The sequence below is a fragment of the Diabrotica virgifera genome, chromosome 10 (genome assembly GCF_917563875.1).
Source record: "Diabrotica virgifera virgifera chromosome 10, PGI_DIABVI_V3a".
NCBI lineage: Eukaryota > Metazoa > Arthropoda > Insecta > Coleoptera > Chrysomelidae > Diabrotica > Diabrotica virgifera.
Genome location: NC_065452.1, coordinates 7449587 through 7593765, shown reverse-complemented (window position 1 = coordinate 7593765; position 144179 = coordinate 7449587). Strand labels below are relative to the sequence as shown.

The 144179-nt window shown below is 33.3% G+C and overlaps 1 protein-coding gene across 2 annotated transcripts; it reads left to right on the top strand.

Moving 5' to 3' along the window:
• Window positions 1-66251: 66251 nt before the first annotated feature.
• Window positions 66252-142565, top strand: LOC114340508 (zinc finger protein basonuclin-2-like). 2 transcript variants are annotated; one of them, XR_007695725.1, is made up of 2 exons: window positions 66252-66419; window positions 120613-120734. XR_007695725.1 is itself a non-coding variant. In XM_028291255.2 (2 exons), exons 1-2 carry the CDS (start codon window positions 66422-66424, stop codon window positions 123790-123792), a joined length of 3207 nt encoding a protein of 1068 aa, XP_028147056.1. In that variant the 5' UTR covers window positions 66252-66421; the 3' UTR covers window positions 123793-142565. The 2 variants fall into 2 exon arrangements, 1 of the variants encoding a protein (XP_028147056.1); XM_028291255.2 differs by having other exon boundaries at window positions 66252-66448; window positions 120613-142565.
• The last annotated feature ends 1614 nt before the right edge of the window (window positions 142566-144179 follow it).

Below are 144179 nucleotides of genomic sequence, written 5' to 3'. Positions count from 1 at the left end.
TTATTAAGAAAAGGTAACTTAACCTCAAACATGCAGCTACTCTCAAATGGAAATATGCAGGACACAACAGCAGACAAAGAGACGGAAGGTGGAATGAAGCGATAACTCACTGGAGACCTTGGGACTACAAAAGAGGAAGGGGCAGACCACAGACGAGATGGTCGAATGACCTAAAAAGATACGCAGGAACCAGATCGAAAGCATTAACACTGAACCAAGAAGAGGGGAAAAATAAGGGGGAGGCCTACGTTCAACTTTGGACAAATGAAGGGCAATAGATAGATAGAACTTAACCTTGCATCCTAATCACATTATCAGCCTTTACTTTTTTTATTATTTGGTATTATGTAATAAAGCTTAAGATTCAGATTGATTTACACTAAATAAACTGCGCGTCATATAAAACGGGCACCCTAAAAATTGGGTAATTTTTGAGGTTGCGTATCCCCTAAACCTGTTGTCCGATTTAAGTGATTTTTTGAATATCTTATAGCCTTATTCTTTGTCAATATCCTTGTAATAATATTTTTGCTAAACAAGTAAATTTTCATTGTATACTGAGTGTACGAATCAAACTGTGTTTTTTCTCAAAGTTCGCAACACCCTGTGGAATATCCTAGCATTTATAAAACACTGAAATTAAAACCCAACTATAGCCTCAGGTTTTCTCAACATTTTGTTTTTTGATTCATTCGCTTATGTTGGATAATACAAAAGTTAGGTACCTTAACAATTAGCCATGTTCTTTTTCAGTACAGGGTGTTTCTAAACAAGTGCGACAAACTTTAAGGGGTAATTCTGCATTAAAAAATAATGACAGTTTGCTTTATAATCGTATGTCCGCAAATGCTTCGTTTGCGCGATACGGGATGTTGAATTTTTTCGTACAAACTAACGATTTATTTATTACTTTAAAACTGGTTGAGATATGCAAATGGAATTTGGTGGGTTTTAAGACGTAGTTATTGCACATTTTTTGACATACAATTAAGAATTTTATATTCACCATTGGCGTGCATACGGGTAATATGATCGGTCATATTACCCGTATGCACGCCAATAGTGAATATAAAATTATTGATTGTAAGTCAAAAAATTCGCAATAAGTATCTCTTAGAACCTACCAAATTTCATTTGCATATCTCAACCGGTTTAAGGGCAATAAAATAAATCGTCAGTTTGTCGTAAACGAAGCATTTGCGGACATAAGTTTATAAAGCAAACGGTCATTATTTTTTCATGCAGAATTGCCCCTTAAAGTTTGTCGCACTTATTTACAAACAACCTATACTGATGAAGAACATGACTAGTTGTTAAAGTACATAACTTTTGTATTATGCAACATAAGAGAATGAATCAAAAAACAGAATGTTCATAAAACCTGAGGCTATAGTCGGGACTTAATTTCAGTATTTTATTAAGGCTAGAATATTCCACAGGGTGTTGCGAACTTTGAGAAAAAAACACAGTTTGATTTGTACACCCGGTATACAATGAAAATATACCTGTTTAGCAAAAATATTATTACAGGGATATTGACACAGAATAATGCTATAACATATTCAAAAAATCACTTAAATCGGATAACAGGTTAAGGAGATACGCGACATCAAAAATGACCAATTTTTTAGGGTGCCCGTTTTCTATGACGCGCAGTGTATCATTAAAAATTTAGGAAACATTACAAAAATAGAAACTTTACAAAAATAGGAACAAATTTAAAAAAAACTAAATATTCGCATTCGCATCCGCATTCGCGAATGTTCAAAAAATGACATTCGTTACATCACTAATATGGGCTCCTCAAGGCTAAGAACAGAACAAGTGGGTCGCGGTGGAGGTGGAGGTGGAGGTCGCGGTCGATGTCGATATCCATGTTAAACAAACACATTGTAGTGAATGGAAGAGAACAGAGCAGGTAAGTCGCGGTGGAGGTTTAGAGCGATGCCATCAAGGAGGTTTACATCGATGCTTTTGAAAATAAAATGAGTTTATTTTACATGGATGTCTACTGCGTGGCCTACAAGGGTGCTTCCCTGTGATTGGTCCATTCGAAGCCAAGTTGTTATTACCTGCGCTATCTGAGTTGATACTTTTTATATAATCCCTTTTTTGGATTCAGTTTATTTTTTAATTTCTAAAGTTAATAAATTCAGTAAATTTTTGAAATGTGAAGGAGGATCTGATTATTTACAGCTGACATGACTCGACTTATATTACTATTATAGCTCGACTGACAGCGCAGGTGACCTCCTTGCTCTGTGCTGTCGACATCGACCGCGACTTAATTAGTAGCATCCACCGATACCTACACCTCCACCTCGACCCACTTGTTCTGTTCTTACTCTTACTCGTCGAACTTCTGCAGAACGTCAAGGCATACTTTCAATCATATTTTGAATAACTTCTTGATATAGATAATAACTCACATTCTTCCACGAGAACTTCCTCGACATGTTGTAGGTTTTTTAGTGGCTGTCGATCCTTCAAGCGCTTCCCGAGTGTATCCCTAATATGTTCAATGGGATTTAAATCTGGACTCCTCGCTGGACACTCCATAACCGGAATATTGTGGGTAGTCAAATAAGTTTGCACTACTGTGGCCACGTTCGGTCTTGCATTATCTTACTGAAGGCTACATTCTGGACCCATATTTCAGCAAATGGGACAACAAGTGGTTCAAGAACTTCGTTAATATAGCGCTCTGCATTTAAAGTTATCCCACACCAAACCATAATGAAACCTCTGCCAAAAGCCTGGGTTTCTTGAATTGTGGAATCTAAAAATCGCTCGTTTCTCCAGATTCTAACGCGTCCATCAACATCATTAAAAATAAATGTCGACTCATCAATAAACATCAAGTTACTCCATTGTGCCATGGTTCATGTGTTCTTCTGTAAACAAGCGTCTGGTTCTACGATGTGCAGGGGTTAAAAGAGGTACTCTAGCTGGCCCTCTTGAATTCAACCCATGTTCTTGAAGCTGATTACGTATAGAAAGTTGAAAGACTGATAGGTTTTGTACACACTTGAAATTAATGAAAGAAGTGAAAGAAGTATATTAAAGTGTGTAAATGTATTTTAATTTCCTTAGCTAAGCGCTTTCGACATAAAAGTCATCTTCAGAGCTAATGCTACAATAAAAAGTGATTACGTATAATTTGAGTATTTACTGTTGTACCCGTAGCTTCTACCAACTCATGTTGTAGCGTCCGAGCAGTACTTCGACGGCCCTGAGTTGTAATGGTCGATCCTCTCTAGCTGTAGTCGCCCTTGTACGATCCGTATAAGGTTGTGCATTTCATGTCTGGTCCAGCCTCTATTTATTGCAGCACGACTTACCTTTAACATTTCTGCTATAGGGCGTCTTGAGTAACCTTCTTGAACTAAAGTTATTGCTCTAGCAATTTGAATCTCTGTGGGATACACTCTGCGCCTTCGGGACCTTCCAAGAACATCAAAACTCATCATTTTACAATCAGCTGGTAACAACTGTAACATAAATATCGACAGATATTTAATAAAGAATAAATGTAATTCCAAAATTTTATCAAGTTTTGTTTTTTATTAAATACAAGAAAAGCGAAAGTACGAAACCTGGTTTTTTCTTTCATTTATTTTTAAGTTTTATTTTTTCAACGAAAACTTTTCGTTTATAAATTTGCAAAAGTCTGTGTGTTATTGCGTTGCCGCTCCTGCAATACTTAGGGCAGGTATATCGATGGATTCTTATGTAGTTTTGCCTTCTGAATCCAAATCTGAAAACGGCATTTCGATATATCTAACCGTCTTCGAGATAATCGACCTCAAAATCTAAAATGTGACGTCACAATCCGGTTATCTCCTACAGACGCACTAAACGTCAGCTCAAATTGTTGATTAGTAAGTAGGCTACTTTTTTTTAAAAACTCGATTTGCCAAGCATAGGTTATTTACATTTAAGTTTGACACTTCGTGAATGTCAAACTAAATTTTAAATTAAGTATTAATAAAACATCAATGACATTTGATAGTGAATTTAATTATTATATAAAATAAATAAGATGTTCAAAAATACAATTTGAGTATAAATATTTTAAAAGCAATAATTTATTAACAGTTTTAAAAAGGTTTATACCAGTATAAATACGGCCTCCCCTTTATGATAAATGGACTGTTCCATTTGCTATAAAATTAAAATATTATGTATACCTAGTCGTTCCCTAAACTCGACACAACTGGATAGTGATTGTAGAAGGTAATTTTTTTGTTTTTTGAGAATTTTGCCGAAATTGGCAAAATTACTAATTATTTAGTAATAATTATTAACTATTTAGAAATTATTTTTTTGTCGAATTGGCAAAATTATTGACTAAAATCACTAGCCAGTATTGTGTCTGTGTACATCCTTCTAATGGAAAAAAATGTTTGAAGATTTTTCTCAAATTATGGATACCAAGAACATTTTCATTTATAACTCTTTTATTTTTAATTTGACAAATAAAAGTTATTCTTCATAAAAAGCTCTTCTTGTTCTAAGATTTATGATGCAACCGTATCCCAAAAGTAGGGGAACGGTCGAATATTTCGCGAACTAAACATCGCATCGAAATACTGAAAAATACGTGTTCAATCATTTTCAAAAATCTATCCAATGACACCAAACACCAACTCCCACTACACCCCCTGGAGGTGGGGTGGGGGGTAACTTTAAAATCTTAAATGGAAACCCCTAGTTTTTCTTGCAGATTTGCATTCGTTACGTAAAAGTAAGCAACTTTTATGCAAGACATTTTTTCGAACTGTGGATAGATGGCGCTATTATTGGGAAAAACGATTTATCCTGATACCATAGGTAAATTATAGAAACGGTCTAATATCTCGAGAAATACACTTCCAAATAAGAAACCAAAAAACAGGTTTTTAATATTTTTTGAAAACCTATCGATAAACACTAAACATGACCCTCCAACCCACCCCCTGGAGGTGGGGTGGGGGGTAACTTTAAAATCTTAAATAGCAACCCCCACTTTTTATTGCAGATTCGAATTCGTCATGAAAAATTAAGCAACATTTATTCGAAACATTTTTTAAAAATGCTGATAGATGGCGCTAATAAATCGTATTTTTCCAATTAAAGCGCCATCTATCAACAATTCTAAAAAATGTTTCGAATAAATGTTGCTTAGTTTTTCATGACAAATCCGAATCTGTAATAAAAAGTGGGAGTTGCTATTTAATATTTTAAAGTTACCCCTCACCCCACCTCCAGGAGGTGGGTTGGAGGGTCATGTTTAGTGTTAATCGATAGGTTTTCGAAAAGTATTAAAAAAAATTGTTTGGTTTCTCATTTGGAAGTGTATTTCTAGAGATATTAGACCGTTTCTATAATTTACCCATGGTATCAGGATAAATCGTTTTCCCCAATTATAGCGCCATCTATCCACAGTTCGAAAAAATATCTTGAATAAAAGTTGCTTACTTTTACGTAACGAATCCAAATCTGCAAGAAAATCTAGGGGTTTCCATTTGAGATTTTAAAGTTACCCGCCCCACCTCCAGGGGGTGTAGTGGAGGTTGGTGTTTGGTGTCATTGGATAGATTTTTGAAAATGATTGAAATGTATTTTTCAGTTTTTCGATCCGATGTTCAGTTCGCGAAATATTCCACCGTTCCACTACTTTTGGGACACCTTGTATAAAATTTTATTAATTTTATACGAGGTATATAAAAAATATGAATTTCGATCAAGAGTAAACTACCTTTATAGTTCATAACATTTAAATTAGAATGATATAATTGCACATTAAAACATAATTATTAATTCTAAACTACTTTTCATAATAGAAATTTTCCATATTATGAATTAAAATACGTAAATATACAAAGTTTTCGTTATTTTCAGCTTGTTTTTATTTTAGTCGTTTAATTTAAGTTCCTACCTAATGCAATAAACAACTTATATTAAATTAAGTTAGTGGCTCCTTTTTCGTTTTGATCAGTGTATATCTATGCTTATCAATGGAAATTGGCACAGTAACTAAAGAAAAAGCTATATTTTCGGTATATTGTTATTTTTTTATTTTATATTTTATATGTTTTAAGTATTTGCAGATCCAATCTAAATATTTCCAAGCCATCAGAGCTATTTTAGTTTGCTCAATTTGTTTGCTTATAAGATCCAGTGATTGCTGCAATCGGTTAATAACATTGGTTGAATTTTTTTGACATTGATATTAACTCCAGTAGTTTCTCCTTCAATATGTTTATCAGTTATAAGCATGGGTTTATTTTCTTGACATTCATTTTAAGTTCAATAATTCCTCCTTCAATATTTTTGTTTTGGCTTTGATCATAAAACTTTGAGTCATGTAATTAATCAACAATCACTTCTACAATATTAAAACAACTTAAAATAATCTGTTTTGCTGACAACGCAATACTAATATGTATCTCAAAGTGAAGATTATTTACAACATATGCTTCACAATTTTTAATATAATAACCGTCAGAAAATGTAATATGGTTATTCAGCGACCCCAAGAACCCCCGAGTATATAACAAAAAGTAGCACTTAATACACTTATTTTGAAAATCCACCAGGAAAAAGTTTTCCTGTAGTTGTCTGTATACCATATATTACAAAAAAACTAGTAAAATCCTTTATAAAAGGTATATTTCTGTTTCTAGCATTATTTTTGTTTTCTTTGTGTTTCTGCCGCGTATATCATTATTGGTCTGATGCCTGTTTTGTAAATTCTGCCATTGATATTTTTATTTTTACATATTATTCCATTCAGCAAACTGCGGCTCCGTTAGCTGTATTAACATCATCTTCCACTTCTTTTTCGAGCTTTCTGTAGCTAGATTAGCTTTGTTCGCTCTGGACAACCCGAACGTACCCAGAGGGAGAACGCCTGCGTATTACAAAATCGAGCGTTCGCGGAGGTTGAATTTTTCCCTCTGAACACCCTCCGGATTTTTAATTTGGTGTTCGCGCAGTACAAAAAAAAGATCCTGATTGTGTCCGGGATACCCTCTCGACGTTCAAGGATTTTGTTTCGGATTTTAAGTTCGCACAGGCGCACAAATTATTTGGGAAGAATTTCTTGACATTCTGACCATTATTCTGTTCTTGCTCCGTCCAATTCTTAAATTCTTAACCTAAAATATTGTTTTGTTAAACAACTTGTAGATGTAGATTCTGGTTTTTAAAGTTTTTAAATTATGTAAAGTGTTGTATCGGGTCTACCCCAAAGTCCCGAGGCCCGACAGCCAAAAACCCGACAGCCACAATCCCGACGGCCAAAATCCCGACACGCCATAATCCCGACAGGCCAAAATTCCGACAGGCCAGAATCCCGGCAGGTTTGATAAGTTTCTTAACATATAATTACATTTATTTCTTGTTTTTTGTTTATGGCCATCTGTTTTTTATTTTTTGTTACTAAACAAAAGTATTTTGTATTAAAAGTATAAAACAAAAGTCGGAATTTTTACTTATGCGAGGATTGTTGTCGGGATTTTGGCTTGTCGGGATTCTGGCGTGTCGGGATTCTGGCGTGTCGGTGTTTTGGCAGTCGGGATTTTGGCTGTCGGGATTTTGGGCGGCACCGGTTGTATCATTTCAATATATGTACTTTAAACAAATCTGTTCTTACTCCGTCCAATTCTTAACCTAAAATATTGTTTTGTTAAACAACTTAAAGTTTTTAAAAATTCTTCAAACAAATTTTAATATTTTTTATATTAAAGCTTTTTAGTTGTTTTTGTCAATGTTTTCCATTTAGTATGTTTATAAATAAGTAGGTACTTTTTCTAGTATTATTATCTTATTACTTTTCATTCGATATTCGATAATTATCTATTACTAGTACATATTACAATAAATTGTACTCTGTTTTTCCTTAATTTCTTCTATCAGATGAGCTTATAAGTACCTGCATATTTTTGTGGTTTATTTTTCAGTTTAATTTATGAGTTAAATTAGTCTCTTGTTGAATAATGAATCATAAACAACACATCAAACTTATTCTGAAACTATTTTTTTGTGTCTTGTTATATTTCATTATTTTTGTGGTGTAATAAACCATAACACAATGCCACAACCTATCAAATTCAATATATCAAAATTGAAAATTATTGCTTTACTAAATTATTCCTTCCTTCAGATAATGTTCATCCCCCAGGAAGTTAAAGGCAATTTTTATATCTAAATATCAAGATGCAATTTCCAAGTAACTCAACAATCTTTTACTCTCTACAAAAATTTAAGCCGGATTTCGGAGTGGAAATACCAAATTATATTGTCGAAACAATAAAGACGCTAATCAAATTTCTAACTTCTAAGAAAGGCATTGAATAGAAAGTTAATCCTTTGCCTGTTGCTGTTATTCTCTTTGTTGAAATACAAATTTGTTATATTTGCATTTTTTGTTGACATTTATTCCGAAATAAGAAAGGGACAAGAAAAGGCTTCCTTCTCTAACCTCAATGTATGGAACCCGTCATTACATTACGAATCCGAAAATTGTTCGCAGAGCAAAAAATCCTGAACATGTCCAGGATAAGTTTACGTTGGCGCCTGCGCATTGGAAACTAATCCCGAACTTACTCTGAATACGTTCGGGTTGTACAGCGCGAACATTGCTATTGCGTGATGCCTAGATATTTAAACTTAATCACTTATTCTATCATCTGACCCTTCAGCTCCCATGTATAGATATCTTAGTAGATTTGATGTTATAACCATGCATTTTTATCTTTCTTCGTCTCTTCGTCATCAGAATCGACCTCCGGAGCACCTGGTGCTAAGGGTCACTGCTAAGGCACGTCATCTGGAGGATAGACGCTTATCGGCAATAAATTGATACAAACAGATTACTTGGATGTTGGACTCGCTTTGGTTTTTGGACAAATACGCTATCATAATCGACGCCAGGAGCACCTGGTGTCCAGTGTTACTGCTAAGTAAGCATGCATGCAAATAGATTAGTATATGGTTTTGGGGTCGCTGAATACGAATACGCCATCAGAACTGACCCCTGAACCACCTGGTGCCAAGGACATTGCTAAGGCATATTATCTTCTAGAGTTTGGAGGGTTTTTGCTCACCAGGTGCACCGGGGGGTCGTTTCTGGTTGCGTATTCTTATTCAGAGACCCCAAAAACCTCCGAGTAATCTGTTTTTCATCAATTTAGTACCGAAATCCCTCGAAACTCTAGATAACGTGACTAAGCAGTGAACCGAGGCACCGGTTGCTCCGGTGGTCGGTTCCGATGACGTATTCGTCTTCAGTGACCCTAAGAATCCCTGTGTCACAAAATCTAATCCTAAATACACTTATTTTGACCTGTTTATGCACTTGTGGATGCATTTTATGCACTTTAAAATGCCACTATGCATTTTCACCCATTTTCCTATTGTAGACTTTTTTCTTGATATCAACCTGAATACAATGTAATGTATATACAATGTATGCTTAACTTCTGAGTGGCAATTTCCTTCTATAGACGTGGACTATAATTTCAGTGTTTTTCTAGATAAGCTTCTCCACATCTTCAATAAGGCATTTCCTTTAATTCCTATTAAGCCAAAACATCGGAAACCTTGGGTTACGAAAGGTATTCGCATATCAGCTAAGAATATGCGTTCACTAGTATACGTCAAGAAATTTACTACCAATGTTGCTGTCACTGAATATATCATGAAGTACAGGACAACATATCTAAAACTTGTCAGGTCAGCTAAAAAAGCCTATTATCAAAATCGTCTGGGAAGCTCTAAAAGTGTTGCAAAAGAGACTTGGTCTATAATAAACGATCTTCGAAATAAAACTCACACAGCTCAATCATTTTCCCTTCCACATCCTGAAAGTCTAAACGACTACTTCGTTAATGTGAGTAAAAATATAACATCAACAATTTTGCCGCAACAAGATCCCATTTCCTATCTTCCTAATTCAAGACAGGTCTCGAATTCATTCTTTTTACGACCAGTCGATAACTCTGAACTTATCCAAACAATCAATTGTATCAAAAGCAAATCATCGTGTAGTACTGATGGACTATCTATAAAAATTTTCTCTAATCTCACAGAAAATGTGTTGGAAATCCTCCTCTCACTAATTAATGATTCCTTCGAAAAAGGTAAATTTCCAGAGTGCCTAAAGACAGCCATTATTATTCCTCTTCATAAGGGTGGCGAAAAATCTGATGCCTGCAACTATAGACCTATTGCCTTACTACCGGTACTCTCCAAAATTATTGAGAGACTCATTAAAACTCGACTTATGTCCTTTATCGTTGATAACAACATTTTATCACAAAATCAGTTCGGCTTTTTAACAAATAAATGTACCACTGGTGCCATGTTTTCTGTACTACATGAGGTTTACCAAGCACTAAACAATAATCTTTATACTGCCACTGTTTTCTGCGACTATGCCAAAGCTTTTGATTGTGTAAATCACGACATCTTGATTACAAAACTAAATTTCTATGGAATTCGAGGTATTTCTTTGAATTGGTTCCAATCCTACTTGAATAATCGAAAACAACTAGTTAGAGCAAATGATACTGACTCTAGTCTCAAAAACATCGTATGTGGAGTACCACAAGGTTCAGTATTGGGTCCTATACTGTTCCTTATCTTTATAAATGACATCACTAATTTAAAAATCAATGGGAAAATTTTTCTTTTTGCTGATGATACCAGTATCACTTGGAGCAACTCAACTATTGCATCTCTTCATGAAACTATAACTTCGGATCTACTGACGATAAAGACCTGGTCTGACTCTAATTTACTCTCTTTTAACGTAAATAAAACAGTAGCATTATCCTATAAAGGAGCTCTTCAACCTTTGCCACTTCATAACAGCCAGATCAGTACCGTTGATTCTGTAAAATTTCTTGGTATTTTTTTAGACAGCAACCTCAAATGGTCACTTCATATCGATTCGTTAAGTAAGAAACTCGCCTCAGCTTGCTATGCAATACGATCTGTCTCAAGGGAACTCAATTTAGCATCTTCTAAAATAACATATTTTTCGTTATTCGAGTCTCATCTTCGATATGGTCTTCCTTTTTGGGGTTCTAGTACAGCTGCTCAATTTGATGTCATTTTTAGATTGCAAAAAAGAGCAATAAGATATTTGTTTGGCCTCAGAAGATCTACACATTCCAGAAGTTACTTCAGAGATCACGAAATTTTAACACTTCCATCTTTATATATTCTAGAAACGGTTTGTTTAATTCGTAAACACCTTCATGTCTTTCCATCGAGGCCCAATCATCTTTACTCCACCAGAAATTCAATCTTTGATATTTATTTACCGATTCCATCCACTGAGTTAGTAAAGAAATCTATATTATATTCCGCAAAGAAACTGTACAATCATCTTCCGTTACAACTTAAATCTGCAACATCTTTCCCTAAGTTCCGAAAAATGACAAAAGCCTATCTATCCAAAAGACCATATTATTCAATAGAAGAATTTCTTAATGAATAACTAAGAAAATTGGGTTCCATGCGCAGTAGCATAAACTTGTCAGTTCCTTATGTTGTACCTATTTTATTTTATTTGTTGTATGTTCAATTTGCAATTTATATATATTTTGCAATAAATTGTTTTTGTCTTGGCTTTTATATCTTATATTGTACATTATTGACGATTTATCTAATTTTTTATTAAATTGTAGTTGTTATTTGTTATTTATATTATGTTTTTCTTTTGACTGTATGTAAGCTTTGTCCATAAAATTGTAAAAATTTTCAGTGGCAATAAAGCATATTTCTATTTCTATTTCTATAAAAGTTGCAAGTCTCTAGGTGCTGTAATTAAAAGTCGATTTTTGTTTTTCCTATTTGTCTACTAGTTCGTATCTAAGTAATGTTTTCTGTTGGCCCATATAAAATACAGCATTAATTAATTATAATATATTTATCTAATATAGGATTAATAAAAAAAACAACACTACATTAGGTGGTCTATACAAATTATTTTAGAAAAATGAATGCCTTTTTCACAACTGTCTTTTATGTAGTTTAGAGGTCAAATCCAAAAGATTTCTGTAATCGTGTAGTAAGTATATAGACGAGGCAACGAAGTATTAAACCTAGGAATTTTGTACAGTAAGATGAATCGTCATGCAACTTTTTGCATTCGACTCGTGAGAGTGTCAGGCAATTTTGTGAACTAAATTGATCTCCGGCAAAAAATTTTGTGCATGAGAAAAAGCATCTTTAAAGTGCATCTCGAAGAGATGGAAAATAAAAAATTTAGGAATAAGGAAATATTGACGGAAATGAGTTCAATTCCACCTCCAGGGGGTGGAGTGGAGAGTCGTGTTAAATGTTATTCGATAGGTTCTTGAAAAATATTACATACGTATTTTTTGGTCTTTTATTTGGAAGTGTATTCGTTTTTTTCCGATTATAGCGCCATCTATACACAATTCGAAAAAATTTCTCGAATAAAAGTTGCTTATTTTTACGTAAGCAATCCAAATCTGTAATAACAAATGGGCGTTTCCATTTAAGATTTTAAAGTTACCCCCACCGCACCTCCAGGGGATAGAGTGGGAGGCCGTCTCTAGTGTCATTCGATAGAGTTTTGAAAAATTTTAAACGCGTATTTTTCAGTTTTTCGATCCAATCTTCATTTCGATCGTCCCAGGTGACGAGATCCACCCTGGGCACCAGGTACCTCGGAGACCATCGCCGTCATGAAATTTGTGTTCACTGACCTCCAAAACACCCAAAAATAAAAATTGAACTCATTTCCGTCAATATTTCCTGAGTTCTAAATTTTTCATTTTTCATCTCTTCGAGATGCACCTTGAAAATGCATTTTCTCATACACATAATTTTTTGCCGGAGATCAATTTATTTCACAAAATTGCCTGACACTCTCTCCAATTGAATGCAAAAAGTTGCACGACGATTCAACTTACTGCACAAAATTCCTAGATTTTGGGCTTTTTAGTGCTTCGTTGCTTCGTCTAATAAGGCTTTCTCATTAGTAGTTTTCAATTGACTTCAATTCCATGTTCTGTATTTTTCAGAGCTTTGAAACGGTAGCGAAGTACAAATTAAAAGGTAGGTGCAATAAATCGTTTAACAATAATTTACTGGATATTTAAATGCACTTTATTTTCATAGACGATTCCTATTTATGTCGTATCTAGTAATGTCAGAGTAACGGTTTTATTATCTTTATGAAGAGTTTTTTACTACATTATCTCTAAAGATAGTATATTTAATTTCATCAAATGCATTCTTGTTCTGGCAAATCAAATGTATACATATTTTATATACGTATATTTTCAAAGAAGTTACAAAATCAACCTTGTCTAAAGCCAAGGACATTCTGGAATTCAAATAGTTCATCGAATGTATCTTTCGGCATGAGAATGAAGACGACATTGAGTAAAAAGCTATTATTTTAGGATAAATATATATATCCCAAAAGGTATAATTTTTACTTTTATTAAAAAAACGTATTTAGAACTTATTACATTCACGAATTTTCTTCTTCTTCTCCGCGACGAAGATTGGCAATGATCATGACTATTCTGACCTTTGAGGTAACTGCTCTGAACAATTACCTTGAGCTGCAACCAAACCATTCTCTCCGGTTCTTCAACCAGGAATCGCATCTCCTTCCTAAGCTTCTCCTACTCTCTATTTTTCCTTGGATTATTAGTCGCAAGATGTTGTATCTTTTGCCTCTCATCATACGTCCGAGATATTGCAATTTCCTTTCTTTTATTGTGTTTTCCATATCCCTCTCTCTGCCTATTCTCCTTAACACGTCTATATTCGTGACTCTATCTACCCATGGAATCTTTATCACTCATCTAAATGTCCATATTTCGAACACGTTAAGTCGATTTATTGCATTTCGGACATTTCACTAATAGCAGTAAGAAACCATGTAGTGCAGGCTGTATCGTCGCCCCCGTTAGGTAAATTATTCTGATTCGATTTTTTTTGCACAAACTTACTCAAAAAGAGGTCCTTATAACAAATCCACAGGTTGCCAGGCGGTACCGTGGTCGAAAAATTGTTTAAACAATTTTCTTAAACAAATTCACAAAAACAATTTTTTCACTTCAGACAATTTTTTTTAGATCATTTGGGCCATTTTCGGGACCAAATTAGAAAAATAGCCGTTTTCGCGTTTTCCAAATTTTAAATCTCATATAACTCGACAACATCAATTTTAGAGAAAAATCACAAGAAACTTTTTTGCTAAGAATAACCGAAAGAATAAAAAAAATTGACCGAAGTGAAAAAATTGATTTTTTGAATTTGTTTAAACAAATTGTTTAAAATCAATAATTATAACAAAAGGGACATTAACTGGGACACCCACTTCTCGTCCAGGGACCCATTAGGACATTTTCGTACAACAACACAAGACTAGACCACGGCTAAGTAAGGTACTTTACAGAAGGTTAGACATAGGTGTCAAAGTTATTTTTTTCATTCATCTTGGTCGATTGTTAATGTATATTAATAATTTAAAAACTCACAAAAATAAAGAACGTTTGAAGACCTACAACTCTTTGAATATTTTTTTCTAAAATTTATAAAACACGTTTTATAGGCAAAAAATATTTTTTTCACTTTTTTTGATTGTTTAAAAAAACAAAGCAAAATTAGCTGTACATCTTCAAGGGGTTTATCATAAGTAGAGAGCGGAATATATGCAACACAACATTACCAAAATATGCGCATATATATGCATTACTTTTACTACAAATATGCAGGTATTTTTTCTAAATTTGTCTAAATATGCAAATGCATATTAAAAATACTCAAAAATAAAACAATATATTAAATATAAACATTTATGTTTAAAAAATTCAACCTACATTTATGTTTAATGCATATTTATTTTTCACATAAAAACAAATGAAATGACACACAAAAACTGATATTATAATTAAATTAAGAATCTAAATTATAGTATGAATTTATAATCAAATATTTTTCAAAATTTTCAACTAGCAACTTTTGCCTTCTATCACTAAAAACGTGTTTGGACACAGAAAAAGTTCGTTCTACATCTACTGATGTTATAGGACAATATTTTAATTTAGGCAGTAAACTAATTTGCCAAGTCGTAAGATTTTCAGAAAAGTTGCCTTCAAAAATACGTACAACTTTCCTCAAACAATCGGAGCCCTCATTTTTTCTAAAACATTTTTTAATTTATTTCTAATTGTAATTCCTGCATTTCCGGGAATTTTTTGACAATGAGCAGAAAAAGTGTTAACAAGATTAACCGAATCACTTAATTGTAAATTCCTTTAAAAATTCCTCATTTAAAAAATGAAATGTGAAAATGAATGTAACTTACGATTTTGGAACAGGCCTTGCAAAATACTTTGTCTCCACTTAGCTTTAACTCGGGAAAACACTTTATCCAAGCACTTTTTTGAATGGTAGACATATTTAAATTTAATATATACCAATCACTTCAAAAACACTAAATACGATACAACGTTTACTTTAAACAAATGTTGGCCGGAAACTGACAAAATAAATATTAGACCCTTAAAAGCAGGTAGGTGTCTACGACTTGCTACGCTAATAAAATAATATTTTTCTGGGAACACCCATAATTGTTAAATTCAGGTAGTAATGGGAAAGTCCAGATAGATAATAATGAGCGATAGATAGATAAATAACGAGCTCGTTCATATCGAAGTTATAAAATTCCAACTAAGAGAGGAAAATTTTAAACTTTTATACAATTTATTTTTAAAATATGCAAATAAATCGTGTTTAGCTTAAATATGCAATGTTGTGTTTTTCGTCTGAAAATATGCAATATATGCATCTATATGCACTTTGCATATATTCCGCTCTCTAATCATAAGCTACTTCTCATATACTTTTAGAACCTTCAAAAGCCTATATAAGATTTTTTCAGCTGTTTTTTCTTTACTAGTCTACTTGGTCTATAAATTAATATATTGTTACTAGACACAATATTCCATGTCGAGAACGAATGCTTTAAATTAAGTAAACATCACCATCTTGTCCCATATCGGTAATTATGCCAACTAATCAAAATAAATTTGTTTTACACAGTGTTATTTCTGCAAATATGTCAACATTTTTGGACTTGGGAAAGGAAAAATGTCCAATTATCAAAAAAAGGCTTGATAACCTCATGTTGATGAATTTTTCTAACATGGCCAATGTTGATAAACTGAATTTCCATCAAATGTAACTAGTTTATCAAGACAAGATTAACCCTGACCTTTTCAATGATAATTGATTGCTATTTAAAATTATCAACTGTTTCGTTGCATAATGCAGTCACATTCACACTCGTCTGGATATTATTAACTGCAAATTTTCCACAAAATGATCGGTCATTTAATATAAAATATATATATATATTAGTGATGTAACGAATATTCGTATTCGCATTCGCATTCGCGAATATTCGCATGTTTTTGCATATTCGCATTCGCATCCGCATTCGCGAAATTTTTGCGAATGTTTTGCGAATATGAAAACCAGAAAAAAAATAATTTTAAGATAATATTAGGTTAATAAAATCAAAATCTATTCACTTCTCATCTTTTTTTATTAAGAAAAGGTAACTTAACCTCAAACATGCAGCTACCCTTAAGTGGAAATATGCAGGACACAACAGCAGACAAAGAGACGGAAGATGGAATAAAGCGATAAATCACTGGAGACCTTGGGACTACAAAAGAGGAAGGCGCAGACCACAGACGAGATGGTCGGAAGACCTAAAAAGATACGCAGGGACCAGATCGACAGTATTAGCACTGAACCGAGAAGAGTGGAAAAATAAGGGGGAGGCCTACGTTCAACTTTGGACAAATGAAGGGCAATAGATATATAGAACTTAACCTTGTATAATCACACTATCAGCCTTTACTTTTTTTATTATTTGGTATTATGTAATGAAGCTTAAAATTCAGATTGATTTACACTAAATATCAATTAACTTTTCATTATAAATTTACTATATTTACGTGCGGTATCCGGGGTGACCAGACGTGATCGTATAAGAAATGAAGACATACGTGAAAGGTGCGGTGTTGGAAGGACCTTAGACAGACTTGAAACGAAACAGTTATCGTGGTTCGGACATATGACGAGAATGAGTGAAGGTAGAACTGTAAAGAGGGTATGGAAAGCGGCATCTGACAACACACGACGAAGAGGCAGGCCAGCAAGGACGTGGAACGCAAATATTGGAAAAGCTTGCGTAAAAAGAAATATTGGATGGAGAGAAGCAGAAAGACTAGCTATTGACCGAAAGGCATGGAGACGTCTGATTTCTCCACTTACCTCGACACCGTAAGATACAAGAGGACGGCTTAAGTAAGTAAGTAAGTATAAATTTAGGAAACATTACAAAAATAGAAACAAATTTTAAAAAAATGAATATTCGCATTCGCATCCGCATTCGCGAATGTCGGTAGCAGATATTCGCATTCGCATTCGTATTCGCGAATGTTCAAAAAATGACATTCGTTACATCACTAATATATATATATATATATATATATATATATATATATATATATATATATATATATATATATATATATATATATATATATATATATATATATATATATATAATGTACCTATATCTTTAAATACAAAGTATCAACGCACATTTATTAGAGCTGACTTTTAAAATGATTAAAACAGGAAATAATATACTCAAGGAAATAAAATTATTAACATAAACAAGTAAAACCAAATATTTGTCAGGGAAAATATATTTATATATCAGTGGCGTGCTGGCCATATAAATGAATCGGTGCAATCACCGAGAGGCCGCGGCCTCTTGAGGCCGGTCAAATAGGTTTTTTTCATACAAAATTTTAAATGGAAAAAAATATATTTTTTTGTCTAATCGAATGTTAATTTTGCTAATAATATTAATAAAACATTTCAAAAAAAAATTTAATTAAAAAAATTTTAATTAAATTAATTATTTTTTTTTCTAATTGTAAAATACATTTTAAGTAAATGAATAAGACACATAAATATATTGCTACAAATAATATTTTCATACATACAAATACATTTTTGAGGGTGTTAAAGCCCAAGTGTTGTAAGTCATATTATTTGTGAAATGATGTAAGTCTTGCTTTATAACCTTAATAAATAGACCTCTCTTCATTTATTGTAATACAGTATATATGGTGAGGCAGATAACTGGCCTATTAGAAATATCTCGAGAACTAAAAGCAACAGAATCATGAAAATTTGAATAAAGGGGTTTTGAAGGATGATCTATTAAATGAAAATATTTTCATCTCTTTGCAACTTCCGGTTATACCGGAAGTTGCTTATAACTTCGTTTTTTTAAATGGGACACCCTATATATTTTTATATTTTTGGATTCTCTTCGATGTCTTCTTTCTTAAAATATAAGGTTTTTTTAATATTATACAGGGTATTTTAAAAGATAATTACGTTTTTTTTTTTATTAATTTCGTAGCAACATTCACATCCTGTAGAATTGTAGTAGTTTGACATCTAAAACTCTACTTACGTTCAAATGATTTTTAATATACTCTACTATTGTTAAGAATCATTAGTATAGCTAAATTTTTAATTTTAGTATACAGGGTTGGTCGAAACTCGGAATGAGTATTTTCTGAGTTTTCTTAAATGGAACACCCTGTATTTTTGTATTGTAGTGAAATGATATTTTATAGTACTTTTTTTTTTCTTAAGCATTCCTTATACCTAACTGCTTTAATTTGTGAGTTATTGGTGATTCAAGCTAAACATTAATTGCAACAAAAAATACGTAAAATTTTATTAGGTTGGCCGTGAAAATACTCAATCCCAAATAATTTTTCAGAAATAAATACATATTAATCCAGACTGGTAATTAAGCACAAATTAAAGCAGTTAGGTATAGGGAATGCTTAAGAAATAAAAAAGTAGTATAAAATATCATTTCACTACAATACAAAAATACAGGGTGTTCCATTTAAGGAAACTCAGAAAATACTCATTCCGAGTTTCGACCAACCCTGTATACTAAAATTAAAAATATAGCTATACTAATTATTCTTAACAATAGTAGAGTATATTAAAAATCATTTGAACGTAAGTAGAGTTTTAGATGTCAAACTACTACAATTCTACAGGGTGTTAATTTTGCTAGGAAATTAATAAAAAAACGTAATTATCTTTTAAAATACCCTGTATAATATTACAAAACCTCATATTTTAAGAAAAAAGACATCGAAGAGAATCCAAAAATGTAAAAAATATACAGGGTGTCCCATTTAAAAAAAAACGAAGTTATAAGCAACTTCCGGTATAACCGGAAGTTGCAAAGAGATGAAAATATTTTCATTTAATAGATCATCCTTCAAAACCCCTTTATTCCAATTTTCATGATTCTGTTGCCTTTAGTTCTCGAGATATTTCTAATAGGCCCTTTATTTGCCTCACCCTGTATATAATATAATATATATAATATTGTAAGTATTTATTGTAATACAGTAAGTAATACAGTAAAAACTTACATCACTTTTTCTTTGAAGAGGTCTATATATCAAGATAAAGCAAGGCTTATATCATTTCAAAAATATGACTTACAACTTAATACATACCTGAAAAATTCTCAAAATTTGATTTTACTTTATTTTGTCTTAATTACATCAAATTCATATTATATGTATTTATTCAGGATATTATGGTTTCTGCCTTGCTGCATACAATAATGTAATACATGACATTTATTATTTGTAAGATTTGTTCTTAAATAAAAAAATATAGCAAATTAAAAAAATCATTGAATTCAAAGTTTTATTTTTTATTTAAAAATAATTTATATTTTTGTTCTTTTGATTTTATAAGTAACGAATAAAACATCCTGATAATAGAAGATAAAATGAGGATGGGAGGCCGCTTTTCTATAAAATCACCGGGCCGCTTGAAAAGCTCCAGCACGCCACTGTTATATATGCAAATATGCATAAGGTGGAATGCAACCATAGACACGTGTTTCTGATTTATTAGTCGTCATCAGTATGGTACAGCCAAGATCGAATAGGTGTATGTTAACTTAGAAAAGATTACTACAGAAGCAATGCAATCAATTTGTGGCTGTAATGTTAGACGACCCACAGGATTCGAGAGCAACATCCAACATATCTACGGAGGAAGCTACAGTTACCTGAAGAAAGGAATGTAAAACGTCTAGAGCGTTTCAAATAATCAAACAACAAGGAGAGGTTAACGCGAGTTATTAGTAGATTCAAGGTAAAAGTAGATATCGGCATGGCTCGCAACAAGGATGAAAAAAAAACAAGAAATACTCGTAGTTCTGTTAAAACATCCCCATTCTCATTTCGAGTATCCTCATTGAATCGTTATTCTATTGTTAGGATAGTATTCAGTGGCGTAACAAACTCCGTCGGGGCCCTCCCGCAGAATTGGAAATGGGGCCCCCTTTAAAAAATTACTAAATGCGACATGTGTAACAAATACCTATAATTATGTGTTACAGACCAGTAAATCAACGTAAAATATGACGATACCGTGTAATTTTCAATGTCACCACTAGTGTTGCCAGGTCCGATTTGTTTTTAATCGGTACATAAGCAAAAACAAATCGGGATTTAGGGTTGTAGATCGGGACAAATAAACAACAATAGCCCAGTAAATGACCGTTTTGGAGTGTAATTTTCAGAGTCAATTCCGAAATGCATGAAAATGTGGTTTTAGGTTCTATTTAGGTACTCTACTTCAAAGTTAAACTTGTACCGTTGGTTGCTTTTACTTGTGGGGTGACAGATACAGTTATCCCTTCTCGGGGGTAACAAAATGCGCGTTTAAAGTAAGTCCCATAATAGACCAACTGACTAATTCTAAAAAACTTTTGTTCTATTTTAAACTAAGTCAGTACTTTTCGAGTAATTTTATCGAAAAAAATATTCTTAGCAAAAATGTAGCTTTTAAAAAAGCAAAAAAAATTGTATGATCAGAAAGTCTCTATAAAACCAGTAAAAGCAAAGTTGTAGCTCATCAAAAATACGTTCTTATTCGTCAAATTCCTCCAAATCGAATTTTTCAACTTAAAATAACCAAAAAATTAAGCAATTTTCGGACAAAACCTATTATAATTTTTTAAAGTGTTTAAAAAAATCTATAATTTTGGTTTATATAAAAGGCTCCAGCATTAAAACTAAGCGAGTTACGCTCAAAATAAAGTTGGCCCCTTTTTTGATAAAAAAAATCGTGAAAATCTCCCCCATTTAGCACTGTAAATAAAATTAATCGTTACCGTTTTACCATTTACTTTATATGGGTATTGTTTATACGATCTGAAAGGTTTACCAGTTGGGAGTACTTAGTTTTGAAAAAAAAAAAATGGTTTTATAATAAAAAAAAAATTCCTAAAATATTGGAACATGCCCTTTTTTCAAAATTATTTAAAAAGTATTAGGGATACTAAAAATCTCAAGGAGTTAAAAGTAGGTAGTTTTTGCTTTTATAAATATGATAGATTCATTTTGTTTTTCTGTAAGACAAAAATTGGTTAAAATATGGCTGTTCATATTTTGCATACATTCGTGATTAAAATTCTATAGAACTAAAATTGCTTAGAATTAGTCAATTTATCCATCTCCGGACTTATTTTAAACGAGCGGTTTTCACCCCCAACTAGGGGTGACTGTCACCCCCCGAGTAAAAGCAACCTACGGCACAAGCCTTCCAAATTTTCATGCAATTAGAAGTTGATCCTGAAAATTACACGGTATTTCCCGTTCATTTACTGGACTACAAGGTGTTTCTATAATCTGTATTTTTTAATCCTACATAATAATAATAATCAGACGAAATTACAAAAAAAAATCATAGATTAAGTAAATTATTAATTTTTTATTAAAATTATATTTTTCATTCGATTTTGCCGCTTTTAGGAGTACCTTGTTTTTATAAGATAGTTATAAAATTCACTGCAAGTCCTCCTGAAATAGGTTTTCGTGGGTGAAAATCGGGACATTAGTGTCCCGATCAGGTACAAATCGGTACACGTCCCCAGACCCCTGAAAATCGGGACGTCCCGCGCAAATCGGGACACCTGGTAACGCTAGTCACCACCGAAGTGGTCAACTCAAGACTTTTCGAGTTATTTATGAGTAAAAATTGTTCAACAAAGAAACCACGTTTTTAGTCGATGTTTCGCAAATAGTTCAAAGAGTAAGTATTCGATCGAAAAGAATATCGTTAACAAAAATGAAGTCTATCGACTCAGTAAAAGAAAAGTTGTAGCTCTTGAAAAGTTTTTCTTATTCGTCAAATACCAAATCGAATATTTCAACGTGAAATAACCAAAAAATGAAATACTTTTCAGGGAAACTCATAACTTTTTTAAAGTGTTTAAAATAAGCTTTATTTTTTACAAAAGTTTCTAGCATCAAAACTAAGCCAGTTACGCTAAAAATACAGTTAATCCCATTTTTTGGTAAAAAAAATTGTGAAAATCTCCCCCTATTTAGCACCCCAAATGAAACTAATCATTATCGCCTTACAAATTACCTATTTTTTTTTATATGACCTGTAAGTTTCATCGGTTCAAAGTGCTTATTTTTAAAAGGGTTCTAGTTAAAGGGCTTGAACGAGTCACTAATCACGAGTATATGCAAATTGTAAACAGCGATATCTTAACCAATTTTTGTCTTACAGAAAAACAAAAAAAATCCAAAATATATATAAAAGCATGACCTACATTTCTTTACTCTTTGAGATTTTTCGTATCACTAATACTTTTTAAGTTATTTCGAAAAAAGGCATTTTCCAAAACAAAAAAAACTGTTTTTACTATGAAATCAAATTTTTTCAAAAATAAGAACTTCGAACCAGTCAAACTTACAGATCATATAAACAATAAATATTTAAATTAAATGGTAAAGCGTTATAATAAATTTTATTTGGGGTGCGAAATAGGGGCAGATTTTGACGATTTTTTTTTTAACAAAAAGGGGCCAACTTTATTTTGAGCGTAATTCGTATAGTTTTGATGCTAGAAACTTATAAAAAATAAAAATAAAGCTTTTTTGAAACATTAAAAAAAAGTTTTAATTAGTTTTCCCCGAAAATTGCTTCATGTTTTGGTTATTTCAGGTTGAAATATTCGATTTGGAATTGGACGAATAAGAATAATTTTTCATGAGTTTCAACTGTGCTTTTATTGTGTCGATAGACTTCATGAATAAGTACACCATTTTTTATATCTTATAAGCTACACTTTTGCTACAAATATTTCTTCGATATCTAATATTTAATTCGATAAATACTTTTTTTGAGTTATTTACGAAAAACCCGTCTGAAAACATTGTTTTTTTTTGTTGAAAAATAAACATTTTCACTCGCAAATGACTTGAAAAGTATTAACATAGAAAAAGAAACTCTATAGAACAAAAGTTGCTTATAATTAGTCAATTTATACATTTCCGGGATTATTTTAAACGTATGTTTTCCACCCCAAGGAGGGGTGTCACCCCCGAAGTAAAAGCAACCAACGGCATAAATCCAACTTTGAAGTGGAGTGTAACTAGAACCTAAATCCAAATTGTCAAGCAAATACATCCGTCGCGACGCTGATAATTTCACTCCAAAACTCTCATTTACTGAGCATTGGTGTAATCATGCATTGTTTATGACGACTTACATTTTTCATCTTTATTGGTATAGAATAAAATAGAACAAAGATTACTAAATGGTTACATAAGTATTATTCTATGAGATGAACAACTTTCTTCGTGCACTATCTACTATCAGCGAATATATCTACAATTTTATTAATTCGGATGGACAACTTCATTTTCAATACTGCACTTCTTAAAAAAATGTATGTATGCAAATAATATATAGTATTTTTACTGCAAAAGCGATATTATTTTATTATAAACATGGCAATAATGAAAAGTCACATTATAATGTTTTGACAGTTCTCTTACGTCAAAAATTTTGACCAATTATTTTTACATATATTAGACAACAAGATGGGGCACTTGACATATTGGGGCCCCCCGTAAGCTTCATTCTGCAAGGCGCCTCTGTTAGGCCTCTGGATAATCGTATCGAAATACTAAAACGTAGGTAAATATTAAAGAGAAAACCCATTTCTAGATTTAGAAATATTGTTCTAAAATTAGGCAAATTGCAATTCTCAAATCTGTGAATAGTCACGTACAAAGCATTATAGTTTTTTGTCGCCACCCATAAAAGTTAGTGAGACCGGAAAATATTTTTCTATATATGAGATGATTCACTTGCCGAATATGCCTATTTAGAAATTTACGTTTTTAAATTTAAACCCACAAAGTAAAGTCATATACCTATAACAAATTTTTACATAATATCAGACGACAAGATGGGGCCCCTGCTCGATCGCCCCCCCCCCCGCAAGCTTCACGCTGCGAGGGCCTCTGTTACGCCCCTGATAGTATTGTTACTAATTCGAGCATTGAAGTCGCCCAAAATAATCATAATAAATATACTCATTTGCTGGAGCATTAAAGTCTCCCAAAATAAACATAATACCTACACACACACCCAAACTTATAGGGAATCACCATGTATTTCAAAGTATGTAATATTTATTTCTTTTGAAAAAACTTGTTATTGTTGCGAAGAATAAAGGTTTTTATTGAAAATAAACAAATCGATAAGACAATCGGATAGTACAGCTCAGTAAGGTATAGGTTATTTGCTTGAGTTGCAAATTGAACGAAAATAAATAAACTAACTTTTGCGTCTAAAAACGAAAATATGCCTCATGTGGGGTTATAGAACTTACAAAGAGGAAAGATTACACAGGTCTGCGACCAAAAAATTGTTTAAAATTTAATAAGTGATTTTCACATTGTTCTCAACACTGATGCAGTGAAAAATAGTGAAAAAATTCCATCACGTACAGTTGTTTCACAAAATGATTAATAAAGAGTTATTAGGAGAAACCAGCCATAAGTGATTTTCATACTGTTTTCAACGCTGATTTCGGGAAAAATAGTGAAAACATTCTATCAAATACAGTTATTTCACAAAATGATATAATAAAGAGTAATTATTATGAGAAAGCAGCAGTATTTTGTACACTACTACGATCCTGGCACGACCGATCCCATTCCATTCTCACAATTTGAACTGGACGATTTAGTAAGAGATCTAGGCCTTTCTAAAGAATCGGCAGAAGTTTTAGGATCTAGAATAAAAAATAAACATATGCTGGTTCCGGATACATCTTTCTCTTGGTATCGATGTACGGAAAGGGAATTTGTATCTTTTTTCTCCCAAGAAGATGACCTGGTGTTAAGCAAACTCTGCTACTCAGACCACAAATGTACACTATGTGGTGATTTAAAAGTGATTTCAATGCTGCTTGGTCAACAAAGTGGCTATATAAAGTTCCCTTGCTTTCTCTATGAAAGGGGCAGTATGGACAGAAAGCAACACTACATAAAAAAGATTGGGCCTGAGCGAAAGCTTACAAGTAGGAGTTAAAAATATTGAGAGGAAAAGCTTTGTAAATCCCAAAAAGGTCATACTTCCACCACTTCACATTAAGTTAGGGCTGATTAAACAATTTGTCAAGGCACTGAATAAAGAAGGGAGTGTTTCAGATATCTTTGTGGACAGTATCCTGGTTTATCCACGGCAAAACCAAAGGAAGAAATCTTTGTAGGACCGGACATTAGAAAACTATTGAGAGATCCCAACTTTGTGAACAAAAATGAAAAGGCGACTTGGACATCTTTTAAATTAGGTGTTACCGGTTTCCTCGGTAACAAAATAGATCCAAACTACAAGACAATCGTCGCAGACATGATCGACAACTTTAAGAAGTTTGGCTGTAACATGAGCATTAAGCTTCACTTTCTCCACTTATATCTTTAGTACTTCAAGGCAAACCTTGGTGATGTCAGTGAAAAGCAGGGCGAAAGATTTCACCGAGACATCAAAGAAATGGAAAGAAGATACCAAGGAAGATGGAACGCCAGCATGATAGCAGAGCACTGCTGGGTGAAGGAAAGAGATGATCCTCAGCGAGTCTACAGCCGGAAAAGCAGTAAAAGAAGCTTCGACAGAAAGCGGAAGCGTTATTATAAGGACTTATGAGCTTAAAAATAAATGTAAGTGTAACGGCAATGTAGATCAGAACATGACTAATAAATAAAATAAATTTTATAACGTTGGAAAGAGGTGACAAATTACTTACATTTTGTTATTATACCCAAAAATACCCCCTACTTTGTGAGAAAACCTGACGTGATAGACAAACATGATTTACATTTTTTAAATCAGCGCTGAAAACTACATAAAAGTCAGTTATCAAATTTCAAACAACTTTAAAAAAATATATTTTTGCAGGCCTGTGTTATTGGTCTTGTGGAGAAATTAATGTTCTCAGATGGACATAGCTGTAGAGCTAGGCGTAATACAGGGCGTTCTGTCCAAAACCTATGCTAGGTAACAGAGTAACAGGAAATAGGAAAGCTCAAAAATAAAGCAAGGGAAAGGCGCCAAAAGTAATAACGGCTCTCCAAGATCGTTTAATTGTCCAATCAGCTGGAAGACACCCAACCATTTCTCACCTGCAGCTCCAAAGGCAGCTTTTGGAAGTTACGTACCAAGAAGTATACAGCAGAAGACAGTTATGGGTTCCCGAGTTATCCAGGCAGCACAAGATTGATCGCCTAAATTGGTGTCTTCACCACCAAAATTGGAACATTGTGATTTGACAAAATGTGCTATTTTCAAAAAAGTCAGGATTTGTGAAAATCAGATGACCCATGAAATCGTCTACTTAGAGGTCGAGGAAGACAAGCAAGAACGAAAACTGTCAGATCTGTTCACAAATATACAAGGGGAAGTGTAATGTTCTGAAAAGGAATTGTGATGCGTAAAAAAACTCCTTTCATTTTCATCCAATCAACTTTAACTGCTCACAGGTATGTTGATAACCTGTAGTCAGGCTCTAAAGAGGTGCAACAGGAGACAATTTAATTTTATTGCATGATAATGGACCTCTACATACCATTAGAGTGACTACAGACATCACTGAAGCAGAAGGTATCCCTTGTTTGGAGTGGCCTGCTTGCTCACCTGAGCTTAATCCTAAACAGTGGCGGCTGGTCCTATGAGGCAGGTGAGGCAGTGCCTCACCGGTATATCAATCGACTCTTTACGTTATTGCGTTATTTCATCATCAATTCCTTAAATACAATTTAACTTTTTGAAATTTGCTAAATAACTTAATTTTTATTATAAAACTTAATAACTTTATTTTTATGATAAAAAATAAAAATAGGTACGACCCTGACCCCTTATCTTTGTAGTTAAGCTTTCTTCATAAATACACCGGTACCTACTCTACGTGGGAGTATATATGCGTCTCATTCTCACTTTCTCAAATTATATAGCAGAGGCACCGTAGAAGCATGCTTCAGATGGGTCCTTGTCTAGCATATTACGAAGCCGACGGAGATCGGCCGGCAGCAATAAAATATAAACAGAATAATTTTTAGAACCGGGATTAAGTATCCTTTTAGGCAGGCAAAAATATGCCTCTAGCATGGTTTTGCAGGGCCTTCTTACACTCTGGTTAGTTACTATTAGTATAATTAGATGTTTAGAATATGTTATCATACTGTGACTAGCTGTATGCCATTTGTCAAATGTCAATTAAATAAATTAATTAATAAAAAAATTAGAAATTATGATTTCTTTCATAATAGTACGCTGTTTATAAAAAAAATAAAAGACCAAAAAAATTAAATTTAACCCTTAGCTTATTTAACATAAAAAATCAATCTTATAATATAACAGTAATTTGCTTACTTGCTTGTTTTTATTTCCCTATATTCAATACACTTACAATATAAGATTGGTTCTAAAATGAAATTATCACGTGTTTGAAGGTATATTGTTTGCGTACAATAATTTCATTTTGGCAAGTGATTAATAATAAAAGAATCAGTCAACGGAATAACCCCCAAACGTATAACCCCCAAAAACCCCCTGGTTACGCCACTGGAATCAGTTGTCCGTTGTTGTCATGTAGTATATAATGTAAATTTTGCTTAATATGACTGTACAACGCTGATGAGACCAACGAAGGACGAAACATCTGATTCATACTGTTTTGATATGTGGTATCATATTAATTATTTTTAGCTAAAAAAACAGCTATTAAGAGTATGAACCATGTTAGAGACTTAGAACTTTCGTGGCTATTATTTTGCGAATAAAATTGTTATTTAATATCGTTTGCAAGCCTTAAAATAAATACGGTGCCGTTTTGTGACATTATGACGTCACAAAATCGACCTTCTGGCTATTAAAGAAAAGCTAACCATAATAATACAGTAAACTCCCTCTATAACGAGAACTGAAATGACGTACTAATTACCTCGTTATAAGCGGATCTCGTTATATCAGACAACAATATTGTGCATACCACCACTACTGAAATGTTTTGATGTCTCCTACATAGTTTATTAGGGTGTCGATGATCGACTTCAACAATGAAACTTGGCCATCGCAAATTGTAAATTTCCTACGATATTCAATATCGGTCGACAGATAAATAGGAAGGAAGTTACAGGCGGTGGAAATTATTACAGCACTGGCCTGGGTAAGCACACAGATGTTGGGCATACCTCGTTATACCCGTGTTCGTTATAGAGAGAGTCTACTGTAATATTCCTCAAGTGTAGTGTGCCTCACCATCTTGTACTATCACGAGCCGCCCCTGATCCTAAAGAGTATTTGTGGGATATGCTTAAAAGAAAAATTAGAGCTCGCCGGGATAATCCACAAAACACCGCACGGCTAGTACAAGCTGCTTTTAAAGGATGGAGTAACCTACCACAACAAAATGTTGATAATTTGATTAGGAGCTTACCCACGCAAACTGAAGCTTGCATAAGGACTAGAGTTTATAACACTCACTACCACAAAATACAAAAAAAATAAATAAAAACAATTTAAACATTATTCGTTTTACATTGAGATTTTGTATGCTATTACTTGTTTTATTTAATTGTTATGTATTTGCTATTAAATTGCTTTAAAATAAATATTGTTTGACTTCGTGTGTTTGTCTTTTTAAATTCGCACGAAATAGTAAGAAATATCAGATGATTCCATATAAGTTTGGGTGTGTGTATAGGTACTCGTTTACTGTTTAATCGTCTGCTACAGTTTTTCAAAAAATTCATCTCTATTATTTTCCGGAGCATATATTCCTACGATGTGAACTAGTTTTCTTCCTAGTTTTATTTCGATTCCAATAATCCTTTCTGAGGAATTAAAATTAATCATAAAACTAAAATTAACAATCACAGTGATAACAAATAAACGAGGCATAACACATGAGCCAGTTGTAAGAGAATTCACCATTAGAGTACAACAAACCGGCATATTTATGTTTCGTGAACCTGTTCCAATTGAAGCTGACAATGGGATAAGACAAGGAAGGGTATTCCTTGAGTCATTTGTTATTCAACCTGATTATGGATGAAATAATAAAATAAGTACGAACGAAAAAATGATACCAAACGGGAGAAAAACAACTTAAAATGCTCTGCTACGCATTATATAAGATAACGCAATAATTATCTCAAACTGAAGATGATTTACAACGTAAGCTGTACCAATTTTAATATAATCCCTAGAAATTTAATATGTTAATATAATATATCCCTCAAGTTGTATATTTGAGCTTCTTCTTCTTTGGGTGCCGCCTTCTTAGCGAAGGTTGGCGATGACTTCTGCAAAGTCTTCTCTATTTTGGGCTTTTCTTAATAAACTTTGAAAGTCTAATCCTGTCCATTTTTTGATGTTGCGCAGCCAGGTCATTTGTCGTCTACCCGGACCGCGTCTTCCTTCTATTTTCCCTTCCATAATTAGTTGAAGGAAGTTATACCTGTCGTGTCTAAATATGTGTCCAAGATAAGATGTTTTACGTCTATTGACAATTTCTGTGAGTTCACGGTCTCTACTCATACGCCTTAAAACTACTTCATTTCTAACGCGGTCGGTCCATGGAATTTTCAGCATACGACGAAATACCCACATCTCAAAGCTCTCTAAACGTCGTAACGAGCTGACTGTTAAAGTCCAAGCTTCCACGCCGTGAAACAGTACACTATATACATAACACTTTATCATGCGGTATCGTAGGGACGGATCAAGATTGCGGGCAGTGAGTAACTGTCGCATCTTTAAGAAGGTATTTCTTGCCTGTTCTATTCTACATTTAATCTCCTGTTCTTGGTCTAAGGTTTCATGTATCCAACATCCTAGGTACTTAAACTTTTTCACTTGGTCAACGAGATTGTTGCTGACTAGGATGTTTACAACTAGTGTGTGCTTTTTTTGAAATTACCATTGTTTTAGTTTTTTTTACATTCACCTTAAGACCATACAGTTCTCCTTCTCGCACTACTTTGGTTAACAGAATTTGTAGTTCTTCTTCACTGCCAGCAATCAGTACTGTATCATCGGACCTGATGTTGTTCACAATTTTTTCATTGACTTTTATGCCTTCTTGTGCTTCATCTACAACTCGTGCAAAAATTTCCTCTGAGTACAAGTTGAATAATAATGGTGATAATATACAACCTTGTCTAACTCCTCTTTGGATGCTTATGGTTTCATTTGAAATTTGAGCTTGACGGTCAGATAATAGAACAAGTGATGAAGTTTAAATATCTATAGGCATCACACTATCTAGCTACGGAAAACTCGAAACAATAGTTGTGGATCAAGTGAATGGAGCAAACAAATTCGCAAGTCGCAAAGGCAGAATCATTGTTACTAGGTTTATATTTACGTATGCAAAAATATTATAGTAATATCGAGTATAGTATAGAATTATATTTTTATGGCCAACTTGTTTAGAAATTCTCGTTATCATTGGTGTTTTGATGGACTACGGATTTGCTAATTGTTTTTAAAAATTAGTTTCCTGTTTATTTGTGCAGTCATGTCGTCCAATACAATCGTAATGTGATTTCTTGGAGTGTTATATTCTTCTTCTTCTTCTACGGCAGTACAGCCCAAATTGACCCTTGGCCTCCTTTATATTTTGCCTCCAACCTTGTTTGTCTGTGGCTGCTCTTCTCCATACACGAACTCCTAAACCGGCTTGTGCGTCGCTGTTTACTGTGTCTTCCCATCGCTTTCTTGGCTTTCCAGCCGGTCTCTTTCTCTGCATTCTAACGTTCAGTGTGCCTTTGGTAACCTATCCTCTCCCATTCTTAACACATGTCTGGCCAATTGCAATATTTGTATTCTAATGAAGCCTGACAGGAGTTTCCTTTAAATTTGATAAAGCTCGTTATTGTATCGACTTCTGAAGATTCCGTTTTCTCTCACAGGTACTATTATTCTCCTCAGTACTTTCCTTTCGAATGTGTCGAGTTTGTTTTTGGATGTTTCTTTCAGGACCCATGGTTCACTGCCATAGCATGCTATTGGTCGAATTAAGGTTTTATAGATTCTCATATTTTTATTTCAGTGGACACTTTTAGACCGAAATATATGGGAGAGGGCCAAAAATAAGCTCTGTTTGCCTGCGTTATTCTCTTACGTATTTCTTTATCTTCTGATCCGTCGGCATATATTTCTACTCCCAGGTATGTAAACTTTAGAACTGTTTCAATGTCATCTTCATGTATAATGTTTTGTGGGACTATAATTATTTCTTCTCGTCTGTATCATTATTTTTTTTTTTTAGTACATTCTTTTTTAACGGTAAAATATTGCAAAACCTCTAAATTTTAAAGAACCGCTTGGATTGACATGAAATTTGGCATACACATAGCTAACAAGTCAAAGAAAAAAAGTGATATTGTGCCGATATGTGCTTTTGCCCCCGGGGTGCTTTTCACCCCCTCTTGGGGGTGAAAAAATATTCGTCCAAAGTAAGTCCGGAAATGGATAAACGAACTAATTTTAAGTAACTTTGGTTCTATAGAGTTTTTTCACTAAGTCGATACTTTTCGAGTTATTTGCCAGTGAATATGTTCTTTTTTTCAACAAAATAACCACGCTTATAGACAGTTTTTCGCAAATAACTCAACTTAGAGTTATAGCTAATTAAAAATAGGTTCATATTCGTCAAGGTCCAAATGGAATACTTTAACGTAAAATAAACAAAAATGAAGCACATTTCGGGGAAAACTCATTACAACTTATTTAAAGTGTTCAAAAAAAAGCTTCATTTTTGTTTGATAAAAAAATTTCTAGCATCAAAATTAAACAAGTTACGCTCAAAATAAAGTTAGTCCTTTTTTTTGGTAAAAAAATCGGGAAAATCACCCCCTAATTAGTATCTCAAATGAACTTAATCGTTACGACTTCACAAGTTTCTTGACTCGTGTATGTATGATCTGTAAATAATTTCATCGGTTCAAAGTCCTTATTTTTGAAAGGGCTGTAGTTAAAAGGGGTTGAACGAGTCACTGATGACGAATGTATGCAAATTTAGAAACACCAAATCTTAATCAATTTTTGTCTAACAGAAAAACAAAAAAATAGATGATATTCAAAAAAGCAATGCTGACATTTTTTGCTTTTCGATATTTTTGGTATCTCTAACAATTTTTAAGTTATTTTGAAAAAAGCATATTTTTCAAAATTAAAATTTTTAAAAATTTTACTTTAAAACCAAATTTTTTCAAAAATAAGCATTTTAAATCGATGAAAGTTACAGATAATATAAACTAAACATAAATAAAATAATTTGTGGAGCGGTAATGATTAATTTCATTTAAGTTGCTAATTAGGGGGTGATCTTCCCGATTTCTTTTGCCAAAACAAAAGGGACCAACTTTATTTTGAGCGTAACTTGATTAAATTTAACGCTAGAAACTTTTTATAAAAACAGAAATAAAGCTTTTTAAACACTTTAAAAAAGTTATAATGTGTTTTCCCCAAAAAGTGTTTAATATTTTTATTATTTCACTTCGAAATATTCTATTTGAAATTTGGTGAATATGAATCTATTTTTCATTGGCTATAACTTTGGTTCTACGAGGTCCAGAGACCTAACGCGTACACCATTTTTTTAACTTTTTTACAGGCTATATTTTTGCATAGAACGTTTTTTTCGAGATAATACTTACTTTTTGAGTTATTTGCGAAAAACCGTCTAAAAATGTAGTTATTTTGTTGAAAAATGAACATATTCACTCGCAAATAACTCGAAAAGTGTTGACTTGGCGAAAAAACTCTATACAACAAAAGTTACTTAAAATTAGTCAGTTTATCAATTTCCGGACTTATTTTTGAAATATATTTTTTCGCCCCCAAGAGGGGATGAAAGTCAGCCCCAGGGTAAAAGCACACATCGGCACAATATAACTTTTTTTCTTTGACATGTAAGCTATGCGTATGCCAAACTTTATGTCAATCCAAGCGGTTCTTTAAAATTTACAGCAAAACCGTGAAAGAATGTACTATTTTCTGTGTTAATTTCCAGACATAGCCTTTTTGTTTGCCGGAAAGTGCTGCTGCAGTCAAATTCTTAATCTCGTCCAACATATTGAAGTTGGTTTTAAACGGAAAGAAATAACAGGAGTAGCGTTCATAGACCTAACTGCCGCCTATGACACAGTTAACCATCAACGGCTACTCGCAAAACTCTACGAAACTACAAAGGATTTCCGACTAACAAGGTTAGTGAAATGTCTCCTCCAGAATAGACGCTTCTACGTAACGCTCCAGTCCAAGAACAGTCGGTGGAGGGACCAAAAAATGGGCTACCACAGGGAAGTGTCCTCGCGCCGATTCTATACAACATTTACACCAACGACCAACCCATACACCAACAAACAAGGCAATTTATTTACGCTGATTATACAGCTGTGGCAGCTCAGGGAAGAACCTTCAATGACGTCGAAGTGAAACTGACAGATGCCCTGGGAGACTTAACTCTATACTACGATAAAAACCACCTGAAACCAAATCCCACAAAAACCCAAGTATATGCTTTCCACCTTAGAAACAAGCATGCCCGAAGTTCGCTGGAGGTGGAATGGCGTGGTCAGATGCTGGAACACAACAAGACGCCAAAATACCTTGGCGTCCGTCTGGATAGAACTCTGTCTTACCGATACCACTGTCAAGATGTCAAGAAGAAAGTAAGTGCCAGAAATAATATCATCCGCAAGCTAACTAATACAAAATGGGGAGCACAACCACACACACTCTGCACTTCTGCCTTAGCATTATGTTTTTCGACCGCGGAGTTTGGAGCACCAGTATGGGCAAACTCTGCTCATGCAAAGAACGTCGACGTGACTCTAAATGAAACGGTTCGTATAATACCGGGTTGCCTGAAACCGACACCTATCGAAGAGGTATACCCCATAGCTGGGATTGCTCCACCACCTATCAGGAGGAAGGTCACGTCAGAAGTAGAACGAAAAAAGCAGGAGACGGACCGAAGACACCCCTTATATGCCCACCAAACTCAGCCAAGCAGACTCCCCGAAGCGCCAGAGACGTACCGAATGCACCTATGGCAAGCGTCAGCTACCGCGACACATTTTCCTCCCTCAGAGGAAATGGCTGCTGGACACAATTTACCGTATCTGACTTAGAAAGCGCTAAATAGACTAAGAACCGGCGTTTCACGTTGTGCTAGTAACCTGAAAAACTGAGGATACCAGGAAGACGATACCTGCGACTGTAGCGCGGTTCAGACCAGGCGGCATCTACTATCATGCATAGAGATGAGAGAGACCTGCACAGAAGAAGACTTAATTATAGCAAATTACAGGGCCATCTACATATGTGGCCAACCATTGGAAATACAGAATTTAAAGTTGTTGGTGTTCCGGACACGGAAAGTAAGTAAGTAGATTTAACCATGAACTACATGCTGCATGCTACCCAACTATGTGTGAAGGTTCTTGTATTAACCCCGTACAAAGCATTTCTTATCACATTCGCAGGTCCGTCTTAACCCGGGGGTGCAAGGGGTGCGAGGCACCCGGGTGTCAAGTCCAAGGGGCGCAAGCCGAACACTTGCTAAGCTCAAACTTGAGCATTTTGTCTTTAAAAAAACTAAAAATAACAAAAACATAAAAGTGCACTTTCGGTATTTTTTACAAAGGCTATTATTGCTTAACATCTACGATATGCAAATGAAAATACGAAACTCATTTATATTATTCCGACAATAATTTCAAAAAGGTGACGTGTACACTATTTTGATGAATATTGTCAAGTGACAATGAATCACCATCTTGTAAAAATTATCAGTGTGTCCGATTCTGTTGACAAAAGTAATATAATTGCCCTTTGGTTAGCTATGTGTAATACTGATTTTCAAAAACCTAATTTTCTTCATTACGTTTGCGACAAGAAAGACGTTCATTACGTTTTTAGAAAGACACGTGAAAAGTTGTAGTCACTTAATTTCTATAAAGAAATATGTAGATCTAAAAAAAACTTACTATTATATAGAAAGTCATATTACTTATTATATAGAAAGTCATACAGGAGACTTTGTCAATCAAGCAGCAGTTAAACGCGAAAGAAAAAGGTGGACGGCGGTTTTAAAAAGAATTCTCAATACTAATTACACGAGAGCTCAAAATTTATCGATTTGTAACCCAAGTGACACTTTGACAATTTTACGACAATTTCACGACCCGAAGGGGAGTGAAACTATGTCAAACTGTCACCAGGGTAAAACAAATCGATAATTTTTGAAAGCTCGAGAGTAATTCGGTAAGATTATTTCATGAATAAAACTGTCTTTTTAATTATTTTAACTAATATTTTATTGATATATTCACCTGAATATTTGCTAAACCTGTTTTTGGTGTTCTCTGTGATGTGACAAGTTGTAAAACATTACGTAATTGTCATTAATGTCACTGAATGTATTTTTGCGTAGCAATGAAGTGCGTCTGACTTAATATTGGCAACGGGAAATTATCAGTAGTAATTGCACAAGAGCTCTAAAATTATTGAATTTTTCCCGAGTGACACTTTGACAGTTATAATTTCACGAGCCGAAGGCGAGTGAAATTATGTCAAAGTGTCTCGAGGGCAAAAATTCTATATTAATTATGCGATTATTTCATGGATAAAACTGTTCAAAACCAAAATTTTGTTGTAATTTATTTATGTAAGTACAAATTAGTACAATTAAACACACAGTTGTTATAAATATTTGTCGGTTGAAAGTCATCACTTTTATAATTTTTAAAACATTAATTGTCATTAATGTCACTGAATGTATTTTTTCATAGCAACGAAGGCCATCTGACGTAATATACTTGACGACGGGAAATTATCAAAAATTATCAGTTTAATTTTCATTTCTGTAGCTTTCTATTGGTCAGAATCTCCTATGAATGAAATAATCAAAAAAAATTATCAGTAGTAATTGCACGGGAGCTCTAAAATCAGGAAACAAATCTATCGATTTGTTTCCTGAGTGACACTTTGACAGTTTTAATTTCACGACCCGAAGGGAAGCGAAATTATGTCGAAGTGTCACGAGGGAAAAACAAATCGATAATTTTTGAGAGCTCGAGAGTAATTCGGTAAGATTATTTCATGAGTAAAACTGTCTTTTAAATCATTTTAACTAATATTTTATTGATATATTCGCCTGAATATTTGCTAAACCTGTTCTCATGGTGTTCTCTTTAACTAACAATATGTTAAAACATTAATTGTCATTCATGTCACTGAATGTTCATTTTTGCGTAGCAAAAAATCATACTTGACGACGGAAAATTATTGAAAAGAAAATTACCACTGTAATTTTTATTTTTGTAGCTTTTTTTCTATTGGTCAGATACTTGATCAAATTAGTAAAGATTTAACCAACAACCGCACTGACAATGCGTTTGAGCAGATCTTAAATGACTCGGTATCAATAATTGCTAAAGAACTAGATTGCGAAACTAAATTTTCTGAAACTGTTCGTCCACGTCCCCGAAAAATACATTTCAATTACAATGCTGCAGTCGAGCCTCTTTTAGACCCAAAACAAAATTTTAAAGTTAACTTCTATTATTATTTGTTGGAAATTGCCATTGCAAAATTAAGTGAAAGATTTGAAATGTTGAGTGAACATAATTATAATTTTTCCACCTACCTCTACCGAAAGTATACTTTTCCGGACCTGATTGTAGGGAGCAAAGTTGTACTTTTCCTCCCTAGGGAGGAAAATATTTTTCCTCCCTAGGGAGGAAAAGTAAAAGTGACGTCATGGTATTTCATTCATGAAATGTAACTTATTGACGCCCTGTACAATATCTATTTTCTATTACGTAAGTTTCTATACATTTTAACGTTTATTTATAAAACACTCTGTATTTTGCAGAATGGTAAAAAACAGAAAATTGTTATTTTGATTTAACAATGTTTACATTATTAATTTGACTTATATTTGACAGTTGACAGTTATATTGTACGTACTTGTTAGTTTTAGTTCTAATAAATTTTGTTGGTTAGTTATATAAATAAATTAAGTGAAAATGAAAAAATGACTTGTTATTTGAGGAAGGTGGAAAAACCATATGTATAACATGGGAGTAAAGTGCCTTTTCCTCCCTTGAATGATTACTGCCCTCCGCTACGCGTCGGGCAGTAAACTTCATTCTCGGGAGGAAAAGTAGCACTTTCCTCCCTTGTTATACAAATAGCTATTTCTTTCTTGGAAAATATATTGAGTTGGAGAAACTCTGAAGAAAACTTATAAAAAACACAATGTTTAAATTACAAAAAAAACTAGCGCATGGAAATAAATCTGATATAGATGGTGAAAATCTACTATCCACGAGTTAGTATTGTTACCAATATTTTTATTGATATAGACACAACTCCACTCGATATTTTAAGTTATAATGTATTCTAATAATTTACTCTCCGATTTCCCAAACCTTTCTACATATCTAAGGATATATTTAACAATTTCAGTAACAATAGGAGGAAGGTAAACTTAAATTGATCAAAAATTTTCTGCGCTCAACAGTGGACCAAGACTGATTAACAAACTTGGCTTTAATCTTCTTCTTTATGTGCCGTCTTCTACCGAAGGTTGGCGACCATCAAACGATAGGTTTCTCTGTTTTGTGCCGCATGTATTATGTTCGCAGCTTCTGGTATTTGAAACCATTCTCTCAAGTTTCTCAGCCAGGATTTCTTCTTCCTGCCCAAACCTCTTCTACCTTCAATCTTGCCTTCGACGATAAGCTGTAGCAGACTGTACTTATCATTACGGAACACATGGCCCAGGTATGACGCTTTCCTCCTTTTAACAGTTGTTAACAATTCCAACTCTTTACCCATTCGTCTCAATACCTCTGTGTTGGTCACTCTGTCTGTCCAAGGAATTCTCAGTATGCGCCGATACAGCCACATTTCTAGAGCCGCTAACTTCTTTATAGTTGCTGCTGTTAACGTCCACCCTTCTACTCCGTAAAGTAGCGTAGAGAGTACATAGCATTTTGTGGCGCGCCATCGGAGGTTAACGCTTAGGTTGCGGTTGCTTAAGAGCTTTCTCATTTTTATGAATTTGGATCTTGCTATTTCAATTCGGATCGTAATCTCTACGTCTGGGTCCCACTTATCATTTACTGTATATCTCAGATATTTAAATCGGTGTACTCTTTCAATACGTTCGGCTTCAATATTCAGGTCGATATGTTGAATGTTCTTTTTACTGATCACCATAAATTTAGTTTTCTTTCTATTGATCTTCAGTCCAAATTGGTTGCCAGTTGTATTTACTCTATTTAGCATCATCTGTAAATCTTCGATGTTATCGGCTAGTATAACAGTATCATCTGCATATCGAAAATTACTTATTGGTACGCCATTAATCTTGATGCCCTCATTGTACTCTTCTAGTGCCTCTAGAAATATTTGTTCCGTGTACACGTTGAAAAGCAGTGGCGAAAGAATACAGCCCTGTCTAACCCCTCTAGAAATGGTTATGTTTTCACTCACCATATGTCCATTCTTTATGTGGGCTGTTTGATTCCAATATAGATTTTTTATAATCTGGATGTCCTTAGTGTCAAGTCCTGAAAGATGTAATAGTTCTATGAGTTTGTCATGTTTGATAGTATCAAATGCTTTCTCATAGTCGATAAAACAGGCGTAAACATCTTTCTGTTGATCCAGGCATTTTTGAATCAAGACTTGTATTGCAAATAGGGGCTCTCGAGTTCCAAAACCGCATCTAAAACCGAACTGTGTTTTACTTATGCTGTGTTCTAATTTTGCTCGTATTCTGGAATGGATAATACGCAAGAATACTTTAAGGGTATGACTCATTAAACTTATAAGGCGATATTCGCTACACGTCTTAGAATTGGATTTCTTGGGAAGGGGCACAAATGTAGATTTCAGCCAGTCCGATGGAATTTGACCAGTATCGTATATCTTATTGAACAGTTTCAATACTACATTCATGTTGTTCTCGTTAAAAACTTTTAAAAATTCGACTGGTATTTCATCGCATCCTGTTGCTGCATCGCTGCATTTAATAAGTATAGAAAAGCAAGTAAAAAATAGGGATCACCGAAGCAATAAAAACTTTAAGCTAGAAAAGTTAACTTTGATAGAATTATGTACTTTAAAAAGTATGGTATAGTGTTATAAGATTTGTCTTTTTTGAATACTAAAACAATGTTTTAATACAAAAATAAAGAAAGCAAACGTAATTAATTTTAATTTTAGCGTACCTATAACCTATATAATCTTCTGACAAAAGGGGGCGCAAAGATGAGTCTTGCACCCCGGCGCCGCGTATGCTTAAGACGGCCCTGCACATTCGTGATATTATTTGGACAGGCATTGCCGTGATAATTAAGTTAGACCAACGTAGAATGTCTATGATAGAAAATTGTGAACTGACTAGTAGACAGACACAGTACCTTACAGCTTTTATTCGTCATTTTCCTTTAATGACATTCCTCTCCAACCATAACACCTCCATCTGAACTTGATGTGCTAAAGCAGCATAATCTTTACTACTTGTTCTGAAAATCCCTTTTTCGTCAGCTTCTTCTTGTTCTCGATGTGCCTATCCGTGACGAATGTTGGCGATCATCATGGCAATCTTTATTTTATTTCCAGCAGCGCGGAAAAGCTGCACTGATGTTATGTTGAACCAAGTTCTTAGGTTCTTCAACCAGGATGTTCTTCTTCTTTCTGGTCCTCGTTTTCAAAATATCTCTCCTTGTAGCATGGCTTGTAGAAGGGCATATTTATCTGGATTCATTTCGCATAATGTGTCCAAAGTAGGTATTCTAACTTTACAGATTTGATGGTGGTCAGTACCTCTCGGTTGTTCTTCATTTTTTTTGAGGATCTCCTCATTTGTTACCCGATCAGTCCAGGAGATTTTAAGAATTCTCGTCTGCTGGTGATCTTAAATTACATTTCAACTCATTCTACTAGTGCATTATCCCAATTACTAGATAATAGTTATTATCCCCAAAAACGAATTCTTTCGGTCGATGTTAGGTCAGTATTTTCAGACCAATTGCAGGTTATTTGGATGATAAACAAATTTTCCGTTGGCTCGTGTAAACTGTGCTTAAAGATAAATTACTAATATAAACATGTTTAACCATTGTTTCATGTTATTTATTTAATAGTGTATTAAATATTTAATTACCGAAAAATATAATATACGAACTATCAAATAATGAAAGTAACACATTGGATGTAATTAATTTTTCTCATGGCGAAAAAAGCATAAACTAAAATTATTAGTTTCATTATTATCTTTTTATACTCAATTTATAGTGGTATGTCGGGATTCATGGATCTATTTTTAGATTTATTAGTTTAACGTTTTAAACAGAGTAAATCTATGTTTTTCTTTTCACAGGTTTTATCGTAAATGACACAATATTTTATATGTCCACATATCATGAAATATGACATGATCTTTAATTTTTTTATTTTATAGAAATATAAATATATAACATTGAATTGTATCATTGCCAAGATATTTGTAGTTAAAGAAAACTATCTGAATATCGTAGAAATCATACGCAAATAGAATATCCGTTTCTTATTTGAGTTGGTACTGGAACAAACACTACTTTTGTTGTAGTTTTTGCAAGGAAAATGAAAAGATGAAGAGATAGTTGTAAGATGAACTACAAACAGAAGTAGGCATAGAGAGATGGAAACTGAACATAGTTAAGCTAGCAGGATATGCAAGAGAATGACCACTCGACACTCAAGGATGGCTTCGGCCGATTTGCATGCCTTTCAAAGACAGTAAATCAAAGTACATCCGGATGATAACTAAACAAGAAAATATTAAAATGTGAATAGATGTACTGAAATGGATAAAGAAGAATAATTGATAATAAAGAACAAATGATGGGCGCCAGGAGAGGGTATTTAGAGAGGGTCGGATTTTTAGTAATCCGATTTATTTTTATATATTTTATTCTTTACACTCTAAAGACAATTTGACCCCCGTAGGTCAAAAACATTGCTTAAACATCATTTTGGTAACAACAGGATGTTGCCAAGATATATATTTTTACGGAAACGACAGTATTTAGATACATAATATCGATCGCTTAAGGTTACAAATATTCGACTCGCCCACAGGTAAAAACCAGGGGTCCTATTTTCGAATTCATTCGAGCATATTTCGCATACGAAATTAGAAGAATTTCGCTTGAAATCCGGTGTCTTGTATTTTCGAATACTTCGTGTACGAATTTTTTCGTATACGGCGACTCGAATGGGTATGAACCATTCGAATCGTGATGCTCGTATACGAATTATTGTTTCATTTCAAGGTCATTTCAGCTGTCATGATAGTTTTAGCTGATAGTGTTAATTGTGTTGTTGTCTACAATATTTTTACATTGAAATTTATTTTCAATTACTGGTTTAAATAATTCTTTAATAGAAAGAAAGGACATGTTGTACGATTATGCCTTGAAAATATAACCTAACCTAACTTTATGTACGCATTTAAGCATTGGATCTAAGCTCCAAACTTGACATATGACACCGTTGCCATATCCTCGATTTTTTCATACTATCACATTACATAAAGTTGCATTTAAAAAATCGCTTTACTTTGAAGTAATGTTTTGAAAAGTAAATAGTAAAGTATCAGTGTAAATACTGGATATAAAAATAATATTAAAGAAAATGGCACACTTTCTGCGGATTTTTGCAAATTGATATTACTAATATACCTATGCAATATTAATATTCGATTACACTTAAAATAACTTCTAAACAAATTTCTCCCAAAAATGGCCCTTTTTATAATTTGTTCAGACTATAAGTCGTTATATTTATACATTAAATGTTCTTATACAATCTTATTCTTATACCTTATACCCCAGTTAAGTCAGTCTTGTACATTATACAAGAAATAGACCAAACAAATATATGGCAACATTGTGACTCTTCAGATGACAAATAAGTTCAATGTTATTCGAATTTGCAGTGTTGCCGGTGCAAATTCTGCTCGTATACGTATAACATTTCGAAGGACATTCAAAAATACACATTCACGTTCGTATACGAAATTTTTCATTCGAGTTAACACGTATGCGAAAATATTCTATTGAATTCGAAAATACGACCCGAGTTGTCGGTTCTTCTAGGTCTAGGGTCCCGGAACTAAATAGTTTAATAATTTACTTGGATATGTATTTAATTTCATTTAGTTGAAATGTATCAGATTTTGTTTGTTTCATAATAGCGATTTAAATTATGTTTTTGTAAAAAAAAACAAATCTCAAAGTTTGACATTTAAAAAATTAATTTTATATTGCCGTTTTCATGGCATGGTCAATGGTTATTTGCATTTATAATAATTGAATCGGTCATTGCGAAAACAATATACAGTGCGTCCATAAAGTAACGCATAAATTCATTATTTGGTAAACCGGCGACTTTAAGGAAAAATCCCGAAACAGGTCGATTTTTATTTTTAAATTACGATTGTTTGGCATACATATCATACTACTGACGTCATCCATCTGGGTATAATGACGTAATCGATGCTTTTTTAAATGAGAATAGGGTTCATGTAATAGCTCATTTGAAAGGGTATGTAATTCTCTATTTAATAATATAAACACTAATACAATGATTTATACAGGGTGTCCAAAAAATGTTTTTTAAATTTAATTAATTGGTACAAAAAGATGAATGTATGTAATTTGTTTAATTCTAAATATATTTTATTCGTGCCAGAAAAGATAAAAATGTTTTATTTAAAAATAAACATTAATTTTCGCTTAAGCGTAATGTTAAACTTCCAAGAGGCAGGTGGGTGGCAGTTCTAACATTGAATTTAAGCGAAAAGCAATATTTATTATTTGTCAAATAAACATGTACATTGTACATGTATTCCTGTTTTCTGACAAAAGTAAAACGAATTTTAAATTAAATAAGTTACGTACATTCTTCTTTTTGTCTCAATTAATTTAATTAAAACATTCTTTTGGGAAACCCTGTATAAATAATTATGTTATTGTTTATATTAGTAAATAGAGAATTACATACCCTTGCAAATGAACTAACATATGACCCCTATTCTCATTTAAAAAATTCATCGATTACGTTATCAAGCCCAGATTTATGACGTCATTAGTATGATATATATTATGCCATAAAAATTGTAATTTAAAAATAAAAATCGACCTCCTTCGAAATTTTTCCTTAATGTCGCCGGTTTACGAAATAATGAATTTATGCGTTACTTTATGGACGCACTGTATGTTACAAGGTGTAAATTTTTCAGGAAACATAAAAATCTTTCCATTAATAGTTAGAGATTCTGAGATAATACTATATTTTATATAAGTATTATGGGTTAATGCATCTATCTGAAATACCAAAAAAGTCTAAATGTTGCGTATTTTTTTTGATACTATGTTTTAAAGTTTGTGGACTTATGTTGTTTTTGAAATGAAACTATAATTGGCAAAGTTTTTTCTTTATTTTCAACAAGAAACAGTCAAAATACGTAGAAATTTATACTAAATTTAAAATCCAGATGCAATAGAAATAAACAAACCAAGACACGTTAAATGCTACTAAGATCACTCCCGAATCATAATTTACAATGTATATACATTGTAAATCCCAAGTCATGATTTTCAAAGTTTACACATTGTAAATTATGATTCTGGAGTGCTCCTAGTATCATTTAATGTGTCTTGGTTTGTTTATTTCTACTGCATTTTTATTGTAAATTTAGTATAGATATATTATGTATGTATATACAAGAAAGATACTAAATGTTACTTATTTTTTCTGATTTGTTTTTAATTTTGTGGACTTATGTTGTTTTCGAAATGAACCATAGTTTTTAATGTTTGTAACAAAACTTTCTTTATTGTCAGCAAGACACAGTCAATATACACAAGTAAAGGACATGTGCTTATGTGCAAGTAAATCTTATAATTTTCCGAGTTTGTGCCTCTATATCTTGAAAATCCTCCATACGATCGAGATGTGCCCATGAGAACTTTTCATCAAAATCCTACAAAGATTATTTTCCCAAAGTATGAACTAAATCCACTGGGACCTAATATCCATAAGGTTTGTGCGGGGTACTTTGTCGAAAAATGTCATATGCTAAATAAATGAAATAACCGCTGATTGCTAGAATTTTCTGAAAAATGCTCTCTTTGCTGAAGTTAAACTATGTTATCCCGCCATCTCTTGTCGTTGAATTTTACCAGCAAGTTCACCAACATAACAGCGTGAACTCAACTATATAATGAAATGTATACCATTCTCCATTCTTCAAAATTACCGCTAAAATTGTCTCATTTTTTCTACATTCAATTAAAAAACACAATGCCTAATGACCAATTAGATCTGAATCGCGACAGACATCGTATTTAAAATTTAGATTGATATTGTAGAAAGTGTGGTCGTGCTCTGATTATAATTTACTACTCATCTTTTTCGTAGAATTTGACTAATTACGAGTTATAAGTAAAGACCGGATTATATGTTTCTGTTTTGACTGAAATATGTGCATATATATGTCTGAAATATAAGTAAAATATGTTGAAAATATTCCCTAAAAGTTTAAAATATGTTCCAAATATGTGAAATATGTGAACAACATTTTAAAGTAACAAGAAAATATGCATTAAAAAATGTATAAAAGTTTTATTAAATAACGGTAAGTACTGTAGGTACATATAGTTACAAAATTAACCTAAATATACCAATGTATACCTATCTAGTACCTACTACTATTACTTACGTTTCTACGTTTTATTCCTTCTTATAAAAACAATTCACAATCAAATATTTTTCACAATCAAATATTTTTCAATATTTTCAATAGTAAAATTATGTCGCCTATCCGTTAGTAGTAATTTGTATGTTGACAATCTTTGTTCAACATCAACTGATGTGATTAGTGCAAATTTTATAACATTAACAATCTCCGCATTTAAATTGGTATTAACATCAAAATCGCCACCAATAATTTGGTTTGCTTCCTGTTATAATAATTTCAGTAAAGTTTCAATAAATTTTTTATTTATTGATTGTCCAATTTTTCCAGAAACTTCTTCAGCGTTTTCCTTAAATTTCTGAGTTAAATTAAGAGACTATTGTAGTGGAAACGATTCAGTTTCAAGATTGAGGATGGTTTTATAAACAAATTCATAATTCGATTTAATAAAACAAAGCTCATTGTGCAGTGATCTGTTTTCTAAAATTGATTTGCATTTTGAAATCGCACCAATATTTGTTTCTTCAAAACATAAAATTGGTTCTTTTATAGGGAGAAAATGTTCCGCATAAAAACAGGCAGCTTTTAAATATTTTCCCCAACTTGTGATTATAGGCTCCGGTTGCAAAGGAGTATTTGGTAATTTTTCTTGATATATCTGAATCCTTAAAGGCGATTTTAAAAATATTTTCTTCACGTTGCTAATTAAATTATTAAATGTAGGAAATTAATTTCGAATTTCTTCCGCCACTCTGTGTAAACCCTGCGCCAAACTTTTAGTTGTTGGCCAGCTTTGACCATGTATGAAGCAGCATCGGAAACCATAAGCAAGATTTTGTTAGTTGGAACAATGTCGGGAAGGAAAAAGTTCATGAAAGCATCATTTATAAACCTAACCATTATTACATGGTTAAAATATGCCAAAATATGTTAAAAATATGCTAAAATATGTCAAACGGTCGAAAATATGTTCAAACCATCAAAATATGTTAAAAAACCGAAAATATTCTAAATATGTAAAATTAAATTAGTGTCAAACGCCTTTAATTATCATAATTCGTCCACATCCTGAAGCGTTTGATTGTATCTTTGATGGTTATCGATATGCAAAAAACATATAATCCGGTCTTTAGTTATAAGTATAATTAATAGATTTTAGTGTGGTCACATGTAAATGGTAATAATATAAATGCTCGAGGGAAATAAGGTTTTTGTCGGGACACTTGAGCAGCCAGGTTGCAAATGGATTTTTTGGGTACTGTATACCTAATACATTATAAATACAAAAATGCCCGTCACAGTTCGGACGAGAAACTTACTTATTAACAAATAAGTGTCAAAAATGGCAGTTTTTTCGTTTAAATCGCTGCAGATAAAAATAGAGTAATTATATATTAATGTGATATTCAAAGATCGGTGTGCTCAAAGCACTTGATTAGATAATTAACTAATTAATTAAATTTAATTTTAATGATGCACTTATGATTTAATCACACTATTTAATGCTCTAATCTCAGGGTTTTATATTCTCGTGCTTCAATATCTCCTTTGCTTTACATATGATAAATAAGGTCAAAGATTAACGGAATAAAACACATATATGGTACAAAAGCATCTATTGAAATAAATTCACCCTCAAAATATCCTCTAAAAATAATATCTCCTATTCTGATTATTGAAATAACCCTACCACTATCTAAAGTACTTATTGAAATTTGCGTTATGAATAATTCTACAAAAAAAATAAAACTGTCTCTCGGATGATGAGTTGCCCAAATTCTTGTCTCTGGTCGCCTACAATTTACTCTTAGCAGCCCCCTATGTAGTCAGCAATCTCGCAACAAATTATTGCAAGCCTATTGTCATTAATGACCCCCTACAGATGCACGTATCTTTCAAAAAAACAATGCTAGCCTTTTCTCCTCTCGATAAACTGAATCTATTTCTCGTTCCGGCATGCAACGGTGACTCTTGGAATATAAGTAGAACAATATAACTTACAATGCTTTACGTGATGAGCTTCCGTCAGGACACTTATTTCAACAAACTCACAACTATTCACTTATCTGCCTTACTACTTCAGGAGACTCTTAGAGATCACCACTAGTCGACTTAACGATCATTTAACAACTGACTCTTCTTCCACCCTCTAACATTTCGCTAAACTCCCATTCTTCATACCTAGCCCCTCCTTTTTCCTTCTTCACCAATCCGAGTTCCTCAATTTTATCCCCATCTACCTTTCAGATAACAAACACCAATTTTCCCTACCATTAGAAATTTCCTAAAACTAATTACATGCCAATCGGTTTTTTTTTTCCTTTCTTAATATCTAAACAAAGATTACATTCATTTAAATTTCTAAATACAATTATTCCCTCGCCGCAAAAGTCCATTTGGGAAACCCGGTCTCATTGTCCAAACACATAACCACTTTCTTATCATACTAACTGTACAAAGAAAATACTTAATCCCTATTTAAATTTTGTTTACCTACGGCCATCCAAAGATAATTGACTTTCATTTCTTCGAAATGAATTTTGGTATATTTTTATTATATGTTTTAACTTTTCTAAAATATTAAGATCGAAACCATATTAATTCAAATTTTACATATCTTAACAATATATTATTTAGAGTAATCGTATTTTAGTAAATCAGCCAAGGTTTAAAATTTCACTTTTTGAATTTTGGTCCGATCATTTTTTGCTTCGGAAATTGCAATATTAATCTATAATTTCAAAAATAAAAAATGTGCTATAACTTTTACGAAAATGGCCTTAAGTCTTTTATATTGCAAAAAAAGTTGAGCCAAACATTCTACATAACGCACAAAAAATTTTAAGACGATTCGTCAATTAGTTTAAATTTTATTCAATTTGTTTATCGCAAAGAGCTTTTTTTTCGCAATGTTATTGTTCAGAAAATAATAACGACATAGCAATTCTGTGTAAACCAAGTGCAAGAAGAATAGTTATGTTTTCAACGTCTTGAAAAAAATCATTAAAAAGTCGTTTGTATCACTCCGAAAAAAGTTTAGTAATATATAGTCATTTTTGGCTTATAAACAATTTGAATAGCTTTGTTAATATTGACTACAGAGTAAATTTACTATAGGATTTTAAAAGCTGGTATTTTTACACGAATTTTCAGAAATAAACTTTTTACCTAGGTTAATTAGGCTAAAAGTTAGCCACCTTTATTATTTAATTCGCAGTTACTTACATATACATAAAATGCTCCTGTAACAGTGTTAGTTACCATACTACTCCGAAACGGCTTGGCCGATTTTTATGAAATTTTACACGTATATTCTATAGGACGAAGAAGAGGTTCTAATCTATTTTTTATATCCATAAGTTATAAGGGGGGTTGCCCCCCTGACATTTTTTTTATTTTTTCAGACAAAATTATCTACCTTAATTTTATATGATGTAGAATTAAAAAAGACATACAACCCTTAATTTACACTTTTCCATCAACAACCCCTATTTGCTAATAGCCATCTATATATTTACATCTATAAAATTCTCCTGTCACAGTGTTAGTTTCCATACTCCTCCGAGACCCGATTTTTATGAAATTATATATGTATATTCGGTAGGTCTTAAAATCGGTCGTAATCTATTTTTCATATGTCTGAGTGATAAGAGGAGTTCCTCCCAACATTTGGTAATGTTAGGTGGGGATGTGTGTACATAACGCACTCTATAAGACTACGAGTACATACAAATTAAAAAAATTATGATCAAAATCCATCAACAAGCTCCATGTTTGCAGAATCCCTTTCATTTTTTCAGTGCACGGATTTTAATAATTCCCCTCCACCGACCACGAATTATTTCCGTTCGGACGCCATTTTTAAAACTTTATTAACCACTCTGTTGAGGTTCAAAGGTTACTCAAACTTTTACACATAAACTATATATCTTCAACTTCAAAATAGCTCTAGTTAGGTTGCTTAATTGTTATAAACAAAGTAGCCGCCAATTAAATAAAAAAAGTGGCTAACTCTGACCATAATTAACCTAGGCGAAAAGCTTTTCTTTGAAAATTCGTATAAAAATACCAGTTTTTCAAATCCCATTGTAGTTTTAGCCTACAGTCAATATTAACAAAGTTATTCAAATTGTTCATAAGCCAAAAATCACTCTATTTTAGTAAAATGTTTTCTGAGTGATAAAAATGATTTTTTAATAATTGTTTTAAACACTTTGAAAACATGACTATTCTACTTTCACGTACTTTTCACAGAATTGCTATATCATTATTATTTTCTGAACAATAACATTACGAAGAAAAAGCTCTTTGCGATAAACAAACTGAATAAAACTGAATAAACTAATTGACTAATCGTCTTAAATTTTTTTGTGCATTGTGTGGACTGTTTGACTCAACTTTTCGTGCAATATGAAAGTCTTAAATTCATTTTCGCAAAAGTTATAGCAAATTTTTTATTTTCGAAATTTTAGTTTTATTTTGCAATATCCGAAGCAACAAAGGATCGGAACAAAATTCAAAAAGCGCTATTTTAAACCTTGGCTCATCTACTAAAAGAAAAATATTATAAATAAGATATTTAATTACCCTCTTTTTACCTGTAGCGATTTAAACGAAAAAACTTCCATTTTTGACACTTATTTGTTAATAACTGAATTTCTCGTCCAAACTGTGACGGGCATTTTTGTATTTATAATGTATTAGGTATATAGTACCCAAAAAACCCATTTGCAACCTGGCTGCTCAAGTGTCCCGAACATGGTATATTTTTGCCTTATTTCTCTGGTGTAAAAGAGAACAACGAAATTTGTTTCTTCGAGATCATTTTTATTTAAATAATCAACAAGGAAATGAATTTCGTGTAATCGACTGTATCTTCTAAAAGTGCCTATCTTCTGGAGATGTTGGCGACCACATTGACCCATCTTATTCTATTTACGGCAGCTCGAAATAGATCAGTTGACGTTAGACCAGTTCACTTCCTGAGATTGGCCAGCCAAGATATACGTCTACGTCCAGGGCCTCTCCTGCCCTTAATCTTGTCTTATAAAATCAACTGTAGCAGTCGCTATTTTTCATTACGCATAATGTGGCCGAAGTAAGCCAATTTTCTATTCTTTACGGTCCTAATTATTTCTTTGTCTTTTCTTAGCCTCTGGAGAATAGTTATATTAGTTGTGTGGTGTATATATGAGACCCTCAACATACGTCGGTAGCACCACATTTCAAACGCCTTTAACCGTTTTATGGCATCTTCTGTCAGGCTCCAGCTTTCAACTCTGTAGAGGAGGACACGAAAGACGTAACATCTAAGAATTCTTATGCATATATTGATACTTAAAGACAAGTTGCACAGAATTTCCTAAGACTGTTAAAAGAGCTTCTGGCTTTTTCATCATCATGGATATGGCTTTTCTACCCTGTATTAGTTTCTAATAAACTTTAGTTAGTCAGAACATAGGCACGGATTACTTAGATCATGAGTTCAAACTCCACCCTGTATCAGTAGTTGTCTAGATCAGTAATTCTCAATCTTTTTGAGTCATGAACCACAAAATACTTTTTATTATTTTGGTTACCAACTAACTGAAATAGGTATCTAGCTACTATAATAATTGTGGTGCTGATTTTAGCTGTTTGCGTTTTGTGTACCACCGCAAATAATGATATGTACCACCAGTGGTACATGCACCCCAAATTTAGAACCGCTGGTCTAGATGTTTATTAATTTGGCTGATCTTTACTATGGCTATAAAATTTTAGCTTAAAATGTACATCTCTCTCACGTTGTTCAAAGATATGTAATAGGCTAATAGGCAACTGCGAGACTTGCAAGACTCTTGCTGCAAGACCAAGACCAAGACCAAGACCGGGAGCGCAATACCAAGACCAAGACCAAGACCAGGTGTACTGGCGCAAGACCAAGACCAAGACCAGGTGTACTGGCGCAAGACCAAGACCAAGACTGTCTAAGTCTTGTCTTGGTCTTGCATTTGGGCAACACTATTTGTAGGTATAATATTGATTGGTATGTTTCTTCTATACAGTAAATGTAAGACGTCTTCGACTTGGATGCAATCGAAAGCCTTTGTCAGGTCTATAAAACATAGATTGCTGGTTTATTGTACTCAATGGCCTTTTCTGTGATTTGTCTCAGTACAAATATGGCGTCTACGCAGGATCATCCGGATCTGAATCCTTGTTGTTCATCTGATAAAGTTGTTAGTTTATTGATTTTGTTGGTTAGGACTTTTGTGGTTAGCTTAAGAGCGGTATTCAGTAGATTTATACCTCTATAATTGTTGGGGTCTTCTCTGTCTCCTTTCTTGAACATTGGTATTATTATGCTGTTTCTCCATGTGTCTGGTATCTTGCAGTGCAATATTAGTTTTTGTATAAGTTTTGTCATCTCTAGGGTTATACTTTCTCCTCCGTATTTTAGAAGCTCGTTGGTTATTCCGTCTGGTCTTGGTGACTTTCTGTTTTTGAGTGAATTTATGGCTACTCTACTTCCTGAAAACTGATTTCTATTTCGTGTCTTAATTCAGGTAGGTTATTGTTTTGATTATTATTTTCCTTTCCTTTAAACAGTTCCGTCAAGTATCTTTCCATTCTTTTGGTGGTATGTTATTGTATTCCTTCAATTCTGCCATTTATTTCCGTTGGTTTCTTATGAATCTCCATGTTTGTTTTTGTGTTCCGTAGAAGTCGCTTTCCATCCTTTTTGTAAACTGTTCCCAGTGTTCATTTTTTGTTCTTCTTGCCAATTGCTTTGTTTCATTTCGTATTCTTCTATAGGTGTCTCTGGATTCTGGAGTGTTGGAGTTGATGTTTTGTACTTTATGTAGGCCTCTCGCTTCTCTTTACATGTCTCTTTTATTTCTTTTCTGAACCATGGTGTATTGTTGTTGTTTCTTTTGTTCAGTATGACTTTGCGTTTTCCTAGAGCTTCTGTTACTGCCTCTTCAATGTTGTTTTTAATTTTCTCCCAGCTCGAGTATATATCTTCGATGTCGTCTATTTGTTTTAGCTGTATTTTCTGTGCTAGCCTCCTTTGGTAGGTACATTGTGGCATGTCTAAGTAAAATATTAAAATACAGTCGAACCCGCTTATTAGAATACCGGTTAAAGGAATGTCCCGGTATAAGGAATCCTGGTCCTGCAACTTTTCTACTAGCCATCAGCAACTTGTTATTAGAATATCCCGGTTATAGGAATACTTTTGCTCAGAACGAAGGCTATTCCAATACGCGAGTTCGATTGTATTATGCTTATATGGGATTTCACGTTTCTGTTTTCACTCCGGAAATCGTTTTTAAAAAAGATTATTTTCAAAATGTGAGCTGTTATCATTAACCAGTAGTTGATTAGCGAGTGCGAGTACATTTTTCCAACTGACGGATGACTTACTTGACCTCGATCATGAATTTTCGTTACAATCAATTGTGACTTGATACAATATAAACATAATGTTTAATATAAATAAATTGTATAACACAGCACTGCTACTAAAAGTCATTTAATGATAATTTAAATGTTGAACAAAAACGGGACTGGCTTATTCAAGCGTTAAAAATAAATGACAGTATTTTTAGGATAAATCTAACAATAAACCACTTCACATGTACCAATAAAAGAGCCAAGCCATGCGGAAAGATCATCCACTGAAAATGAGTCTTTTTAAGCGACTGTCCAGTTAGATAACATTGACAACATGGGCATGTCGAACTCGAAATTATACGGTGGTGACACTGCATCAAATCTTTCATTTCAGTGGGAAAGATATCAATTTTTAACAAAAGCGAAGGCATTTATTGTTTAACGATATCCCTTTCAACCAAAGATAATCGAGGTAGAAAATAAATTCGGATGATAAGTTTATGTTATATATAATATAATATATTTTTAACTAGGTGAGGAGTATTGATATACTTAGTCTGCAAATGAAATTTTTTTCATAATTTGCATTTTTAAAAATGTAGCGACTTCAAAAAATTCAGAATTCAAAAAATCACTGAAGAATGTATTCAAAAGCACCTACAGACCTCAAAAAAGAAGATAGACCTCTTACTTTTGTTTTTCTCTTCATTCTCAATCTACAGCGTAAGTTTTAAGTATAGAACGCCACCATGTTTTGGTGTGTAACGGTGTGGAGGAGATGATATTATGGTGATATTTACATTGTTGTCAAATGTTCCGTTTTCCTGAAAATCTAATGAACTTTCTTATTTCAAACAGATCACCCTGTATATTTTTCACCTTTTGAGGTACTGAAGAAATAGTGATTATTTTTCATGTAAAACTATCTATAGGTACATAAATGCCATAATTAATATTAATAATAGGTTTACATTATGTCAACTCAATAAGAAAGCACTCAGTAAGAAAGGAGTCCCTGGTGAATATGTAAAGATTGTGAGGGATACGTATGAGGGAGTAACGACTAGTGTTAGGACAGGTGTGGGAGAGATTGATAAATTTCATGTGAAAGTAGGATTGCACCAAGGCTCTGATTAGTTTTGGACCAGATAACAGGGAAACTACAGGGTAACATTCCATGGTGCTTAATGTATGCTGATGATATCGTGTTAGTAGGAAACAGTGGAGGCAAGCTCTGGAGGAAAAAGGTTTAAAACTTAGTAGGACAAAAACAGAGTATTTGGAATGTTCATTTAAAGATGGAGTTACTACAAATAAAATGGTATCTTTGGATGGTGAACTGATTGTAAAAAGCAATAGTTTTAAGTACCTGGGATCGGTATTACAGAGTAATGGAGAAATAGATGGAGATGCATGCAGTAGAATTAGGGCTGGATGGATGAAGTGGAAAGAAGCGAGTGGTGTGTTGTGTGACAGAAAAATTCCAATGAAGCTGAAGGGAAAATTCTATAAAACAGCCATAAGACCGGCTATGATTTACGGAACTGAATGTTGGGCAGTGAAGCAGAAAGAGGAACAACGAATGCATGTGGCGGAAATGAGAATGCATAGATGGATGAGTGGAGTGACAAAGAACGATAAAATTAGAAATGAGTATATTAGGGGAAGTCTAGGTGTGGCACCAATGGATGCCAAAATGAGAGAGCATATGTTAAGATGGTTTGGTCATGTTCAACGTCGAGACGTTCATCACCCAATACGAAGAATAGTTGAAGTGCAGATTCCAGGAAGGAGTAGGAGAGGAAGACCAAGGAGACCTGGGGGGAGACGCAGGACATGTTGGTAAAGAGGATTGACATTGATATGACCCAAGATAGAATTGTGTTGAGAAATGCAATTAGGGAAGCCGACCCTGCATAAGGATAAGGCAAAGAGATTGATGATGAATAGATTTACATTATATTCTTAATAATTTTAGATGACGTTTTACTAATTTAGTATCGTTAATTGTTGGTGTTTATGATAAGTCACATTTTCTCCAAATCTTCTCTTACAGTTTTACAAAATTTAGCAGTTTTGCAAAAACTTTCAAAGTTTCTAATGTATTTTAAGCTATCTTCTTCTTCCTGGGCCATGCTCGATTATCGTGCATTGGCTATCAAATTAATAGTCGAGGCATTGAAGGATTGAAGTGTCGATTTTTTTGCAGTAAGACGGATTTTAATGCGGATTGGTGCGTGGGATTCGTGAGAATGTCAGGAAATTTTGTGAACTAATTTAATGAATAAGAAATCTCAAATTGCATTTGTGCATAAGAAAAATGCATTTCAAAAATGCATTTCGGTAAATAGTGCGAAAAATTTACACAGGGATTTTTGGGGTCGCTGAAAACGAATATGAGGTCGGCGAGAATGTGCAAACTACCTGGTGCCTGCAGCCGGTGTAATAAACGTCTTCCTCTGGAGTATTATGGTAATTTGTTAAATAATTGGCCCAAACTTGTAACTCGGGAGTTTTTGGGGTCGCTGAAAATGAATATAAGGTCGGCGAGAGTGTGCAAAGTACCTGGTGCATGCAGCGGGTGTAATAAACGTCTTCCTCTGGAGAATTATGGTAATTTATTATATAATTAGTTTAAACTCGTTACTCGGGGGTTTTTGGGGTAATCTATTTTCTTCGATGTAACTATAGTGATCGAAAAGGGTGGTATTTTTATTATAAATAAACATAAATTTTTATTATTATACCTAATATATTTATGGTTAAAAAAGTTCATTATACAAAGTTTATCGTAATTTATCTTTAAAATTCATTTTCTTCATCCTTATCATCTTCTTCTTCATTATTGCCTTCCTCTCTCGACTCAAATGCAATATTTGTGCAATCAGAGCCTGTACAATTTTTACAGGCTAAATTACAAACTAACCCATGCTTCCTGCACCCGCATGAGTTGCCGCAGTCTGACACAACTACAGAATATTAAATTTAAAATGTTTGGAGGACCAGGTGGCTGAGTCACTCTAACTGCAATTAATACATTATTTTGTAATTCCCATCTCCAATCGGTTGGGTTCATGTTACTGTCCTCTCCATGCAGCCAAATTTGTGTTTGTAAATATACCCTTTTTAAATGCTGGGTAAATGCATCAACAGATGAAAGAATTTTTCCAATGACAATCTTTTTATTTTTGGCAATAGCCATTAAGTACATTCTGTATCTAGTAATTTTCTCTCAAGGCAAAACCACATCATCCACTTGCGCCTTAATTCAAACTGCTTTAAATGATATGAAATTAGAATTTATCGTTGCCATATTTATTTTGAGTTACCCCAAAGACCCCCGAGTAACAAGTTTGGGCCAATTATTTAACAAATTTCCATAATAGTCCAGAGGAAGACGTTTATTACACCTGCTGCAGGCACCAGGTAGTTTGCACACTTTCGCCGACCTCATATTCATTTTCAGTGACCCCAAAAACCCCCGAGTAATGAGTTTAAGCCAATTATATGATAAATTACCACAATACTCTAGAGGAAGACGTTTATTACACCCGCTGCAGGCACCAAGCAGTTTGCACACTCTCGCCGACCTCATATTCGTTTTCAGCGACCCCAAAAACCCCCCGAGTAAGAAAATTTAGTCAATTGTTCCTACTATTTACCGAAATGCATTTTTGAAATGCATTTTTGTTATGCACAAATGCAATTTGAGATTTCTTATTCATTACATTAGTTCACAAAACTTCCTGACATTCTCACGAATCCAACGCACCAAACTGCATTAAAATCCGTCTTACTGCGCCAAAAATCGGCAGTAAGGCCTATTTTTGTGCTTCAATGCCTCGACTATAATTATAAGTACTAATTTTGTTGACGGCATCTCGAAAAAGAGATGCAGAGAATCTGTTAAACCAAGCTCAATTTTCTGAGCTATGACGTTCTTCTTAGGTCCGTCCCGCTTCTTCCGTGAATTTTGCCTTGTGTAATTAAATTAAGTATATTATATCTCTCTATTTTGGGTGACGCATAGCATAGCCAAAATATTCCAGGTTGCGATTTTGAACTGTTCTGGCCACTTACGTAACTTTTCTTATCCGCTGCAAAACAATCCCGTTACGAATTTTATCTACCCAACTTATTCATAGGATTCTCCGATACACCCATATTTAAAAGGAGTCCAGTTTTCTAAGAAGTGTATCCGTTAAAGTTCAATATTTTTCTTCTTCTTCTTTCTCATAATCCTTAGTGCCCTTCAGGTCGTCGGATGTCGGGTTCCGCCGTTTATCCATTTCTTAAAAGCGCTTCTATTGGTGGCCAGGTTCTTTATATCCCTCATATATACAGTAACCGCAAAAAAATTTACAAAGTAAATAAAACGCATAAATCAGAAGAATTATTATTTTAATTTTACAAATTGATACTTTGTCATATCAATTTACTATTTTAGTTGGAAGGCTTATTCTGCACATTATAATAGATCTGCACAGGTAGGGCATCCTCATGGTAGACCGCATACAATAGTAGCACACAAAAGTCATATCTCAAAATTCCGCAATAAAGAAAAAAATGAATTTGGTACCTACTAAAAATAAAATTATAACAAACTAAAAGATTATCTAATAATGAAGAAACGCTAATTTGACATTTTGTATTTAACATTAGAAAAATGTTAACAGTAGCTAAATAAAATAACTGATAATAATTGTTGACAGTAGCCTAGTAGACAATATATTAAAGAAGTAAGAAATACGCATTAAGATGTTTTATTTATTTTTTTTTTTAAGCGGCGCCTCATATCAAGAATAGGCAAGAGAAATATTTTGTCACAAATTGAACGAGGAATTCAAATATGACTTTTAGTTTTCAATATTGACAATTATATGACCATATATCGCCTGTCCGGAATAAAAATGACGTAACTGCAAATTTTGTCAATCCCTGTTTATTGCGTAATTAACTTATAAAATACTGTATAAGATAATACAAAAGCGACATAACTGTAACTATTTGCTGAGTCACTACTGGGTAGTTGCGTCGTTATTGAAATACGCACCATTTAAGACCTTGTTTCAGATGAATAATGACGCAACTGTACATAGGGTTGAAAATGGAGGTACTAAATTCGGAGGAGATAATGAAATTCGGACCAATAGGGATGAAAATAAATGCCATCGCTGTAAGAATAAACGGCATACTAAATATTTTAAAATAGTTTTTCGTAGGTACAGAAAATTTTAAGATCAAGAATGACGCAACTGTAGATAGGGTTGAAAATTGGGGATTAAATTAAGATAATGAAATTCGAACCAATAGGAATTTAAATAAAAGCCATCATTGTAAGAATAAACGCCATGCCGATCCTCCTGGATGATTACTCCTCATTTAATCCCTATTTTAAATATGTATTTAAAAATCGTTTTTTTGCTCTCATGAAAAATTTGGCTTTTTGCAGTTACGTCATTTTTATTCCGGACCGGCGAATGACCATTGCCCGTATGCGCGCCAGTAATGAATAAAATTCTTAGTTGTATTGTATCTATGTCAAAAAATCCGCAATAGCTACCTTTTAAAACTCACCAAATATACCATTTTTTATATATCAATCAGTTTCAGAGCAATAAATAAATCGTCAGTTTGTAAGAAAAATTTCAACACCCCGTAGGTACCTATATCGGAAACCGAAACATTTGCAGACATATAGGCAAAGATTTAAGCCTAGATACATTTGAGCAAACTGTCATTTTTCCTTCATGTAAAATTGTCTCCTGAAGTTTGTCGAACTTATTTGTGTTATTAACACCCTGTATAAAAGAATCTAAATATTTATTATTCTTGGACTTTCATTCTTCTTTATTGATTCGTTCATTGTTCAATTTTTTATTAATATTTCTCTGTTAACATTTCTACAATAATTATTCACTACATAAGTATTCACTACAATAATTATTTATAAAATTGATGACTTTTTAAAAGCAATCTAGCACTAAGAAGCTACTTCGAAATAAATTTCTTAATTTTATATCCCTTACTAATTACCTAAAGCATTACTATACTTTCAGCTACAAATTGAAACCTTTCGTGTGATGGGATATATTATATTACTACTACTCGCGCCATCTATCGATTGAGATGAGAGTTTAATACGTGCTATATAATAAGCGTAGGTATAGCTTTGTTTGTGTATTTACATTATTTTAGAGATCTAAGTAATTTGTTTTAGTATCTTCATGGTTGTTATTAATTTGTAAGTTGGAAGATTTGAGATTCGTCTTTATGTCTGAAGATGTTTATGTCTGTTACGTCGCTATACTAGACAGCAAAACAATGCCCACAAAAAGATAGGTATCACCTGTAGGACAAATATTATAGATATGTCCTATTTATATTCCACTTTTATTTATTTAGTAATGTCATTACTATTGGGATTATGTATTTTGCACAAAATAATGAGATAATTGAACATAAAAAAATATATAGGTGTCGCTATAAATAGGTAAAGATATTTTCCACCTACCTCTACCGAAAGTATACTTTTCCGGACCCGATTGTAGGGAGCAAAGTTGTACTTTTCCTCCCTAGGGAGGAAAATATTTTTCCTCCCTAAGGAGGAAAAGTAAAAGTGACGTCATGGTATTTCATTCATGAAATATAACTTATTGACGCCCCGTACAATATCTATTTTCTATTACGTAAGTATCTATACATTTTAACGTTTATTTAAAAACAATCTGTATTTTGCAGAATGGTAAAAAACAGTAAATTGTTATTCTGATTTAACAATGTTTACATTAATAATTTGACTTATATTTGACACTTGACAGTTATATTGTACCTACTTGTTGGTTTTAGTTCTAATAAATTTTGTTGCTAAGTTACATAAATAAATTAAGTAAAAATGAAAAATGACTTGTTATTAATTTGAGGAAGGTGGAAAAACCATATGTATAACATGGGAGTAAAGTGCCTTTTCCTCCCTTGAATGATTACTGCCCTAAACTTCATTCTCGGGAGGAAAAGTAGCACTTTCCTCCCTTGTTATACAAATAACTATTTATTGTGCCTGTACCTATGTATGTGTTTGTCTGTAGGACTTTCCAACGCTTCTCATTTGTTTCAAGCTTCTGTCATAAGTCGCATATTAATATTATACATGGATTATACGACATATGCCAGAGGCTCAAAACAAATGAGAAGCGTTGAAATATTGGAAATATTTTGTCATAGTCTTTTGGTAGATATCTTCGAATTTAAAAATCCACAAGGAAAAAGTTTTCCTGTAGTTGGCTGTATACCATGTAATACAAAAAACAGTAAAATTCTTTATAAAAGGCATATATTTAAAATCCCTAAAAAAAAATCCCTGGTTTACAGTCATTATCAGTGCTTACCTAAAATGAATATAACCTGGTAAAATAATGCAAAGATTTTGAAATTTTGACTACGGTTAAGAAAAGTTGTAGGTTATACTCACGTGAAGTTTACATGCTAACCACCAAGATATAATATAACAAAAATATGAGAGTCAAAGCCCTGTATAAGTAATCCATCAAGGAAATATATGTAGGTTGAAAATGCTAACTTAAGCGTGGATGTCTGAAATATTTTTACTAATATGCCCCAGGTAACATCTGAGCTGTGATTTGACTTATTCACATGGTGGAAGCGTGACAGCAAGTGACAATGAAATGGATAGAAACCTCCGAACGATGACAAGACAGAAATGACAGTTCCACAGGAAGTTGAAAAATTAACCTGTAATATTTAAAGACTATGGTGTACAGTTTGTTAAAATTAGAAATAATGTAACAACACACTCTATTGTGAAAATTATCATTTAAAATTCAGTAAACTAGATGTTGTAGTTAAAAATGTATTCACGTATACTGTCAGTAGAGGTGGTTAGGCAAACCACATTACTCAAATGTTAGTATTCGAGAACTAAAGTCAGTAAACAAATCTTGTTGTCAAGAGACCTAAGATTTAAAAAAGCAATTTTGTGTTCCAACAGCTACCAACTTATTGGTAGCTGTTGGAATTTATGTAAGTTTAAAAAGAAAAAGAAATCACAATGGAGTGACTGAGGTGTAAAAATGTCTTAAATAATAGGGGGATGTATCATTAAGAAAGCACAAGCTCAAACTTAGGCGACTAATTCCTAAAGACCTCGCAGGCTACCCGACCTTCCTAATTCGAATTGTATAGGTTGACAATATTACTATGAGATAATATAATATTATATTATTCTATATTAGGTACTAGATATCTACTATAATAACTAATATCAATCTTACCCAGTTTTCGGTTAGAATACGACGATTTTGAATGTTTCTTGCTCTAGACTCGTTCAAGACATCAGGACTTCTTCAGGAGCTTCAATTTCTTTACTAGAGGCTGATTTTTATCTTACACCGGGACGCGGGCGGCACGGCGCGTAGAACAATATATAGAAATCGCACGTCCTCGGCACTTCCCGGTGTCGCCCCGTTCCGTTGTAAGTTAAACCAGTCAATGTTTTTCATATCAGACGATTCTTCAACGTCCCCGTCGTAACATAAAACCGCCCTAATACTGTCACTATAAAAACACTGCACTGCTGGTTCATGAACTCTGAAGAGGTGTTAGTCCCGTAAAACAGGACACTTCAAAACACTCGACATTTGAACTGGTTCCTAGCTGGATAAATTTTCGTTCCATGCTGCCCCAGCAGTGTTTGACACCTTGTAAGTATTTTTTAATTAAAAATGCATTTCGAGATTTTCGAGATAAAAAGTTCTGCTCTATTTACAAACTTTGCACATTTCTGAAATATTATTATTATTGGTGCGTAGACGATGTTATGATGTTAAGTAGGTATTAGTTTTGTTTTCATTTCATAAAGAAAAGATATGGCGATTTTGAAACAATTTTGTGCGAAGACAACAATAGAAGAGACTTGTTTTTTTGATGTAAGTAAGTTTAATTTTCAGAAAAATTTAAAATACCAATTATAGAATATCTGTCATCTACCTAACTCTCGAAGATGCTCTAAACGGATCAGAATAGTGATATATATGTTACAGTTCAAGTTGATTCTCAGTTAGAGTTGACTTTTCCTAGTTCGAGTCAACTCCAACTGAAACGAGCATTTGAAAAATTTAAATCAACTTTTACTAGTTGAAGTTGAGTCTTCCTAACTCTTGTTAGTAAAAGTAGATTACACAATTCATACGAGTATAATCTCACGTGCATTTTTGATGAGTGAGCGTCTCTTTGTTTTGACCGTTTCAACTACTTATTAGTCCATGCTGTAACGTCGCCCCCGTTAGGTAAATTATTCTGATTCGATTTTTTTGCACAAACTTACTCAAACAAATACATCCTTATAACAAATACACAGTGTCAGGCAATACCGCGGTCGAAATTTTTGTTAACCAAATTCACAAAAATAATTCTTATCTACTCTACCTCATATTATGTATAAGTTTTTATTGTGTGAAAATTGTAAATATAGATATCAGTAGGTACATGAAGGTTTTAAAGTGTGCCTGAAGTAATAATGTATTTTAAATGGGATTTACTTTTTCGCACTGTTTTTTAGCACACTTTCATATAATCAAATATCCTTAACTTTCGCCTTGTCATGGTGATGACATGTGAGCAATAAATTACAAAAAAAGTTTTTGACAGTTTTGTGGTTTGACAGAAGTTTGAATTTTTAAATGTCAAAGTTCTAAAAAATTGTAAAATAGGAATGTATTCCAGTGACGAAGAGTTGCAGTTTTTTATTTGTTTTTTGGTAGATAAAATATTGTATGAAACTGTGCGTGAAGTACTTTTTGCGCACTTAGGCGATGTATAGCACTCGACCCGCTCGTGTTCTAAACATGGCGTGCGTGCGCAAAAAGCATACTTTACGAACTGTTTTATAAATAACTAAGTATTTCACTCCGGACAAATTTTTTTAGATTATTTGGGTCATTCGGAGCAAAAAAGATCTCGTGATTTTTCTCTAAAATTGATAGTTTTCTAAGTCTGGACTATAACTATCACGATTTGAACATAATATAGAGTAACATTTAATTTCTAGAATCGGTTGTTTGTGTGAATCAACTTCTACTAAAATGCGAAATGACCATTTTTAAGGCTTAATAACTCGATTAAAAACTATTATTATGAAAGTCAGAAAGTCACCTAATCAAAATTTAAAGCCCCCCCCCCCTACAAGATCCTGAAGAAATTTTTGTCATTACTAAGCTGTTATTTTTAATTATCAATAATGAGCGCTAAAAGCGTATTGAGGCGGCCGTCAATGTGAGTGCGAGTAAGATCCTCCATTCCGACCGTCCAATGGTGAATCGCACTCACATTGACAGCCGCCTCAATACGCTCCTAGCGCTCATTGTTAATAATTAAAAATAACAGCTTAGTAATACAATAATGACATATATTTCTTCAGTACCTTGCTTAAAAATTTGATTTGGTGACTTTCTGACTTTCATAAAAATAACTGAGTTATTGAGCCTTGAAAATGGTCATTTTCGCATTTTTCAAATTTTAAATCGCTTCTAATTCGAGAACAATAAATTTTACAGAAAAATCACAAAAGACCTATTTTCCTCCGAATGACCCAAACTAATGATGTAAAAAAAATGTCCGAAGTGAATTTTTTTTGTGAATTTGTTTAAAAAAAAATGATTTAAACAATTTTTCGATTACGGTACCTACCACCTGACACCATGTGGATTCGTTATAAGGATCTCTTTTTGAGTAAATTTGTGCAAAAAAATCGAACTGGAATAATTTACCTAACGGGGGCGACGATACAGTCTGGACTATAACTATCACGATTTGAACATAATATAGAGTAACATTTAATTTCTAGAATCGGTTGTTTGTGTGAATCAACTTCTACTAAATGACATTGGGAAGAGTATACTTTAACTAGTTAGAGTCTACTTTTACTAGTAAATGTTGAATAAAAATCTTCATTTTATATTTATAATCAACTTTTACTAAATCCAGCCGTTTGAGTCGACTCGAACTAGGAAAAGTCAACTCCAACTGGATAATCAACTTGACCTGTAACATACCTATATACCTTGATACCAGTTATATGATACTTATAATAAATAGCTAATATATACTATAATAAAGTACTATAGATACCCTATTCTACGAATATACTACTGTTTTGAATTATCGCGATCGCGACAACGAATATTTTACTTTGCAAAATATGAAGAACGAAAGTAAATTGCAAATTACATTGTTGTTTACTGGAATAATTATTAGAGTAATTTACTTTCGTACTTCTTATATTGTAGGTATCTACACTAAAATATTCGTTGTCGCGATAATCCAAAACAGTCGTACCTACCTATATTCGTGGAATAGACTATACCTACTCTACGATAAAAGATTCTGTTCTGAATCTTGTGAATTTATTTTTAAGGAATTAACCTTTAAGAAGAAGAACCATTTTAGAATCAAACTATATTAAAAAATTCATATAAACAGTACAAATAGTAACCACATGTTAATTTCTATTTTCAGGGCCGTACCGTGCTATGATGCGGCGAGGCAGTCGCATCAGGCGGCATCACAAGGGGTCACATAATCAGTAAAATAAAAAAATGTCAGATTGTGTAAAAATGTTGTCAGAAACTATAGACAAAATGAAAAGTTACAGACAATATGGCTAATGACCAAATTAAATAAAAATTTAATGAAATTGGAGAAAATCTTAATATCCAGAAGTTCCGAATTTCCAGGTGAAAATGAAATTCGAGCTAAGAGAAAAAAGCATTTATTTGATTACGAAAAATCTGTGGACGAGCTCTTTTGTTCATCTATATTTTAGACATTGCCGTTAATTCTTTGATTGATCGATTTTCGCTTCTAGAAACGCATAATAAAGATTTTAAATTTTTATATGGTATTTTCAAATTTAGGGAAATGGATGATAAAACACTAGAAAAATATTGTATGAATCTTCATTCAATACTTTCAATAGAAAAAGAAAAGGAATCTGATATAGAGACGAACGATCTTCTAAAAGAATTGCGTGATATATCCCAAATGATACCTTTAGAGGTTTTGAACTATTTCTGCTAAAATGATCTAATTTCTTTATACCCGAATGTAGTTGTATCACTAAGAATTTTATTAACACCCTGTCTCGGTAGTTAGTGAAGAAAGAAGTTTTTCAAAATTAAAAATTATTAATAACTATTTACAAAGCTCCATAAGACAAACAAAACTATAAAATTTAACACTTATTTCAATAGAGTTCTCACTAGCTGCTACACCTATCTATTCCCACTCGACTACACCAATTATAAATCTGATTGACGAGTTTGTCAAAATTAAAGTCAGAATGGTACATAGGTACTTTATTTTAATTTAAAGTATGTTTTGTTTTTAAAATAAAAGTTTTCGTTCATGGGGTAGGCGCAAGATCTTGGTCTAATGCTATTTAAATGGATTCGTTTTTTTCGAATCCTGAGAAAACTAAGTATTTTTGAAAAATTTAAACGCAGAATGAAAGATTACGTTATTACCGAGGGCCGAAAGTTACAGAGGTGAAAAAAAGAGAAAATTTAGTGTGATTTTTAGTTTCAAATATTTCATTAAAAAACTTTTTGTTTTTTAAGGGATTTTCTACTAAGCCCTCGGTAATAATGTAATCTTTCATTCTGCATTTAAATTTTTCAAAAATATTAATTAGTTTTCTCAGGATTAAAAAAAATGAATGCATTTAAATAGCATTGGATTCCCTTAGCCCCCTTAGGCGCAAAAAAGATTTTGCGTCTACCCCCTTAATAAAAATAAATGTTAAGTTTCAATAATATTTAAGGGGCGGTCTTTCGACATATTTCCATCATATTGAAAAGATGTACCGCACGGCTCTGTCTATTTTAATGATACCTACGAAATTGTTAAGGTTGAATAGAGATCGAATTGATTAATAAATTTCAATAAAGTCCAAGATTGATTTGGATGTTATAACATATTATATAAGTCTACTCATTTTAGTTATCTAATATCATATATATTAAATGATTTTACTAAAGATATGTTATGTCTCTGAAGTGTATCTTTTGTCATTTTGGCGATAATTTTAGTTTTCTAAATGTTCCAGTAAAATACAATAAATTGCACTAATTAAGTTGGGTATACAAAAAACAAAATATAATTTGTAGAATATGAACTCGTAATGAGATTTGAATTAGATTCCGCTCTTGAATCAACCAATTTACCACCCACGAATTAAGTGAAAAGTCAATATCTCACAGCAAATAATTGAGAATGGACCAGCACTTTCTCCAAAAAATGTTTACCTTTACCTCTACCTATGTAATATAGATTCTTTAAGATAAAGAAGCAGCCTTTACTTGTCTAGTGTAAATGTATATGTACCACTGAACAGCTCGTAAGACAGAGGGGGTATAGTGTAGCATGTCCCTCCAAAGGGGTATCGTCACCTACACTCCACGTCCACCTTGTCAACCCCCCTTAGAAGAAGCCCCGCCCCCAGTGCGCACGCTGTTATCCCCACCCCTTCGGACGCACGGCTCGCTTATGCGACATCTCTTCAGAAACAGTGCTCCTGAATCGGTGCAGTTAGTTGCGACGTATGACATCCTCGGCGTATATTTTGTGACTCTCGGGTGAATTAGGTCTTTCATCTCGATATTTGCCGCCTCTCTTGTTTTAGTGTTGTGAAGTTTTAGTGTTGCATGGATTTGGGTGTACCGGTGCCTAATTTGCAACTGGACTTATCCTGTGGGTATGTCACTTAGTTTTCTTCATTCACCGGTAATTATTTTATTCAATAACATGATACATTCTGACCACCAGCATTTCCAAAAACTCCCAAAAAAATCATAAAATAACAAATTTTCAAAATATTGTCATTTACTATCAGAGAAAAGCTACCACAAAATTGTAGATCTTCATATAAACTTACTTTTGTCGTATTCTTACGTGAAACTAATCAAAATGGTTGGGAACGAATATAGCTTTAATAAAACTGCTCATAAAACTAGTCATAAAATATTTAAAATTGTTTGTCTGTTATATCACAATAACCATTATAAAAACACAAATGATTTTACAACTAAGATAAGCAAAATGTCTATAGGGACTAAACAACAATTTGTTTTGTTTTTATTTACAAAATTGAATGGTTCTTTATTTACAAAACAAAATTATGTAATCTAAATAGGAAACAACCAGTAGATAGAAGTCCATAAGATGGTAATCATTGTTAAAAAATTTCTCTTGAGGATTGAAGATCGAACCGATTTCCCTGGGAAAGGTAAATTTCGACCTAACCAATCGCCGGTAAAGAGAGATTTTAGGAAAGCGGGAAAGGAATATTAGAAATAATTATTAGATATAATCAAAATAATGTTGTTCTGAAGCTATTTCCTTGTGGCATTTTTATAATCAACTATTTTCAATGGGAAATAAGCCACAATTTTACCAAAAAATTGATGTTATTAACGTTTCGAAGCCCAAATCGGGTTTCGTTGTCAAAATACAAACTACTAAAATAAACAAAAATGTTGTTGCTAAGTAAAAAAATTCTAAGTAAAATTGTAAGTTGCTAAGTAAAATTTGGGCTTCGAAACGTTAATAAAATCATTTTGTTGGTAAAATTGTGGCTTATTTCACACTGAAAATAGTAGATTAATCAAAAAAATATTGAAAATAACACAAATGTCAAAAAAGTTACATCGGCTGCGGTTAAACATTGCTGTTTAAATTTTAAATTTTTGTATCATTTTAATATATTCATAGGTACTCCATTGCAAAAAAACAAAATGTCGAAAAATCACAAATCGGTCCAGAAACGAATCGAAAACGCAAAACGTTTACTGACATCTTTGTGTAAACACGCCCGAAATCTAATTTATAACTCAAATAATTTGTTACAACTGAGTAAACAGCAGATCACAAATTCTGGACTTTAATGCAAACCACGAAATAAATAAAAATAAAGAAAAGAGTCAGACGCTTGAAATAATAAACGATAAGAAAAAGTTTTGCGAGGATAATATTTTAGCGCAAGAACCCGTAATTGTCAATGTTAAACAATCCATTAATAGATGTGTTGAGACGAATACGTTATGAGGAATAACAAAATAGTCGTAAAAATGATAATGCTATAACGAAATAAATAAAATTAAACTAAAAGACAAAGTTTCGCGAGGGTCATATTTTTAACGCAAGAGCCGAAATATTCAATGTTGAACAATTAACAGTCCTGTTGAGACGAATAGTTATTAGAAATAAAAAATAGTCGTAAAAAAGAAAAAATTGATTAACTCTGTGAATGTGGTAACGGTAGAAGGCAGCTATTTATTTCAAAATAAGTGAAGAGTCATAGTACAGCAACTGGTTCTTCATTAAAGAGCCGTGGTAGCTTAAGTAATATCATTAAGTAGATTGACAATAATAATGACTTTAAAAGTCATTGCGGCAGCAATTTTGACGCTGTTGATGACACATGTTCTAATAGATAGTTATGTGAAAGGAAGGCGGCTTTCTTCAGACAGAAAGCACTGAAAACAATTTTTGTCCATCTGGTGAAAATACCGTGTCCCGTCGCTTTTATAAATATCGCAATAATTATACGTAGCAAGTCAATATCTTTTGCCAAATACTTTGAGAAAAAGTTGATCAAAATATTTTTTCAGTTTAGCGATGAAATATATTTTCAAAGCAATTATCCGATGAAAACGTAGATTTAGAATAAAATATGTACGATATGAACTAAATTTCCTTTTATAAAAGAAAAAGAACAACACTAAAATTATGGAAGGACCAGGCAAAATTAATTACGGCATGAAAGATTAGGACCAATATTATTTAAAATGAATTAAAACGATTATCAAAAATATGTTTCAAAGTAGATCAGGAAAATCATCAACTTATCAATTCGAATATGTTTGAAATAAAAAAAAGCGATGAAAATAACAAATCTGGTAGTACTTTTTTTTAATCTAACAAAATCAACAAAATGAATTTCATATTGTGGTTTCTTTGGTCATGGTGCATTCACCAATATTGTGAAACCAACCGTATCAATTCCAATAGATATAGATGCAAATCCAATGTGTTGAAAAACGTTTATTTAAATTATTGATATCATTGCTGAATATATTTACTAGATGATTTTTATGTTTGTTACCTTTCTCGTTATATTTATGAGGATACTAAACTTAACTATGTAGTTAAATGTCTTGATACATTCGTCTCTTTCTATTGTTTTTATAGTTCGTTCTTTTATTGTAACCCATGTTTATATTTTCTGTAGATTTTTGTAAATAAGTCTTCACTTTCATATTTTTAGCTCACATTTCTGGTCGTTATTTAAGTAGTTCAAATTATTTCCGTTGAGTCTCTTGAATCTGTAGCATAAATATATTTTTATGGAGTGGACTATGTAAAAACGATGAAGATAACGAATTTGATTTTTAATAAAGATATCAACAACATGATTTTTAGACTGTGGTCACAGTGTATTCACCAATATTATGAAATCATTCGTAGCCATTGGAATATGGATGCAAAACAATCGCGATTCAAGAAAATGAATTATTTGAATTGTTATGCCTTTTAATCTTTAGTTTAGTCAGCCCGGTTTGTATTTTGAGATTTCGTTTCTGAAACTTCCTGTCTTTATTTAAGCAGCTGAGATTATTATTTCATTTGATTTTTATTCATTTGCTTTGTAGAAGAAGCAGAAATATAGTTTTCTGTGCTGAACTGTCCAGAATAAATATTACTAAAATGCTACCGGTTTTTTGCAATAAAGTACTTTCAAAATATGTTTAAAGGCCTCCTCCTTAATCTAAATTAAAAACAAAATATTAAGAATGTCTTCAAATACGTACATAGGATATATATTTATTCGTAAGAATAATACATATGCCTAAATATATATCTCAATTCAAAAATTGTGGATCTAGAACCTGTTAAAAAAGTTGGTAATTTTTCTAAAATAGTAATAGATGGTTTTAAGTTGTCCAAAAACGCATAGTACATAATCTCTTGGCACGAATGCATTTTTGGTCGTTATTAAAGTTTAGGACTTTGAGCAGCTATTTCATGCAGTGGTCAGAATCACAGACACTAAAATTACATACTGTTTTGCATATTATTTTTGCGAGAGGCAATCATTTCGGTTAGGTATAATTTTTAAAATGGGCATCTGGGTCTTCTTCATTTTATTAATAGCCCGATGCTCTATTGCAGAATTCGCAACTTTAATGATATACTTCTTTAAATGAGTAGGGATATTATTAAATGGTATTAAATCATAATCGCGTGTGTATTCACAGTGGATACAATGTATGTAAAACCATTTAAAAAAGTTAAAAGAAACATTAACAGAATGGTGCTACTGTAGTATGCGGTCTACCTGTGCGTATAGTGTACGGTGTACCGATCGAAATCTGAAAAGTCCTGAAGGATTTGCGTAAAATTTTGAAAAGCAAAAAAACTCTTGTAGAGAAAAAATATTTATTCACAAGTAATAAACATTTGGAGGAAATTGAATGTAAAATAAAAAGTTCCTAAAAATTTACAAAAACTTGCATCCCAACTATTTACAAAAAAAAATTATATGCAACTTAATTATTTACTAAACGATACAGCCTAATTATTACTAAAGAAAACATTCATGCACCGTAATTTAAGAGAGAAAGGCAGTTAATGATTCTAGCTTTAAAAAGTCTTGCAGGCTCCCTAACCAAGAAGATTATGGTGTTACCTATGTTATGTTATATATGTAATAATAGGTAAAGAAATAAGTTTCTTGTATATTCCTGAAAATGTGTATTACTATATATATAATCTTTATCCCTTCTACCCTGAGGTGTAGGGATCTGTTTCTGATTCTTTCATTATTTTTCGTTCTTCGCAAATTTCTTCCATATCATTATATTCTCTGTTATTTTTTTGGCATCGTTCCATGTTGTTCCCCTCTTTTCTAAAATATCTATTATTACTGCATTCCACTGTCTTCTTGGTCTACCACGTTTTTCTTTTCAATATTTCTACTTTCCCAGATTCTTTTAACAGGTATATTATCACTCATTCTTTTTAAGTGTCCCCACCAACCCAGCTGTCTTTCTTTTATAAGATTCTAATGTTTCTATTTCTAATTCTCTAATTCTTCTCTTATTTTTATATTCTTAACTCTAACCCTTCTAGTCACTCCCATTACTCTTCTTAGATATTTCATTTCTATTTCCTGTAGTTTACTTTTATCCCTTTTTGACAATATCCACGATTCGCATCCATATGTGAGTACAGGTCTATACACAGATTTGTATACACTCATTTTCGTTTTTCTTGATATTTCTTGTCTATTTACAAATACACTGTTTATTGCATAATATAGTCTATTTGTTTTTTTGTATCCTATAGTTTATATCTATTTCTTGTTTTCCGTTTTCTTCAAATATTATACCTAGGTATTGATATTTACCGACTTGCTCTATTTCTACCCAATCTATTTGCATATTTATCCTTTTCCTATTTCTATCTATTACCATTGTCTTTGTTTTACTCTTGTTCAATTTCATACCGTATTTTGTTAATACCTCATTCCATACTATCAAGCTTTCTCTTAGGTCTTTCTCGTTTCTTGCTGTAATAACCACATCATCCGCAAATGCACATTCTGTCATCCCTATTTGTTCTAATTTCCTATATCCTATGTATATTGGTTTAGTTCATTGTTTACTTTCTCTTATTATTTCATCCATAAATATTATGAACAGAAGTGGACTCAATGTGTATTACTTAGCAATAAATATTTTGCCCACGAATGGTTTGCTGTCTTTCATTGTTGTGTGCAAAACCTTCTGTATTGTTTAGCCGTAGAGGTAGAATGCAAGTTATAGCAGAAACGCGACGGTAGACCGCATACTATAGTAGCACCAACAGAATACTGCCTTTTGTTAAAATTACGTCGGTTTCTTAAGTATCCACTTTTTTCCTATAATTTATTAAATCCACTCTAACTTACAAAGGATTCACCGGTCGTTGATGATTTTTAGATATTCCAGTAATCTAGGTCTACAGTTTCTAGTTTTCCATATTCTACAAAATCTACTCTGATTGGGATCCAATATATTCTATTTTTATCCTTACACCAATAAAAATACTTATGGAGACTTACTGGTATTTCTTGTAGTATTTCAATGTTGCTAAGTTTCACTTAACAAATTTGAAAGTTTTTTATTCTGTAGCATTTTAGTATTTTTCTTCCAATATCTTTCAAGCAACATGCACCTTGTAACATATTGCCCTAATTGGTTAACGTTTTGTTTTCAAATGTAGAAACTATTTTATTATCTTCTTCTTTATTGTCCTTATTTGAAATTGGTGTATATTTTCACTGTGTATATTCAAAGTGGATACAATATTATATTAAACAATTTAAAAAAGGTTTCAAGAAACACTAACAGAATACTGCATTCTGTTAAAATTACGACGGTTACCTAAGTATCCACTTTTTCTATAATTTATTTAATCCACTCTTGCAAAGGATTCACCGGTCACTGACGATTTTCATATATTCTAGTAATCTAGGTCTACAATTTCTAGTCGTCCAGATTCTACAAAATCTACTCTGATTGGGGTCCAATACATTCTATTTTTATCATAACACTAATAAATCCATATCCTACTTATGGAGACTTACTGGTATTTAATGTGATATTTCAATATTGCTAAGATTCAAAAGTTTTTTATGTGTAGTGTTTTTTTCTTTAAAGCAACATTCACATTGTAACATATCTCCCGTTCGTTAACGTTTTGTTTTCAAATGCGGAAACCATTTTATTATCATCCTCTTTATTTTCCCTGTTTGAAATTAAGTTTTCAAATCTTCTTCCACTTGTTCTATATAGTACTGATGTTTGCATTATTATTTTATTTGTTATTTTATTTCTTAATATGGCCTATCCAGCATAAACGTTCAAAGAAGTTTTTCATTGTTTTTGGCAGTGCCTTTGATTAAAAAAATATAAGCACTGGTCTTTTCGGGATTTTGTATATTTCAAATTTGGTTTATCTTGTGATGTTGTCAGATCTTATATGTTTAAGTAGCCCTTTATATGTTTTACTCTCAAGAGAACTGCTACAGATCGACAAAAATCTAATAAAATACCTACCTAATTCTTTTATTTTAAAAATTTGTTGACTTATTGACTCGATTTTAGAGAAGTCATGAATTTATTAATACCATATCAACTAGTCGTGTGAATATTGGCCAATATCACTCCTTCGCTCTGATTTTAGTTGAACCATGCCTCCTATAAATGTATTATGTAGGTACTTGCGGTTACGAAATAAACGTTTTCCTTTGAGCTTGTAATTCCATCAACTAGCGAGAGGTTCTATATTATCAAAATTGGATGCTATAGTAACACACTTAGGTATTATCGTTCTATTTTAAAAAAGTATTTCTCCATTTACATCAAATCAAAAATCACATATTCCATGAGGTTCTAAGAGTTTTGCTCATTTATTTTCCCGCAAGGTTCCTGTGGCTCGGTGCTCACATTTTGTAAATGAAATATTAAATCTCTGCTGCTAAATAAATTATTAAAAAATACCCAGTGGCTTGCAAGTACAGAAATGCAATCTAACATATCAAGTAGGTACTACTATTGATCCTAAGGTCAAAATATTCGCTATCATTTTCAGCGATTTTTATGCCACTGGTTAGAATAGAATAGAAATATGCTTTACTGTCATGGAAAATTGTACAATGTTATAGACAAGGCTTACAAAAAGTCATAAAAAAACAATAATAAACACAATTTACTAAAATTATATAAATCGTCAATATAAATAAAAAATAATGAAATAAAACAAAAAACAATTACAATCTACTGCAAAATAAAAAAAAATGCAAATTGCATAATCTACATTAATAGATACCTAAGTTTAACAAGTTAAGTTAAGCTGCTGCATATGACACTCAAATATAGATTAAAAATTCTACTTATACAGAAGGATACTGTAATTTCTTATTTGATTAAGAAACTCTGCTACTGAATAATATGGTCTTTCAGAGAGATAGGCTTTTGTCATTTTACGGAAGTTGGGGAAAGATGTTGCAGATTTAAGTTGTCGAGGGAGATGGTTGTATAGTTTTTTTTGCAGAATATAAATATAGATTTCTTTACTAACTCAGTGGACGGGATCGGTAAATAGACTTCATAGGTAGAATTTCTGGTGAAATAGTCATGACTTGGTGTTGCTGGAAAGTGGAAAGCCATGTACAGGCGCGGATCTAGAAATTCATAATAGGGGGGTCAGACGTACCGCAAATATTTTATTGTCCAGATTTAGCCATACGACTCACACTTACTCTAAGGATAAAATTCAGTTATCTCAGATACCTATGGTATCAAAAGAATTGAACTCTGCTTGACAGAAAAAAATAATAAATAATAGAAACAATATTTATTGACTAAATACAATAGGAGGGTCCATGGACCCCTTGACCCCCCTCTGTATCCGCGCCGGGCCATGTAGATGTTTACGAATTAAACAAACAGTTTCTAAAATACATAAAGAAGGAAGTGTTAAAATCCGGTGATCTTTGAAATAGCTTTTGCAATGTGTAGTTCTTCTTAGGCCAAACAGATATCTTATTGCTCTCTTTTTAATTTAAAAATAACATCGAATTGGGCAGCTTTACCAGAACCCCAAAAAAGAAGACCATATCGAAGATGCTAAAGGGTAGGCTATTTTCGAAGAGGCTAAATTGATTTCCTTCGAAACAGATCTTATTGCATAGCAAGCTGAGGATAGTTTCTTACTTATCGCATCGATATGAAGGGACCATTTAAGGTTGTTATCTAAAAAATACCAAGAAATTTTACAGAATTAACGATACTGATCTGACTGTTATTAAGAGGTAAGGGTTGAAGAGCTCCTTTACAGGATAATGCTACTGTTTTATCTTTCGTTAAAAGAGAGTAAATTCGAATCGGACCAGGTTTTTATTGTGAGTAGATCAGAAGTTATAGTAGCATGAAGAGTTGCGATATTTGAATTGCTCCAAGTGATACTGGTATCATCAGCAAAAAGAAAAAAATTTTCATCGATTTTTAAACTAGTGATGTCATTATTAAATATAAGGAAAAGCAGAGGACCCAATACTGAATCTTGTGGTAGCCCACATGCAATATTTTTGAGACTAAAATCTGTATCATTTGCTCTAACCAGCTGTTTCCTATTATCCAAGTAAGATTAAACCAATTCAAAGAAATACCTCGAATTCCGTAGAGATTTAGTTTTTTTATCAAAATGTTGTGATTTACACAATCAAAAGCTTTGGCAAAAAAACAGTGGCAGTGTGCAGATTATTGTTTAGTGCTTGATAAACCTCATGTAATACAGAAAACATGACATCATTGGAACATTTATTATTTAAAAAAGGTTAAAATTATAATGGTATCCGCTACTTCCACAAAAATCCTAAAATTTGTAGCTGAATCCAATAAGCTTTCCACATAAAAATTGCTACAATGAATTATGTCCATATTATTTAACGTAGGATAACAATGTTCAATAGATCAGTAAAATAAAACATAATAACGATTCAACAATTTATTATATTTTCGAGATTTATTCATGAATATATTTTATATTAAACATTAATCAACGAGAATAATCCAGTTAACGATAAAAAGGGCCGATGTGAAACTTTTATTATTAAACGTGTAAATCTAAACGAAGTGGAACACTTTTCTTTTTTGAACAAATTTTAAGGGTAAAAAAAATAAAATTTTCAGTGATCTCTAAATAAGACAGTGAGCTATAATGGGTTTGTGTTCTGATTTTTCTTGTGAGCTTACATTTCTTTTTAGGTTTTCGTTTAAATTATTTATATTTAGAAGTATGTTTATATCAACACATATTTGTACGAACAATCTTGAAATATGTAACCGTTGTCTAGATTTCTAGATAACTAATAAAGAAACATACCTACATAAATACGTACAGCAATAACAAAAACATGTATATAAAAATATGTATAAGTGGGCTCGAACGAACCTGAAAATCTAAAGTTGTAATAATTTGCGATAACACAAAAATAAAAGATTAGGACAATTTGTGCTTTCCTTACCTTACTTATTGAAAAATGTTTAAATGAGATTATCAATACCTACTATATTTTTCACTTTCCACTAACTTTTTATGACTCAAATGTAATAGTTTTGCCGGTTTAATCATTTGTCAGTCGATTGTCATATCTGGAAAATCTTGAAATATGTACTTAAATCGTTGAATGATAACTCGATATTATGTACCTAACTGTATATTTATCAATCAACTCTTAAATAATAAATAAACCGATTAATAAGGGAGAAAGGGTGTATAAGGAGAAAGTATAAAATAATTTATTTTTAAAAAGACTTGAGATAAATTCGTATAAATAGCATGATAATCTTTTTACCTAAATGATACTTTTGTCTTAAAAAATTATCATTCAAAACACAAACACAAAATGTTTCTGAAATTTCTACCCGATTGTGATATCTGATTTAGTTACCACGAAGGTTAACACATCGTGTATTACTATCGTTAACAAGTGTTAAGTTGTGTTCAATCTGATATATTCAGCTTCGTTGAACACTTACACAAAGATGCAGTTGTGAAGCTATTCAGATATGAATGATAGGCAACCCTTTACAGTGCATTAAGAAACCGTGACGGGACTTAACACTGTATCGGCAGTATCGGCGTCCCAAAAACTAAAAGAAAAATTATTTTGACATCTAAATAGAACTAAGAGACCTGTAGGAAACCTTGGTGATACAATTATTGGCATCGCTAGACAAAACTTATGATATGACATCCCGGCTTAGTCCCAACGTGCTTATTTAATTGTTAAAATATTTTTGTTATTTGCCCAGATCTGGTATTCAAAATGTTTGAAATAGGTGATTTTTTCTTTTTCTATTCATATTATTTATATTTCTCCTGTCAATTATATAATTCAAAATAAACCATAATTTATTATTCTAAATGGGAAATAAGCCACAATTTAAAATTATTTTATTGACGTTTCTACTTCCAACTCGGACGTCATTATCAAAATACAAAATATTACTAAATTAAACAAAAATGTTGTTGCTTAGTAAAAAGATCCTTCTAATAATTTAATTTAATCTGACTCATTCATATCGGCAATTCAGACATGTATTATACATTTTAAAGTAGAGGGCTTTAAAATGATATTGCCAAAATTTATGAGTTGCGTTTCTTGGGACGACTTTATTGAAAGATAGTCCATTCGATTACATGAAATCAATTTGAGAGTAAACTGAACGTAAGTCCAATTACTTACAATGTCGGGATACTACCATGAGGTTTTTTCCTGTTTTTTCCTCGTAATTTACTATGGAATCACTAACACGAGAATTTTAGTGTCACCATTGCATGTGGTTGTCTTTTTAAAGACAAATCACGTGCTATGACTTTTTTGTGACGGATATTCTCGAGTTAATGTTGATTTCATGTAATCGAATGAACTATCTTTCAATAAAGTCGTCCCAGGAACGCAACTCATAAATATTGTCAATATAATTGTAAAGTATTCTACTTTAAAATGTATGATATATATCTGAATTGCCGATATGAATGAGTCAGATTAAATGAAATTGTTAGAATAATTTTTATACTAAGCAACAACATTTTTGTTTAATTTAAGTACTTAGTTTTGTTTAGCTTAGTAATATTTTGTATTTTGATAACGTCTGAGTTGGAAGTCGAAACGTCAATATAATCATTTTTTAATTGTGGCTTATTTCCCATTTAGAATAGCATTACACAAATAGCTTCAGAACAATAGTAAGAAACCATAGTTGACAAATAAATTCTTTATTTCATATTTCGCCGTTCTTTCTGAGTTTATCTCTATGTGGAATCTGTATGACCTTCCTCCATTACTCCTTCTTTACCATATTAACTATATTTGTTTACAATATGCCATCGATAGGTGCTATACATGGAGTTCCCCTAGCCCTAACATATCTATTAATATTATAAATGTAACCTTTTTAATCACCAGATTCATTGTTTGTCATTTTTCCATTTTTCAACTTGTTTTTTTGTTTTTTTAACTCTTCAACATACAGTGTGATGTCATACATAATATGTAGCTGGTTTTATAGCTGATTTCTTCTTCTTTTGGTGATATCTCCTTTAGTGGAAGTTAGCGAACAGAGATGTTGAATCAAGGCCGGTTCAGTCTCTGATATTTTTCAGCCATGAAATCTTTCACCTACCGGGATCCCGTTTTTCTTCAATCTTCCCCTGGATGATCAGTTGCGCGAGGTGGTAATTTTCGTTTCTCATTATGTGTCCCAAGTCCCAGGTAGCTAACTTTTCTAACTTCGATGATCTTTAGCAGCTCCCTATCTGTATCTGTTCTCCTCAGGACATTTTCGTTGGTGGTGTGAGTATAGCTGACTAACAGAATGTATTAGCCCTGGATCCCGCGTACCAAACAAAGTTGATTAATATCAAGCTGAAAATTTGTTAATAGCTTAACGGTGTCTAGTCGCACAAACCAGGCGCGGATCCAAGGGGGGGTCAATGGGGTCAATTGCCCCCTCCTTGAGACTTCGCCTGGTGTCGCCTTTTTTTAAGAAAAAGATAATTGGGATTAAAAATTAATAGTGAGTTTTGTGTCCTCTTGGCAACTGAATAACGGAGTGAAACATAAAACAGAATTCCTTCTCCAAAGTATGTGTTCTCGGTCTTACTGTATGGTGTCGAGTCTTGGATTGTGAATAAAATCGATCTACTTACCTAAATCGCTTTGTTTGTGGCTTTCGAAATGTGGTTCTATAGAAGAATTTTAAAAGTATCTTGGTTGAAGAAGATTCGAAACTCCACAATACTAAAACGTCTCAGCAAGACTACTGAGATTATAGAAGGCATCAAGAAGAGAAAAGTGGAGTATTTTGGACATGTAATGAGAAGTTTCAAATATAGATTGCTACAAAATATTATGCAAGTGAAAATAGAAGGCAAACGCAGTCCAGGACGAAAAAACACTTCGTGGTTGATTTAGGGTGGCAGTGAATAAAATTAAGATAGCTATGATAGTAACCAACGTTCTGAAAGGACATGGTACATGAAGAAAAATAAACTAACAGCCCATACCGAAAAAGAACCTGCGTATGTGAGTGACGAGAAAATTTTTTATTTCATTGCCCCCTCCTTGCAAGGTTGCTGGATCCGCCGTTGGCACAAACTTAGATATATGGGAACACTGGAACAGGGAAAGTTTTAATTGTGGAACGTGATTTGAACTGTGGAACATATCATCCTGACAAGTTTATGATTGTGAAAACTAGCAGATTATTTTTATGTTTATTTAACACACCCAGGTGCAAAAAAATCGATCCATTGAAAATTTGGTCATTTTTGATGTCTCGAATTTCCTAAACCTGTTGTCCAATTTAAGTGATTTTTTACCATGTTATAGCCTTATTCATTAACAATATCGCTGTAATAATATTGTTGCTAGACAGGTAAACTGTTATTGTATACCGGGTGTGTGAATCAAACTGTGTTTTTTTCTCAAAGTTCGCATCACCCTGTGGACTATTCTAGCGTTTATAAAATACTGAAATTAAAAACCAACTATAGGCTCAGGTTTCTTAACATTCTGTTTTTAGGTTCATTCGCTTATGTTTAATAAAAGTTAGGTACTTTAACAACTGGCCATATTCGTCATCAGTACACAAAGTTCGCATCACCCTGTGGACTATTCTAGCGTTTATAAAATACTGAAATTAAAAACCAACTATAGCCTGAGGTTTCTTAACATTCTGTTTTTAGGTTCATTCGCTTATGTTTAATAAAAGTTAGGTACTTTAACAACTGGCCATGTTCGTCATCAGTACAGGGCGTTTCTAAATGAGTGCGACAAACTTTAAGGGGTGGTTTTACATGACAAAATAATGACAGTTTGCTTTATAATCATATGTCCGCAAACGCTTCGTTTGCGAGATACGGGATGTTATTTTTTTTTACAAACTGACGATTTATTTATTGCTTTAAAACCAGTTGAGATATGCAAATTAAATTTGGTGGGTTTTAAGACGTATTTATTGCACATTTTTTGACATACAATTATGAATTTAATATTCACCATTAGCGCGCAAACGGGTATTATGACCGATCATATTACCCGTATGCACGCCAATGGTGAATATAAAATTCTTAATTGTATGTCAACAAATGTGCAATAACTACGTCTTACAACCCACCAAATTTGATTTGCATATCTTAACTGGTTTTAAAGCAATAAATCGTCAGTTTGTAAAAAAAATAACATCCCGTATCTCGGAAACGAATCGTTTGCGGACATATGATTATGAAGACATGTTGCGGACATATTATTTTGTCATGTAAAATTTCCCCTTAAAATTTGTCGCACTTATTTAGAAACACCTTGTACTGATGACGAACATGGTCAGTTGTTAAAGTACCTAAATTTTTTATTATCCAACATAAGCGAATGAATCTAAAAACAGAATGTTAAGAAAACCTAAGGCTATCGTTGGGTTTTAATTTCAGTATTTTATAAGTGCTAGAATAGTCCACATGGTGATGTCACAGATTAACCCAACCTTAATCAGTATTTAGAAAGTTAATCAATTTATTAATGACACTACATACCTTACTTCATCCTTTGGCAATCTAAAAAATGATATTCCTTGACCCGTCTTAGATGAACACCCTTCACAAATACACGTATATCCAACCATTTTTAAAAATATAAGAAAACTATTTAAACACACTTGATAAAATAGAAAAAATTCCCACCGTCAATGTAACACTACAATAAGCGCATGTACTGTGGAGGTTATTCAGGAACTGACATACTAAGCGAGCTACTAAGCGACTACCCTTTTGGTAACTCAAAGTGGGAGGAGTTTACCAAAACTCGGTATCAGAGTTATCGCCAGGGTTTCGCATCTGTGTTGGGTTAATCTGTGGTGATGTGAACTTTGAGAAAAAACACAGTTTGATTAGTACACCCGGTATACAATGACAGATTACCTGTCTAGCAGCAATATTATTACAGCGATATTGTTAATGAATTAGGCTATAACATGGTAAAAAAATCACTTAAATCGGACAACAGGTTTAGAAAATTCGAGACATCAAAAATGACCGAATATTCAGTGGATCAATTTTTTTGCACCTGGGTGTAGCAAACTTTATATATGAAAAAAATTTGTCGACAAATATATTTGGCGTTTTAATAAGTCCGACACGTAGAACATTTCAAATGACAGGAATTATGTTGATGATAAATAGCAGTCTGATTTTTGCATGAGAGTTTAATAAAAGGGTAACAAATCAATTGGTAGTTCTTTCTGACAAAATACATGGGACGTTTTCGTAGTCTGACGTTCGAAACCTGTAACCCGTTCCACAATTAAAACTTCCCCTGTTCCAGTGTTCCCCTTCATTAAAGTTTGTCCGACTATACACCGTTAAGCTATTGACAAATTTTTAGCTTGCTATTAATCAACTTTTTTTGGTACGCAATTATAATTTTTCTGTTGTACAATACACGGCTTGCTAACGTCCATTCCATTATTTTGGTCTAAAATTATACAGCTCTCATCTCCATCATCTAAGTTCTCATTGTTTTGTGATAAAAAACTATTAATATAATTAATTTGCAAAATGTTTTCACTGTTTATAGTTACCATTCTATTTGAACCAGTAGCTCTGTTTTTAAAAAATATTCTAATAGTTATTCTGTTTCCTCTTGCATGTTTTCGCGGATCCAGTTTTTTCTCTAATACCGTCAATATTTCTTCATATCATAACCCTTTCATCTTTTAGTTATGCTGTTGTGTAACAAGTCTCCGAACATTCCTCCAAATAATAGTTAGTGCTGTTATACAGCTTCTTAGATATTGTCCTTGTTTTATACATGAGGTACATACTTCGTACGTTGGAGTACAAACATTTTTTTGTGTGCGTCCCAATATCTTTGCTCTCTGATTAGGTACTGCACGTTTATTGATGTCTTTAAAATCTATTTTCTTATATTTTTTACAGAATCTCATATTTTATTTAGACAGATATTGTCCTCTTACCTTTTGTTAGCTCTTTATCATAAAGAGAATAAGTAGATATTTGCATACCTCCTCTGAAGATGATGTAAATAATATTTGTCATCTATAGGTATGTTTAATTATAAGTTACCTTTTTTTATTTATGTATGCTTTCTTGTCCTCCAAACTGAGAACTTTCTTAGGCTTGATTGATTTATTTACAGCTGCCTACTCGAATCAGTATCATTTATAAAATATGATAGTTATACCATGATTTCATGAACATTTTACTTTTACAAATACATAGATTTTTTCAGTCCATGGTATCCGTCATAATATTCTAGTTTTTTTAATATTATTTATTTTTTATTTTATACTTCATGCCATTTCGATATCTATTCTATAACGTTGTATGGTTGAATCTCTATAATGTTGCAGTTATTTCTTTACATCTATCTTCTTACGCATTTACACTTATACATTTCTATGTATTTTTAACACTGTTTATCCAGCGGTGTTTAATTTATCATGATGTAGTACAGTGGAACCTCGATAACTCGGATTAATCGGGACCGCGGCCGATCCGGGTTATCGAAAATCCGGGTTAGCCACAGAATATGGTAAAAATTAATAAAATACGGTATACTTACAGATAAACTCCGTTATAATTCAAATAGCATGAACTACACATCTAAATTATTAAAAACGCGCAAACACAAACCTATGATTTTTTTAAATAGTCTTTTAGTCTTTTTTAAACAATGCTAAGCCAGTTTGAAATAAATAAAGGATTAACAGGTGCCTGTTGTTTCCGATAAATCCCAGACAATGACTGTTGCTCTGCCGCCGCCGCCGTGTGCCATGAGTCATTTTTACTATCGTATACATAGTTCAAATTACACAAATACACATTATCTCTCAAATATTATATTACATACTATGCCTTGCAAGATAATTCGGATGGAATTACCCAGATTAAGAGACTGGGCCGATATCAAGCACAAAATAATCTGGGGAATTCCATCCGAATTATCTTGCAACGGATAGTACATTTTTATTGTTAAAATGTTTGTCTGATGAATATCGGTCCGGGTTATCGGGGGCCGACTTATCGGAGTTCCACTGTAATACATTCAGTAAGTAGGTACATTCAGTACGCTGAGCTGACTCTGACTTCAGATTTGGTAGCTGCCCTCAGCTACCAAACTAAGAGTGTCACAGAGAAGAATGGAGCGGTCCATGTTGGGAATAACTCTCTGAGACAAAATAAAAAACGAAGAGATCAGGAAAAGAACAAAGGTAACTGACGTTATCGAAAGGATTGCCAGTCTAAAATGGAGATGGGCAGGAAACATAACCAAAATGACAGATGGCTGATGAAAAAAGAGGTTATTGGAATGGAGGTCCAGAGAAGACAAGAGAAGCGTCGGTCGACCGCCTAAAAGATGGACCGACGATTTAAGAAGGATAAATAAAAACTGGATGAGAGCGGCGCATGATAGACAGGGTTGGAAACAAGGAGAGGGGCCTATGTCCAGCAGTGGACTTTTAAGGCTAGATGATGTTTAGTAAGCGCATATTCATACTGATGACAAACACGAAAAAAGAACACTTGTTACGCGAAAACTATTACATTTTAACAGTTAAACGAAGATAAATCAAATTTGAAAATATTTGAATGTAAGATATTTTGTAAATTATTTGAACAATACAGAATACGTATGATATATTCAGAATAAGCGTAACAAAATAAGTTTACAAGTGAATTTGTAGAAAATAATATATTTTAATCTGAATTTAAAAGAGCCGCATAATACTAATGCATATACAGGGTGTAACGAAAATACAGGTCATAAATTAAATCACATATTCTGAGACCAAAAATAGTTCGAATCAACCTAATTTACCTTAGTACAAATATGCACATAAAAAAAGTTACAGCCCTTTGAAGTTACAAAATGAAAATCGATTTTTTCGAATACATCGAAAACTATTAGAGATTTTTTATTGAAAATGGACATGGGGCATTCTTATGGCAGGAACATCTTAAATAAGAATTATAGTGAAATTTGTGCACCCCATAAAAATTTTATGGGGGTTTTGTTCTCTTAAACCCCCCCAAACTTTTGTGTACGTTCCAATTAAATTATTATTGTGGTACCATTAGTTAAATTCAATATTTCTAAAACTTTTTTGACTCTTAGTATTTTTTCAATAAGGCAGTTTTTATCGAGTTACGGCTTCTTTTTTAATATGTTTACATAAAAATTTTATTGGGGTTTTGTTCCTTTAAACCCCCCAAATGTTTGTGTATGTTCCAATTAAACTTTTACTGCGGTACCATTAGTTAAACACAGTGTTTTTAAAACTTTTTTGCCTCTTTGTATTTTTTCGAGAAGGCACTTTTTATCGAGATATTACTTCTTTTTTAATATGGTTCAAAATATACCTAAAAATGTAAATCATAAATAAATTTTCTAATTATTACAAAGTCTTCATAATCGTACTTAGCCATATACAAATATGTTGTGGATTTGACAAATATTCAAAATATCTCGATAAAAACTGACTTTTCGAAAAAGTACTAAGAGGCAAAAAAGTGTTTAAAATATTGTGTTTAACTAATGGTACTACAATAATAATTAAATTGGAAGGTACACAAAAGTTTGGGGGGTTTAAAGGAACCAAACCCCCATAAAATTTTTATGGGGTGTCCAAATTTCACTATAATTTTTTCTTAAGATACTACTACCATAAGAATGCCACATGTCTATTTTCAATAAAAGATCTCTAATAGTTTTCGATATATTGGAAAAAATCGATTTTAATTTTGTAACTTCAAAGGGCTGTAACTTTTTTTATGTGCACATTTGTACTAAGGTAAGTTAGGTTCAATCGAACTATTTTTGGTTCCAGAATATGTGATTAAATTTATGACCTGTATTTTTGTTACACCCTGTATATGCATCTGAAATTGAAAGATAAACACTAATCACAACAGAATCACTATATGTACTAGGATTACTAATGAAACCTGAATGGACAACGAACGACGGTATGGCATATAAAAGTAGATTTTAAAAGAAGTAAAAGAGTTAATGAAAATACCTTAAAGATTGATAAACATTATAACGAAAATTCTGTACCTATACGACGAAAATATAAAAATAGAGACACTAACAAATACTGTATCTCTGGAATGGTAAAATATTCCCCAAGACAAAGACAGGCGAAACAGTTCATTACAGAACATTCACCAAAATACACGGCAGATCTAATAAGCAAAGATAGGAAAACAGTCAAAGCCCTAGTAAGTCTGCTAACAGGGCACTGTAAGCTGAATGCTTAATAGGCAGTTAAAGCTGATGGGATCAGCACATGATGACCTCTGCAGATTCTGTCACCTGGAAGAAGAAACTGCAGAGCACATTTTATGTTATGCAACAGAGTGGACGAAAGTTGGGAAGGTGAATGTAAACAAGTGTAACCTAGATGTAGAGGGAATAGTCTTCTTCTTCTTCTTCTTATACTTGTTGTAGATCTCTCGATCTGTTAATTCCGACGTTGAAGTATTTCTTGAGAGGTAGACTGCCAGCTATCTCTCCATCTTTTTGGTGGTCCTCCCGGTGGACGCTTGCCAGCTGGTTTTCTTTCTAGAGGGAATAGTACCTACGTTAAATATCTTGGCAGCTGGTTGAATATGAATGGTGTCTTTGATGAAGAGACAGAGTCTTTAACCGGCATTGAAATATCACGGAAACTACGGAAAGCCTTTATGACACGGAAATCAATCCTTTGCAAGCGAAACGTATCAATGCATACTTTATACTATATTGTACTGCTGTACTGCTATATTGTATATGCAATATTGTACTTTATATTATACTATGCACCATATTATGTACGGTCATGAGTGCTTAATAGCAGGCAGTAATTTGGTCTTATGGTGGAAGAATTGTTTAGCGCAGAAGGCAATAAAAAAGACTTTGGGAAATTGTAAACATGATGATATCGAACGTATAAATGTGGACACGGTAAGTAAAGGAGTTTGAAGCGATAAACTACCCCAGATGATTGAAATGATATTGAAAAATAATATTTCAATTAACTATGATAGTTATCGTTTACCCTAGCCTAAACTAGCTCAATCGTGCAAGTTGTGCGCCCACCTTGTCTTAATAAAAAATATGAACACTGAAAATTTAGAATGGAGCAAACAAAACAATAATTTAACTAATCATGTTTATTTTTCATAAAAGACATAATTAAGTAATGTATTAAAAGATATACCAGACCTTGCCGAAACTTAACAGATCAGATTATACTTATTTGATGGCACTTGGTATCTGTTTGCGGATTCTTGGTGTCTTGCTGTTGGTTCTGCAACTGGGTCTGGGGTCGTAGATGTTCGGGGCCACCAGGCCTACACGTGTTGTTTGGTTGTTATATGTTTCTTTGTTGCGGTTATCGCTGCATCGCTGGCGACATTGGGGGCTCCAGTTTCAGGAAGCCCTCCCGGTAAAGGGGTTGTTCAGATTTTCTTATTTATCCAGGAAAACCCAATTTAAGAACGTCAGTTAGAAGATGTGGCTACCAGACCAGACGGAGCCTTAAGTAGTTTCCAAAAGTAAAAAAAAGTTTTTTCTCCATTTTGGAGAAGGGTTTCACTTGACAGATTTAGTGGGGGCTTGATACTGACAGAAATGAAAATATAATACAGAGTACAACAGAGAAGAAGAGTACGAGACAGAGTAGAATAGAAGTACGTTCCGTATGACAGAGTGAAAAGAGAGTTGACTATAACAGGGCGCCACACAAGTTTTTAACAGGAAAACAAGTTATAACCAATAGAAGAAGATTATTATTAATGAATTGTTCAGAAGATAGAATAAAATAATTTATTGAAAACAAAATAATCAAGATGTGACGTTTATAACGTTACAAGTTAAATAAATATTACATCGAGAAATAAATATATTTTAAATGGTTTTTCGACCTAACTTAATGTTAATATAAAATATTTCATATTTGTTGTATTTAATTTAGGGGTATGTGTTGTTTTCCTTCGAGTATATACTGTATTCAAACTTGTTTCATCTCCTAAAATTACGAATATATTTGATGGGATGTCACTAAAAAATCACAATCGTGCTAATAGACGGTACACAGCTTTTAAAAATATAAAAAATGTATAGTTAAATATGAATATCTCGAGATTAACAGTATAATATTGGATTCACTTTTGAAAAACTCCCATATCCAATAATAAAAATCTTGAGAAACACTGAAAAATTTTTATTTAAAAACAACTTGAAAAATTGCAAGCAAGTAAGATCTCAATACGCGTATAAATTATGAATACATACTTGATGTAAAGTTTATAGCAAACAAGAACAAAATGTACTGGTCTTGTGAGAAAAAAGTGGCGTTGGATATTGGGTGCTTCCTAGATTAGACAAAAATTTTTGTGAAAAATAGTTTATTAAGTTAACATAATATGAAATACATTAAATGGGAGACCCTGTCAGTTTTCAATAACATCATCATCATCATGCGACCAACAGTTGGTCTTGCAAATATTTGCTCATAAAATTTTCAATTTCTTCATAGTTTCCTATGATAAATCTACCAAACTTTTTGCTGCCCAACGTCTTTTTAGCCCTGATTGGGACTTTTTTGTATAATATTTAACGACTGAAGGTGTAGATTTGACTAAAGTAGATGTCCCCAGTCTAAATTCGTGCTTAATTAGACCATCAACAGCTAGCAGTCGAAAAACTGTTCTCTTTCTTACTATTGACCAAAGTGTATAAAATTAAAAATCACAAAAAAAACGTTGTTTCGTAGAACGCCTTTTGTAATGTATGTATTTGGTCGAATTTGTCTGTATATAAAATCCATAGAAAAGGACCAAACCTTAATTGGTCGTTTTTTGCCCTTTTTTACCTTTGTGGTATACAAAAAACATTGGTTTTCCATTTTTTAAATCATAAATAGTAAAAAATATTGCCAGTTACTTAATTCAAGTAAAATGGTTCTGGAAGCAGAATAACAGCAAGGGCAAGATTTGAATGTACTCCCCACACATTGTGCCCTATCGTGGAATCCGTTTTACAGTTCACTTAAGTCGACTACGTCTTACTATAACATTTTTAGTTTTACTTTGGTGCCAAATTTTGTTGGTCACAGCGCTAACTGGTTAACAAAGTTGTTTAGGGTTTTACGGTCTACCGTAAATATGTTGCGTTAAAAGCTACTTTACAGTTGACTTGTGATTTTTTAACTAACAAAATGACGGACATAAAGCCCTAGTTACTTGGCTACCTCTTCAAGTTTTGTATTCAATGGCGTAGTCTTATCTCTTCTATCATTATATAATTTTCCCAATGACAATAATTTAGACGTTAGAATCGTTTATTCCCAAAACAGGTCATACCCGGCACTTGCAGGATTTCTCAAGTAACTACATATACTATATGTGTAGCATATATAGTAGTTATAGTAACTTTTATTATATAGTATAAAATTTAAACTAGCGCAGAAAAGGGTTGGCAATATACCTACGTCTATTTGAGAATATATTGTTAAAAAAGCGAGTAAGTGATTGAAAAAAGAATACAAAGGACTTCTTCTTCTTGCAGTACCGTCTCCTATCGGAGGTTGGCTACCATCAGATCAATTTTAACTTTGTTTGCTGCAGCTCTAAACAATTGTATTGAACTGCACCCGTACCACTCCCTTAAATTTCACAGCCAGGAAATCCTTCTACGTCCTACATTTCTGCTTCCAGACTTTTCCTTGGATTATGAGTCTTAGCAAGGAGTACTTTTCCTCTCTCATTTTGTGGCCTAGATAGTCCAGTTTTCTCGTTTGTATTGTTTTTATGACTTCGCATTCCTTGCCCATCTTCAGCAAAACATCTTGACTTGTTACTCTATCTGTCCGTGGTATCTTGCACATTCTCCTGTAGCACCACATCTCGAATGCTTCAATGTTTTTGATGTTTATCTTTTTCAGTGTCCAACCTTCCATGCCGTACAATAGTACTTAGAAAACATAGTACTTAACATTCTCGTTCCTAATTTCAAATTTATGTCCCAGCAACATAGGAACTTTTTCATATGGATAAATGGTTGATTTGAAAGAAGGACTATGGAGTGTAAAAATTATGAAATACAGAGCTTTCTACAACATTAGACTCAGTCAGTTAGTCAAGACCCCTGTGCCCTGATTTTATATGTTTTGTTGGGCCTCTTATACTTCTCCATTCACTCCTGGTTTGCTCTTCTGCGCCATTATCCGTGAGCCTCCTTCATACCACCATAAACTTTTCTCAAGACTTTATTCTCCCAAATCTCTAACTTTTTTCTTCTTTCTGATTCGTTGTCCAAGTTTCACATGCATACGACACCGTTGGTCTCACTATTGTGTTATCGAATCCTGGCTGCCCTGGACACGTTTTGTGCTTTTAATAGTACGTTTAATGATCCTACTGCTTTGCTGCCTTCCAACAGCCTTATACTTGGTATTTTATTAAATGATCTTCTTCTTCTTTGTGTGCCGTGCTTGGTTTCAAGCTTTGGCTATCGTCGTATTAACAAGCTGATGAAGTGTTTCTCGGTTGGCAGCTATATGAAACAATTCCTCGGTTTACTGTAAAGAGACCGAAATCATTAGACCGAAAGCAGTAGACCGAAACCTCACTAGACCGAACAGTAGAAGACCGAAAAGCAGGAGACTGAAAAGCATTAGATACATAATACAGGATGCTCAAACAGGATTGTAATCTGAGCAAGGGTAACACCAACCTCCATTCACCCTTTATCCATAATGGTTGTTGTCATAATCATTAAATTCAAATTAGAAGCAAATAAAATATACCCTTAATTTATTTTTACTTGTCGCAGTAAAAGAGATAAGACAAATGTAATTACAACTAAATGTTATTTGGATGGTTATTAGAAATAGTTAAGATGGTGTTAACGTCACTCTACCCTTAATTTATTTTTATTTTTTATCTTTATTTTTCACTAATTTGTTTAAAGGATTAAAATTATTTCATATCAGACTGTACAGTACAGTACTGTACTGTACACAGTCTATACATAAAATAATATAAACAAAAGGACAGATATACAAAATCTTAACATAATTTACTGCAATCTTTTTTAATTTATGTACCATTTCGGTCTAATGCTGTTCGGTCTAGTGAGGTTTCGGTAAAGTGCTTTTCGGTCTAATGAGTTCGGTCTACTGCTTTCGGTCTAATGATTTCGGTCTAATTGTCGTGTACCCAATTTCTCGACCGTTCGACCTCTCCATTGTCTTCCAACTTTTTTGTAATTTCTTGAATGATAGTCAGATCATATTTTCTAGCTTCTTCTTCAAGTTTTGTGAACATCTTTTAAAGTTCTATTCTTGAACTTGCAAAACTTTTGCTGCAGTATATCTCCGCCTACTTTTAATATTTCTGCTGGTACTCCGCTTTCTTCAGCAATTTTATTATTTTTTAGGTATTTTATTACTTCTATTAACTTCTTCTCTGTTGGTTCTTGTGTTTGTTGTTACTCTGTTTCTTGCGTCCGTTGTTTTATTTCTGTGGTTGTTTGGCCTTTATTGTTTAATAATTCGTCAAAATACTCTGTCGATGTGTCTAATTTTTCTGTCTTGTGTCTTGTCTCCTAGTAACATACCATATTTTGCAAAAACATTGTGCTTTTATTTTGTATCACCCGTGTCTTTTGACTTTGACATTATGACCAGGGCTTTGGACAGAGTGCGATTAAAGGACGTGTTAGAAATAATGGGAGAAAAAGGTCTAAACCACAGGCTAATTATTAACCCAGTACACGATATTAACAAACAATGTAAAACAAAAATCAGGCCATTTGACAACAAAAGACATAGTTATAAACACAGAAATCCGTCAAGGCGATTGACTGAGCCCTTTTATATTTAATTTAATAATGGACAAAATAATAGAAAACCTTCCCAGAACAGCTGGATTTAAGATGGGTAATACATTGTTTAGAGTCGTTTGCTATGCTGACGATGCTGTCCTTATCACCGATTCTGAAGACAATCTCCAAAGGCTACTGCGTGCATTTAATACTAAAGCTAAAGAACTAAATATGGTCATCAACACCGAGAAGACTACATGCCTAGTAATTTCCAAAGAGCCGATAATATGCAAATTAGAAATTAACTCCAAAACTGTGGAACAGGTGAATCACTTCAAATATCTTGGAGCCGAAATAAGAAGCTATGGAAATATCTCAAAAGAGGTCAGAGAACAAACAATGAAACAGCCAGAATCTCGGGATGCATGAAAGAAATCATATGGAAGAACAAATATCTAAATACTGAAAGCAAAGTCAAAATATATAAGACAACAATAAGACCTATTATAACATATGCGGCAAAAACAAGACCAGACACCAATAGAACGTTACAAATGATGAGAACAGTTGAAATGAGAAATGAGAACACTAAGAAGTATATAAGGCAAAACTCTATGTGACACAATAAGAAGTGAAGACATCAGACAAAACTGTGGAATACAGGACATAGGCAGGTGGGTCAGACAGAGACGAAGATATTGGAACAAACATATAAAGAGAATGGAGGACAGCAGACCCGTTAACCCTTATCCGGGCAACACATTTTACTTACGTAACCGGGCAACTCGGGTCTGTTGGGCCCACCACTGTTCGTGAATGTACTATTCATATTTACCCATATATTTCTAATATTCTTTTTCCATTTTTTACTAAAGTTATATTTAAATTGTCTAGATTAATAAAAGGTGCTACTATAGTATGCGGTCTACCTTGAAGGCGCGATCTACCTGAAGGATTTGCCATATTTCCATGCAACACTTGTCTGGCTTTGAAGGCATATACTGCTTGAAAGGACACCTACGTCGATACGTTACAAGTTGCTCATCTACCGTTATGTTTTTTCCTGGTAAATAGTATTTCTGAAAGTTTTGTTTGACTTCGCGTATTGACACATCGCATATTGACACACATCGCGTATTGCTGCTAACTTGTCGTTCCTTCTTCGTTCAGACCTCGTGTCTTTATGGTCAAATCGAACAAATCTTAGTAAGTTTTTTAATTGTTTTAACCCCATGGTAGCTTTAAATATAGTAGGTCCATAAAACTTACTGCAAAGGTCCAAAGTATATCTACATTATTATGGATGTTGGTACTCAGTTGCCCTGCAGTTAGTAGCAGTCCAATAAAGGCATATAGCTCTGTCGAGTCACAATATTTCCAGTTATCTATCACCAGGACTTTTTCGGCTTCTTCATTTGTCCACTTGACTATTTCGTTCACAATTTTTTCGTCCGCAAACAAACAAAAGGAATCAACAGAATCATCTACACTTTGACCAGGGGCTAACATTACTTTGTGCGTTTTGCATTTGATTATGTCGCAAGATCGCATACGTCCTGTCGGTTGTGGTTGAGGTTGATTCTTCCAGTTAATTCCATCCTTAGTTTCAAAAATTACACACTCTGAAATCTGGGAACTTGTAGCTACACATTCTTCTTCATTATCACTCAATACTACTTGCTGATCACCCTCTTCACTTTCTTCCGAAAAATGATCTTGAATTTCAAAGTCACTTTCAATGACACCTACTTCAGGAGATTCTTCATCATCGAAAGCCCATAAATTATTAGCAATATCTTGCAGTTCTGCAGCTGATAATGGTTTTCGGGACATTTTATTCGCACTATCTACTTTCACTGCAATTCAACATAATTTTAGGAGCTTAGTTGTCGACACTAACATCGATATCAAACGATTGATAGCAGATGCATTATTTATTTAAAAATATGTATAGGTACCTACCTAACAATATTATTACATTCCAACAATGATTATCAGTTTTTAAAATTCATTTGGAATAGATATAACACCCATTGTAAGCATCTCTTTGATGTTCACACCAAAGATATGTTTACATTGTTTGTTAAGGGTTTAGACTTTATTATTGGATTTCCGGAATCATAAAAAACGTTTATATAATCCACGAAAACATTACCTGATTGCCAGATTAACTTCTGTAGAAAAGATTTAGAATTTAGGTATAAATAGAAATAGGGTCCGACGGGCCCGTGTTGCCCCTTTACGTGACAAAATTCTTTCGATGCAATAATTTCAAAAATCGTAATGAATATTTTGAATAGTTCATGACTATGTTGAAGGAAACATACTTCTAAACAAATTCAGTGATGCATAAAATTCAATAAAATTTTTTTTATCAGTTTATGATAAAAGAATTGGTGTCTCGGACCTGTTGGACCCACCTGCCCGGATAAGGGTTAAAAGCGCAAAAACGAATAACCCAGTAGGTAAAAGACCACAGGGTAGACCAGTCAAAAGGATGGCGAGGATGCTGGACCTCATCGTCCGGGGAAGACTTCAATGCAATGAACAGGCAGTAGCCTACTAGCATGATCGCTCATGCTAGAAAGAAGAAGAAGTGTCTTTTTTACTAATTGGTATTTTGAACTTATTTTTGGACATAGTTGTCGTCTCTTATTGCTAGTTGTTTTTCCAGTAATGTTTTCTTCTTCTGCCTGCATAATTGATTAACTTCTTTCCGTTTTATATTGCTTTTATAAAAAACAGGAAAAAGTGTCAAACCATTGAGGCAAACCCTAATCCTGGAAAGTATATTGATTTGATTTTATTATATATATATATATATATATATATATATATATATATATATATATATATATATATATATAGTAGCTAAAACACACCCGTGGGGGTAGCGCCGCCTTTACAGGTTCTCTAGATCCATGTTTTCGAGGTAGATCAGTCCTCCATTCTTCTCTTTCTTAAACTGCATTAAATATCCGGTTCCAGCTCCTTCTGTCTCTTGCTTTTTCTTCTGCATTTCTAATTCCCATGCCCTCTAGATCTCGCTTCACCTCTTCCAGCCATTTGGACCTCGGTCGTCTTCTTCGTTTCCTTCCGGCCGGAGACCACTTTGTCACTATGTTTATTATCGCATCTTCTCCTGCTCTCTATACATGCCCAAGCCATCTCAATCTTTGTCTCTTTATTCTCCTAACTATATCTTGCCCCTTCAATCCCTCATTTATTTCGTTATTTCTTCGACTCCTGTATTCACCTTCTGCTGTTTTTATTGGTCCTAATATGGCCCGAATTATTTTTCTCTCAGTTCTTCTCAAACTTTCTTCGTCTGTCTTGGTCATTGTCATCACTTCTGCTCCATACATTAATGTCGGTCTAATTAACGTTTCATATTGTTAAAGAACAATAAATCACCGGGATCGGATCAAGTAGCATCGGAATTACTGAAGGAAGGAGGAGACGCACTACAGAAAACAATACATGTATTGATAACAAAGATATGGTCAAATAAACAGCTACCAGCGGGGTGGAATAGTGGTATTATTGTACCATTACATAAAAAAGGGAATCAGTTAGAATGTGGAAACTACCGTGGAATCACGCTGCTGAATGCAGCATACAAAATAATGTCCAACGTCATTTATGAAAGACTTAGACCACACGCTGAAAAAATAGTTGGCAGGTACCAAAGTGGCTTCTGTAGACAGAAGTCAACAATAGACCAGATATTTGTTCTGCGACAGATCCTTGAAAAAACAAGTGAACATAACATCGACACACATCATCTCTTCATAGACTTCGAAAGCGCATATGACAATATAAACCGAGAATTCTTAATAAAAGCAATGAAAGAATTTAATATACCAACACAACTAATAGAACTGATAAAAGAATCTCTAAAAGTAGAAAGTAAAATCCGGATACAAAACGAACTAACGGAAACAATATATGTGAAAAAGGGACTACGCCAGGGAGACGCTCTATCATGCATCTTGTTCAACATTGTACTCGAGAAAATAATGAGGGACACAACAGTCAATACTCGAGGAAAAATAATTAATAAAAGGGTGCAAATACTAGCATTTGCAGATGATGTTGACATAATCGCAAGATCAAGAAGAGAAATAATAGAGGCATTCAATCAAATAGAACGAGCTGCACAAAATAGTGGCCTGAAAATCAACCAGAACAAAACAAAATATATGCAGGTAAGTAAAAACACAGAAATAAGGCAGCCACAAAATATAACAATAGGAGAATACAACATTGAGGGGGTAAAAAAACTTTACATACTTGGGATCCCTAATCACATCTGATAATAACGTAGCAGAGGAAGTGAAGAGGCGAATATTTATTGCCAATAAAAGTTATCATGGCTTAATTCGGCAACTAAGATCAGACAACGTCGCAAGAAAACAAAATGCCAAATATACAAAACCCTAATAAGACCGGTACTCACATACGGCTCAGAAACCTGGACACTCACTAAAAGAGAGGAAACATTGCTAGCCACCTTTGAAAGAAAAATCTTGCGACACATATATAAGGGCACAAAAGAAAATGGAATTTGGCGAAGAAGGTACAACTTTGAACTATACGAAATATACCAGGATCCAGATATCATAACATTCATTAAAATAGGACGGCTGCGTTGGATGGGACATGTAGAAAGAATGGAAGAAGGCGAAATACCAAACAAAATATTTAAACAGATGCCAGTAGGAAAAAAACAAGAGGAAGACCGAAGCTGAGATATTTAGAACAAATAGAAAATGATATAAAAACCTTAAAAATAAAAAACTGGAGAAAAAAAGCACGAAACAGATCAGAGTGGAGAAGAATCCTGGAACAGGCCAAGACCCAGAAAGGGCTGTCGAGCCAATGATGATGATGAATTAACGTTTCATAGAGCCTTAATTTAGTTGTTTTTGTTAATATTTTGCTTTTTATCATTTTTTTGGCTTGGAATGCTCTATTTATTGCCAATGTTTTCTCTTTTATTTCGTTTTCTCTTGTTCCATCACTTGACAGCATGACCCCTAGGTACTTATATTTACTTACTTCTTCAAATTTGTATCTCCCCACTTTGACCTCTCTATTAGTAGGATTTTTTCCTAATCTTCACATTTTTGTTTTGTTTTCGTTAATACTCAGACCCACTGTTTTTCCTTCTTGAATGAGTTCCTCTACCATTTGCGTTAATATATCTCTTCTCTTTGCCATTATCACAACGTCATCAGCATATGCTACAAATTGACCTCCTCTATTTCTGAGAGTACCTTTGTTCATTTTTCTGGTAATATATTCTATTGCCATGTTGAATAGTGTTGTGGATAAACTATCACCCTGCCTCAGTCCTTTATTTGTTTCGAACTCTTCTGTTTCCCCTATTTGCGTTTTTACACTCGCTCTGGTATGGCTCATCGTCATTTTTATGTTTTCTTAATGTAAGCGGTATCTGTAGCGTTTTTAATACAGTAGAACGTCAATAATCCGGATTAATTGGGACCAGACCCCATCCGGATTATCAAATTATCCGGATTATCGAAATTACCTCAAAAAAGGCCAGTATACACATTAAAGTACAACAAACGTTTTAAAGTTTTATGTTTTCTCTTGTACAGTAAAGTGTCTAGAGGTGAAATTAATCAAAACATTTTTTATGTTTAAACACTGTATTGTAATTAATTTTTAATAGCACCATGTGTACAGTAAAAACATCAGACACTATTTGGGCTTTTAAAAAAATGTATAAAATATTTTTGAACTGCGGTAGAGGTTCGTTTTTCGCAACGAAGTTCTTAATTTATTTTAAAAGTATCAGATATTTTTGCTAAATACAAATCCGGATTATTGACGGTCCGGATTTTTGACGTCCGGATTGTCGACGTTCTACTGTATATCCAATAGTTGGTTTCGTTTGATGGAATCAAAAGCTTGTCTAAAATCTACGAAAAGTATTTCTAAGTTTATGTTAGCTTCGTTCGCCTTCTCCATTATTTGTTTTAGTATGTATATCGCATCTATTGTGGATTTTCCTTTCTTGAATCCACATTGATATTGACCTATCTTATTGTCCGCTGCTGCCTGTAATCTTCTTTGTATTATGGTTGACAATACCTTATATACTGTACTCAGTAATGTTATTCCCCTGTAATTTTGACATTCTTGTTGGTTTCCCTTTTTATATATCGTTAATATTTGGCCTGTTTGATATTCTTTTGGCATTTTTTCTTCTTTCCAGATGTTTACTATCAGTTTGTGTATTTCCCTATGCAACGGTTTTCCTCCTAGTTTTATGAGTTCGCTGTTTATGTTATCTTTCCCGGGTACTCTTCCGTTTTTGTTATTTTTAATTATTTCGATTACCTCTTCGAGTGTTGGCTCATTAGTTTCATCATTTTTCCACTCCTCCTCCATTTCTGTAATCTCTTCTGTTTGATTTTCTGCCAGTAACTCCTTGAAGTGTTTCATCCAGACTTCCATATATGGTTGATCTTGTGTTACTATTTGCCCTTGTTTATTTTTAATTCCATTTACTTTTGGTTTGAAACCTCTGTTCTGTTCTCTGATTTTTATGTAGAATTTCTTGGTGTTCTGAGTCTTACTTTCCGCCTCAATTTCCTCCAACTAACTTTCCATGAATTTTCTCTTATGTTGTCTTATTACTTTGTTGCTTTCCTTTCATTTTTGCTCGTACATGTCTCTTTGTTCAGTTTTATGAGCCCGCATCCACTGATTTCGTGCTTTTACTTTTTCTTCAACTGCTTCTTTACATTCTGTATTAAACCAGTCCTTCTTTCTTGTAATTTGCTTCGTCCCTAATGTAGTCTCAGCCGTGTGGTTAATTGCTTTTTTAATATCACCCCATATTTCTTCGACATCATCTCTTTCCTTATTCAGTGCGGCAATTCTTTTACCTATTTCATCTTCATACTTTTGAATCTCTTTTGCTTCCTTCAATTTTTCGATATTCCACCTCTTATTCCTCTCTTTCTGCCTTCTCATTACTTTCATATTTTGTCTCAGCTTTGCTACCACCCAGTGGCGGCTCGTGATTTTTACAATAGGGGAGGCTGTACCTAACTCTAAAATATCTAGACAAATTTGCACTAGCAAAAAAATGCGCCAAAAAATGTAATTTAAGGCTCCATTTTTTGACCATTTTTTATTTACATTTCATAATATCATCCTAATTGTAAAAGTTTAATACCAAAGTTTGTGTCGTTTCTTTGTTAACAATTCCATCTATTTGTAAATAGATACCTATGCATATCAAAATAAATACAGATTTGAAGTTTTGCAGTCCATACATAATGAAGCTTCAAATTTTTTAAGATACTCAACTGAATTTTTTTAATTCTAAACGCGGCCTACTGCGAATTCAAAAACACGATAAATTACCGATATTTTGCTTTGAGTTAGAGATATCGGAAAAAGTTATTTGAGCAAGTTGTTCCAAATATTATTATAACCCCACATACCAAATTTCATAACAAAATTCGCACTTTTAAATTTTTCATTATTTTTAGTTAGGACCCTAAAATTCGTTGTCCCGAGACGCACGCAACCACGCAACGGAGCCGAGAAGCTACTCTGCCTCCCTTGGTATATCTCCGGGCAGCGGTAGATGCCAATGTTAGGAGACCGGGTCTCCTTAAAGGCCTGTTGCGCTGCACGGACTGGCACGGAGCATTGAGCAACGGAGACTGCTGGGCTTCTCGGCTCCGTCCATGCATCTCGGGATAACCCAGGGTCCTGCCTACAATAATATTTAATAAAACTGAGACGCGATCATGCGTTCTAATGCTAACGCTCCGTACGTATGGATAATTAGTGATAATATGGAATTTACACGTTGTATAATAGTGAGAGTGCTTATTGTTTTCGCGATTCATGATAAACAAAACAGTGTAGAGTGTGTAAAAAATTTATGGGGAGGCTGAGCCTCCCTTGCCTCCTCTGACGAGCCGCCACTGCTACCACCAGAAAATGGTCTGAATCTCCGAATGCACCTCTGTAGCTTCTCACATCCATTATACTTGATTGTCTTCTTTTCGATATTAATATGTGGTCTATTTGTGACTCTGTTTTTTGGTCTAGAGAAACCCATGTGGCTTTGTGTTTTCTTTGATGCTTAAACATTGTACTGCTGATAGACATATTATTTCCTGTCGCCATGTTGCATATTCTGTGCCCGTTGTCATTCGTTTTCTCATGTATTGTATGTTTGCCTGCTATTTGCTGTATATAATCCTCCTTTCCTGTTTGTGCATTAAAATCGCCCAATATTAATATCACATCTTCTTTTGGTATTTTTTCTAGCTCTTCTTCCATTGCGTCGTAGAAATGATCTTTTTCCTCCTCTTTCGCATTTTCTGTCGGTGCATAAACATTTAATAGTGATATCAGGGCCCCCGTAACCGGGCGTGCAACGCGTGCGGCGCACGCGGGCGTAACCCCAAAGGGGCGCCAAACCGAAGGTTTGGTAAATAAGAAATATTTATTTTACATGATAATTATTTTTTATATACAATTTTAATTATTTCATGAACAGCTAGAGAAATCTCAAAAATCAAATATTGTGTTATAATTGAAAAAATAATTATTCCCGTCCTGATATGTTGAACTTACTCCGTCAAAAATATATTACATTTTGTTGTTCCTTCCTAATTTTTTTCTTTGAAGTAGATTGAATTACGCTTGACATACCATCCAATCGATTTTATGTTGTAGACTAAAGCGACACTCAAAATCAAAATAGTGAAATAAACATTAAATCACACTCCTTGACGAGTAGAAACATAAATTGACACCCATAAAACGCAACTTATCAGTTTTACTCCAACAAAAACATAACTTGCTGGATCAAGCAGTTTTACTCGTATAAAGTGAATCTTTTACTCGAATTTATGATAATTACTACCCTTAGTAAACAAATACTCTATGAATTATAATTATGTATTTGACTGGAAATCCACGAGGAAAAATTTCCTCGTGGATTTTGGTGGTTAGCATGTAGATTCTAAGATTACACTGATGATGATCGGTCAACCGATCGAAAACTAGTTATGTCTTTGATGTACAGGGATTTTAACAAATATACCTTTTATAAAGGATTTTATGTATTTGACTTGAGTATCTTTTCCTTTCTCGTCTATGCGTTTATTAGGCACAAACATTATTTACTGTTACTGTAAACGGGTGGTTTCCTGCAGTAAAAGGTTTAAAAAATTGATTTTATATTGGTGTTAATAATTACCTACGACTAATATTGCAATATAGGTTGGGTTTGTTCTGCCCCGATTTTAAACTTTTGTTTTCGTGTAAAAAATAGTGAACAATCTTTTTTATTTGTTATTATTTTAAGTGGTGGGGAAATTAAATTAATTGTGAAAATGGTAAGTATCATAATCATTGCATAGAATAATAATAATTCATTTTAAATAGTTATAATCGGGTTTCCTCTAATAAAATCCACAATTTACAATTTATTTTGAAAAAAAAAGAAAATAATTAAGACACTGTGTCTGCGTAACTTGGAATGGGAAACTTTTTTATTATTAATTTTACGGTAAAAATTTATTCTTCATAAAATGCTTTGCATAGTCTAAAAACTAAAACGCAACCAAATATAAAATTGTGTCAATCTTATGAGTATCAAAAATATCAATTCCGATCAAGATTACCTTATATTTCGAAAGAGAGATAATATCGAAAATTGTTATTATGAAAAGTTGTTTGGAATTAATTAAAAACTATGTAATGTTCTAATATGCAATTACATCCTTTTAATTGATTTTTTTTCTCAAATTACAGATACCCAACTCCCTTTTCATTTATTACGAATAATGCGATAACTCTTTTATTGTTATTGATTAATTAATCAATAATAATAAAAGAGTTATCACATTATTTGTAATAACTGAAAAGGGCTCATTATTAATAATAAAAGACATCACATTATTTCTAATGAATGAAAAGGGCGTTGTTGAAAAGTATAATTAATGTACGATAAAAAGTTCTTTCTAAAAATCTTTGCATGGTCTAAAATCTAAGATGCAACCATCAAATCCTATTAATTTTTTTCAATGTTATATGAGATATATGTAAAAAATATGAGTTTCGATCAAAATTAAAGTGCCTTTCTAGATCACAATATATTTCAATTAGAAGGATGTAATTGCATATAGAAACACAACTTTTCATAATAACTTTTCAATATTGTGAAAACTAAACGTACTTTGCTCTAGACCGAAATTCATATTTTTTTACATACCTCGTATAAGAATAATAAAATTTAATATTTAATAGTTGCATTCTGAGTTCTAGACAATGCAGAACTTTTTATGAAGAATAACTTTTTCTCGTAAAATTAATAATAAAACAGTTTCCCATATGGTTCCTAGTTATGTAGACACCCTGTATAAAATTTGTTTGAAAAGTTTGAACTACTGTACTATTTTTGAACTGAAAAAAATGTACTATTTTTTTTGTTTCCCCACCTGGTGTACCCCCACCTGGTGTACCCACCAAATTTCATTTGCAAATCTCAACCGGTTTTAGAGCAATAAATAAATCGTCAGTTTGTAAGAAAGATTTTAACACCCCGTATCTCGGAAACAACTGAAAATCAAATAACAACATATATGAGTTATTTTTTATTATTTTTACGTATATTATACAGTCTTAAAGTTTGGTGCGTTCCTCCCCATTCACCCTGTATAGTAAATTTAAAGCGAGCTAAAATATGTCACGCACGCGGGCGCCAATCAGCTTTGCAGGGGCCCTGAGGGATATGTTTGCCGTTTTAGCTTCAATCCTTAGGTAGGCTATTCTTTTGTTTATTAGTCTGACTTCCATTATTTTGTCTCTCACATTTCCAATCATTATGAATCCTACCCCATGTTGTCCTTGCTTTTCTTCCCCTGAGTATATGAAGGTACCATTCTATTGATCTATTTGTCCTTTCCCTTTCCATCTAATTTCCTGCAGTGCTGCTTTTTCCACCTTATACTGTATCAGAACTGATGTAATTTCTTCCAGTTTTCCTGCTCTAAGTAATGTTCTTATATTCCATGACGCTATTCTTATAACACCACCCTCTCTTTTTTTCTTGTTTGTATTACCCTTTCCTACCTAAAAATTAAACAAATTTCCTTTTACTGACTTTAAATAAGATATTGTAGATTTAAACAAAGAATTGCTTTTCTGCATAAAAAATTATATAGGTACATAATATAAAAGTTTCATCCGGTAAAGTAAAACATTTAACTAAAGCAGAAGAAGAAGGAGATGTGGTCGTACCCCCGTATCATAAATCATAGCCGAAGGAGCAATGGTTATTTAACAAATTTACTTGTTACACGCACAATAAAGAAAGTATGTCTTCGCATTTTTTTTCTTTTCCGAAGAATCCAATTCACTCGCCCGATCACGTTCTAGTGGGAACTCTTTTTTTTTTTTAATAGTCATCATACTTAATTTCCGTAAAATAAGTCTGGTAAGTTTGTCTTTAAAGACGCGTACCTAATGTGTGTTTCAAAATCTTATTTTAGTAAACGTCTTTTTTTATAGGAATAATTGGAAAACGGAATGGTTTAAGAACATGGGACAAGACAGAACTAATAGAATATTTAATTGGTTGACTAGCTAGAGCAGTCCTTTACGGGGTCCCAATTTTATGTTTTACTAATTGTATCGTCGCGTTATTCTTCTTCTTCTTTTGGCATCATAACCCTGGATGGGTCTTTGCCTGTCTGGCTATGTCCTTCCATTCATATCTCTCTTGTGCCCTGCTCCTCCATGTTTATGGTTTTCAGGTGGTCTTCCAACCACCTGATTCTGGGCCTTCCTTTTTTTTTCGTCTTCCTATCGGCTTCCATTGTAATATTTTCTTTGTTATTTTTGCATCTTCTTCTCTCTGGGCATGTACCAGCCATGACCGTCTTTGACTTTTCTCAAATCTTACAATATCATACCCTTCATTCAATTCATTAACCTTGTCGTTTCTCCTGATTCTCCATGTGCTATCTTCCTCTTGCACCGCCCCATATACTTTTCTTAGTATCTTTCTCTCGAATATCTTTAGGCTTAATAGCCCGATCAAGGAACACAAAATTTTACGAAAACCTCCAAAAAAATAAAGGAAGGATGAAAATTTTGGAATAGGTACTTGAAATTGTCTATTATTGTATAAGAAAAAGTTTACAATTCTACATCCCCTCAATTTTACAAAAAAATGGAAAATACGGGGTGAAAAAACTTTTCTCGGGGTGAAAAAAATACGTTCAAAATAAGTCCGGAATTGGATATAATGACTAATTCTAAGCAACTTTTGTTCTATAGAGTTTTTTTACAAAGTCAATACTTTTCGAGTTATTTGCTAGTGAATGTGTTCATTTTTAACAAAAAAAAATGTTTTTGGACGGCTTTTCGGAGATAACTCAAAAAGTAAGTATTTTAGCGAAAATAATATTGTATAAATATATAGTAAAAATTAATATAGCTTATAAAAAATTGAAAAAAAATGTTGTATGCGTGAGGTCTGCAGACACAGTAGATGCAGAATTGCAGCAAATGAAAAGTAGGTTCTTCTTCGTCAAATTCCAAATCGGATATTTCAATGTGAAATAACCAAAAAACGGAGTACTTTTCTGGGAAAATTCATTACAACTTTTTTAACGTGTTTAAAAAAGGTTTATTTTTGTTTTTAAAAAACTTCTAATATCAAAAGTAAGTGAGTTACGCTCAAAATATTCTTGGTCCCTTTTATTTTTTGGTAAAAAAATGGCGAAAATCACCCCCTAATTAGCTTCTTAAATAAAATTAATCGTTACCGCTTCACAAGTTACTTTATTTATGTATTATTTATATTATCTATAAGTTTCATTGGTTAAAGTGCTCAGTTTTGAAAAAAACGGGATTAAAAATAAAACATTTTCTTTTACTTTGAAAAAATCGGAATTTTTTATGGAATTAACTTAAAAATTATTAGTAATACCAAAAATCTCAGAGAGTAATAAAATGTACCTTTTGCTTTTCTGAATATTTTTGATTTTTGTTTTCTTGTTAGACAAAAATTGGTTATGCTAGGTCTGTTCCAAATTTGCCTAAACTCGTGATTAGTTACTCGTTCAAGCCATTTTAACTACATCTTTTTTAAAAAGAAGCACTTTGAACCGATGAAACTTACAGATCATATAAATAATACATAGAGAAAGTAACTTGTGAAGTGGTAATGATAAATTTTATTTGTGATGCTAATAATTAGGGAGTGATTTTCGTGATTTTTTACCAAAAAATAAAAGAGACCAACAGTATTTTGAGCCTAACTCACTTACTTTTAATGTTACAAGTTTTTTTTTTAAACAAAAATAAACCTTTAAGTTAAAATGTATTTTCCCCGAAAAGTGCTTCGTATTTGGGTTATTTCACATTGAAAAATTCGATTTGGAATTTGACGAAGAAGAACCTACTTTTCATTAGCTGAAACTCTGTTTATACTGAGTCTACAGACCTCATGTATACAACATTTTTTCAATTTTTTATGAGCTATATTTTTGCTAAGGATATTTTTTTCGCTAACATACTTACTTTGTGAGTTATCTCCGAAAAACCGTTCAAAAACATGTTTTATTTTGTTAAACATGAACATACTCACTCGCAAATAACTCGAAAAGTATTGACTTAGTAAAAAACTCTATAGAACAAAAGTTGTTAAGAATTAGTCATTTTATCCAATTCCGGTCTTATTTTGAATGTATTTTTTTACCTTCAAGAGGGGATGTAGAATTGTAAAATTTTTCTTATATAATAATAGACATTTTCAACTACCTATTCCCAAATTTTCATCCTTTTTTTTTTTTTTTTTGGGGTCAGATTGTTCTTTGATCGGGCTATAATCTTTTTTCGCCATTACCCACGTTTCACAACCATAGGTTACTACGGGTCTAATCAATGTTCTTCATTTTGGTTCATCATGTGCTTCGACACTGAATGTGAATTTTGGACAGTCATGTACTTCGATTTTGTTTCGTTTATTTTAAGCCCTCTTTTTCATGTTTTTTTTTATAGGATCAATTTCCTTGAACCCTTCTATTCGTCGTGGCTTGCTCCTACTAATGATAGCTAGATCATCTGCATAATATGCAGTAATTTGTACTGTTTTGGTATTTATATGGCCGGTTGTATTCGTTTTTCTGATAACTACCTCAAAAACTAGGTTGAACAGCATAGTTGATAGTGCGTCTCCCTGTCTTACTACCATGTTGGTGTCAAACAGGGGAGTCAGCTCTCCATCTACTCTAACTGCGAACCGTGTAACATCATTGTTTCGTTGCGTTATTAGTAAAAGCATATCATCCTATGATACTTACATACTCCTTTCATGGTTTTATCTACATGTGTCATACTGTCGCCTAACTGTTTCTACTATCTCATCTTCAGACTGACCGTAGATCTGTACGTAATGATTTCAGACCATGATCACTTTTAAGAAGTATATTTACCTATGTCTTCTCTCTTCTGATTACGTACCGCTAGACCTTTTCCTCGTTTTATTTATTTCATCCATTCTGATCTTTCATGGTTCATCAATGGTCTGGTCTTGTCTTTATTTTATATATCTTAAATACTACCAATTTAAAAAAAAATTATTTAAAGATTTGCAACTGTTTTCCTCTGTGGTCACTATAAGGATGTATCAGCATACTTAAGCTCCAGGGAATGTTACTTTATAGTTCGTTGTTATCTGATCCAGAACTAATGGGAAAAAAGTTCTTTGTTTAAAGGTAAAGAGAGTTCAAAATATTTCAATACATAACAATGCTTATCATTGTAAAATAGCAGTTATAGAGAGTTAAATGTTTCAGAAAAGTTATGCTATTTTCATTGGCACATACCTTGTTTACCGATAAACATATGGGATTTATAACGTTCCATATGTTACTAAAAAAATGCAATGGAAATTTGAATATTAGTCACCAATAGCAGATAGCCACATCGAGTTGATTTTTCACCCTAAAAATATCCATGAGTTTATTTGTCATACACACGATGATTTCTCAACATAATTTAAACTCATTTCTGGGATAACAGTAGGTGATCATTTACTACATACTGATCACTCTCGTGATCGAACTGTGCTATTTTGTGTTTTGCCTAGGGAATATTTAGCTGGCCTAATTAGGTACATCGTATTTCATAAAGTCTTTACAATATCTTGAGAGATTTACGTATTTTATATTATTGTTTAGGTTTGTCTTTTCCTTGCGTGATTTGATCACAGTAGACTTCGTTCATATATTTAGTGTCTCCTTATAAAAGTGATATGTACATCTGAAACTGCCAAACTCCTTTATCGCTACGACCATATCAGCGGATGTTCGTTAAATCCTCCATAACTTAACTTACTATAATATTGTGCATAAACTACTTGGAATTTTTGTTTTCTTGTTCTATTCTAATTTCGTGTCAAGCTATATTTTACTCTAGCCTGTTTTATTTCATTTAATTCATTAACTTCATTTTTATCTAAAAAAATTTGTATTATATTCTTATTCTTGGGAGAGCGGTATGTTTAGTGTAAGTGACGTGGTAGCATTCTGACCTTAATGTTTATTGTATTATTTTGACTGAAATTGTTTTATTCTAGACATTAGCATAAACATAATTGATTTTTTTGTTAAACCAAATTACATAGTCTCAACAGGTTTACTACTCTTGTTTTATTGGTTTTCTTACATTTTGACCATTGTATTTATTTACATTGGTTATTAATGTTATTACACTACTCTTATATAGTACTCCCACTCTAACTTTTCCCATGCACTAAATTATTCAGATTTATTAAGACAGAAATTGGTATCGCAAAATTAAGCCGCTTTTCCATAGAAATCGTTGTCCAAGTTAAACAAGGATAAACAATATCGAATGTCTTTAATAGCTTATGAATTTTAACGTTTATAATTTTCAATGACAGTAACATTTTATTGATTTATTTGCATTTATTGTTTATTTGGTTTTATAAATCAATAAAGTTTTGTTTATTTATCAATAAAGTTTATTTGGTTTTATATTTATAAAAAATATATATAATATTTCAGTTAAATAAAAGAAGAATTGCAATACCGTCGGGTTCCCAGACAAAGACGAGTATTAGTAATATCGTAGTGTTGATAACTCAATTTGTAAAAAATTTGCATTTGTATCACTGCTTCCCCAAAGGTTTGATATATTAAAAATATTAATTGTTTTTTTATGTAATTCACTTGATAGTTTTGTAATTCTCAACCTTAGGTAATATTAAATCTTCTTAACAATAGTGACTTTGTTGTTGTGACTTTTTTTTTAATATATTTATTACCGTTCTATATTTTTATCCTTATATTTGTAATAGTCTGTGTGGTGTTCAAGTTGTTTAATGTTGAGTCCATCAATCTACTCAATTACCCGGGAAATTTTCCCGGAAAATCAGTAAAAAATGGAAATCTCGATTCCCGGGAACTCTTACAGATTTCCCGGGATTTTTTTAAATATTTTATTTTACGTTAATAGCGGAGATATTACTAATTCACAATGAATAAATGATTCTGATACAATTATTATCTCTGTCTGCTTAATAATCATTTGAAATTATACCACTTAAAATATTTATTTTTCAATTATATTTTAAACCTTACAATTTTGGCGTTAAATCAGAATGTATCTTATCCGTTAGCAGAAACAATCTGTTGTTTATGCGATGATCTGATTCATTTTAAAATATCCAGAATTATAACATAAATATTATTTATTTTGCATTAAAATTGTTATGTTTATGAAGGATTAGTACATAGAAAATTTAATATGTTATTATATTGGTGCAAATCACCTGACCGGACGTTTAAAAAAATTACTCACTGCACTAAAAAGCATCAGACCTGCATCAACAGAAAGTGCGTTTTCAACTTCAGCAAAGTTCTGTACAAAAAAAGAGCCAGCCTGAAAGATCAAACACTCAACAATTTAAAACATAATTCACTAATAAAAACAACGAAAATTCAGATTAAATAATAAATAATTTTTCCATTTTTTAAATTTCCTTTAATATTTTGAATTTTCTTTTAAATTTTTGAATTTTTCTAAACATTTTTAATTCGTACTTAAATGTATACGTTTTTATACTAATTGCATTGAAAAATTAAAACAAAACAATTCCTTCTGTTTATTTTTAAATTTCCCGATTCCCGGGAATTCCCGGAAAATCCAAATTACCGACTCCCGATTCCCGGGAAATCAAAAGGGGCCAAGAAAATGGAGCTCTAACTATTACATACTTACATTTTAAGCCTTGTCCAGTCTTAGATAGATAGATAGAAGTGAGATAGATTTTGATCTATTCCACTGTTACTTTTCAGATGTATTGTGGTCCTCTAGTCCTAGACTAAACCCTCTAGCCTAACCCCTTTTTAAAAAATTTAATAACATCGAAACTAAACCTTCCATCTAGCTCTTTGCCGGTGGTTTTTCTGTGCCTATGCAAAGAACCGTCAGAGCCTATTTTATTTCAAATCAGGCCCGAGGCACTACACAATTTTCGGGCCCTTAAATATAATTTAATAACAATAACTTTTTTAAATAAATTTTATAATTATTATGTTTATATTATTATGTTTATTAAATATAATTTAATAACAATAACTTTTTTCAATAAGTTATATAATTATTATGTTTTCGTTAATTAATTATGTATTTAATGTTAGTGTTCTTGTACCAATGGCCATAGTTGTCGAGGTGCTTTATGTAAATAAAAAAAAATTAATTACTAGAAATATAGTTAGTTGCACCAGAAATTTTTATTTTTATTAACGATAAATAAAATTTATATTTAAGAGCATAGGCGCAAAATGTTTCCTATCAAAATGTTCAGTGTTTTTTAAATGTATTCATTTTTCTCGAATTCTGAGAAAACTAATAAGTATTTTTGAAAAATTTAAACGCAGAATGAAATATTATGGAGGGTAGAAAGTCCCTGAAAACTTCTATGTTTATTTTAATAAGTTACTGGGGTGAAAAAAAGAGAAAATTTAGTGTGAAAAAACTTTTTGCTTATTATTCTAATAGACTTCTACCCTCGGTCATAATGTAGTCTTTCATTCTGCGATTAAATTTTTCAAAAATACTTGTTAGTTTTCTCATGATTCGAAAAAATGAATACATTTAAAACACATTGAGCATTTTGACAGGCGACATTTTGCGCATATGCCTTTAATCAATTAAACATTGTTTAATTATAACTCTTATTGTTATCATTTATCATTTCCTGTTCGTAAAATGAAAGAATTTTGAAAATTTATTTTGTTATTGTAATAAAAATTTTTTTGGTTATCTTTCCGGGCCCCATTAAAATACGGGCCCGAGGCAGGTGCCTCACGGGCCTAGTGGTAAAATAGGCCCTGAGAACCGCCCATTTGTCAGGCTCTCATACTGACATAAAATGTGGTCTGCTGTTTCTTCTTGTAAGTGACAGAATCCGCAGAGGCCATCACCTGCCAATCCCTTTAACTTCAACTGCTTATTGATCTTACAGTGCCCTGCTAGCAGACCTACTATAGCTTTGACTGTTTTCTTGTCTTTCCTTATTCGGTCTGCCCTAAATTTTGGCGAATGCTCTATAAGGAAGTATTTCGCCTGTCTTTGTCCTTGTGAGTTCCTCCACCATTTTTGGGTCACAAAGTGAATGTATTTACTGCATTCTGGATCAACTTTGTGGTAGTATTGTGTCTTTACCGCGGCAGTATAAGATCAGATCATCTGCATAAATAGTATATTTTACAAGTTTGAGCGCATTCTTGCAAATGTGGTTAAAGGTTACTATAAACAGGGTGGAGCTTAGAACAGACCCCTGAGGTACGCCGTTGTTTTGATTATAGATTATGAAGTGCCCAGTCTTATATTTTTTATACTTCACTGTAAGTTCAACTATAAAAATTCTTTGTTGATTTCTGAAATTCTTTATCGCACTTTTAACTACTCTATGTGAATTAATGTTTAGTAAAATATTTTGTCACTTCGTTCTAAGTTGTATTAATTAGTATTACTGTTATTTCTTTGTATTATTTCTCTAACATTAATTCAACGTTTAATGGTAGATTTGGTTATTTCTTGCAATCCTAATTTTTGGTAACTGTTTGTCAGTTATGTAAGTGTTTTTTTACCATTTTTCTGTTGCTTATTTCTAAAGGATTTAATAGAACTGATAAAACATGGGAATATTTAGATTATTTTTTAGTTATTCATCTAATCAGAATTAGAAGAGGTTGGCATACAGAAATTGGAATTGACAACAAAGGTCTGAGAATTATCAGAAACATTTATTACAATCAAACGGCCAAAATCAAAATAGAAGACCAGTTGACTGATAAAATTGCAATAGAACGAGGAGTACGACAGGGCTGTATTTTATCTCCACTACTATTCAATATCTACTCTGAATGGGTATTTAAGGAAGCTTTAGACGGTTGTGCGAAGGGAATATTAATAAATGGTGAATAGTTGAATAACATTAGATATGCAGATAACACCATAGTTTTTGCCGATAATCTGAATGATTTACAGATATTAAACAAATCGTATAACAGAAGTCAGCAACAGATACGGATTAGCTCTAAACATAAAGAAGACCAAATTTATGACAATTAGTAAAAAAACAATACTAAACGCTCAACTTACAATCAACCAACAGAATATCGAAAGAGTTTAGCAATATACATATCTGGGCACGAATTTAAATAGCCAATGGGACCACTCGACAGAAATTAAACAGCGAATAATAAAAGCGAAAGCAGCATACGTTAGAATGAGACCCATTTTCAACAGTCGAGACATATCATTAAAAACAAAATACCGTCTGTTGAAATCCTACATATTCACAGGTCTGCTCTACGGAATGGAAGCGTGGACATTAACTGTTGCATCTATGAATCGGCTCGAAGCTTTCGAAATGTGGTGTTATAGGCGCATATTATGTATATCCTGGGTTGACCGAATTACTAATGTGGAAGTCCTGAGTAGAATGGGGAAAGAGTGTGAAATTCTCATAACCATCAAAACAAAAAAATTAGAATATCTAGGACATCTAATGAGAAATCAAGAACGTTACGGCCTTCTCCAACTGATTCTCCAAGGGAAGGGAAATGGTAAAAGAGGACCGGGAAGAAGACGCATTTCCTGGCTTCAAAATGAAAGTGGTATAACACGACTACCACTGAACTGTTCCGCGCTGCAGTAAACAAAGTCAAGATAGCCATGAGGATCGCCAACATCCGGAACGGATATGCACTTTAAGAAGAAGAAGAGGCATACAGTTGTTTTATGTTTTGAGGGTAGGAAAGTACAAAAAATTTCAGAACGTCCAAGAATGGATAGTGATGTAAGAAGAGAATATTCTCAAGAGAATATTCTCAGCCAGAATATTCTCGTTCTCGAGAATATTCTCTTGACTGCGTCCTTAATCGTGTTAAAACGATACATATAAAAATGAAAAACGGAAAATGTGGATACGGTATTTCTAAGTAAACGCGAAACAATGAATAATTTAACTATGGAAATAATGCTAGACAATTATTTGTTTAAGAATTTTACAAGAATGTCAAAAAGTGATTTCAAACTGTTAATAATTAGTGATAGGGCTAAGAACAGAGAAGAAATATCAAACATGAGAAACGCAATACTAATCTAAACAAGATTAGCAATTGTTATTTATATATACTAACAGTTTTAGTTTAGTGTATTTATTCAGGGTGCACTACTCTTCCATTTGTCTCATAGTTCCAGAAATATGCCAAGTTCCACAACTCTGGACGTAAATGTACTGCAATAAACCTTATTTTGATTTCATTTGACCACGTATTCATCTTTTCTTTGTATGTTTTGACAAAACCAAATTAAATTTCAACAGAGTACAGGAAATAAAGAGGAAATACAGAGCAACATGCAAAATTTTCCACAGCACTTCAACTTTATTGGCAACGCATCAGGCACTGCCATAGTGTTCAAATACCAGTAAAGTTCCGGCCACATGGCTCAGCCAAACGGCGATATTTTCATTAGATGGCTGTAATGTTGCCAGAAACATACCAAATATATATTTTCGGCAACATATTGCTTCAAAAACTAGCCCGTCTAAATGCCCCTTTAGACGTAGACCAATCCATGACTGAGCTGACGACTCGTGAAAAATAAAATCCCACAACTTCTCATCAGTACATTGAAATGCAGAATGTAGATGACCAGGATGAGCTAATGATAGAAATAGATTCTGAACCTGAGACCTCATGTTTTTCTGATTAAATCGCCACATGAATTACTTGCATTACTTGTTGTTGAGAAGAAGTTTCATTTTTTTATCAAATAAATTTTGTGTTCTCTCTTGTTTTTGTATTTTGTTTATACAGTGTGTCCACGGATGGGGTGCCCAAGAGGAAAAACTTTCTTATTTTCAGTTTTAGCGAAAAATGTCATTCTTGATAAAAAATTTTGCTTGTCCTAAAACCCCATGAAACGAAATAAAATTCAAGTTTTTCAAAACCTGCTTAATTTTGTAGCAAATTTTATGCAAATTCCTATAAATTTTTGCACCAAGTTCGAAATTATAACAATATTCTAGTGTCGCTAAGCTACAATGTAGCTTAGTAACTGTCAACTCCGATAAATAATTTGCCAATCGTCATTCTTTTTCGACAAGAAAATGTTAAGCATTCAATCATAATTTTTTTAACGCTTAACATTGTCGAAAAAAATGACAATTCACAAATTATTTATCGGAGTTGACAGTTACTAAGCTAGGTTCATTGTAACTTAGCAATACTAGATTATTGTTACGATTTGGAACTTAGTGCAAAAATGCATAGGAAAACATATAATGGGCTACAAAATTAAGCAGGTTTTGAAAAACTTGAATTTGATTTCGTTTTATGGGGTTTTAGAACAAGCAAAACTTTTCATCAAGAATGACATTTTTCGCTAAAATTCAAAATAAGAAAGTTTTTCCTTTTGGGCACCCTATCCGTGGACACACTGTATATAAAGAACACTGTTGTTTAGTCTCATTATTTTGTATATAATTTAATGATTTATAATACCCTATTTCATCTTCAACAATATCCCTAAGTGCGTCGTAGGGTTCATTCTCAGAAAATTCTCCATATCGAGAATTTTCTCGAGAATATTCTCTGATTTTTCATTCTCGAGAATTTTCCAACACTAAGAATGGAGAAACGCAGAGTTAAGAAGAAACTACATTCGAAGACCTACAAACTATGGTGAGGGATCTCGCACTCGACAGTTCCCAATACGTCGGTCTATAAAGGAATATGACAAAAACAAAAAATGACAAACATAGACGACCCAGATGTATATCTATATTGGAAATATAAAGAGAACCAAAGTGCGGAAATTACTAGAAGAATAAGACTGGCATGGGCAGAATTTGGAAAACTCAGTTGGGTCCTAAAGAACCGTAAAAATACCTCAATATTTAAGGAGCAAAGTGTCCAACCAGTGCATCCCTCCTATCAGGACATATGGATGTCAAACCTGGATCCTAACCAAGGCAAATATGAACAAACTAGCCACAACAGAAAGAGTAAAAAAAATAGCCAGAACAAATTGGAAATATGTTGCTCATGATAGAGATCGTTGGAAGGAGCTGAGAGAGACATAAGTCCAAAAAATGGACGATACAAGGCTAAGGTGAAGAATATATGTATAAGCCATTCATGAGGCCTGAGTTAAGGCAAAAGATGTTCCTTTTTTGGAATATGCCTGGTTACAAATTACTGAGTCGACGATAAGTTGTTCTTTGCTGACCATGGAACCCTTAGAGAATCCTATCTATTGATGCTCTAAGACAGTGGCTCGTATGAATAAAAATGAGCATGTAGTTTATACTCCAAATGTTGGAGTACATACTCCACGTGGTAAGAATAAAAATCTCGGCTTGAGTAGGTACTTTTTAATATATAGTTTGTTGTGAGAATATACTAATTTTTGGTATGAATAAAAGTATCTTTATACTCTTTAGGGTGAGAATCTACTCCGTAAATTTGGAGTCTAATAGTTACCAGACTTCAGTTTGATCGTGGCTAAGCTATGGCTGAGTTCATGTTTAATTTGCGTTCAAAAAAGTTGTATAAACCAAGACGAAGTAATCGTGACTTTAAAGTATTATATCGATTTAATAAAGAAAATGTTAAGAAGCTTTTAAATAACCTTTTGAGTGAAGACTCGGAATACACAAGATATGGGGCTATATTATATAACTTTGATAAAATGAAAATATTTTTAAGATATGTAGGTGATCCGGGATTTCGAACAGGAGTGGGAGAATATATTGGTGTTCATCAAACCACTGTGTCTAAGGTTGTGACGCAAGTTTCTGACCTGATAATTGAAAAATGCGCACGATTGATTTCCTCATACTCCGGCGGATATAATAGAAGCTAAAGAAATAGGGCAAACAAAGTATACTTTTCCGTGTGCCATGGTTGTGATTGATAGCATCCACATAAAAATAAAAAACCACCTCTTCATGGTGATGAATACTTATCAATCGCAAAGGTTATCACAGTATCAACGTTCAAGCCACTTGCAATGCAGATGAGTGGTTTACAGGCGTGGACGCAACTTGGCCAGGATCTGTCCATGATTCATGGATATGGAGCAACTCACAAATTTGTAACATTGCTAAAAATGTGTTTTGGAGGTCAAATGCAATAATTTTAGGAGATGAAGTTTATGGCGTAGCACCGTGGTTAATGGTACCCTTTAGAAATCCAAATATTCCTGCAGAGCTTGCTTATAACAAATTATTTACAAAGGAGCGTGTAATAATTAAAAGATGTTTTGGACAACTAAAACAACGATTTCCAACTATTTAAAAATGAAATAGAGGGTATCTAGTCTTACGAAGAACAGAAAGAAGATATGGGGCACATCAAAATATTTTTATTCATATGAAATGGAGTATAAACTTATATTTTATGCTCATACTCACCAGAAAACACTCGCAGTTTATACTCCGTTTTTATTCATACCACCCATTGTTTAGACTTTAGAACACAACATTGGTACACATGATGTGACCGATTTATACAAAGTTGAAAGACCAATATTGAAGCAAATTGCATTTTTTTGAAAACTTTTCTCAAAATTGAAATTAAGTATTTAACAAACATGCTCCCGTGATAATTTTTGATAAAAATGGCTTAACTAATTGTTTATTTTAGCTAAAAAATTATAAGCGTTTCAGTCTCTACGGAATATTCAAATAATTTAGTTATTACTCTAGTCGCAACATAGGGGTTCCCGTGGACACTTTTAGCTCGCCGCGATTTGATGGTGGTATTATAGGTTTTTTGGGTCGCTGAATCCAATGGAAGTGGTCTGAAAGCCCAAACCTGGTGCGTTTAATTGTTATTAACAAATTATGGTAAAATTAGGTGCTTTTCAGGAATTATTAGAAGCCCTGTAAATAAATTGATAGTGTTAAGATCTTCTCTGGTGTATTTTTGATCGCTGAATCGAGTGCGACTAGTCGCGATTACTCAAAATGTGTTCTTATTTTGTTAATAACAAAATAATTGTTTATTCGCCGTAAAAGCTAGAAATGCGTTTTCTACAGCGAGTTTGTAGTCTTTTTCATAGTCTTTTTATACGCTAAATCGATTGGCACTAGTCGTGACAGCTTAAACCACGTTCCGACTTTGTTATTAATAAAGTATTGCAAAAATAACGGTTTATAGTACGTTTACTCACGGTTTTTGCTCTAAATTTTAAAAGACCACTTGGAATGACATGAAATTTGCCATGCACGTAGCTATGTACCATGTCAATCAAAACAAGTGATATTGTGCCGATGTGTGCTTTTACCCTGGGGGTGAGTTTCACCCCTTTTCGGGGGTGAAAAAAGAAACCTTTAAAATAAGTCCGGAATTGGATAAACTGATTAATTATAAGCAACTTTTGTTCTATACAGTTTTTCACTAAGTCAATAATTTTCGAGTTATTTGCGAGTGAATATGTTCATTTTTCAGCAAAAAAAAAACAAAATAACTCGAAAAGTATTGACTTAGTGAAAAAACTGTATAGAACAAAAGTTGCTTAGAATTTACCAGTTTATCCACTTCTAGACCTATTTTAAAGGTTTTTTTTTCACCTCCGAAAAGGGGTGAAACTCACCTCCAGGGTAAAAGCACACATCGGCACAATATCACTTGTTTTGTTTGAAATGTTAGCTACGTGTATGCCAAATTTCATTTCAATCCAATTGGTTTTTTAAAATTTAGAGCAAAAACCGTGAGTGAACGTACTATAACCCGCTATTTTTGCAATGATTTATTAATAACAAAGTCGGAAAGTGGTTTAAGCTATGACGACTAGCGGCAATCGATTTAGCGTATAAAAATACTATGAAAAAGACTACAAACCTGCTGTAGATAGCACATATCGAGCTTTTCGGCGAATAAACTATTATTTTGTTATTAACAAAATAAGAATATATTTTGAGTAATCGCGACTAGTCGCATTCGATTCAGTTACTAAAAATACACCAGAAAATACCTTAACACTATCAATTTATTTACAGAGCTTCTAATAATTCCTGAAAACACCTAATTTTACCATAATTTGTTAATATCAATTAGACGCACTAGATTTGGGCTTTCAGACCACTTCCATTGGATTCAGCGACCCAAAAAACCTATAATACCACCATCAAGTCGCGGCGAGCTGAAAGTGCCCACGGGATCCCCTATTTTGCGACTAGACTATATAGAGACTCGAATTTGAAAAAGTTAATCAATAACAAGTTGTTGTTCCCTGATCAATTAATGGGATAAATTGACCTTTTTGGTAATTTTTAGGTCCTTCATGTAAATAATTATTGTTATTGAATTAGAGGCATGAGGTGCTTAGCTTCCTAGATTTAGCTCGGTAAATATCAGTTAAAGTAAATAGTTATTAGGCAAACATAAACGGGTGTGGATATTAGGTACATAGCGAAAGACAGCTAACAGGCATAAGCAGAGTTTAATGAATGTCAAATATAAATAGTAGTTTGATTATCGTATCGAAAGACTATCCTGGTAACGCGCCACGTCGGTCGTCCTCTTGTAATAGAAACGCGTGTTTGTTTGCTGCAGAATAGAGTTGAGTCGCCGCTAAACGAATCTTTCGATAGGAACTCTACCGTAATCGGAATCAAATGAATCGATCACAACACTACGTTCTACCGAATTGGTCAGATGGTGGCAATAGTTTTTAAAGATTATAAAAGAATTTAATAGTAAATTAAAAAGTACTGACCAATTAATTAAAAAGTTGATATCTAATATACCATTTTATGACTTCTTAGATGCAGTCCCGGACTAAGAATCTTGAGGCCCTTAGGCAACCCAAGCTAAGAGGCCCCTTAAGAAACTTTGGTCTTTTCCCTCCAAAAGCTTGGATAACCCCCTCCATCTCCGAGCGGTATTCCTTTGATATTATATTAGTGGACATTTTGTAGATTTATACTTAAATTTTTGTTTCATTTTGTAAACTTCTTGCTTGAAGAAAAATAAACAAAGAAATGGTCAAGAAACTGTTAATTTATATAATTTTGCTTAAATTTTGCAATAAAAAATTATTTTAGTTTTTTTTTGTTATGTTTATCAATAAACGAACGATTATAATAATTTTTCTAATAATGAAAAATAAACAAGGTCGTAGAAAAAGTATCGTATTCTACTAACATGTAATGGCTATTACTCACTCTGATGAAGAACGACACTCGCCTTCGGCTCGTTAAATTGAGGGTAATGATATTCTATTTTGTGCCGGTGACACTTTTATAATTTTAATTTTTGAAAATGACCGTTCGCCTGTTGCATATGTAATTATTAGCGTAATATAAAAAATCTTACAAGCTACTGACTAGAAACTTCGATTCGAATTTGTTCTCATAAATAACCAAAAAAGACCAGGAATAAATTATTTTCGCTACAAGTTATGAAGATGAACTATAAAATATTTGAACTGCAGTGGTTCATCTTAAATTTCTCAGAATTTGAGTATGACTCAGTTTTGAAAAAACAAACAAAACACCAAATACTGAGTTACTGACTCGTACGCTGTCAACTGACGACTCAGCTCAATAATTAATTTATTCAAAATTGGTAGATTCGTTTCAACCTTTCCTTTAACTTTTCTCCATCCTGTAGAAAAACTTCATTGGATTAGCATCATCAAAATGCAGTTTTCTTGTTCGCGTTTGTTTAATCTCGTCGGTATTTTCAGAGTAATATTGTAGATCGCAGACCTTCTGCTCGTAGTAAGCAAAATTATCTCTGGGATTTTAAGAACTTCAAAAGTCATTTTAGAAGCTGAACTTCAGTTTCAAGTTCAACATCTCTCTGTATTGATTTACTGACAGCGTTGGCGTTGATGAGTTCTAAAATTGTTGCGCAGAACTCATTTATTATGAATGTTTCTGTTTTGACATTTCTTTCAACAAACACCTCAGGAACTGTTTCAGCTTTCTGATTAGGGTCTTCAGCAAGAGTACGAAGAGCAAATTTGAAGTTGTAACCTTTAGACAAAGCTCTTGTTGCATCAGTCCTTGCAGTCTATCTAGTGCTGCTTGTTCTTTTAAGGACAAGGTTTAGATCGTAGCTTCCCAACGGGGGGTAGACGCTGAAAAAAAGTTGTACACGGACTGAACAAATCCAAAATACGATAATGCTCCAACGAACGGGTCTAACGTAACTTTTAGCAGCACTTACTCGAACTAAAGCGAGTGTGCAGCACAAAAAAATGTAAATTGCAAGTTTGTTAATCTTACATAAATGAGCCTGGAGACCATTGTATTTGCCTAGCATGTAGCGAAAGGCGTGGGTAATGAAGGAGAGGGTAGCGAGGGGGCGCTGACTCATTTGTTGTTCTTGCTCTTAGTACTCTTTTAAGAAACAGTGCAGACTGATGGCAGTACTGTTCCCTTTACCAAACGGCATTAAATAGCGACTTATTCTCACAAAATAGGCTTTCTATGTGAACAAAAGTATGCATTTTAATGTAGTTTTATACCTCCACCATCACTTTTATGGTATTGCGCGATATTTGAATTTTTCAACATAATATGATTTATAGTTTTTATTTAATTCGAATTATAATTTTTTCGTTTTGGGCCCTACGAGGCCCACTCTGGGACCGAGGCCCCTAGGCAACTGCCTACTTTGCCTGTTGGTTAATCCGGCACTGCTTAGATGATCCTCTTCCTCATTTCTTGCTTTTTGCTTTCATATTCTTCCAATATTCCTAACAATGTTTCTCCATTGGTCTCTATCTTCAGCTGCTCTAAGAGCTTCGCAGAATGAGTTTCCAGCTGAATGCTTTATTTGGTCAGACCATCTAGTTGGTGATCGTCCTCTTGATATTCTCCCCGGAACGTTTCCAGAAACAATTAATCTCTCGAAATGTGCGGTAAATTGTTAATTTTTTTGTCCTATCTACGATCATTATTTTTGTTTTCCTGGTATTGATCTGAAATCCAAATTATTTGCTTATTCGGCTTGGTCATTCGGTGATAATAATCATTTCTACTTTCATTACTCCGCGATTCAAAAAACGTATTCCAATGTGCATCACTTTACGATTTGGCAGACAAATAATAGAAGATAAAGATGCAGTTGTCAAAATTTTAAATGCATTTTTCTTAAAACTGCTTTTTCAAATGCAGTGGACATTGTAACTGAAAAACTACTTGACCGATCTACCTGAAATTTTGCATATTTTCTTTAGACATTTCGTGAGGTAACATGGTCGAGATATTTTTTGTTTTGTGCTTATTTTTTGTTCAACAATAATAAATCCGTTGATTTTCAGAAAATGTTTACCAAAAATTTCGTATTGTTGATTTCTGAGTGATACAAAACATTCAAAAATCATTAAAAATAAAAGAACTCGAAGTTGTTACCGCGTGAAACTCATAAATTATTTAAATATTTTTGAATTTTTTGTTTCGTATTATCCAGTGACGAGTTCTGATGTCCACCGCAAAATCCATTTTTTTAGCTGCCTGCCAAAATTTGCCACCAATGGCTTATTTTTCAATATTTTGGATTGACATTTTTTTTAATATTCTTTGAATTGTACTTAATATGATTATTTAATTTAAAAACAAAATATTTCTTCGAAAAAATTCACAAAAATGTGATACGTTGATTTCAAACCATACCCTCTCTGAAGACGCTTACGTAGATTAACAGTTATAGGTACATTGAAATTTCCAAATACATTTTTTAGGTTTGCCGGTATACTTTTCTCATAACAAATAATATACTTATAAATTAAAATTTACAAACATATTTGATGGATGTTTAATTTTCAGTTTTAAAAATATTCTCCCAAAAAGTAAATAATTTTTAATATTACATACACTTGTCTTCTTCGAAAGATTTTCTAGTTCCTTTCTATTTTTTGGGATCAAATAAGTATCATGACTTTTACACATCTTTGTCTCGTTTCTTGTTAAAAGGAGATGATTCCGAATCGATATTCAATATAGACGAATGAAATCATTATAATAAACGATGTGGTCCAACTCTACTATAGCTGAACTTGAGAGGGGCAAGTGACGGCGACTAGCACCCTGTGTATTTATAAATGTGCGGGAGACATTCAGCAGACTACATTTCTAAACAGCGAGTGCTATAGACAAGCGTATATTTTTATACGCCGGCACGGTCCTTTAATAAACATTTGATGTCGGTCTCCTTATTTATTTGAACTATTTTGCGAACTGGTCTATTATTGAAAATCCGCTGATGACTTTATTACATAAACTTTTACCACTTTCGCATTGATAATCTAAATTTAATATCTGATATTTTTATATTTACCATACTGACTCATATTTCAATTGTTTCAGCAGACACACGGCACCACTCTGGACCGATGGCGCTTCCGTACTCTTGAGGAGGAACATCCGATCCTCCAACAGTTTTTTAGTATTGAAGATACAAGAGCCATAACGCAACACTTGCTCTTGGCGCAACAGGCACTTCAGGAACCAACACTGGAGCGCCTCGAGCGTCATCACGTACCGCACCCACGTCGGGCGATGTCTCCAAACCATCGCCCGTCTCCTCCAACGCTGCCAGCTTCCGCTTTTCATCCTGCTGCTAGATTACCGCCAACGATGTCTCCTCATCAAAAGCATCCTCTGAACTTCATTAAGTTGCCGACACCAAACGGACCTATATCATCAAATTCACCACCAAGTAGCATCACTGCATCTTCTTTGAATTCTTCACCTTTAAATCGACTTCAAAATATGCAACACTTCAATTTTCGAAAACTTGGAGCAGGCTTGTCCGCATTTCCCACACGAGTAAGTCCCGAACAAAGAAGGATGTCTGAAAATGAATCCTTGGGATTGAATCTTACCAGGGCAACATCTATGTCATCCTGTCTACCGCCGCCTCCTCCACCACCATCATCACGAAGCCATCCAACGTCAGATTTAGTTGCAGCTTCTGTGAATTCTCTTGCAGCTGCTGGTTTAGTAGCTTCTACCTTTCCTGGTCTGATGTCAGCTAGAATGTCGACGGGAAGTAAATCTCCTTCTAGTGCTGATGTTTTAAGTAGTGGTAATACAAATAGTGAAGAAGATGATGATGGTGATGAAAATTCTCATAGCGTTTTAAATCTAAGTAGAGACAGGGACGCTCTAAGAACTCCTAGACAAAATCGCATTTTACCGGGTCGAAAACCGTCCACGCCCACAAAGCGAACGTGGGGCTCGCCTAATTTACCTCTTAATTTAGGAACTCAATTCATTAATCCAGCTACTGGGAAGAAAAGAGTTCAATGTAACGTTTGTTTGAAAACATTTTGCGATAAAGGTGCTTTGAAAATACATTTTTCCGCAGTTCACTTACGCGAAATGCACAAATGTACAGTGGAAGGATGCAATATGATGTTTAGTTCAAGAAGATCGCGAAACAGGCATAGCGCTAATCCTAATCCAAAGCTACATTCACCTCACCTGAGAAGAAAAATTTCACCTCATGATGGCAGAAGCTCTCAAGCCCATCCTATACTGATACCTCCACAACCGGGACTTTCTCTTCCTGCAGCAGCAGCTCTAAGTCCATTGAATCCTTTTGGACCATTTCCTCTTTTAACTCCACCCCCAGACATGAAATATCACTCATTGCCGTCTATGGACTTTAAACAAACTTTAGATTTGAGCATTCAGCGAATGAAAGAAAATAAAGTTGCTTATGCAGATTTTGTTGCAAGTCAATCACTACATCACCAACAGCATTCTGAAGAAGATGACGATGATGATGATGGAATCGTGGTTGTCGGAGGAGACGAAGAAGATGATCAAGACAAAGATAGAAGAGAAACAACCAATGGTACAAATAACGTCCAAGAAGTACCTGAAGATTTAGTAATGCCCGCTAAAAAACAAAAAATATCTGTATCGGACGTAGATGAAGACATGACAAGCAATATCGACAGCAACGAAGATTCGCTTAGTGTAGTTGATACGCAAAGTCTTAAAGATGAACCTAGTATTCAAATAAATAAACGAAAGAGAAAAAGCCAAAATCCAACTAGATGTGCAGTACCTGTAATGATGGAGGATGCTACTAGTGACGGAGATTCTTCTAATGATGTTTTTTCCGAAAGATTAGCTGATCAGGTAAAACAAGAACAAGAAGAAAAAGAGGAAAAAGAAAAAATAGTAAAAATTGAGGTAGTACCTGTAGAAACCAAAAAAGAAATAGATATGTCTGATACTCCTTTAGATTTAGGAAAACCAAGTCCTGATGTAAATGCAAATGAAACAGAAAAAGTGCTTACTACAGAAATTAAAACAAGCATAGCCCCATTGTTTACTATAGATAAACTCAAAAAAGAAAAACCTCATCAAGAGCTGGAAGTTCAAGATGAACCAGAAGAAAGACCAGCTAGCTCGATTGAAAGCAATAAAAGTGACGAATCATTTGATTCGACAAATCCGTTAAGGCAACTAGAAAGCCTTTCACATGGGCCATTTAACGAATTCATGGCTAGAGGATTACACTTAGGTTTACCAGGTCAACCTCCTCCATTTCCTCCTTTGGGGTTTATGATGAGTGCTGGCCCTCCAAGCCCTACTCGATCTCAAACATCTTCTGGAGATAGTAGCAATGGTAGAGATTCTCCAGATGATAACAGTCAGCACCAATTGTTTGGACATTTCGATAATGGTCAGTTTATTAGTGGTATGGACGTTCCAGTAGATAAAGATAATCCAAGAAGATGCACTGCATGCGGTAAAATTTTCCAAAATCATTTTGGGGTTAAAACGCACTATCAAAATGTTCATTTAAAACTAATGCATAAATGCAATGTTGATGGATGCAATGCAGCTTTTCCGTCAAAACGGAGTAGAGATAGGCATAGTGCAAATTTAAATTTACATAGAAAGCTTCTTTCTACATCTTCCGACAAAACTGCTGCTGCATTATTTTTAGAGAAATCTCCATTTGCAACATTAACGAATCCAGCAATACATGGAGATTTCCTTACAAGATTATACACTGATGAAGCTTTAAAAGGACACCATTTACCTCCTCCTAATCTAGACCAATTAATCCTTAATGGTGACCGAATACCTCACCCCCCACTTTTGTTTCCTCCTCTGGGTGGTCTACCGTTTCCTCTAGGAAATTTCAACCACTTTAGCCAATTTAATGGATCATCATTATCTACAACGCACAAAGAACGTTCCTCCAGTTCCAATTCGCCAGTCTCTGGCTCACCTCCACCAGCAAATTTGTCTTCTGCTCCAACCAAATATATCCACTGTGTCGAAGAAGATCTTCCAACACCTGATAAAGAAAGCAATCTTCCATGTCGACTGTGCAAAACCGCTTTTAGTACTGCGTCACAACTTAAAGACCATTGCGAGAAGCACCATATATCCGAAATGTTTAAGTGTACTGTGATGGGTTGTCCTAAACTGTTCCTATCGCGAACGAGAAGAAACATCCATTCGGAGAATGAGTCTCTTCATATTAAATCCCCATCAAAAGAGACTGAACATTCGTGACCTTTAAAGAATACACTTGACTTTAGTGCGATTCCACTGTGGTGGTGATTTGATAGTACCTACTTATCAACGATGTCTTAGTCGCCAGAATATGGTTGTCATTAATATCTAGAATCTTTACTTTTCTAAAAATTATTAATATCGACACTATTATAATATTAAACATACTCGTTAAGAGATAAGTGTAGAGAAATACTTAGCCCCTTATATTTTTGTTGCTCACAATCACTATCACAAACGTATAAACTGTCTGCTAGTCTGTATGCTTAAAAGCAAATATTCAAAAGTTCGCCCAATGAAAATGAAGAATAATGTCATTGCATAATTGGCATAATGGCCCAGTGTCAGATTGATTTTTATGATACAGCTATTAATTTATCCTGGAATATTGCATATCAGTAGGTATATAATATCCAGATAATATAGCAAGCAATGGCGTAACAAACTCCGTCGCCCCCCCCCCCCGCACAATTGAAAATGGGGCCCCCTTTAAAAAATTACCAAATGCGACATGTGTAACAAATACCTCTATGTGTTACAGCCCAGTAAATGAACGTAAAATATGTCGATACCGTGTAATTTCTAGAGTCATCACCGAAGTGGTCAACTCAAGACTTTTCGAGTTATTTATGAGTAAAAATGTTTGTTGTTTAGCAAAAAAAACAACAGTTTAGGCGATTTTTCGCAAATAGTTCAAAGAGTAAGTATTTGATCAAAAAGAACATTGTTAGTAAAAATGTAGCTCATAAAAAAATTAAACAAAAATGAAGTCTATCGATCGAGTAAAAGAAAAGCTGTAGCTCATGAAAAGTTTTTCTTATTCGTCAAATTTCAAATCGAATATTTCAACGTGAAATAACCAAAAAATAAAATACTTTTCGGGGAAAACTCATTAGAACTTTTTTAAAGAGTTTAAAAAAAGTTTTATTTTTATTTTTTACAAAAGTTTCTAGCGCCAAACTAAGCCAGTTACGCTCAAAATACAGTTAATCCCATTTTTTGGTAAAAAATTGTGAAAATCTCCCCTATTTAGCATCCGAAATGAAACGAATCATTATCGCTTTACAAATTTTTTAACTTTTTTATATGACTTGTAAGTTTCACTGGTTCAAAGTGCTTATTTTTGAAAGGGTTCTAGTTAAAAGAGCTTGAACGAGTCACTAATCACGAATATACGCAAATTTTAAACATTAATAACCAATTTTTGTCTTACAGAATAACAAAATAAAGCCAAAATATTTATAAAAGCAAAACCTACATTTCTTTACTCTTTGAGATTTTTCGTATCACTAAAACTTTTTATATGATGTTGAAAAAAGGTATTTTTCCAAAATAGTAAACTTTTTTTACTATGAAACCAATTTTTTTCAAAAATAAGACCTTCGAACCGGTCAAACTTACAGATCATATAAACAATAAATAGTTAAAATAAATGGTAAAGCTCTAACGATAAATTTTATTTGGGGTGCAAATAAGGGTAGATTTTTTTTTACCAAAAATGGGGCTAACTTTATTTTAAGCGTAACTCGTATAGTTCTGGCGCTAGAACCTTTTATTAAAAATAAACCTTTTTTTAAACACTTAAACAAAGTTTTAATGAGTTTTTCTCGAAAAGTGCTTCATTTTAGTTATTTAAGGTTGAAATATTCGATTTGGAATTGGACGAATAGGAATAATTTTTCATGACCTTCAACTGTACTTTTACTGTGTCGATAAACCTCATGAATAAGTACACCTTTTTTGTATCTTCTAAGCTAAATTTTTGCTACAAATATTTTTTCGATATATCTAATATTATTTCGATAAAATACTTACTTTAGAGTTATTTTCGAAAAACCTTTCTGAAAACCTGTTTTTTTGTTGAAAAATAAACATTTTCACTTGCAAATGACTTGAAAAGTATTAACATAGATAAAGAAACTCTATAGAAAAAAAGTTGCTTATAATTAGTCAATTTACACATTTCTTGACTTATTTTAAACGTATGTTTTCACCCCAAGAAGGGATGTCATCCCCTGAAGTAAAAGCAACCAACGGCATAAGTCCAACTTTGAAGTGGAGTGTAACTAGAACCTAAATCCAAATTGTCAAGCAAATACGTCCATCGTAACGCTGAGAATTTCACTCCAAAACTGTCATTTACTTGGTATAGAATGGCCTATTTACTACTTATTGGTATAGAATAAAATAGAACAAAAATTACTAAATGATTACATTAGTATTATTCTATGAGATGATCAACTTTTTTCGTGCACTACTATCAGCGAATATAATATCTACAATTTTATTAATTCGGATGGGCAACTTCATTTTCAATATTGCACTGTTTAAAAAACGTATGTATGCGAATAATATAACAACACATTTTTACATATATTAGACGACAAGATGAAACCCCTGACATATTGGGGCCCTCCGTAAGCTTCATGCTGCGGGGGCCTCTGTTACGCCTCTGGATAATTATATCGAAATACTAAACGTAGGTAAAGTTGAAAGAGAAAAACCAATTTTTAGATTTAGAAATATTATTCTAAAATTCGGCAAATGGCAATTGTCAGATCTTTCAATAATCACGTAAAAAGTATTATAGTTGATTGTCGTCACCATAAAAGTTCGAGAGACTGGAAAGGATTAAGTTTCTAGATATGAGATGATTCACTTGCTGAATACGCCTATTTAGACATTTACGTTTTTAAATTTAACCACACAACGTAAAATAATATATAACATATTTTTACATAATATCAGACGACAAGATGGGGCCCCAAATCGATTGGGGCCCCCCGCAAGCTTCATGCTGCGGGGCCTCTGTTACGCCCCTGGTAGCAAGGTTATGAAATTGTTTTCTTGTGGCATGTCTAATTTAAGAATTTAGATGTCAGCAGAATGCAGCAGGCTGTGGTTGCCACTAAAAGAAGAAATCAATAACAAGAACATACCAACAATAGAGGAATGGAAGTCGAAGAAAAAATCATAAAAAATCTCATCACTATACATATGCAACACACATCACAACCACCAACAAAATTAAAAATTTAATTTTCAACAATCACATCTACGTTACAGATTACACAAACAAATGAACACATAATAACACACAAAAATAGTCAGAATTTGATACTCCTAGGGCAATAACATCATTCTCAAACAATTTTTTCAAGCACACATTGCTGTGGTCCAAAACATCTATACGTACCAAATTTTTCATTGTTTGAAAAGAAATATGTAGGTACCTACATACCAAAAAAATCAGGGTATAAAGAATCTTCCCAGATTTTTTTAGAATAATTCTTTTCTTTTTTGAGGACGATTTCTGGAGTGGAAATCGAAACGTCAAACATTAATTAATTAAAAATGCAATTTTCATTACACCAATAATCGTGGCTCAATCCCACATAAACCAGATATTACATTCCTTTACGTCGGAAAAATGAAAGAATACCCATGAACGAACATATAAAACACACTGTATTTTCCTGTCTCCGTGTCACAAAGAAAATTGTCCGGTGCAAGTACATGTAACAATAATTATTACATGTACTTGCGCTGGCCAATTTTTTGTCTGACACGGTGACAGGAAAATACAGCGTGTTTTATATGTTCGTTCATGGGTATTCTTTCATTTTTCCTACTGTATGTTGTTCTGAAGCTATTTTCTTGTGACATGTTAATGCAATTTACTATTTTTATGGGGAATAAGCCATAATTTTACTTTAAATAAATATATTTTGACGTTTCGATTTCCGATGAGTAAAGCAAACAAGTGTATAAAAATAGATGTTTTCCACAATACTCACCAAAAAGATCAATATAGTTTTGCATGTACAGGAGTCTGTTTTCAAAACACTTTTTTATTTCCAACGAATAACTAACTTCACATGAATCTTAAACTGATACAAGATCTTTTTAGACTTAAAGAAATGTTGAGTTAAATGAACAGAAATAAAAAAAGAAGCCACTTAATACTAAATCAGGAATGCATGGCTGATTACCAGTCAGTTTGAGTGCTGAAAATATCTCTTGTTCGAACCAAACAGTGTGAACTGGTGCTAATTTTCTGAACATTTCTGCAAAATAAATGGTGGTAGGCCATTTACAGCGGGTTCTTCATTGTTATAATATCTCTGTTGAGTTGCCCCCCACCTCGTAGAAATTAAAAACAAGTACCGCGAAATTACGAGCTATTTATGAGTTTTCATATCCCACAGATTAAAAATTTTGAGCTTGTTACACTGGACAGGAATTTAATATTTTTTGTGGGGGGCTGACTCAGGCCCCCACTACTTAAAATAGAGATATCGAATCTATATTTGAGAAAGAATTACGAGCTATTTATGAGCTTTTGAAGTGATATAGTTTCGATTTTTGAGTTCATCACCTTAACGCCCAAACAACCTTTTAATTAATCTAACTCAAGAGAAAAATGTTAAGAAAAATTAAAATATATCGTATCGCGGATATAATTCGTATAGCGAATAAATTCTAAGAAAAAAAATATCAAATATTCCTACAAAAGAAATTGTAATTCAATAATCGAAATGCGCGTATTTTAAGAGTAAGAATGTACACGTAATACGAATTATATCCGCGATACGATATATTTTAATTTTTCTCAAAATTTTTCTCTTGGGTGGATCAATTAAAGGGTCGTTTGGGGGTTAAGGGGATGAGCTCAAAAATTAAAACTATATCACTTCGAAAGCTCATAAATAGCTCGTAATTCTGCTGCAAAGATCGATTCAATATCTCAATTTTTAAGTAGTGGGGGGCTGAGTCAGTCCCCACAAAAAAAATATTAAATTCCTGCCTAGTGTAACGAGTTCAAAATTTTTAATCTGCTGGATACTTTTACTTACTTAATCCAGAACTCGTCTACCTTTCGGTGTGAGTTGTTACAGAGTTAGGTTCTCCGTCGTTTTCTTCCACATTTCCTTCCATTTCCTTCTATCCATGGCCAATGCTTTTGTTTCCTCCCATTTTATTCCTCTTTTGTCGGCCGCTTCCCTCACTTCTTCTGTCCACGTCTTTCTTGGTCGTCCTCTCTTCTTTCTTCCCATATGTCTCGCTTCATATATCTGTCTTACTTTTTTTTTCTTCTCCTCTTCTCAGTACATGTCCGAGCCATCTAAGTTGTCCTTGTTCGATTGTTGTTGTAACTGGGTGTATTTTCAGATTTTGTCTAAAGGTTTGATTTCTAATTTTATCTTTCCTTGTTTTTCCCTCTATTGTTCTCAAAGATCTCATTTCTGTGCTTATTAGTCTATTTTTTTGCCTTTTTGTTAATGCCCAAGATTCACAGGCATAGGTTAGAGTGGGTTTCACAATCTTTTTTACTATTTCGATTTTTATATTCTTAGGTATTTCTTTATTTTTTAAAAAGTTACTCTTAATACTATTGTACAGCTTACCAGTCTTTTCAATTCTTTCATTTATCTCATCTTCTAATTTTCCATTCCGGCTTATGATTACCCCCAAATACTTATATCTGTCTACCTGTTCAAGTTGCTTGCCATCTACTTCTATTTTGTGTTTTCCGTTTTGTCTTCCAATTATCATTGTTTTTGATTTTTCTTTGTTTATTTTTCATGTTTCTGATTTTTAGCTCTTCATACAATATGTTTAAATTTTCTTGTAATTGTTTTTCTGACTCCCCAATGATCACCAGGTCGTCTGCGTAGCATAGTTCTGTCATTTGTATCATTCTCAACTTCCAATATCCTACATTATATTTTCTCCATTTGTGTTTGCAGTTTTTTTTTACGTCATCTAGTACTAGGTTAAAGAGTAGTGGACTCAGGACACAACCCTGTTTTAATCCAATGTTGCTGTCGAATACTTTTGATTTTTCATTTCTTGTCCTTACATAGCTTTTCGTTTTTTCATATAAACTCTGGATGCATCCTATTAGACCTTGTTCAATTTTTCTCTTCTCTAGTATTTTCCAAATATCTTCTCTTTTAATTCTGTCGAAAGCTTTTTCCATATCTATGAAACATGCATGTATTTCTTTTTCTGTTTTAAAACCTTTTTCTATTATTTGTCTGATTATGAAAATCTGATCATTCGTCCCTCTTTCTTTTCTGAAACCACTCTGGCTCTCCTCAAAGGTGTTCTCTAGTTTTTCTCTTAGCCTGTTTTCTAGTATACTAGCATAAAGTTTTCCTACTGTGCTTCCTAGTGTTATTCCTCTATAGTTTGAGCATTCTTTGCTATCTTCTTTTTTATACAATGGTGTTATAATGCCTATCTGCCAGTCTAGTGGTACTTTCTTCTCTTTCTTAGCTTGGTTCATGATGTTTAATAATTCTTGTTGTCTTTCTTCATTCATATATTTGAACATTTCTGCAGTTATATCGTCATGTCCTGGTGCTTTTCCCAGCTTGATTTTGTTGATTGCATTTGTTAATTCTTATTGTGTTATATTTTCTATCTGTTCCTGTTGCTCTTGTGGGGTGTGTTGATTTTTGTTTTGTTCTAACTTATTTCCTTCTACTTGTTCCACTTCCAAGAGTTCTTCAAAGTATTCTCTCCACCTCTCCATAATCTCATTCTCTTCTGTGAGTATGGTTCCATTCTTATCCTTCACGTTTTTCAATGTATTTGGTTTTGGTTTTCTCATGCTCGTAAGTGTGTTATAGAACAATTTCTGGTTTTCACCGAATGCGTCTGTTAATTTATTTCCAAATTCTACCCACGTTCTGTCTTTGTTATTTTTAACCATCTGTTTAACTTCTGTTCTTTTCTCCTTGTACTTGTCATAGCTTTCTTGCTTTCTGTCTGTTAAGTATTTTTTCCACAGTTGTTTCTTTTCTTGTACTATTTTTTCTAAGTCCTTTGTTGTAAATTAAAATATATCGTATCGCGGATATAATTCGTATAGCGTATAAATTCTAAGATAAAAAAAAATCAAATATTCCTACAAAAGAAATTATTGCATCAATAATCGAAATGAGCGTATTTTAAGAGTTTGAAAGGTATACGTAATGCGAATTATATCCGCGATACGATATATTTTTCTCAAAATTTTTCTCTTGAGTGGATCAATTAAAGGATCGTTTGGGGGTTAAGGGGATGAGCTCAAAAATCAAAACTATATCACTTCAAAAGCTCATAAATAGCTCGTAATTCTGCCGCAAAGATCGATTCAATATTTCAATTTTTAAGTAGTGGGGGGCTGAGTCAGTCCCCACACAAAAAAGTAACGAGCTCAAAATTTTTAATCTACTGGATATGAAATCTTATAGATAGCTCGTAATTAAGCGCTATTTGTTTTTTAATATCTGGGGGCAGCTCAACAGGGATGTTCTACCATGCAGTGGTGACATATTCGATTTTACTGACAAATACTAGTTCATTTGCAATACATTTTTGTTGAATTTAGTCCATCATGGAATTCCTTTTAGTCCATCATTCACTCGACGGATCTTTAGTTTAAGGCTCATGAGCACACATTAATCATTTTTATCTGTCACAATTTTATGAGATTCATAATTCGAGCCTGTTTGAGCGATTGCCAAATTATGTCAGATTAAAAAGTTTTTTTGTTTATATAAAATCACTAATGTCTCAAATATAGCAGAGATAAGCAACAATGATTCAAATTTAAAGATCATAGTTTTATAGTATCTATTTAATTAGTCAGGGAATCAAAGACAACCATATTCGGGTGTGACTAAGCTGATTTAATATATGTGATTTTTAGAATAGTTCATTCTTCTGAAAGCCAGTTCTGTATACTTATTTATTTGAGAGAATCTGCACTTATATTTCTTTAGTTAGAGACTTGTTTTATTAATTTTATCAGCCAGTTTGGTGAATACTCAATTGTATATATACTATTTAGCCTAGTGATCTCTTTTTTAGTTGTGATTTTGCAAAAGCTATGTTTATATTTGCAATTGCAAATATGAAAAATCCGTTATCAGAGGTGCAAGAACGAACCAAGCAAACTGTAATAACCGGCTAAGTTCAACATAAAAGCTATACAATTAATAATGTTGCATTAATTGGAAATCAATTTGATTTAAATTGTTGATTACATACTAAAAAGTATTAAATTAACCGACTTATAGTCTATGAAAATAGATCAAACTATCCGAGAACTACATGTGTATTAGCTGCAAGATAGTCCGCAATAGCCCGCCATATCTGCCAATAGCCTGAGTTGGCAGATAGACTAATGAGTGCTGATTGATGATCCCCTTGACCGACGTTACTTGTATCCTTATCCGATTATGATTTAACTGAACCTACATTCAATTGACAACTTAAACATTTTAATGTCAAGTATTTAAATCTTTACCTCTAATAAGACTTGATTGCCGGAAATCCACTTTCACACAAGGACTGACCTACCCAGTCAGTAAAGTTAACCCAAACAGAGAATTTCACTTATTTCCTACATGGATGGACCAATGGACAAAAATGACTCAATTAAAAACCAAATAGTAAAATTAGAGAGAACTGAAAGAACCTTTATTTACTATACTACTTAATTATTTTCCTACACGAATTAAAGAAGGAAACAGATAAACGCAAACAAAACTTTATAAGAAATGGTTTCAGAAAATGATAAGACATCGTCTAAAAGATTGCCAGAAATCTTATAGTGGTAATAAATATAACAGTGTAATAATATTTGAAATAACCAGTACAACAAAATATCATTAATTTAAAACATTTGATGATGAATAATAAGGAACAAAAAATTTATCTATAGAGTCCCGTATGAATACGAAAAAAGAAACTTTTTGTTGTCGGGATGACACTTAAAAAATGTTTAAAATGTGAATTCCTTGTCCAGTTTGTTATTATATTAATGACTAAAGGATAAATAAATCAAGGCATATTAGGATAATGTTACATTTATAACCGTAAAAAAGGAAAGGCACGCCAGGTAGAGAGCTGAATTCAATGAGGTGGCTTTTGGCCTATTCCACTGCAACTGTTTCAGATCTATTGTGGTCTTCTAGCCCTAGATTACATTCTCTAGCCTGATACTTTTAAAAGGTCTAATAACTTCGAGGCTGATTCTTTCATGTAGCTCTTTGCCGGTGACTATTCTTCGCCTAATGCAAAGAACCACACAATTGCCAGACTGACACACTTATAAAATTATGCTCTGCTGTTGAGGTCTGCTGCATTGGTCATCATCTGCCAATTCCATCAGCATCAATTGCCTATTCAGCGTAGTTTCCTGTTAGCAGACCTACTATGGCTTTGACTGTGTTCCAGTCTACTTATTACGTCTACCGTAAATTTTGGCCAATGTTCTGTAAGGCACTGTTTCTTCTGTTTTTCTTTTAGCGAATTCCTCCACCATTCAAGAGATTTGTAAGCTACCCACTTTCTTGTATCCTTTCTGGTTACTACCTTTGCAACGTCGCAGAAGGGTTCCGGTCCAACGAATTATATTGATGAGCCTTGTTTGGCAATTTCATAGCCATTATGACCCTCGTGCACCGGTACTCAGGCTACTTTAACTTTGCTATGCTCTCCTAGTTTATTCAGGGCACCCACACAATCTCATACTAGCTTAGAATTGACCTCTACTGAATTGAGTGCCTTAAGCGCTGCCTGGCTATCTCTGAAGATGGCAATTGTACAGTACGATATTTTCTGCCTTTCTTATTCTTCCACACAGTGATGGATTGCCGTTATTTCCCTCTGGAAAATTGTGATATCCTTAGATAGACTCACCGGCAGATCTATTCTTTGCTTTGTCCCTACTATACCTACTCTTACACCCTCCCACCAGCTAGACATATTGGTTCAAAAATTGCTGTTTTGTGACATGTCTGAGATTAAATCTGAAAGTACATGCAAACAAATGAAGTTATTAAAAACATGGTATTTTTATTGTGTAATTCGTGGATTGTAGTAACTGAATTCGTTTGGCTTATATTTTGAGCTTAGTCGGATTTAAAAGAAGCTGGTAGTGACAAGGATGTACCGCATCTATTTTCTGTCAAAATACATGTTGCTTAAAATTTATAAATAACTCATTCATACGTATAGCAATCGATGTATAATCCCATATAATCAACAGGTGATACAAGTTAGTAATCTCAAAAAGAATGTATATTTAATGTGCAATAATTTTGTAAATATGCTATAGTGCTTGTAAATGTATAGATGTAAATATACCAACAATGTTAACCGAAAGGTATCCAATTGTTCCATTTTAAATCAATGTATACGAAAATATTTTAAAACCTCAATATATTTGTTTTTTTATAAAACGACTACAATGCTTCTATCCACACGAATTCAAACTTATTTTAAAATATAAAATACTTACTCTTTAATAGGGTTCTAAATCTGTTGACTTGTGGCATGTTTGAGTTAAATGTTGTGTTTATATGGGATTAGCCACAGTTAGGTTGTAATGACAACTACATTTAACTAAAAATACTTGGTGTTTCGATTTACACTGCAGAAATCGTTATCAACAGAAATTAAGAACAATAATTTGTTGATAAGGTGTGTACAATACAACCGCCAATTGTTCCCGATTTAGCCATACGGCTCGCACTCCCTCTAAGGGGAAAATTGACTCATCCCAGATACCTGCGGTATCAAAAGGATTGAGCTCTGGTGGGACTCTTTCCGTGTTACCGAGCCCTAGGTGACTTGGAATGCAGGTGTATCTCCCAAAAATTTTCGGACACTTCTGGCCGTCGCGAGTAGTACAGCTTTCTGCATGGTCTTATAAAGATGTTCATTCAGACCCAGCTTTTTTATGCTTTCGAGGAGGGTCTTCGGAATGACTCCAGTAGTAGACATAATAATCGGTATCATCTGGGTACTTTGCATTCTCCATTGCCTTCGTATTTGAATTTCCAGATCTCTGTACTTGGCGATCTTTTCAGTAAATTTAATACGTAGATTATTGTTGTTAGGTATCGCCCCATCAATTAGTGTTGTTTGTCTTGTTAATTTATTAACTAGTACGAGATCTGGTCTATTATGTGCCACTGTTTGGTCTGTGTGCGGTCCCAGTATAGCTTGTAGTTGCCATCCTCAAGCATACTCTCAGGGACGTATTGATAATATGGGAGATGGTCGGTTTGGAGAAGTCCCAGCTTGATAGCTATCTCCTGATGAAGGATTTTTCCCACTGCGTCATGCCGTTCCTTGTACTCAGTTGCAGCAAATGCCTGGCAGCCCCCTGTAAGATGTTGGATGGTTTCTTGGGCTTGACATCCATATCGGCATCTGTCGTTTTGAACATGAGGGTCTTTGATGATATATTTCAGGTAATTTCTGGTTGGTATAACCTGATCCTGAATGGCCAGTAATGAACCCTCCGTTTCAGGGAACATCTTTCCTGATGTCAACCAGTAGTTCGACGCTATATTGTCGACATAATCTTGGCTGACCTCATTGGGATGTCGCCCGTGCAGAGGTTTACCCATCCAGGCGCGCACTTTTTCGTCCTTAGTAAGGTGGTTTATGCGCAGTTCTGCTTCCCTCAGTTTTATCGGTGTTGTGTCATCTACTGCGCAGATAGCACGATGTAGAGTAGATATTTCAGCCTGCATCTGAAAATAAGATAGCAATGCTGATGGAAGTGTACTGTACCTTTCATTTGCAATTTGCAAAATTAAAATCGATTAACTACCACGGCGTCAGGAAATTTTTTAAATAAACATTAATTTTTGGTGCTACGCGCAGGACAGCGGTGTTCGATTCACACAAGTTGATTTCCACCAAAATTTCTTCTAATCTTTATCTAATATATTATTTTCTTACTCTATATTTTGTTGTATTTTAATATTTTAATTCCACAAAAATCAAACTAATTTTATTATTGTTTATGAAATATTGTTTAAACAATTGCATTTATGTTTAAAAATAATAAACTTTTATTCTCTAAATTAAAATATATAAACAATAAAGTTTTTGCTAATAAAAGTGTTATTTCAAAGGATATAGTATGTGTTTTTATTTTGCAATAAACAAATTTATTTATTTATACCGAAATGTAATAAAAATTAAAATGTATCAATCATTATCAAAGGTCATTGGAATGCCCAATAAGAGCAAACTACCCGCTGTCCTGCGCGTAGCACCAATAATGAATGTTTATTTAAAAAAATGCCTGACGCCGTGGTAGTTATTCGATTTTAATTTTGCAAAACTGCAAATAAAAGGTACAGTACACTTCTATACGCAAAAAAATGTCAACTTGTTCTCTGCTTTATTTTCAGTCCTGTAATATTTTGAAAAAATTAATTTTTTTTGCGAAAGCTGGATTGCAAAATTTATTTTGCAAAATCTATTACACCGATCTTAATGAAGTTTACAGTATTATTTTATTGTATCATAAAGTTTTTCTGGGTAAAATATGAATGTCCTAAGTGTAGCACAAATGGTTGAAAAACGTAAAATGCGAATACTTGTTTTTGTATGTTTTTTTCGGAGTTATTGCTATTTTGCAACAAGGGTGACTATTGTTTAAATTCTTAACCAATTCTATATTGTAGGAAATTTAATTAGACAACTTTTAAGTTAGTACAACTTTTCTCGGAAATGAATACTTTATAAGTTATAATCAAAAAACGAAGAGAAAAATCGAATTTTTCCTTCATTTTTTGACATTTTGATTATTTAAACAATGTTCCGGACCTTTTTGAGAGGGAGGATAACTCAAATATTATTATTTGATTTATTTTCAAGCAATTTCTGCAAAAAAATTTGAGTCACCTCTCTACGTCCAAATGTGCTAATATTTTTACAGATGAGCCCTGGTCTAGTATCACAGAGCATTAAAACATCTGCCCTCATATCTTTACAGTAATAGCTGACTGTTACCTACAACCATCATAGTCAAAGTACAATTTTTTGTTGACTGGGATATGAAATAACCTAAATAATAATAACAATTGGCGGCTGTGTTGTGAAAACGTTATCAACAAATTATTTTTCTTAATTTCTTTTGATAACGATTTCCGGAGTGTAAATCGAAACGTTAAGAGTATTTTTAGTTAAATATGTAATTGTCATTATAACCTAACTGTGGCTAATACCATATAAACACAACATTTAACTTACTGTTTCTATAATAGTTTTTTTAACATCCTAATTTACTTTCAAAAACAAATGATTTAATAAATATAAAAATTAACATTAAAAATGTACATAATTTACAATTTTATGATGAAATTTTTTTGACAGTTAGAACACAACTTCAGGTGAGAGGGGCCTTATTAGCCTTCGCTTGTTTAGTAGAAATTTTATGATGAGGAATTGGGACATACTCATATTATGAGAGACTAAACGGAGAAACGTATTCCATACTCATAGGTAAGAATTAAATTCAGAAAATTAAAGAGACGTCAAAGGTATTGTTAGTTTAATATCTACGAACTGATTTTGCAAAATTTTACGTCGGGTTGTTGTAGAAGCTCTGGAGAAATAAGAATTTTTGACAGACTTTTCTAAAAAGATTTTTGTCCAGTAATTTTTGATGTGTCCACTACCTTAAAAATCGGTAATTTTTGATGATGTCTCGAATTTCCTAAGCCTGTCGTCCTATTTAAGTGATATTTAATATGTCATAGCCCTATTATTTAACAATATCGCTGTAATAATATTTTTGCTTAACAGGTAAATTTTCATTGTATACCGGGTGTACGAATAAAACTGTGTTTTTTTCTCAAAGTTCTGTGTTCCAAACACCGTGTGGAATATTCTAGGATTTATAAAATCCTGAAATTAAAACCATCAATCGCTTATACGAGAGATGGCGCTGGATTGCGTCTCAAAAGGTGGAATCATTGTATCGCGATGGTTTCCCTTAAATAGGCATATTGTTGATATTTCTTTCAGAGTTGTGACTGCATAACTTCACTGAAGATGCATGGGATGCTGAAATAGCTATATGGAGATGGTGCTCCAACTCTGAATCAAATATAAACAAAAACTGCCTTTATCTTTTTCATCTTTACTCAGATTTTGAGTATGTAGAAACTGTCTTTCGGTCCTTTTCCTAGACAAAGAGGAGGTAAATGCGTGACCTAAGTGTCATCTATTTGCTTTTTCCTATTTTCGTCGTCTGTTGTGCTTATATATTGTAAAAGCCGGAGATACAGGATGCAGCCAGAAAGCAGTTTATTAACGAAAAGTCTTAGATTTAAAATATTGTTAATTGTATTTTTATTTCAATTATTCTAATTGTTTAAAAAGTAGTAAACTTTGTATCTAGGGCTTTTCGTTGTTTTCCTCGTAATACGAGAGATGTCGCTGGATTGCGTCTCAAAAGGTGAAATCATTGTATCGCGATGGTTTCCCTTAAATAGGCAGATTGTTGATATTTCTTTCATAGTTGTGACTGCATAACTTCACTGAAGATGCATGGGATGCTGAAATAGCTATATGGAGATGGTAGTCCAACTCTGAGTCAAATATAAACAAAAACTGCCTTTATCTTTATCTATCTCAATCGCTTATGTTGGATAATACAAAAAGTTAGGTACTTTAACAACTAGCTATGTTTTTCATCAATACATGGTGTGCGATAAACTTTAAAGGACAATTCTACATTACAAAGAACAACTTATGTCCGCAAATGCTTCGTTTCCGAGTTATGGGGTCGGTCAAACAATGCGCAATAACTACCTCTTGAAACCTACCAAATTTCAATTGCATATGTCAACCGGTTTGAGAGCAATGAATAAATTGTCAGTTGGCAAGAAAAATTTCAACATACCGTGTCTCGGAAACGAATCATTTGCGAACATAATATGTTTATAAACCAAACTGTCATTATTTTCTCATTCAGAATTGCCCCAGAAAGTGCATCAAAAGTTTGACGCACTTATTTAGAAACACCCTGTATTGATGGCTAGAACATGGCTAGATGTTAAAGTACGTAACTTTTTTATTATCCAACATAAGCTTATGAATTAAAAAACAGAATATTAAAAAAAGGCTATAGGTGGGTTTTAATTTCTGTATTTTATAAATGCTAGAATATTCCACCCACAGGGTGTGGTGAATTTCAAGAAAAAACACAGTTTGATTAGTACACCCGGTATACAGTGACAAATCACCTGTGTAGCAACAATTTTATTACACCGATATTGCTAAAGAATAGTGCTATAACCTATTAAAAAAATCACTTAAATCGGACAACAGGTTTAGGAAATTCGAGACATCAAAAATTACCCATTTTTAAGATGCTGCGTTAATTTCTTAATAGAGTAGTCGCAGCGGCTCTCAATTTGTGGTACATGTGCCACCGGTGGTACACCAAAACAGCAAAACGCAAAAACAGCCAAAATCAGCTGCACCACTATTATAGTTAATTAGATCACCTAGCTAGATAGGTATTTCAGTTAGGTGGTACCAAAAGTAATAAAGAGTATTTGATGGTACATGACCCAAAAATATTGAGAACCCCTGGAGTAGTGTATTAATTGGTTTTATAACTATTGAAGCAACACATGAGTTTGTATTATCTAAAATCATTTTAAATTGTTGTTAAATGCCTAATTATTTTAAGGCTTGTTTTTATTTTTTTTTAATTTTTTTATTACTAATAATAGGAGCTTTTATTTCATTACTCTCATTTGTAGAGTTGTTGTTGTTGTTGTTGTTGTTGTTGAGTTTATTTGATACAAACTACGTACAATATTGCAACAGGCTCATTTGATTGAACATCATATATCAGAAGACACCTTTGTAGTGGTATTGGTATAAACAAAATTAAATGGGCTGATTTCATTCGATCTCATCTCAAAGACACAAATTCTGACACATGGAATGAGAATGAAATATTTTCCACCGATTAGCCACTCCCCGTATCCGTGGCCTTGTAATTTACTTCATAAAAAAGGTGAATATACTTCTTTTACTGTTTTTGTTTTTAACTCATAAACTACGATATGATTTGGCTGTACCAAGAGCTACTAATCACCATCCGAGGAGCTTTTGTCTGAAGTCGCTCCAATATTACAATATTGGATACGAAATCGCATCAAAGTTAAATACCGTCAATAAAGATAGTTTTTAAAATCGTTTTCCAAACTAGTAGTTTAGTTGTCAGTTTGTTTAGTAATACGTCGTTTAAGTATTTATTGTTGCTCAGTCTATTTCTAACAGCATTTTCTACATGGGTGCTAGATCGATAGATAGATTCAATGAGGGGTTTTTTGGCATATTCCACTACGACCTTTTCAGATCTATTGTGACCCTCTAGCCCTAGATTACATTCTCTAGCCTGACTCTTTTTAAAAGGTCTAATAAATTCGAGACTGAACCTTCCATGTAGCTCTTTGCTGGTGGCTTTGCTTCGCCTAATGCAAAGAACCGTACATTCTCTTTCTTCTTCTAGGTGAGAAAATCTGCATAGGTCATCATCTGTCAATCCCATCAGCTTCAGCTGCCTATTCAGTTTACAGTGTACTATTAACAGACCTACTACTGGCTTTGATTGCTTTCATGTCTTTGTTTATTAGGTATACCATAAATTTTGGCGAATACCTTCCTTGCATCGGAAAGTTAATTTTCTTATTTCGAAAAATGGTGTCATTTGGGATTTCTAGACCTCTTCCCGAGACTCAGAATCAATTGAGAAGGTCTACGAAACCCCTTTTGTCAAAGGTTTGCTACCACTGACTGTATATAGATGTGTCCCTGAGCCCATGGTTATTTTTCTTACCCTAACTTTTGGACTCAATTCCCATCTTCATCCTGTACGAAGACAGTGCATGATTGCGGCTTTGGTATAATATATTCCACCTCCACAACCCTGAGGGATGACCCTCCCAAAGCCTTAGGGTTCGAATCGCTTCCTTAGCCACCTCGCACTTATGTCATCCACACAGTTATCTTCTAGGAAACCCGGCCTGTGGGTACTCTTCAGGAAGCGAACCTCAGGTCCTGCTTCCGGAATTTCTTCATAAGCCACTAAGATGGCTTCTGGGAATCCGGATGGTTCAAATTTAACAAAAGCGGCACCTCCTAAAAGTCACACCCTCGGTTCTTGGCCTTTTCCCCTTTGCACTGGATTTCGGGTGGTGTGCTTCCGTCTGACCTTGGACGTTTAGCCTCCTGAGTTTGTTTTTGTTTTGGCATGGCTTCTAATGGCTATGATGACCATCTATTTTGCGCTCTCAGCGGCCTTGAAATTGGACTTGATTACAGCCCTTTTGCTTTGTATGTAATATTGACCTTGTTTCACCATCTTACTGATTTTGGCTTTAGAAATGCCAGATATCCTTGCAGTCTTACTCTAGTAATATGTAATGAGATATGTAATATGTAATGAGATCAACGTCTTCCAACGCTGTTACTCTGACAAACTTTGTGCTTCCTTAAATTTTTTAGCTTTGGAGATGTGTTTAGAACTTGCTGGCTTTTCGGCGTTCGGATTTTCTCTAGACGTTCTCTGCCCTTCGGTTTTAGGAACCGTGGTTCTGGCTTTGAAGTTCCCTGGCTTATCGGCCTTGGGAACCGTTTGGCCCTGAGTTTTTTCTTTTTTTCTTTCCACCATATTGGTTCCACGAGTAGCTAGCAAAAGATAGTCCACCTCTAGCAGAGCCCCGCTTGTGAGGGTAAGTTATATATGCGATAGGGTGCGATACGTTACCCCAAAGGAATCGCTTACGACACTGTCACCCTAGTGCCTTATAGCCTTCACCACGGTGTCTCACGGCTTGGCTTAGGTAATTCTTTATCGACTATATTCCGATGGGTTCAGTTTTAACAGGGCCACCTCGAGAAGAGTGCAATTGTTGGGAGTACCCTGTGGTCTTGGGACTTTGTAAGGAGGTCCAAAGTCCAAGGGCTCTCCGTGCACAGCTCTTTCATGATATTCATTCTTTCTCCCCTTAGCTTTACGCTGATTAGAAATGGAACACATACCTTGGCTCCTACATGAGTGTTATATTTGTAACATTTAAGTTTATCGTTGATCTAAACATATTTCCAAGCCTTTCATGTATTGTTGCTGTTTTAGATATTGTTTTAATGTGAATACATCCGATATGAAGCAGTTTCCTCTAAGCTCAGTGAAGACAAAAGGATGGTTGGTCTGATTTGAGAGAAGCATTGTTTAATAATATTAGCTGGTTTACTTCATCTTTCATCATTAATCAACCTTTTTTTCAATTTATGATGATTTACTCAAATAGTCTGTAAAGTGTATTGCTAAGGAAAGACATCACCTAGATAATAGACTTTTTTCATTGTAGAGTACTTTTTCTATCTTTAGTAAGCGCAATACATTCTCGTTCATGATATTTAATGTTCATTGTAGAGCGAAAATAGTTTACAGTTTTTCTCTCGGTCTAGACATCAAACAGAAGTAATAAAAGCTCTATTAATCTTTACAATTATGAGGAAAAACAACTCCTTAACACTTAAAGTTGACAACTAAATAGAAAAAAAAAAAAAGAATGAGTACATTTTATCCGTACGAGACTATTTGATGGATGAGTGATGTAAAAGAATGAAAAAAATTAAAAATTTATTTTTTTTTTAAGAGAGCAAAGGTTAAATCAGAGTCCCCAATAGGAATATGTTGAGTTCGTGGCTACTGTTTTCTTTTTCATAATATACAAATCCCAAATCCTTTTAATGTTATGAAAATAGTAATTCAAAAAATATAAAAATGACATAATTTACAAAAAGTGTGGACAGAAGTTATTAGGTTTTGTTTTTCATACATTTCTGCAAAGGACATTAATAGGTATTCACAATCCTGTGTACAGTTAAACAAAACATGTATTGCCTTTGGGCTAATTAAAACCTATAGCTGTCGTATATATATGTTTTTTTCTCCTTACTCCCCCCACCTCTTTTGTTTTGATAGATATTCAAGAAACAAATAGAAACTGTACAAAATAACAAAACAATGTGTTCTAAATATTAACCGCCTTGAGAGTAATAAACGAAGAAGATTCTTAAGCATGAAAGTTAAAGGAAACAGGGAGAAGTTTCCTAACTTTGTTTAATAGAATTATGGAATTTGTTCAAATATCAAATGGATAGAAAAACATGTTTCTTCCTATGTCCAATAAAGAAGTTTGTTCAAATTAGTACAAAATGGTGAAGGAATTCACAAGGACAAAGATAGTAAAATAGAAACAGTTCATTACAGAGCATTCGCCAAAATTTGCAGCACAGCTAAAAAGTAAAGACAGGAAAACAGTCAAAGCCGTAGAAGGACTGTGAACAGGGTATTGTTAGATGAATAAACAGTTAAAGGCAATGGGATTGTCAAATGATGATGCAGACTCTGTCACCTAGAAGAACAAAAAGCAGAACCCATTTTATGTCATTGTGACAGCCTGGCAAATGTGCAGTTCTTTGCATTAGGCGAAAAAAAAGCCACCGGCAAAGAGCTACATGGAAGCTTCAGTCTCGACGTTATTAGACCTTTTAAAAAGGGTCATACTATAGAATGTAATCTAAGGCTAGAGGACCACACTAGATGTGAAAAGGTTGCAGTGGAATAGGTGAAAAATCACCTTTGAATCTAACATCTAGTAGAAATTATGGAGCCTTAAAACTAAGATATTTCAGAACAGATATAAACTACACTAAAAATGATTGGTCATAGCTGTCATAAAAAATATATGAAAGAATATTTTTTGACAACTATATAATATATGAACATTTATGAGGAATATTATTTGCTAACAACAAAATTAATAAGACTACACAATAAAATGCACCGCTATTCAATAGAAAAATTTATTTATTAAATTCTGCTGATTTGGGTGGCCACGCTACTGGTCCATTGAAAAATGAAAATATCTCGAAAACTAATAAATTTAGACACAGGGAATGTTATCTAAAAATTAAAGTACGGTAATGGTACTTTTCAATAGTGATATAAAATACAGGGTGTTCCATTTAAAATTACTGAGAAAATAATGTACTTGCGTTTTGACTCACCCTGTATTTGATATAAAGAAAATTAGAAATATCAATAATTCTTAAAAATTTTGACAATAAATAAAAAATATGGCATTAATAAACCATTGCTGTTGTTCTTATTTTTATTTATACAGGGAGTTGAACTTGTTACGATTTTCATACAAAATTGGTTATAACTTTGTAAATACCCTGTATAACATTACAAACCTTTATATTTTTGTGATGGAGAAGTTAACAGGATTTCGAATATAAAATAAAATATAGGGTGTTCTATTTAAAAAAACATAAGTTAGGTCTGCTACTGTGTTATCGAACACCCTGTAACATTCTAACTTATTTTGTAATGTGAAGCTTAAAGGTGGCTAAAATTTTTGTTATTAATTTTTATTGCTATCTATTACTATAGCGGAGCTATTGAGCTTTCCCAGGGCCGCGCGGTGCTATGATGCGGTGAGGCAGCCGCATCAGGCGGCATCACAAGGGGGGCGGCATAATCA

Excerpts from the sequence above, each read along its gene's own strand:
- LOC114340508 (XM_028291255.2), top strand. The coding sequence starts at position 66,422 with ATGTCACTTAGTTTTCTTCATTCACCG. Across the intron at positions 66,449-120,612 it reads TTAGTTTTCTTCATTCACCG|CAGACACACGGCACCACTCT; the intron begins GTAATTATTTTA and ends CAATTGTTTCAG.